General features: G+C 38.3%; 3 protein-coding genes, 1 long non-coding RNA gene and 1 other non-coding gene across 10 annotated transcripts; 3 read left to right on the top strand and 2 right to left on the bottom strand.

Annotated features, from left to right (window-relative positions):
• The first annotated feature begins 9,779 nt into the window (after positions 1–9,779).
• Positions 9,780–38,873, top strand: ASB15 (ankyrin repeat and SOCS box containing 15). Of its 3 annotated transcripts, XM_059074300.2 has the most exons (10): positions 9,780–9,855; positions 16,846–17,024; positions 18,611–18,663; positions 18,750–18,881; positions 20,018–20,176; positions 26,510–26,755; positions 28,429–28,600; positions 30,194–30,764; positions 31,272–31,425; positions 35,764–36,014. In XM_059074300.2, exons 2-10 carry the CDS (start codon positions 16,918–16,920, stop codon positions 35,934–35,936), a joined length of 1,767 nt encoding a protein of 588 aa, XP_058930283.1. In that variant the 5' UTR covers positions 9,780–9,855; positions 16,846–16,917; the 3' UTR covers positions 35,937–36,014. The 3 variants fall into 3 exon arrangements, with proteins under 3 accessions (XP_058930283.1, XP_058930285.1, XP_066897761.1); XM_059074302.2 differs by lacking the exon at positions 31,272–31,425 and having other exon boundaries at positions 35,764–38,866; XM_067041660.1 differs by lacking the exons at positions 9,780–9,855; positions 16,846–17,024; positions 18,611–18,663; positions 18,750–18,881; positions 20,018–20,176 and adding an exon at positions 25,277–25,514 and having other exon boundaries at positions 35,764–38,873.
• Positions 38,874–51,583: 12,710 nt separating this feature from the next.
• On the top strand, positions 51,584–60,523 carry LMOD2 (leiomodin 2). Of its 2 annotated transcripts, none has more exons than XM_059074338.2 (3): positions 51,584–52,044; positions 58,277–59,674; positions 60,167–60,523. In XM_059074338.2, the coding sequence occupies exons 1-3, from the start codon at positions 51,772–51,774 to the stop codon at positions 60,191–60,193; spliced, it is 1,698 nt and encodes a 565-aa protein (XP_058930321.1). In that variant the 5' UTR covers positions 51,584–51,771; the 3' UTR covers positions 60,194–60,523. The 2 variants fall into 2 exon arrangements, with proteins under 2 accessions (XP_058930321.1, XP_066898366.1); XM_067042265.1 differs by having other exon boundaries at positions 51,621–52,044; positions 58,277–59,670.
• Positions 60,524–61,352: 829 nt separating this feature from the next.
• LOC136794838 (uncharacterized) lies at positions 61,353–69,410 on the top strand. Of its 2 annotated transcripts, XR_010842124.1 has the most exons (7): positions 61,353–61,476; positions 62,557–62,720; positions 62,804–62,871; positions 64,498–64,684; positions 65,625–65,671; positions 66,102–66,134; positions 68,194–69,410. It is a non-coding gene; the product is annotated as an uncharacterized lncRNA (long non-coding RNA). The 2 variants fall into 2 exon arrangements; XR_010842122.1 differs by lacking the exon at positions 62,557–62,720.
• Positions 69,411–76,765: 7,355 nt separating this feature from the next.
• WASL (WASP like actin nucleation promoting factor) lies at positions 76,766–143,055 on the bottom strand. Of its 2 annotated transcripts, XM_059073783.2 has the most exons (12): positions 141,995–143,055; positions 111,772–111,906; positions 109,296–109,382; positions 108,011–108,107; positions 104,342–104,365; positions 97,221–97,389; positions 96,154–96,196; positions 94,973–95,126; positions 93,098–93,115; positions 89,381–89,901; positions 81,948–82,056; positions 76,766–79,399 (listed from the first exon to the last, which is right to left on the bottom strand). In XM_059073783.2, exons 1-12 carry the CDS (start codon positions 142,106–142,108, stop codon positions 79,338–79,340), a joined length of 1,533 nt encoding a protein of 510 aa, XP_058929766.1. In that variant the 5' UTR covers positions 142,109–143,055; the 3' UTR covers positions 76,766–79,337. The 2 variants fall into 2 exon arrangements, with proteins under 2 accessions (XP_058929766.1, XP_058929767.1); XM_059073784.2 differs by lacking the exon at positions 93,098–93,115.
• LOC131763098 (small nucleolar RNA SNORA18) lies at positions 97,954–98,084 on the bottom strand. Its single transcript, XR_009337499.1, has one exon. It is a non-coding gene; the product is annotated as a small nucleolar RNA SNORA18 (small nucleolar RNA).
• Positions 143,056–144,179: the final 1,124 nt, after the last annotated feature.

Here is a 144,179-nt window from a genome sequence, read left to right as displayed (position 1 = left end):
TTCCAGGGCGTTCCGGTCAATATAAGTTGCAATGATATTTGTTTCGATTTATACTTTCAAGTGATAAAAATTATTTAAAATTTCCCATTAAAATGGAAATATTTGAGAGCCTCCAATAGCACAGCAGGTGACTATGTGCTGTGGTTAGTGAAAGTCAGATGATTTGGGAACAGTTCATTACACATAGAGAAAGCCTCAACCATTTTGACTGTTACTCAGTATAGTTTTTTAATTTTGGAAGGGATATTAACATTTATACAGCATATTGACATTTATACAGTTAAGATACAGAACACTTCCATTACCATAGGGATCTTTCATATTGCCTTTTTCTAGCTACTTCCAATTCCCTCTCATTCACTCCCCCTTTAACTGCTGGCAACCATTAATCTGTGCTCCATTTCATTTCTATAAATGAAATCATACAGTATGTAACCATTTGGAATTCACTTTTTTCACCCAGCATAATCCTCTGAAGATTCATCCAGGCTGTTCGTGTATCAGTAGTTCATTCCTTTTTATTGCTGAGTAATATTCCATGCTATGGATATACTACAGTTTGTTTAACCATTTACCTGTCAAAGAACATCCAGGTTGTCTCCAGTTTTTGGCCATTACAAACAAAGCTTCTATGAACATTCATATTCAGATTTTTTTTAGTCAGGGTAAGTTTTCATCGCTCTGGCATAAATGTTCAGAAGTGCAATTGCTGGGTTGTATGGTAGCTTTATATTTAAGTTTTTAAGAAACTGTCAAACTGTTTTCCAGAGTGACTATATCATTCTACAGTTCTACCAGCCACGCATGAATGATCCAGTTTTCCACATTTTTGCCAGTATTTGGTGTTGTCACTGGTTCTTTTTTTTTTTTTTTTTAATTTTAGTCATTCTGACAGATGTGTAATTATGTCTCCTTGTGGTTATAATTTGTGTTTCCCTAACGGCTTATTGATGTTGAACATCTTTTCATGTATTTATTTATCATTTGTATAGGCTCTTCTCACCAGAAAAAGTGGTAACTATGTGAGGTGAAGGGTGATGGGTGTGTTAACTTGATTATGGCAGTCATTTTACAATATATACATACATCAAATCATCACATTGTACACTTTAAATATATACAATTTTGTCAATTATACCTCAGTAAAACAGACAAAAAACATTACCAGCACACCACTAACTTTAACTCATCCATTTCTCATTTCTCTGATTTCCTATGTACTCTAAGTTAGTACTACATGGCTTAGAAACAGTTTGATTTCTGTTTCCTCTTTGCCGATTTTGAGAGCAGAAAACATGATTTTTACTTCTTGTACTTTCCCATGGCACTTTCTACAGAGCTAGTCAGAAAGTAGGTGTACCTAACAAATATACCGAAGTCAACTGATAGATTGTTAAAGCTTTGAGGGAATCATCAGTGCTTATAAGTGATGGAAGAAACTTGGATTTGAGAACCATAAAACTTTTTCTTCTTTTACCACCAATATTTTGTTTTTATTTTCAGCATTTCAGACTTAAAAATCACTGAAGAAAAATATTCAACCAGGCTCTGAAGAAGTGCTCCGGAGCTTGGGCATAAGCTATTCTCTATTCTTCACATGCGTATTTTTGGCCTGAGACCGCACTATTTAATTTTTATTTATTTATTTTTTAGTAATCTCTGTTTACTGTAGCAATTCATTCAGACAGCTAGACAATTTATTCCTTAACCTACTGTGTTTTGTTCAAAAGATCTTGTACCAATATTGTTTCTTGAAGGATGGATTCATTTCTTAGCCAGTAACGGGATCAATGTCAAATTGATCCTTTTCCTTAATCAATGGTAAGCTCTTTTACATTTACTGATGACAGATATGTTTGCTCTCCTAGGCAACCTGTTTTTATTTTGTATGTAGTTCTTCAGATATTTATAATATTACATACCTCTCTTGGTTTCCAGTTTTCCTACACAGTACCTGTTAGTTTCCTACTAGGAAAAATTGATAAATTATAATGTTCCTTTTTTGTCTCTCCATGCTCTGCATTTCCTCTCTCACCCAATTTTAGTAAAAAATATTACTTTTCTTAGTGTTCAGCTTCATATGTTAAATATTTTTATACTCCCATGATCTGGTACGTCAGATTTACTTTTAACCATTTCACTCCCAGCTACACCAGATGAAGCAATCAATGCCACTACCTTCTTTTCCTTTCTGTCCCAAATTTATGTTAATTATCTTATATCTGTATTGTCAGGGCATATAACATCAACACTCTGTTCTGTAACCTTAATTCTTACATTTCTTTTATTATTAGTTCTACAGTAAATATATTTTCTCAATATTCTCTGCTGTCGAGGATGGGAATTTTTTCCCCTAACCCTCTTGGTTATTTTGGCTGGTCTAGTAATTAAATTGGCACAAGGCAGATGAACAGGGGAAAACAATTAATTTTGCATGCACAGGACTTCATAGAAATATGAGACTCAAAGAAGTGACCAGAGCAGGCAGCTTTTATACCTTTTAGACAAAGAAACAATACATTTGTGAAGAATTGACAAGACAAAGAAATTTGGGCTTGAGGTAGTAAGTTGGTAAAGAAGTACAAGTTTTGTTTATACAGGGCCTTCTTGGCCCTGCACTTCATATCTCTGGAGATAAGGATGTCTCTTTGCCTTCTGGTACAGGGAAGGTGTCTTTCACATGAGAGATTTATTTCCTCCTTTCAGGGGAGCAAAAAAGGGTCAGAGTGTCCTTCTCAGGCCAGCTGTTTCTTACATAACTTTAATTCAAAATAATCAATATGCCAAAGTGGCATATTTTGGGGCATCCTGCCCTGACCTCCATCACCGTTAATGATGTCCATACGTCATAGTTACCTCAGTCGTTTATTGTTTGGCTGAATTAATCCCTTAGCCATTTGTTTTTTTTTTTTTTCCTACAGGTGATTATCAAATCTCATCTGAATTTATGCTGATTTGTTATACATGTCAGCAATTTCTGATGTACAGCAAAGTGATTCAGTTATATATATGCCAGGCATAGTACCTTGCACATAGAAATTACTTTTAAAATATTGAATGAAGAAAAGGATATATGAATAGTAAAATAAAGTTCAAGTAACAAAAGTTATTCACAATCCCTACTGGAAAATCAAGTTCTGTCCTAACTGCTCACAAACTACCTGCTTATATTTTTCCAGTTTAAAGAAATCATGACACTTACCCTTGCAAAGCTTCCTGGTTCCTCTTTCACTCTCTGTCTTGCTCAGACTTTACCAACAGTGTTTCTGTGATCAGAACTGGCTATTTTTCAGTCTCTAGGAAGGAACTTGCCAGGACCTGGATACCTTTCATTTTATTATTTGCCATTTACCTAAACTGTGAACATACCCCTCTTTCCTGCTTCTACTTCTTTCTCTTTAAAGAACTGTTCTTTAAAAAGTTCTATAGTTTTAGTACTTGTTCATTGATTCACTCATGCCATCTCAATTAATTTGAAGCTTTAGCTTTTAACATTATTATCACCAGTCTTTATATTTATCTGTATTATAGGGGCCCTTGCCATCTTTAATATACACCCTTTTAATATCTGAGCTCATGAAAGAGGTTGCTGTGAACCACAGTAATTTCATTCAATGCTTCACCCTTTTCTTTCTCAGTGAAATTTGTGTGTGCCTGGTTAGACTTTTATATCCTATACCCTACCCTCCCTCTTGTAAATATTCAGGCAACTGAATCATTGCCATCTGGAAACTTTATGAATTCTAATTTCTCTTATTTCCTATCTGAAATATCCAGTTTCTGTTTTTCTTAATTAATATAAATCTATAATGCAATTTATATGTGAGGTATTTTATATGCAAAGGTTAAGAATCAAGTAACAGTATTAATAGTAGTTGTTATCCAATATATAAAAATGTGGGTCATGTTTATTTTACCAATTATATTTGAGTACGTTGATTCCATAGTAACAACATGTTTTCTTTGATAATTTCAAAGCTTAATTGGGAAAAATCTTAGATGAAAATATCTTCTTAGTTCAGATTGAAGAATGAGGATCTTAAATTTATTTCTTGAATATCTGTTGTTAAATTTCTACATTGCTATATACTCAACTGCAGAGGTTATAATAGTTATGTTCTCTGAATTCTTTTTTTTTATTACCAATTCACTTCGATGCAAAAAAAATTCTTCATAAATATTCTCAGAAATATCCTGAATGGCTTTTCTGTTTCCTTCTATTTAATTCCTGCCTGACTTTAGCCTGAGGGCGTGATAGGTAATTGTAGTCAAAATGAAAGTTTAAAATCAACTCAGAACTAGTTTGCAACTTGCCTGGTACCAAGGGATTTGCAAATCTGTAACTCAATCAGCTCTTGGGAGCTGAGTTAATTATGGCAAATCACACTAATTAAATTATTTACTAGGTCTTTATTAAAAACAAATCTGTTATGTTTTAGAATGCATTGTGGATTTGCCTTAAGACTCCTAGCTTGTCTTGCCCTGTATTATGAAATTCCTAGTTAGACATTTAGTTTAAGGGAGAACCTTAAAGATGCGGTAAAGCTGCAGGTTTCTCTTGCTGCTGTTTAGGTCCCCAGGCCTTCAATTCAATTCATATTTATTGAACACCTGCGTTGTGCAAGTTCCACGTGTTATATGTTATACTCTATGTCCAGAGGTTACAAATAAAAACCTGGTGTAAGAAATGTACATAAATGACTACAATTCAAGGCAAACAAAAAATACATAATCAGAAAATAAAAGAGAAAAAGATGGGCTCTGACAGGATTAGAACTTCACAGACATGGGGAAAGAAGATTTAAGCTGGGTCTTAAAGAAGCAGAAGGGCCTCTACAGGCAGAAATGGGGAGTGGCGCTGAGGGCATTTGAGACAGGTCACAGTGTGAATAGGACACAGAGGGAAGAATATGCGTGGCCTGATCAGAGAGCAAGCAAGTTAAGCTAAGGTAGCAGGTGAAGTCTTGAGGGGCATGGCAACCCACGGGTCTCTATTGCAGGGCTTGATAAGTTTTTGGTTTGGCTACTTTGTTGAGTTGCTGGAATCACTGAACAAAGCAGCCATTACAATCAACTTGCCAGGTACAGAGGCAGCTCTGAGTTTGCCTCTGCTTTGGGCCACCTGAGCAGGGGCCACTCTGCAGTGGAAAGACACTGCACAACATCTCTCACTCCAGTATGGGAACGGGGAGGGCCGTGATTCTACATAGGAGCACTGGTGCACACACACATCTGCACTCACGCTCCTGGGAGGCCTCCAGCATATGGGCAAGTCTGTCTGTGTTAAAATCCTAGCTCTGCCCCTATGAGCTGTGCAAACCTGGGCAATTTACTTAACCCCCTAAGTCTCACTTCCTCCTTGAAAAAGGACCACGATCATATAACACCTACTTTGCAGGAATGTTGTGAGCACTAAATGTGAGTTAATGCATATACAGGACCAGGACTGCATTATACAGCACCTCTGTGCATTCAGAAAATGTCAACCCTCTCTCCAGGTAGGTACAACCCTTCACCATGGCACTTATATCAGTGAGTGGAGATGAAGGTGGATTTCAGTCCCCTCACTCCTTTACCCAAGCATCCTTGTGCAGGGCGCAACCTGCACAACTGTACACACAAACCCTGAGGAAAGGTCTTTGCATGATGCTTGGTTATAGCAAAAGCTCAATAAACATTGGCCATCATTATAGTAATTAGGTGCCAAACTACTGCACATGGTGTTGAGGCTCAGTCAGAGACCATCTGGTTAAGCCAGTTGTGAAAAGAGACTGATGTATTCACAATGCACAGGTAGGTCTTAGCAAAGTTCAAAGCACAGAATTGGAAAGCAAACCCATGGGCATCCATTCCTGTGTGACTCTCCTCCCACTAGGTGGTGCTGTCTCTCACAGAGGCACAGCCTCAGCTTGCTTTGGTGGATGTGACCTCCGATTAGAAATGGCCTTTATTTACCAATCATTCAATCAATAGCCACATGGTATCTGTGTCCCACAGGCTTCCTTCAACTCTTTGGAGGTGTTACTTCTCTCTCAGAGCACCAGTGTTGCACAATATACTTAAGCACTGCTCCAAAGAAATGGTTCTCACTAGATGGTAGAAAGCTGTCTGCATGTATAGAATAGACAACTGAATGGGATAGTTGCTTTAATGTCCATTTTATGTCCCAGGAGTATGATACGGTTAGTAAGCCCTGTCTGTAGAGTGATTACTATTTTTTCAAAGAACTTCTGTAATTATGCTCTTATTTTATTCTCATAATGATATGAAGTGCTGAGAGCAGTATTATTACACAGGTGGGAACTAAGGCACAGGCATTTCAATTGTTTGCCTTAGTTCACAAAGACATGGACAAATCTGAGACTAAAATACAGATTTCCTGCTTTCTTTTAATTCAGGGTTCTTTCTCTTGATGCCCTTGAAATGTCTCTCACAGTATTGAAAATTAAGAGCTTTGTTCTAAAAAAAGAAAGGTCGACCTGCTTTCTTAAAATTCACTTTGCTTCAGTTTTAATTGAATCAACCTTTAGTTAAGTTAGACGGGATATAACTGCTAACCTACATGAACAAGTCACCAATGTTAGGCAAACCAGTTGGCACATATTTGATGTGTGCTTTCTATGTGGCAAGGTCTTTACCAGACACTGGTGATGAAGTGGGAAATGTAACTGGGGGCCAGTACAGAATACTCCCCACTTTTTGCCTATTATTGGTTTAGTGTGCTTCTACAGCACTACCTTACTAAAAACTACCCTCACGTCACTTGCCTTTGTGCTGCTGTGTGGAAACAAAATGATGGAGTGACGTCAGCAATGCAGTTTCTCCCAGGGGCCTGTGACATCAGCGCTCCTGATGGAAGGTGGTGTTAATACATTTGACTCACAGTTTCAGTTGTGTTCCAGTCTGAAAAAAAACAAAACCAAAAACAAACAAAGCAAAACAGTAGAAAGCACAGCAAGAGCAAACAACCAATTATCAAAGTTCTGGTAAGCATACTAAAATAAACAATTTCTTTTCTTTTCTCACATTTTTCTACTCTGTTTTATACACAGCTGAAATAAAATAAATATGCATTAAAAAAAAAAATAACAGCCCCCAAGACCAAAATAATGAACAAGTGCAGACAGGAAGGAAGGAGAAGGAGAAACTCTGAAATATACCAAAGTATAAAAATGAAGCCAAGTGAGACATACACAGTACTGCTCCCTAAACTACAAAATAATAGGGCAGAACAAAGGAGGGTTCTCCAAGATGTGTGAATGACACCATTTTGCCCAAGAGGCAAGATAAAGCTGCAGTCTGATAAGGCTTTTATGGAGAATGGGCTGTATCAGAAGGGGATATGGGGTGCCAAATGGCTTTGTGGGGTGGATGGGATAGTAGGACTCATGGTAACAAGAGCTGTATTTTAAATTCTCAGTCAAAGGCCTGCAAGCCCCATACCTGTTTTCAGGAACACAGAGTACCTGTGGGCAGGTGAGAAGTGTGGTGGCAGTGGGTGCCTTAAATGTGAAGACTGGGAAGCCACATGACTCCCTGGAAGTTCACGTACAGCGCTGCCCAAGTCTCCTGTTCCCAAAATAAAAGTGGGTGGTTCCAGGGACAGTCCCTTTAACACTGTGCTGCAACCATTTCAACCTAAGCTTCCTTGTATCAGTTGCTAAAATTATCAACTTGACACAAGACATGCATTTCTTGCTATATATATATATATATATATATATATATATATATATATATATATATATATATATATGAGACACCTATTTGGATGTTGGTAATGTTATATGTACCTTCCTCAGAACAGTGGTAGTATTCAGTAGTCGTTTATTGCTTGATCACATCCTCACTGAAACTCACCCTCACCTGTAAACCACGGGTACACTGTTCAAAAATCCAATTCACTTTGTTTCCATTTGAGAAAACCAGCAGGAAAAGCCAATTTCCAAAACAGGCAAATGTGGAAGTGATTATTAGCATTATGAATAGGTCATTCTCTTAAATGTTTGAATTATTCAAAGCCTGCTTTACTGTGTGTGTATAGATGATTAGCTACTTGAGGAATAGATCTCATTAAAATGGTGAGTGCCATGGTCATTGTATTACTATTTTTTTATTATGGTTATGATTATTATTACTCCCATATTACAGATGAATAAACTGAGTCTCAGAAATTTTAAGTAGCAAATCTAAGGTGACAGAGAGAATAAGTGGTGAGGCAAGACTTGTTCATAGGTCTATGTCATCACTAGCGTATTTTCACTTATTTACCACACCGTTTCTCTTTTTTGTTCTTTCTGTTATTTTAAATATTGTACGATATAAGTAGTTCTATAACTATTATATAAATGGATAAAACAGTCATAAATTTATTCACGTAACAGCAGAAATGTCCCTGAAATGTACCAAACTACATTTTAAAATGTCGGGTATAGGTTTCTTCATAAATTGAATTATACTCTAAACCTTCATACGAATTTTTAATATTATAAGTTACAAAGCTATAAAAATTAGTTTCACAGTGTTGCTTGCTTTTTATAAGAATTCTTTATTGAAAAATTTCAAATCAGGTTAATAATTATAAAATGTGCACGATGTTCTAGCCTTCAACCTTAACTATTTCAAGACACAGTTAATGGTGGTATAAATACAAAATATTTCTTGGGGTTTGCTCCAAGGATGACAGAAATACAGCCTCTTTTATCACAAAGAGGAGGTAGAACCTCTGAATTCACATTTATGGTTTCCACATTTTGAAATAAAACTGGTAAATTCACTACAATCCATGGGTTTATTCATTAACACTAAGTACAGAGAATGAATCAGAGAGATAAGAAGAAAAATAAAAGCATATAGTACTCCACAAAGCCTAGGGAGCAGAGAGTTTCAGGAAAAAAGGGAGGGATCAATGGCAGCAAATCCAACAGAGGGCCTGAAAAATAAGAAATGAAAAGTGTCGATCAGCCTTAGACACTAGGAGGTCAGTGAGACACTTGAGAAGAGTTATTTTAATGGAGCCGTGGGGATGGAAGCCAGATGGCTTTGTGAATGCTGACAGTGGCCAAGTTAATCCAGGGATACCCATGTCAAAACAAACTTAAGGCAGATTATTTTCATTAGAAAATCAATAAGACACTAAACTTTATTTTTTAAAAGAAAACAAACAACCCTTCCCAGTTAAAATACTAATTTTCTGCTTGCTTTACCTCTGCTGCTCACTTTAGACTCTATGTTTTATAACTTGACCTAAAAAGTCTTGATCAGATTAGATATCACTGAATGTCATCTCCCCATCTGTGTATCAGACTGGCAGGTATGAAATGCAAATCAAATAAAAAACAGTAAATTCCTACAAGAAGAAGATCATATTTAATGAGATTTGACATGAGTCTAAAAGACAAAGAATGAGAAAGAGTGTGTGTTAAAATTGACTAAAAGTGGATTTGGATCTGCAGATGCAGAGACTCACAGACTTGCCTCTTGAACAACTGATTTTAAAATATTTTAAAATTCTACTTAAGTGGTTTTGCTTTGTTCCTTCAGCAAGGACCCTCATAGCAACTGGGTTGGCAGATCATTTGTTTTCATGAGAGCTCTTTGAACCAATCAGGACCCAGATAATCTTATTATACCTCTGTGGCCATGTGTTTCTTGTGATGAGGGTCCAGAGAAATCTCACTTTACTATGTGCCAAGAATCGTTCATATTTCAGTTGTACAAGGTCAGATCTTAATTTAGCCACCAACTGGGTACTTAATTTTAGATACACAGAGGAACACATTGGCTCCAAGGCACTTCCTCTGATTTAGGAAGGCAAGGTCCTGGATAAGAATGACAAGATGATAATTCCAAAAGGTGAGAGATTATGAAATATTTTACCTGTTCCTCACCAACTAGCTTCAGTAGTCTAGTATTGGGAATATTTTGAAGAGATGGAAACACGTATTGTGATAGCTTCTCATTACTTTCTTTACCATTGATCACCTGTCTAGGGCCTTTTTAATTACAGAATAAAGCCAGGGTTGTTTCATTCGTTTACAGAATATTGACTCAATTGCATAGTTATTAAGCTTAATAAAAAACAGTATCACGAGAAAAACAGATCAAGAATGAATATGCTCATAGAAAGCGTCAGCATAAAAAAAATAATAATAATAAAAAAAAGAAAGTGTCAGCATAGACACTATGGAATGTCTTAGCTAGCCCTGGTTTCTGAGAAAAAAATTAAATGATTTTTGTGAATAATTAAATTTTTATCAAGGTGTTTTTAAATCACTTATAACGAAAGATGGATGCTTAATATTCAGATTGAAATAATTCCTTTAAATTCTTTTAAGTTCGATGGAAAAGAAAGGATCTCAGTAGAGTTGGAAATTCGCTTCTGGAAATTAAATCATAGAGTCTTGAGGTTGGAAAGTCCTTAGAATTTATTTGAGACCATCACCCATCTGGCTCTTAAATGAATAGATAACTTCTAAGGAACATTCTACATCTAAAATGAAATGATTTCTATGAAATAGCAGTAATGTGGACGAGGAAGTCCTAACACTGCTTTTTGCTGAGAACATTATATTATTGTCATAAAATATCATAATTCTACACTTTGTTGTTTTTATGGGAATACCTTGTTTTGAAATGAAAATCTACCTAAAATATTTATATTTCCACTAGAGTTGTTGGATAGATTTGCTAGTTATTTGCTTAAACTCTTTAAAAATTTTTTTTCTGAGGTTTATGAATATTTGGATTATAAAATGAGACACTTTTGTATTAATTCCATCAGAGTAGCTGAGTCATGAGTTACAGTACAGCGGTCAAGCTGTGTGACCTCTAATGTCAAATGACTGGGTTTGTATCTACATCTCTGCCACTCACTAGATGTACAGGCTTGGACAAATTACCTAGCCATTGTGTTCCTCAGTTTCCTCATCTGTAAAATGGGGGGGAAGTGTGTCATAGAAATTACATGACATAAAATATTTAACATACTTAGCTTAATGCATGTCACAGGTAGGCACTTAATAGATATTGCTTATAATAAGTATTAAATTCAATAAGACAAATATTTATTGAGGACCTGCTGTGTGCTTGACTCTCTGCTAAACCTTTGAAGGGAGGGGAGTTATTGGTGTTGTTTCTGGGGGAAAGTCTAGAATGCATTATTTAAAGGCAGTAAACTCCTTGGTGCATGGATCCTATTGCCTTGTGTCTAGCAATGTGCCTGGAATATAGCAGACACTGAATACATATTTTTGAATGAACGAATAGGATAGTTTGAAAATCCTCAGGAAAATAATAATAATTACCGAGAACTGGTGAGTCAATGCTCCTCCTTTGTCTTTTTGACTTAGTAGAGAAGAGGAATGTAGTAGATATTATGCATCTGTATTTCAACAAGCTATTTGACAGTATCTCTTGACAATGGTCTTGCTATCATAAAGGAGACATTAACAGTAGATGGTGGTGTCTTTGGGAGGATTTGTAACTGGATAAACAGCTTTTCTTGAAGGGTGCTAAATAATAGATCAGTCAACCTGAAGGCCTCTGTCCTGCGCCAATTTCTGTGCAACATGTGCATTATTAATGGAGCAGGTAGACGTATAGAAGACATGCAAATAGAACAATATTTGGAGGGATAGAAAATGCATTATCTCTTAACAGACTGAAATAAAATTCAAATCTAAAATAAAGAAAGAAACACGATAGGATTAAATAAAGAGTCCTACACAGAATTGTACAGCAACAATGTGTGTGGGGGGAATATGACTTGGAAAATTTAGGGCAACAGAGGTCCAAATCAAGTCTGTAATATAATAACCCCAAATTCGCCTGAACTTGGGCTAAATTAACAGGTCTTCAGCATCTAGCAAAAGGGAGGTGGTCACACCTGCTTACTGTTGTGTTGGTCTGACTACAGAGGTCATACTGCCATCAGAGTCCATGGTCCAGAGCCACTTTTAGAAAGAGATGGAGAAACAAGTGTGTTTACAAGAAAGCAATCAACATGGTGGAGGAAGGCGAACCCACATCCTAGGAAGAACGGTTGTCCAGGTCTGGGCAGAGAAGCCTCAGTGGAGACCTGACAGCCTTCCTGAGAGATGTTTAAAGGGCTCTCATGTGGCAGAGGAGCACATTTTCTCAACATGGTCCAACTAGAACTAGGATTATAGAATACTTATTCAAGGAGATGGATTCAACTTAAATGTACTTCCTAATAGTTCAAGCTGGCCAAAGATGAAGGGCTGTGTGGGATAGAGTAAACTTCCTGTCACTTTGCTGTTCAAGCTGAGGCTGGATAATTACTTGCTGGGCATCTTGGAAATGGAATTTACAAGTGGGGCTACCTAATGCTCTTCAACTCTGAAATCAGGTGATTCTAGAGAAAAGGAAGGAGAAGGAAATAAGGAGTGTGTCAGCATACCTGTTCCAGAGTGAGGACTAGAGCTAAAACCACCAGACAATCCCTAGGCTTCTACTTGCCCTTTCCAGAGGGGTTCAGTCACAGAATAACACCAGGTAATGTTTGTTGACTACTTGCAACACGTCAGACACAGCTAATAAGACAGATGAGCTGCGAGGGCAAATTCAACTACTGTCCCCAGCAGAAAAAAATCAGTGGCCTGTATATAATTTCAGAATAATGCATGGAGAAATGCAATGGCTCGTTATTGAGTTTTTAATGGAAAGAGATTTGACAAGTGCCAAACAGGAACTTTTGCCCTGTTCAGATGAAACAAATATTTCAGGAACAAATATTTTTAGAGAGAGAATATATGTATATCTATATATGTATTTGTATATGTATATGTATATATGTACAAATACACATAAACATATGTATATGAACAATATTTTTTATTAAGGTCTAGAGATATTTAATTTTTATTGTTATTGTAGCTAATAAATGCAGTCAGAACTTTTTTACTCACCCTACAATTCAACTGTGTAAATAAAAGGTAGCTATTTGGGTTTCCCTGGTGGCGCAGTGGTTGAGAGTCCGCCTGCCGATGCAGGGGACATGGGTCCATGCCCCGGTCCGGGAAGATCCCACATGCCGCGGAGCGGCTGGGCCCGTGAGCCATGGCCGCTGAGCCTGCGCGTCCGGATCCTGCACTCCGCAACGGGAGAGGCCACAACAGTGAGAGGCCCGCGAACCGCGCAAAAAAAAAAATGAAGTTACCGTACTCTATCCAGACCCTACTTAGCAGCTCTGTGACATTGGGTGGGTCTCTCAACCTCTTGAAGCCTAGCCTAAGTTTCCACTTATGCATAATAAATCTCTAATACCTACAAAGTAGAATTGGAGGATTTAAAGCAAAGCAGTGTACACAAAGTGCTTTGCATGGTGCTTGAAACCAAGCAAGCACTCAATAACTTACGGCTATTATCATAATCACCATTTTTATTATTACCAAAGTTATTCTAAAACTTACAGGATAACCAAATCCTTTTCCCACTGTCTTACTCTAGGATTTTACTCAGCCCATCTGACAGTAAACTAAAAATTCTTGATATCTGAATAATACATTTAGCATTTGGAAATCCTTAACTTAGTGGTTCTTTTCCTGGGGTACATGAAAGGGCTTCAGAGGATCCATGAATTCCCTAAAATTTTATGCAGAATTTTGAGTGGGCATGCATCCCTCTGGAGAGAGAATCCATTGCTTTCATCAGACGTGTTCCTGACTCTAAGCAAGGTTAACCAGTGCCTGAAATGAAAAGGCTACCTTTCGAATGATAGTCCCAATTATTTTGTAAATCGGCTTCTTATGGAGAATAAATAAATCTCACTAATGGGCTTATCCAGAAAAAGATGGACAAATGATTATCTAGAAAATGTCAATTAATTCTCTAGACTGAAAAGTGGGGTTTTTGTGACTAGGTCTTCAAGGATGTCAAAATATTATTTGGCCTTTCCTCAGACTCCTGGTTGGTGCTTTATTTAAATAATTTTAAATAAAGGCTGGCAGTAGACAGATATATCTCCTTTTGCCCTTCTCATTGCATCTTGATGTCTCTGGTTCTGTTTCAGTGATGCTCCCTTGATTGTCTGTCTGACACCTTAGAGTACCTGCACACAGGTCTTCAGTTCATCCCAAGGTTTCAGGAAAATGTTGGAGACAGTTTATTTTAGATGGGGGATGTTCCATGTAGTAGCAAGACTTTCCTCACCATTTAATCCTGCTGTTGTTAGGGATACAAAATAGTTAAGAGTCTTAGATAACATCCTTCTGGATGGTAGTTAAAAGGACATTAAAAAAAAAAAAAAGAAAGAAAAACTTTCCACAGAGCAACTCAGTTCGCTAAGTAGTCTGTGGTGTCTCACGTACTGGAAGCCCAAATTTCAAACAGGTTTAGAGTTAAGCTGGTGATTTAAATAGGCAAAAGTCTCTGGATCCCATTCCTAATGCCAGAGCCATGCAATCTCCTCATCTCCACAGTGACATTAGGGAGAAAGGCAACGGGCGATGCCACACTGATAACGTCATCATCTAATCGTGCTGCTGGAAGGGACTCAGGACTAGTCTGCCAGTAATGAGTCAACAACTTTTTTCCAGTGATCACTGAGAATGGCACTTTCCTATAGTTGATTAGGAATGGAATTAGAGAGAAAAGATATAAAGGACAAAGAAAGTAAGGGGTTTTTTTTCCCCTCAGAAAACTCATAGTCCAAGTGAGAATACAAAACATGAAAATGTGAAGAACTTGCAAAGCTAATACAAAATGAGTGTAAATCCAGATGTTGGAAAAACACTATATAAGAGGAGATATTCATGGATGAAGAGGTCCAGAGAGGAGCTGAAGAATTTCAGCAAGGGCTTCCTTCCAAAGGAGGAATGGCTGGAGCCAGGCTTGAGGCCATGGGGACCATGGGTTGGAACAGCTGGGAGGGCCTTGTGAATGAAGAGGAATAAGATGTAAAAGCACAGATGGGAGAAAAATGAAGCCAGACACAGAGTGGGCGATCAGATTCATTTAGTTGGAAGAAAGATGCCATACTTGAAAATGGTCAACTCTAAGAATAAAGCAGAACCTCGATTATGTTAGGTTCACTTATTAGCTCGTTCATTCATTCATTCATTCAACACCCATTTATAGTCCACATGCCTTAAGAGGGTACTTCTCTTGGCTCTGAAAGTAGACTAATTCTCTCCTCTTATTGGGTTACATTCTCCGAGAAAGTAGACAATGAACAGAGAAACAATCGATTTTTTAAAATACCACTTGAGTCTATTTGGTGAATAAGGTCCCTAGGGTATGTGTCAGACTTTTGAGGTTGCTGAGATACCATGGCTTTCTTTCTGAAGGAGAGTAACCAAATCCTGAGGCCCTTCCACTTTGGGAAAAGATTGGAAGACTGGATGGTAAAAGGTGTCATGTCTATCTCTCCTCATTTATTATCCCAAACACTAAATAATCCGGCCTCTTTTTGTTTAACTTTCTGGTGTTAAAAAATTTTCAGCTGAGTTCAGGAATCCCACAGGCTATAAGCGCTTTGGTGCAGATGAAGAAAAGATGTTGCTTCCTCGGGGAAGTACCCTGCCAGTGTGCACAGCTCGAGTAGGGGAGATTTGGCTGGATTTCATCAACCAGGAACACTTGTGTAGCACACATCCTGCACAACTGTTCATGGCGGCTCTGATTTGGTTGAAACAAGTGGATTAGGGAGAACTGAACTAGCCATCAATAAATGACATAAGTCAGTCCAGAAGCCTCTCTGTTTTTGACTCTTTTCTTCAAAAGCAGGAGTCCATTTTAACTCTGCTTACGGTTTGACAGTTCCCACAATTAAGCCTCACTTAATAAAGCTAGTCCTTACCACACCCATCCTTATATTAGCAGTTCCAGCCTCCCTAAGTGCATTAAGGGTGCCCTTCTGTCAAGGTGTGAGAAAGGATCTTTCCATGGCCGGGAATGCATGTAGCACAAGTCCATAAAGGTGGATTTCCTAGACCGCCCAGAGAGCCATGTGGTCTATCAAACCCACCTAAACTGGTCAGTAAAGAAGTCCTCCAAGTGCCTAAGGCTGTTTTTGTCAGGTTAACGCTCTCCTTTTTTATTTTAAAGTTCTGGACTTCTGAAAGCTGTTCACTTCATCGTGAGACTAGACAGTATTTTCTCAAGAAGAACAGTGCTTAGAAGTTCTCAGTTCCTTCTGTTTGAAGTTTCCTTCGTGTCTTGTCCACTTGCTCTATCAAATTTCCTGAGGGCAGGGCTAAGTCACTACATTTGTGACGTCCTGTTCTCTCCAACTTTAATTCAACAGATGTTCATTGGGAAGCTTCCCCATGCCAGGCACCTTTTAGAGTTGCAGGCCATCAATGCAGAGATAAGTGAGGTTGAGCCCTTCACCTCAAAGAACGTAGATTTTGGTAGAAGGAGTTGAACACAAATACAGAAATAACTGCAATTCAAGGCAGCCAACTCAAACCATGGGTTTGAAGAAAGGACTAAATCAGCAAAAAATCCACGCACAACAGACAGAGAATAAAGAAAAAGTAAAGAATGTGAAAGGCTCACCATTCTTTATTCCTACCTCTGTCTGTCTTCTCAGAGTTTTGAACTTCTACTGTGCTGTGTAGAACAATGTCTTGAGAAAAACCATGGGCCAAATTAGTATAAGTCAGAAGTGTGGAAAAAGTAATTCTTGTAAGCCCAACTATAGTCATTACTCAAAAGAAAGTCAAAAATTAGAAAATGTAGATACCCAAAGAGCAGGTAATTAAGGTTTCAAAAGTTAGAATGGGTGTTATATATACAATATGGATTAAAATATTAACTGCATTTTGTTTGTTAAATGAGGAAAAGTGAATGCATTTCAATTTTTCATTTTGCGTCTTTCAGGTAAATTCTATATGCGGTTCTGTGGCATTTGCTGATAATAAGAATTTGCCTCTTTCAAAATTATATTCAGTCATGGATGCTAATTATGACTCTGATGAAGATCATCTTACAAGTTATGATGTTCAGCTCAGTATTCAAGAATCCACTGAAGCCAGCAAGACTGTATTTTATCCTGAAAGGTAACATTCAAATTGACTATCCTCACCAAAACTTTTTCATGGCCTTCATTTTGTTGTAAAATGAAATGAATGACATTTCCTGAGCCCTCCTCCAGGAAAATGCTTCCCTTTCTTTTCTGGCAAGGAATTCAATACCGTACAAGAGCTACTGTGCACAGGTTTACCTATTTGATCTTCTACAAATCCCTGTCTCCTGTGGAATATGGAGGTTACCTAGATGGGAAATTCCCAGTTGAATTTGTTTGTATACGATGGCCTATTTCCTAAATTCCTATGGAATCAAACAGGACCATAAATAATGTGAACAAATTTGCAAGCACTGTTTATACGACTAACGTATAGCTAAGTATACAGAATCTGTTCTGCTACTGACTCAGGCAGCCTTCATAAGAAATGGATTCCATGTTGCACCTTTAAAATACAAAGAATAATGCTAACTCACCTAGCCTGTAAGTTTAATGAATGGGAAAAGAGTTGAGCGATTTTATTATATGTGACAAAATAATATATAAACCAGAGCCTATTTAATTATCTACTCTTCAAGTGACAGCAGTTAACAAATTTCACATAAAATTGGTGTTTTGTGTGGGCAAGAGTTATAGAGTCTAAAACTGCCAAAGTAAATTTTTGTCTTGAATAGCATACATTATACTTCTGACAAAAACAAACTTCAGTTTACCTTTACATTCTATTATGGTATTTAGAATCCCGTATTCTGAAATTTTGAAGTGCTTTTGAAAAGGTTCAGTGCTATAAAATTATTGCTTTTGAGCTTTTAAAAAATGGACATATTACATTTAAATTTCTGGTCTCGTTCATTTTTCCCTCATCTGCAACAGATTTTAAAACTTCAGAGTACCCAGGAGGGCATTCACAGTCCTAGAATACCAGTGGGTGCTTCTGCTTTAATAGAGTTAAATCAATTTCTTATGAAATACCTCGTTGCCTCTGAATAAACACACACACCAGAGAACTTCCTTGAGGGTTGACAATGACCCGCTGGGCCAATGATTAGGAGTTTGGTAAATGATCAGCCTATTTTTCACTTGTGGATCAGTTGCTTAAAGACTCGAACATGCAGGGTAGAGCATACACTACCAAGTAAGCAATCGTTAATTAGCAATTATTAAGTTCAAAGCAACAAACCTTTATTGAGCATAGTGTTTTTAAAGTTGGGAGATGCCTTAGAGATGTTCCTATTTAATCCCCTCATTTTACCAATGTAGGAACCACCATCCAGAGAGGCTACTGGCCTCCCCAGGATCACAAAATCACAAAACCTGAACGCAGCTCTTCTGACTCTGACTCCAGTTGTTTACCCCTTTTTCATTGCCTACAACTAATTTCAGAGACGATGTTATAATCTTCTGTTTTTCCATCTTCACTAATGTTCTTAGGTCCAATGTATCATAAATACACTCTGTATCTGACTTTTAGACATTTATGTTTTTAAAGTAGATAAAATCAGTTGTGTGCATTTCTTATAGATCTTGATTATTAAAAGTATGTGCAAAAACTAAATGAATGTTTTGGTTCCTTGAAGTATACCATGAATGCAAATATGGCTTGTTTTTCTTTCTCTGTAGATTTGTACCACTAAGTGATCAAAAGAGAAAGCTGGTGGAGGCCATAAAGCAAGGTAAGTGGGTGTACCGCCTACAGTAGGATGGATTGGAGATCCTACTTGGCCAAGAGATTTGTTATCAGCCCATGTGTTTATTTTAGGTCACATTCTTGAGCTCCAGGAGTATGTGAAATATAAATATGCATTGGATGAAGCTGATGAAAAAGGGTGGTTTCCGTTGCATGAAGCTGTTGTTCAACCCATTCGACAAATACTTGAGATTGTCCTGGATGGTAAGAGAACAGAAAATCCCCTTGACCAAACTGAAGCCATAAGGTAGATGTTATGGAGTAATCCCCATGAACATAACAAGCAAAAAGAAAAATTAGAATAAAAGATGATTTGCAGTTTGGAAAAGGCAGTACTCACGCTTTAAACTGAGTACAAAGATCAGTACATTTTGTGGCGTTCAGAGCTCACCCTTTGCGTCCTCCTAAAAATATGGCACAGGTTGGTGGGAAGATGTTTGTGATTATCACTTAAAAGTTTGTCTGCAGCATGAATTAATGTATTTAAATATAAAGCTTTTTGCTTTTAGAAGTCAGTTTTCAATTTTCATCCTGAATTGTCTCTTGAGTTAGTGGTTTCCAAAAGAGTATTATTTAGTACAACAAATAGTACTTACAATATCTATCCTTATATTACATTAATTTTTTCATAATGCAAGCATTAATAATTATTGCAGTAAGCCTACCTAGGGTTAAATATTAATAATAATTCTGATGTTCTAACATAGCTTTTTTCACATCTCAGCATCTTATAAAACAATTTGAAAGTGCTCTACTTTTCAACCTTCAATGTTGCTCCCTGATTCTGCTGTAGGAGATAATGCTAGCTACTGGATAATTAGCTATCCAGCTATCCAGCCAGCTAAAGAAATGTTAAAAACAGATAATTAGACAGGTAGACAGATAGTCAGACAGACAGAAATAGATGATGTTAAGCATGGTGTTTCTTTTCTGACATATTGTGACTGGATACATTCATTCAAATACTTCTCATTCCCACGTTCACAGACTTCATTTGATAAAAAGCAATTTCAGATGCAGTTTAAATAATAATACAAAGGATTGGGGATTTGTTTTACAATTTATTAAGAAATGAGAATTCACAACCCATTATCATTTTTTTAAAAGGCACCTTGTGACGTAGATGTTGGTTGGCTAGCTGTCAACTTGATTAGCAAGCCCACGCTCATCTACTTCTACTCACTATCATTTGCTAGACTTTAATCATATCTCTTTTTAGTCTTCCCTTTTTCATCACTTGACTTTGTTCAATCTACTGTAGATAGTATTGCATCATTCTGATCTATATGATATCCTTTAAGTAAAGATTTTTAACTTTACACAATGCTTTCATGTCTCAGCATCCTATAAGACACTCTGGGAGCTCAAGACCTCTGATGGAGAAACACCCTTGACTTTGGGAGTCAAAGCTGGTCTGGTGGAAAATGTAAGAACTCTACTAGAGAAAGGAGTGTGGCCAAACACCAAAAATGACAAAGGAGAGACACCCCTTCTTCTAGGTAAATGACCTTTCTTTCTAGAACTTTTATAATTTGAGATAAATAATATTGAATAAGTATTTATTGGAAACCACTGTGTATTGATTGGCTAAAGTTGTGTGACCTCATCTCCTTCCATTCGCTGAGGTCTTCCCCTAAGCCCCATCTCACCTGTCCTATGATTTAGTTTTTCTATCCCACAAAGACGTCAAATGTGAAAGCTCTTTCAGCAACAATTAATCAGGAGGGACCCGAATGAGGAGTTTTATGAGGCTAGGAGTGCCAGTTCTAAAGGAATATTCTCTAACTGGGGTCCAGCTATAAGGAAGGTTGCATGTGTGATCTGTAGCCTGAATAAAGAAGCAGAAAGGGAATTCCAAAGAGAGACATCAGGTCCACAGCAGGACAAGGAAGAAGAACTGAAAGGCAGGAGATCCAGCAGATTCTGAGCACACAGGTGCAGCAGTGGGCACCACTAGGGGGTCGCCGCTGTGACGCAACACAGGAATGGTTGTAAGCCTGAAGGTGTCGATTATCTATCAGCTTCTTCTCAGGCTTGTGTATCCTGCTGCTTGTTGACAGATAAGAATTAGCAGGTCTGTTTGTAGAAGCAGAGAGAGATGAGGTTAACTACAAATGACCAAAGATAACCTTTCCTTCTCTTAGGGACATAGGTGTGGAGTAAGAGTTTCGGCTTTGGCACCTGAGATCCTTGGATTTATTTTCCCCCCCATTTTATTGAGATAGAATTGACATATAACATGGTATTAGTTTAAGGTATACAACATGATTTGATATATGTCTATATGACTAAATGATTACTACAAAAAGCTTAGTTAACATACATCACTTAACGTAGTTACACATTGTTTTTTCTTGTGTTGAGAACTTTTCCTTTTTTAATTAATTTATTTTATTTTTGGCTGCGTTGAGTCTTCGTTGCTGCACGCGGGCTTTCTCTAGTTGCAGTGAGTGGGGGTTACTCTTCGTTGTGGTGCGCGGGCTTCTCATTGCGGTGGTTTTTCTTGCTGTGGAGCACGGGCTCTAGTCTCTCGGGCTTCAGTAGTTGTGCCTCGTGGGATCTAGAGCGCAGGCTCAGTAGTTGTGGTGCACGGGCTTAGTTGCTCCGTGACATGTGGGATCTTCCAGGACCGGGGTCGAACCCGTGTTCCCCACGTTGGCAGGTGAATTCTTAATCACTGTGCCACCAGGGAAACCCCAAGAACTTTTAAGATCTACTCTCTTAGCAACTTTCAAATATACAATACAGTACTGTTATGTGAATGTTAATTCTAGCTGTGAGATTGTAGTCATGGACCGCAGTTTCCTCCAGTATAAAATGGAAATACAACACCACCATGCAGAATTGTTATAAAAAATTAGAGAAAAATATAAATATGTAAAACTCTTGCCACATGGTTGATGCTCAGGAGAAGAGAGACGTTATGAAATAGTGTAGGCGTGACAGGAGGAGAGGGAGAAGCCTTGAGATTGTGCACCAGCAGTCACAGAGAAAGCAAATAAAGCATCACGAGCTGTGGGCACAGCGAGAAAACAATACCACAGCTCCTGTCCACACTAAAACTCACTAAAGTGTTTAAAACAACCTGAATATCAGTAACAACCTGAATATCAGTAACAATCCAAATATCAGCAACAGAAAACTTAGACAAGTTGAACATCAGTAAAGTATTTACATTTGACAACATTAATTCAACATCAGTGCAAGCAACGTTTACTGAAAAGTCACAGTAAGCCAGCATGTACTGGACAGCATGGATAGAAAGATGAATGTTATGATCGTCTTCCTCAAAGAGTCTAGTAGGAGAGTCTAGATATGATTGTAATAGAATATTAGTGTTGGGCTTCCCTGGTGGCGCAGTGGTTGAGAGTCCGCCTGCCGATGCAGGGGACACCGGTTCGTGCCCTGGTCCGGGAAGATCCCACATGCCGCCGAGCGGCTGGGCCCGTGAGCCATGGCCACTGAGCCTGTGCGTCTGGAGCCTGTGCTCCGCAACGGGAGAGGCCACAGCAGTGAGAGGCCAGCGTACTGCAAAACAAAAACAAAACCAAAAAAAGAATATTAGTGTTAATACATGCTATAACAAAGGTGTATATTCAAAGTAAATTGGGGAAATAAGAAAGCAGTGAATCTGTGAAGCTTCCAAAGAGAAAGTTGCTCTTGAGTTGTGACTCGGGGGGATGTAAAGGGGATCGTCAGCAGACAAAGGAGGGAAAATCTCCTAGGCAAGCCTTCGCCCCTGGACAAAATTGTTAAATGAACAGTGTCACCACAGCGTGGGAGCATTCTGATCTGATTCCTTACTTACTCTTGCCCTGTGACAGAGCTTTCAGCCTTCCCAAATTCAGATTAAATTGGACAAACTAATTATTACAGTTAGGGTAGAGGTAAAGCTTCCATAACAAAACAAACAAACACAGACACACAAACAAACAGCAATGACTTCAAAAGAAAGAAGTTCATTCCTCTCTCACACAACATTTCAGAAGGGGCTGGCAGGGTAGATATGCCTCCTTTACACAAGACTTTCAGATGTTACCTTTTCCAGCCACAGGGGGGAGGAAAGAGGCAGCCTTGGGAAAGCATGCTGACCTCTAAGAAGATGACCTAGACATTGCACACAGCCCTTCTTTTCATACCATGTTGTTCAGATTTTGTCACATAGCCACACTTAGGTGCCAGGGAAGCCGGGATATTTAGTCTCTACCTGGATAGACTGTGAACAGCTAAAACTTGGGGGCTTCTCTTGCTCGAGGAAAAGGGGAAACACAAGTACTGAGGAAGAGATGATTTTTCTCTGCATACATGTTACCAGGCTTTATGTCACAGTAACATGGTGCTTTTCATAAATGAACGGAAATCTTTTCCTGAGCAGGGACAAATACTAAATGGAATATCACCTCTGGTTGTTTCACCGCTATTAGTGTGATCTATTATTTTTGTAAAGTCATATACCATGGAGTATTTGCATGTTATTTGTTGGTGTTTCTATAGATAGTCTTTGATTTCTGCAAAAAAGATACACTTTTCCAGAGTTTGTATACTATCTCACTTTGCAAATATACAATTATTCTCTACTTGCTATTCTCAATCCACTCATGTTCTTAAGGGACAACTAAGTGATGATTATCACGCATTTGTTTTCTTTTTGCTTCATTTAAATTTTTCTTTACTGCTTAATGCTCACAACAGAGCATTAAGTATTTATATGCATTTCAAAGTCTCAATTGTTGATCTCTCTACTCTAGCAATAACTAAAGTATGGGAAAGGAACTTGATCGTTGAGTTATCAGAGTCAAAATAGAATTAACATTTGGAAATAATCTTTTTAAAAACCAAATGGTAACATCAAAGATAAAACCAAAGTCTCATGAAGGAACTATTATGGAGGTATTCAGTTAAGTCCCTATCATCCACATTTCTGGAGAAGACGGACTCTCCTTGGGTTACCTTCTTCAGCACATTCGTTGTGGAACCTATGTCAAGTCTTTTTAGGTTCATAGGAAAATGGATCATCCGTGGCACTTTCTTAGTTTTTTCTTGAATTTTGGGGCTACTTTGAAATTGGCTATTCACAGTCCATTAACATATGAAGGAGAGATAAGAGAAAAAAGTGCTGTTTTATAAAAAAAATTTTGATGCACAATGCCATGTTGCTCAGCGGCCATGGCTCACGGGCCCAGCCGCTCCGCGGCATGTGGGATCTTCCCGGACCGGGGCACGAACCCGTGTCCCCTGCATCGGCAGGAGGATTCTCAACCACTGCGCCACCAGGGAAGCCCGTGCAATGCCATTTTTATTTGCCTTAACCTGCCACCATTATCTTTGTCTTTATTTATGGAATACTCCTTAGATGGAAAAAAGAATCACTTTCGGTCCCTCCAGGGACCTTCTTTCCCATCAGCCACCTGGCCCTTACTTATGGTACTTAGATGTATTACAGTCATGTTATACAGTTACTTGCTGAGTGTAGATATCTGATTTGTGATGATCTGACAGTTATTAACTGTTTTTTGCCCCTGGACTCCCTCTCTACCCAATCCCTCTGAACCTGGTGTAGCCTTTCTCCAGTAGGAGAGCCACAAGATTAGCCTGGCCAGTGGGTCCCAGGGTACAGAGGAAGCCGAGGGAACTGTCTGGCACAACACCTCAGTCCCACCGCCCTCCATTTTCCGAGAACATTACGCCATTTACAATTCAGTTAATTTTACCTCAGAGATTTTCTTTCTCACAGATCAATACATATCCTCTTTACTCCATCTCCTCTTTCAATCTTCCAATCCTTGTCAAGACACTGCAAAAAAAAATCTCTTCTCTATTGGTATGTCCTATGAGTCAGAAGGTAACTCACTGCCGATATTAAGTAAATTATATGAGCAAAACACATGTATCCAGAAAGAAAATGACAGAATTTTTTTTAAAAAAGAAAAGTGCCAGCAAACCGTCAAGTGTTCAATACTGCCTATAACCAATGCAAAATTCTCTAATTCTCTAACTCTTCAACCGAGGCTTGCTTTCCTCTAAGCATATAAAGATACATATATGTAAAATATATTGTTTACTTCATAAATTATTTAATTTGTATTTTACTTAGCTCCATCGCACAAGTTCTGTACCTTGTTAGTTTTCATTATTTTAGCCAATTATTTGTTAAGAATGTTTTCATGGGTTAGCTTGGGAGGGGTTCCCCATGATTTTGATTATTATTTCTATGAGAAATAAAATGTATTCTTAGCTCCAAAAATTAAACTGCAAGCAAAGTTTTAATTATTTTAAGTTGAATATGGCTTATATAGGCTGTTATTTTCTTGAAAAAAAGACTAATATCTCTAATCAACATGTTCCCTGAGTCAGACAAAAGGAAAACAGATCATGAGGGAAGAGGTTCTTTATTTTAATACATTTTTTCTAAATAGAAAAAAATGGAATAGGAGCAAGAAGATAAATGAGGACACATTATCTCTTAGTTTGTTTAACTTACTGATGTTTGCAAGAGCACCAGCTGGGATGAGGTAATTCACTGTAATGAGAGCTGCCAGGGTCAGGTGGGTGATTCAGAGAAAGGCATTTGTCAGCAGACTCTGCTTCATACAGAGAGCAGGAGAAAAACTGAAATCTCACTGCCTGATGGCTCACCTGCCTCCAAATGAAATAGGCAGAGTTTGTCTTCATCCTCCTTTTATGCCTTTTGGAGCCCTTTCCCTTGCCTTGGCCTCAGAGCCTTTCTGGATTCTGCCTCCCAGCTGTCCAGGATGTTCTATGTGGTCCTACTACATGTCCTCCTGCCTTTCCCAGCAAAGGCCCAGACTCTGAGTCTCTCTACAAACAGAAGACAGGGTAGGCTTCTTCCCCAGGCTATATATTCCACGAGGGAGAACTACGCCTGTCTTTTTCCTGTTGTTCGCACTGCTTAACTCGGTGCCTTTCATATAGCCAGTGCGTATTAACTGCGTGAAAGGATGAACGAACGAATGAATGGGTGTTAGAGAGTAGCACTCGTCCTGCTCTGTTTCTTACTAAGATTTTACTTTACTGATAAGAGGAAAATGCATTACCTCTTTGAGAAGTATTTATATCTAAACTGGGACAATCCATTAACAATCCGAAGGGGGAAAAAGCTTTTAACAGTGTAATTTCAGCTATTAGAAAAAAAACAGAGAGGGGGAGAGACAACCGATTTAGTGAACCTTGGAAAACATAGTACATTAGCTGTCACGTACTTCACCTATAAAAAAGGGCAACTGACCTATCTGGATTCTAAACATTCCTCTTGCCAACATCTCCTAAGAGTAGGGGAAAGAGAAGTTTATTTAATATTTACTGCTGGCTTTGGTGGGGAAAAAACTCATTCTAGGGGGAGAAAAACTTGATAAACATTATTTACACATGTGGTTCCATGATCCTAGGAAGTGATGAAATTATAGTAGTAATAATGGTTATCATTTATCGAGCTCCTAGTATATACTAAGCATTTTACATACGTTAATTAATTTATTTAACTTATACAAAAGTTGATGTTATTTTCATTTTGTTGATGAAGCAACGGAAGTTTAGAAAGAGTACACGCAGCTTCCTTAGTGATAGGCATCCTGTTTTCCATGAAACTCTTACCCTTCCTCAGGTCAGGGTCTTAAAGAAAAGGCAGTATCATCTAGCAGGCTTACACTCCACAATAGGAATTTGGTATGAGAAATAGAAGGGGTATGAAAAATACAAGAAAAGAAATCACTAATATCTCTTTCGATATTAAATCTGGTAATTAGTTTAATGTCATGTAAGGTATTCATGTTATATGCCTACCATCGACTGTTCTTTCTAAAATCATCTTCAAGCTGTAAGAAAGGGCTCCTATGACATGGTGTCTGCCCTGCTGAAACACCACACCAGCCTTGACCAGCCCTGTGTCAAGCAATGGTCAGCAATGCATGAAGCAGCCAAACAAGGCCGCAAAGATATAATAGCTCTACTACTAAACCACAGAGGCAATGTCCACCTAAGAGACGGATTTGGAGTCACCCCGTTAGGTGTTGCGGCCGAGTATGGTCACTGTGATGTGTTGGAACACCTGATCCACAAAGGTACGTAGAAAGGAATTGCATGTTGCTGACTTTTCTCCTGCCTCTTGGATCTCCTTTTCTCCACTTCTCACTGGCTCCTCTTCCTCTCCTGAATGTACCTGGGCATCAAGCTTTTGTCCCATCCCCCGATAGCCCCCTCAATAGACCCTTATTGCACAACTCACTTGAACCCTATGCACGGGGACCTACAAATCTGAGTGCCTGGCCCTGATTGCTCCCAGTTTTGACATAGATGGCTCACCAAGGTCTCACAGTCATCTTCTCCTAAATTGAATTCCTCTTCTTTCACACTTTTAATAATTTCTCTCAGCCAGGACTGGGAGCTTAGATTTATCTCTAATTCTCCTATCACCTTCTGTTCCAAATATGGTCAGTTGCCGTGTGCTACAGCAACCCTCTCTCTCACCTGTTCTCACCTTGGCAGACCCTCTCGTCTGCATCCTCCCATCTTCCCTGGACCATTGTAATTGGTTCCTAACCATTTTCCTGGTTTCCAGTCTCTCCATCTGAGAATCCATACTGTATACTACAACTCAGCTCCTCTCCCTAAAGGTCAGCTACAGTAGAATAAACTATTCAGAAAATCCTCAGGGGCTCCCCACTGCACCATCCTGAATTGTTTTTCCAGGTTTATCTCTCGCTACCCCTATTATGTATCCTGTACTCCAGTTAAATAGCCTAGCAATATTCCCAAACACACCTTGCATTCATTCTTTCTGGGTTTGGGTCAGGTCCTTGCCCTCATCTGGAATACCCTCCAACACAATTCAAAGTTAATGTCTTGAGACACCTCCTCCCTGAAGACTTTCCTAATTCTTCCCAACAGAGTGTGATGTTGTCCTCCTTTGAAACCTCCAAGTGCTTTATACAATAACTGAACCAGGAATTAAGATACCGACTTCTTAAACTGGTTTCTGCCACCTACCCGTTGTCTGACTCTCGCCTAGTTACTTAAGCACCTGGGTCTCAGTTTCCTCATCTGTAAATAAAGGCTAGGACAAGATTATCCTCTGTGGGGAAAAGACTAACATTTTTGAGGTGCCCCCAAAATGCAACTTCATTTAATTATCAAATCAGCCCCATGAAATAAGCTGTATTACTCTAGTTTACAGAGGAGGAGTTGGAAGTTCATAGAAGTAAATAGCTTGCCCCAAACTCTCACAGTCAGCAACAAAACCACAATGCAAACAGACCACTTTCCCCTACATCATGCCTTCTGGTCCTGATGTCACTTGAATATTATACAGTTTGTGTTCTTTGATGATATTTTGTCTCATTTCCCCTCAGAGCCACTTAAGATAGTCAGATGTACTTATCTTAGCGTCTTCTGCTGGGTCACACATGGTGTTTGCACACAGAAGACAGTTAGTTGATAAATATTTATTGAAATCGAGTGTTAACTGCTGTCTTTAAAAGTCTAACTGTACCTTTTGGGGTGAGCCTTTGCTTATCATGGAAATTGACTTGATTTCTCAGATGTTCTTATGACAGAAAGATTTTCTAATAGAATGAAACACGCCGCATGATTGTTTATTGCAAAGACTGAGAACACAGGTGTTCTTAATTCTATGCTTTTAAGTCCTAAGCAGAAAGGAAAGCAACAGGTTATTTTTAAGGAGATTAACTTGACAGCCTGTCAAGCTATCACTATGCCGCATGTTTTATACTGCCAGGAGGGGATGTGCTTGCTTTGGCGGATGATGGGGCATCAGTGTTGCTTGAGGCAGCAGGAGGGGGCAATCCTGACTGCATCTCCCTCCTGCTGGAATATGGAGGAAGTGGAAACATACCTAACAGAGCAGGGCATCTTCCTATACACCGAGCTGCCTACGAGGGACATTATCTGTGAGTAATAAATCATAGCATGATTTCAACTGGAAAAACACAAGCTTCTATATATGGTATAATCCCAAATCTATCTATACACCTCCCAAAATCCAAAAAGAAAAAGGCAAAACGTTCACAAGTTTTGTATATCTATATATTTGTTTGATTTTCCCCATTATTTGTGTATTCTTTTACTTTAAAAAATTTCCACATTGAATTTATACTATTTTTTAAATGAAAAGATATTTTCTTTTAGAAGAAGGTAAGTTATACGTGAGAATTCTGCACAAGCTGCCCAAATGTGCCTTTTTGTTTTTTGGGTTTTTTTTAATACGTTTAACAGATGGCTCCAGGTTTCTAAAAATTTTGCCCTTGGCCAAGGGTTAAAATTGGTGTTACTCTAATCTTTATCAACACCAACAGATATTATAATATAATGTCAAATTTATTCTTGAATAGAAAAGTTTCATTATAAATTTAGGTTTCTTTATTCCCCCCCCCCAAAAAAAAAAAGGCCAGGTATACTTTTAAATCACAAAAATGTGCCACAACCAACATATCAATAGAAATCTATAATCATTATATTAAACTACCAACCATGAAAGGATGGTTTTAGGCAATTAAGTATATTTCATAAGTTCAAAAACTTTGAAATCATTAGGTGTTATCACAATTTCAGTGGTGATATTGGCTAAGTTAAGTAGCCAATGACAAGTAATTGACACTAAGTGACACATTGTTAAAGTTCATAAATTCACACATGGTAGCTCTGAATTAGGCACAAGAGATCAAGTTATCCTTGCCTGTGGCTTTCATACTTCTCTAGTTCATCAGTCAAGTGTGAAATTCACAGCTATTTGTTACAGGTTCTTTGAAACATAACCTGTGGTTAGTTGTCTCCATTGAACTGATGTAAAGTTGATGGAACAAAAAAGACTCTTCTTGTTGCCAATAATTCAATTTCAAGTAAGCAGACAGGATGTACATGGCCAATATTAAAGCATACATTGCTCAGGAAGCAGTGAAAGGGGAGTAACAAATGAGAATTCAAGAGGCCTAAATTGTAGTCATTGCCCTACATCTATGTGACCTTGGACAAGTCATTTCACTTCTCAAGACTTCATATGGCTCTGCTGGTAATAAAGGGGTTGAACTCAGTGACACTCAAGGTCACTTCCATCTCTAACTTCCTTTGACTCCATGTTCTAATGGTCAAGAGCGTGAAGCATTCTTCTATGGCATCAAATGGACTTACTTTCCTATTATATTTTTTTCGTTACATAGCATTGGTTGATTATAGATATTATGCTGTTCAGAGAAGAGCTGAAAGATGGGGAGGGTTCCTGAATAATTAAAATTCTAGGACCAAATAGATAAGAGCCAGTATTTTCCCCAGGAATATTTAGCCTGGGAAGCTAAATCAAAACTAAACTAAATTACACTCAACTGAAAAGTAGTAAGTCAATGGACAAAGATTAAATGTTTTTGTGTAAGGTTATCTAGAGAAAATAAAGGAAACTAAGTAAGTTGCATTCACTTGTCTAGTGAGGAAGCTGGTTTATTTAATTTCTTGATTTTCTTCATGCCATGTGGATATTTGATTTTTTTCAGTGCACTGAAATATCTTATTCCAGTAACATCCAAACATGCAATCCAGAAAAGTGGGCTAACGCCAGTTCACTCAGCAGCGGATGGACAAAATGCACAGTGCCTAGAACTGCTTATTGAAAATGGCTTTGATGTCAATACGCTGCTTGCTGACCACATTTCCAAGAGCTATGATGACGAACGGAAGACTGCGCTCTATTTTGCCGTTTGCAATAATGATATCCACTGCACAGAAGTCCTCCTGGCTGCAGGTGCAAACCCAAACCTAGATCCCCTGAACTGCCTTCTTGTGGCAGTGAGGGCCAAAAGTCATGAAATTGTCAGGCTGCTTCTCGCCCATGGAGCTAATGTCAATTGTTATTTCATGCATGTGAATGACACTCATTTCCCCAGTGCCATTCAGTATGCCCTAAATGACGAGGTAATGCTCAGGCTGCTGCTGAATAATGGCTATCAAGTGGAGATGTGCTTTGACTGCATGCACGGGGACATCTTTGGAAATTCGTTTGTATGGTCAGAGATAGAGGAAGAGGTACTGCCGGGATGGACGTCTTGTGTCGTAAAAGATAACCCGGTGAGTTACATCCTTCTCTTCTTCATATTGGGTCATCATCCTAACGTTTGCTCATTAGGGATGTTAGAAGAAAAGAAAAATCAACTCCAACTTTTATATTTTTCTTGTTCGTGAGTTTTTGTTTGCAATGATATGGGGAAATAAGCATAAAACTAGACCCAAAAAAAGTGTGTATTTTTCTTGAATTCGAAACCGAATGTTGAAGAATGTGGGAAAATATATCAACAACTTATGCTTATTTGGTGGAATGTTGGGGCTAGAAGCACGGAGAGAAGCACGATTCTTCCACATCGTGCTGAATACAATCACATCAGAGCCACGCGTGCTTCAGGGCTCATAGTTTCACAGAAACAAGCAAACTGTTTATTTTTCTTTTTTTGTTCATTACAAGGAGGGAACTTTTATTTCCTGTAAAAAGACAGATAATAATTTTTCAGAACAAAATTAAGTTTTATGTATATAGTATATTAAAAGTACTACTAAATTAAATTTTATCACTTCTCTCAGTTCTGTGAGTTTATTACAGTTCCTTGGATGAAACACTTGGTAGGCAGCGTTATTCGTGTATTAATGGATTACATGGATTATATCCCTCTGTGTGCTAAACTGAAATCTGCACTAGAAGTACAGAGAGAATGGCCAGAAATCCGTCAAATATTAGGTAAAAGCAAAAGTTTTTCCTACAAATTTTTTTATGGAGAATGTATCTAGGGGAAATTTCTTAGTGTCATTTTTGATACTTTTTCATAGCTACTTTGTTTTCAGAATTATCTGTTTTTTCAAATCATCCTTAATACTTCCTCTAAGATACTAATTTTTTGCTTTTCTTGATAATTTCCAACTCTTTAATTGTATAATGAGTAATACTATTACTATATTATATTCTGACTAGAACTCACTTTTTAAAAGTTAACTTCTATAATATCATAAAGTATATAGACTGTAATCTCCATGTGGGCAGGGATCTGTTTTGTTTATTTTTGTATTCTCAAGGCTTAGCATAATGCCTAGTAAGCAGTAAATACTCAATAAATATTGAGTAAATGAAAGAATGGAATGAATTAGAATTATCCTTTTTGAATTGCTCTCTTCTGGGTCTTTATTGACAAATTCCTACCATCAAAAGTCTGTATTACAAGCAGGCCATTTTGTATTCTCTAGGTTAAAGTTTACTTATAATCATAAAAGTGAATCATATTACAAAAGTTTCAATAAAAGTACATCTAAAATTACTCCAAATTCAAATAGAAACTAGAAAAAAATTATAAGCTGGAAAGGTTTTCTCTTTCAAAATATGAGTTTGGAAAAATGGACTTTTAAAAACTACATGGACATCACTTTATAGAGCCCGAAGAAGCATCATAGAACTTGGCATTACATTTAAATATTCTGGCACTCTTAATACACCTAAATCAAGTTTAAATGTGAAAAACCATGACAGCCTAGTCTTTAGGATCAGGCAAATTTTATGCAAATTAGTAGATTATATTTTATAGTCAAGAAGATGAAACTGAAACATTGAGCTGATTCACATACCATATTTGTTAGGTATAAAGTTCTATAAAAAGAAATGGGCAATATAGTGGTTCTCATCTAAGTACTTTGTTTCCATCAGCATCTCATACATTAAAGTATATAATCTGAATTTGGACCATTTTGACTATGGTAGCAAGAGACATAAATTGGAGGAAGGATGGAGACTTTGATGGGTTAGAAAGAGTGATAGTTCAACTGAATGTAGATTTGGAGGTAAGCTTGGATTTTCCTCACATGGCGCTTCCACTGGAATGAGTTGGACGGTACAAGAGACTTTGTGGCAACTGAAACAGGAACCTTAGAGAATCTGATGAATCATATAGTATCCTGAGCCTAGAAATCGACCTCTGGGGTCAGACAGACCTAGAATGGGATGGAACTCTGGCCTTGCCTAGGTGTAGGATGGCTGGGTCATATAGTGCATATGTCATTCAGGGCTGATATTTTCATAGAAACAAGCAACAATTTATTGCATCATTTTTGTTTCATTGAGGGGAGGGGAATTTTTTATTTCCTGTAAAAAGACCAAGATAGTCATACTAGTTGTGTGACTCTGAGCAAGTTACTTATCCTTTTTATGACAAAGTTTTCCCACTGCAAAATGGGGCTAGCATAGTATACACCTCGTAAGGTTGTTGTGGGGATTTAAAGAGATGATGCACGTAAGGTGTTCAGCCTAAAGCCTACAGCATTAAAAACACTTATAAATTTAGCTACTTAAAAAACTAAATTATTAGTATTTTATGTTATTTTTATTATGGTAAGGTTATATGAAGTATCTGAAATGTATATGTAAAGTATGTCACGAATCCCCACAACTTGTGGAGTTAAGTGTTATCATTGCTAATTCTTATAAATAAAAAACTAAGGCTAAAGGAGAATTACAAAATATTCTGGGCCCTATAAATTCTTGAAACTAGTTCCCCTCTGAACCAAGGCCCACACTGGGAGTGGAGTCAAAAATCAAGCAGGACAGAGATGTGAGAGTCCACATAAACATGGGAGCAACAAAGAGAACCAGGAAACCTCAGGGAGCAGCCACCATCTTCTGGATCAATGCAAGAAGACAGCAGAATACGGAGCTCTGTAAAGTCAGAAGAGCTATCTTGACCCAAGCATCCTTCTAGAAAGTCAGGAAAACTAAATTCACATGAAAATGAACAACAGGAAAGTATCCCAGTCAAATTCCATATAAATTTATTATAAGAAAAAATATAAAGAGGAACAGAATAACATCCCCACAGGTAACAAAAGCACACCAGAAAAACATGCCCTCAGAACAGATTAAAATTGAAACCCTCTGTTTCAAAACAAGCTAAAAAGCATAAGGAAAATGACACAAGACAGGAGAGAACAACACAAGTCAGTATTAGAAAAATTCAGAAATGAGGTAACAGTACTGAGGAAGGAATTAGAAAGAAAAACAAAAACTTAATTTCAAATATAAAGACTGAACTGGAATGAAAGCAGGAACTAATAATGCAATAGATAATGACTTAGGAGAAATAGAAGATGAAATTAAAGAAAATTTTAAAAATAAAGTGGTAATAAAGGGATATATAAAAGGATTTGAAAGACAGGGACAGTTTTGAAGACAGCTAAAGAAAAAGAAAACCAACAAAGGAACAGAACAAATACAAAAACGTGTATTGGGAAAAACTTTCTGTAATAAAAAAAGATTTGAAGCTGAAAATTACAAATTACTATACCCTTTGGTCATGTAGGTAAAAAGAACAAGTGACTTATAAGGGAAAAATTCAGATTATCTTAAACAATATTACTCTTCTGATCACCTTCTCAAGAATCTACTAAAAAATAAGCTTCAGACAAACCAAAATAACTGAAGAGATAATAACATAGGACCAGTAACAAGCATTAAACAGAAAACCAAGACTAAGTGCCAGTTAAAAGAGAGAAGTTCGGGCTTCCCTGGTGGCGCAGTGGTTGAGAGTCCGCCTGCCGATGCAGGGGACATGGGTTCATGTTCTGGTCCAGGAAGATGCAGCGAAGCGCCTGGGCCCATGAGCCATGGCCGCTGAGCCTGCACGTCCGGAGCCTGTGCTCCGCAATGGGAGAGGCCACAACAGTGAGAGGCCCGCATACCGCAAAAACAAAACAAAACAAAAAAAACACGGGCTCTTTCTCCAGTACCACTGTGCTTCCTGTCATAGAACAGATTCTGCTTCTAATTGGTAATTCATTGTCCATGTGTTTATACTGCAAAAGAATGACCAATTCTTATGACTTTAGAAAAGCAATCCAAGTAAGAATAAGACCAGGAAGTTTTTTTTATTGTTTCAGTCACACATCACTGCAACTAGAGCTCGTCAGTTGATTGCTATGAGTATGGTTAACCACTGGATGTCAGGATTCCTCCAGGTATAGGTAGGGCAGAGGCTTTGTTAGGAAAAAAAATAAAATGGTAATCTTTTTTAAAAGATGGGTTTATTCTGCCTATTTTGGTAACGATAACTTTGCCTCAATGGGTTTTCAAAAACACTGTTTTAATTCTTTCAAGATAATTTGAATGGTTATAATCTCAAATAGAGCAGAAATGTGATCTCTTTGATTATTGAATTGAGTGATCGTTCACATTATTGAATGATTACAATGTACCAAGCACTTTTCTAATACTTTACATGAATTAATTTGTTTGATCTTTAAACAACCCTGTAAGGTAGGGTTATCCACATTTCCCAGGTGAGAATACTGAGACCACAGAGGTTAAATAACTTGTCCAAGATCACACAAATACGAAGTGGCAGAGCCAGGATTTTAATCCAAGCCGACTGAGTCCAGAGCCCACAACTAAGTCCGTGTGTAATGCTGCCTTTTCACTAGCTCATGTTGCTGGGATACTATATCAGTACTGTAATTATACTATAGATAAAAGTACTAGAGATAAAGTAAGAGTTGAAAATAAAGGTTAACATCAGCTATTTGAATAACATTAGTAGATTTTTTGGAAAATATAAAATGTTTAGGTATCAGACACTGAAACAAACCTAAGATTGAATAATGGATATATGGAATCATTTGTATCAGATGTTTCACAGATAACTATTCATCAGAAAGATTGGTAGGAGAGAGCGGAAGTAAAGAAATATATCTTTCAAATACTCAATTCTAAAAATTAAATAGAAGGAGATGTGAGCATTTGCTTTCTTTAATCAAGTCCATTCATTCATTTAACATATTGTAGTTGAACACCCTGTAAGAGCCAGACTCTCTTTCTGACACAGAGGCAGACTAAACGTCTGCCTTCATGGAGCTTGCATTATAGAGGAATGGTCTGGAAGGCTTAACTGCAATTTGAATTTTACTTAAAGTCACCAGTTGCTAACGTGTGCATGCCTGTTTTTTAGAATGACACTATTAATATTACTCTAAAACAGTCTGTATCTTACAGGTTAATCCATTAATATTGTTTTTATTATTCGCTTGTTTTTCCCATTCACTTTAGAGAATCCCTGCTCCTTAAAGCATTTATGTAGGTTAAGAATTCGAAGACTTATGGGACTCCAGCGACTCTGCCAGCCAGCCTCAATGGAGAAGCTCTCTCTGCCACCAACTATTCAAAGATACATATTATTTAAAGAGTATGATCTCTATGGACAAGAGCTAAAGTTGCCATAATTTAAAATAATCTTTTTAAATGTGATTTTAAAAATGTGTTTAAATGAGATTCCTTCAGAGAATTCCCTGGAACCATTTTACATAGTGTATTTAAATCCATCGACAATTTTATAACTGGATCCTGGGTTCTTTGGGGAGCACCATATTTTACACCTCTAAGGACCTTTTTTTTGCATTGTGATTTTTTAAAGTTAGTCAATATTTTGTATTTGAATTTCTACTGATTGTCTTCACTTGCAATAAGTCTTCAAACTCTCCTTCTCAAGTGACTCCTGCAATATCCATGGGCAAGTCACTCCTATGTTTATAAAACAAAGAACCACTTTCTCAAACCCACATCTCCAGCCAGTTGCTGCCCCCTTGTCTCCTTTGTTTATCGCCACGTGGCGTAAGAGGTCTTTCCTGTCTGCAGATTCGCTCACTGTGATCTGGCCTCTGCTCCTTCCACTACCCTTCTCAAGGTCCTTAACAACTTGCTAGTTGCTACTTTCAATGAGCATTCTTCAGTCCTTTCACCTGATTCCTGCAGCAACTGACTGATTGCCTGCTCCCTCCAGGAAACAGTTCTCCGGATACCTTGCTCTCTTGGCTCTCTTCTCACCTCTCTGGCCGCTCTGTCTCTGGCTTCTTTCTGCATTGCTCATCTCCTGCCAACTCTTTAGTAATACGTCTTAAGTCCCCTTTTTTAATGTTAAGTTCTCTGGGAAATTTCATCCACGTCCATGGTTTCGTTTACTATCTACTTGCTGTCGAATGTAAAATTTATATCCAAAGTTCAGCTTTCTCTCACGTGCTTGAGACCTGTGTAGACAATTGGCCTAAAGGACCTTTGAATACAAAGATACCTCAAATTCAGCATGTCCTAAAATGAACTCACTGTCTTCCTCCACAAAAAGGCTCCTTCTCTTACCATCTCTAGCTCAAGAGTTAACCCAATTATCAATTCAGTTTCCCAAGTCAAAAGCGTGGACATCAACCTTGACCATCCCATTTTCTTTACCCAATGTAACAAATCACCAAGTCCTGGTAAGTTTATTTCATGAAGTCATCTTCTACTCAGTCTCACTAATTCAGCCCAAATACCAGCTATTATCTCCTTTCTTCCTGGGACACTGTAGTGCTACCCAACTGGTCCTTCTCCCTGCTATCTTGCCTCATCTAACACACATTCTACACTTAATAACATCCCAGAGTAATCTTTTACAAATGTAAGCAAGTTTCACTCCCCTGCTTAAAATCATTCCCATTGCTCTTAGGTAAAGTCCCAAATTCTTCCATATGGCCCTTCATGATCTAACTGCCTGCCTTCCTCCTTAGCCTTATCTCTTGATATCTCTCTTACCCATCCTCTTTAACCATGTTAAACACCTTTTAGAAGTTTATTCTTTGAACAGTGATTCCCAGATTTTTCGATTTTATATGTTAGTAGTTTTTAGTAATTTTTAAAATAGGGTCATCTGTTTATCACTGTCATTTCATAAAAGAGGGGCCATTTAATGCCAGAAAATGGGGCTGCCTTGAACTCAGTTATTAAAATTGAATGACTTTAGGGGAATTCCCTGGCAATCCCGTGGTTAAGACTCCGAGCTTCCACTGCAGAGATCACGGGTTCGTTCCCTGGTTAGGGAACTAAGAATCCTGTACGCCGCCGCACAGCACAGCCAATAAATACATACATACATATACATAAAATGTTTTAAAAATTTAAAAAAATAGTTGAAGGACTTTAGTTTTTTTTTGTTTGTTTGCGATACGCGGGCCTCTCACTGTTGTGGCCTCTCCTGTTGCAGAGCACAGGCTCTGGACGCGCAGGCTCAGCGGCCATGGCTCACGGGCCCAGCCGCTCCGCAGCATGTGGGATCTTCCCAGACCGGGGCACGAACTCGTGTTCCTTGCATTGGCAGGCAGACTCTCAACCACTGCGCCACCAGGGAAGCCCAGGACTTTGGCTTTGAAAAGACTTAAAGTTTGGTCTTCATTTCCCCATTGATGAGTGAAAATTTCATTCTGGCCCAGCAAGTCTCTAAGCTCTTTTATTTGGGAACCACTGTAATAGAAGAAACCATACTCTGTTGCACCTCAGGGTTTTTGCATGTTCTTCTTCTGTCTGGAATCCTCTTTCCATATTCTTCTTCCCCCCTCCATCCTTTATCCTACAGGTCTCAGTTTAAATGTTCTTTCCTCTAGGATGGGAGGCCCCAGAACTGCACTTCTCATGCTGTATTACTGGAACCTATGTTCCCCATCTCTCTGCCCCACTAGACTGTAAGCTCTATGAAGGCAGGGTTTGTCTGATTTGTTTTGCAGTGTTTTCTTAGGGCCAAACACATTCCCTAAGAGCATAGAGAAAGTACAAAAATTACTTGTTGAATATACTGAAGGAGCGAATGTCATATGAGACCCAGACAAAAGTAATCAGTGACCTCATGGTAAAATGATAGTTTAGAGTCTCTGAATTGGTTATGTAGCTTTATAATGTAATTACTTAGGCTCATTCTTCTTCGATTTTTCTTATTTTTATCTTAAGGGTTATTGTATTCTTTCAATAGTAATACCTTACTGGTTTATGAACTTTTCAAATTGTATTTAGCTCTAGTTATAGGTGTGAAAAACACCTGTATAATTAGAGCTATAGTTTTAACAGCTTTTATTCCCTAAAGAATATATTTTCCTATAGATTAAGCTCTAATGTATTTAAGTAGAACTATAATGTTTTGTGTATGGGATTTCGTGATTCCTCTGTTGCTCTCCTACTTGTGGCTAAAATACATTGTTACCTATAAATATTGCTCTAAATATATTTTAAAAATAAGGATGTAGGTGTGCCATATGACACTTCAGATATTAAATAAACTAAAACTTTGATATTTAATGTATTATTGCATAAATACATTCAGGATACTTCAGATATTAAATAAACTCTAGTACACAAAAGTTTGACATTGTCTTTAACGTGTTTTAGGTAAATATATTCAAGAAACACTTGAAGGTAAGGATATGAATTCACTGCACAGGCTATGGGTTGAAAGTGGCTCTTTTGGTGTTTGTGAAGCAGGAGAAAAATATATCCTATGAAACTGAGGCAATCACTATATCCAAAATGGATTTGATCTTTTTCTTATCACATTTTGACATTTTCTAGCACTGTTTTTGTTTTGGGGTGGGCTGGATGATAAGAGAATTAGTTTACAGTTAATTAGGACTCTGTTTCTCCTAGAATATGTCACTTTATCTGGGAGAGGGCAACAGCTGCTTCTCCCCAGTGAGCCTCAGGAGAAGCCAAACATTCTACAGTAGTGCCTGTTTAACCACTATCATGTTTAATCAACATGATAGAGTTCTGATGACATCTTCCCAGGCTGCCAAGATGATCATGGCTGTTTAGGTAACTGTGGATTTTGTTTGTATCATACAGAGACTCTGGTTGGAAAGAAGCAGATATGGCTTCTCATTTGTGTGTGTTTTATTTAGTTTTTCAGTAGGTGATCTTTAAATAGTATTTCCATTTCTGACTTACAATAATTTCATAAGCACATTGAAAACAAGTGCCTCCTGAAGAATATGGTTTAATCATTTTAGATAATCACAGGATATGTTTCCATGCATAAGATGGCAACGCAGAAGGTGTGAAAACAATTGTGTAAATGTGGCACAGCAAATATTCATAGGTAACACTCCCTTTGATGCAGGTTTTTGAAAAGTCAGTACATAGGGGTGAGACAGCATGGAAACTACCCAAAAAAGGTGGAGTCTTTTATGCGTAGAGAACACACTTAAACCTTGACCTTTTGTTAGACGTTCCTACCGAAATTTTAGGGTCAAGTCATATTACTCTTATGTAGATAGGCACCTTCCAATCAGAAATTATTTAGAACGCAAAAAAACTCTAACCTGCTTCAAGTTATTTACGAGACAAAATCAAACACCACATGCATATATCCATACTTTCAGACACACATGTATGCACATATATATGACATATGCACATCGAGTATACATACATACATGCATGCATTATAGTGTGGCGTATTACTACAGTCGTATATAATGTAGTAGGTAAGAACATATACTTTGTAGTCAAACAGACCTTTTTGGCCTTAGTTTGAACTAGGCTCCACTAATTATTGGCTGCTTGATTTTGAACGAGACATGATAAGTGTAAAAACACCAAATCTAACACAGAGTAAGTGCATGTGAAACTCAAGCTCTCATTATTATTGCTACATAGCGGCCATGCCAGTGCCAGAGTTGCAAGCCTCAAGAGTCTTGCTCTTATGGCACAAGTCTGAAGGTTGTCATGCTTAAATGAGAAAATATGAAAAAAAAATAATGTTAGAGATATAGATGGCATCTCACTGTCATCTGTAAATACCTTGAGAAAATGTACAGAATGAAAACAGCAGAGAATTGCCCCTAGCGCATAAAACCCCACATCTGCTGTTGCTTAGTAAAGCCCCAGTCATCAATCGTTAAAAGGGAAGAAAGGGCTTCTCAGGGGAGAAGACGTGTAGAAGGAACAGACTTATTTGACCTCAATGGCCTGTGTTGTGTAATCTCAGGGAATGCTTAAAGATGTCTGGGGATTTGCTGTTTTTGGAAGGAGACAGTCTAGTAATTTGAATCTGGGTACTGGGAACACCTGAGTTCTAATGTCGGCTTGACCAGGGAATTCCACCAAAGGCACTGGACGGGTGCTCATATTCTGTGCTTTCAGAGTCTAGTAAATGATGGACAGCCATTTCTCTGGCCTTGGAAGTCTTTCATCCCAGGAGGTCCCAATGAGATTTAAGAGAAAACTTCTTGGAAGCAGCCCATAGTGTTGGATAAGGTAGAATGTGTGGAGGGTGATAAATGTGATACTTACTTGGGGATTGAGTGGGTGTGAGATACCAGTATCTGGTTCTTTCTGTTTGAAGCAAAGTCTGAACTGGCTTCTCAGAGAAACTCTTTTTCATGCTTTGTGGAAGTCAAATAACTACAAGTGACATTTAGTAGTCAACAGTCTATGTTCCTGAATGTTTGAATAGCCCTCACGATCGAGTTACACCAATTGGTTTAATATTGTTTCAATGAAGTGACAATTTTAATCACCTTTTACTGGAGGATGGAAACATTGGCTCAGACTAACTCACTGGAAGCCCCTCAACTGGACTCAACTCTGTCCCCAACTCCCTTATTGAGGGCCTGACCTTCACAATCACCTGAGGTACCCAAGAGGCGAAATTGAATCTATGGGTTGGAGGTTGACCTGATTAAATTCGAACTGCAACTGTACAGAGTCCAACTTCCTATAGTGATTCTAGGATATCTGAAGATCCTCTCTTCAACAGGAAAAAAAGACTTTTACTTGACAATCAAAAATAGAGTTTAAGGGCTTCCCTGGTGGCGCAGTGGTTGAGAATCCGCCTGCCGATGCAGGAGACACGGGTTCGTGCCCTGGTCCGGGAAGATCCCACATGCCGCGGAGCAACTAAGCCCGTGAGCCATGGCCGCTAGGCCTGTGCGTCCGGAGCCTGTGCCCCGCAACGGGAGAGGCCACAACAGTGAGAGGCCCGCATACCGCAAAAAAAAAAAAAAAAAAAAAATAGAGTTTAAAATACAAGTAAATTGAAGAGAGGTAGAATAATTTTAAAACCTTTCTAAACAACAGGGTTTGGTAAGGGAAAGATGGTGAGAACCCCAAGTCTATAGAAGGGAAAGGGTAGTTATTTCCTACAGATCATTTGTTCTGTGAAAGTGGCAAGAATCTTGAGAGAAATCGAGTTCATTTTAATACATTCTAGCGAGAGTACTTCAATAACAATGCCTTTCATGTGTCCTGTGTTTTACAGTTCACAAAGCATTTCGCATACACCATCCCACTTGATTCTTAACAATTGCTGTAGGAGAGGACAGGAAAGGAGTTAATGAACTCCGCTCTACAGGTAAGGAAATCATTTTTACAGTTAACCAAGGCAGTAAATGCCAGAGCTAGGATGCAGTCTGGGACTCCTGACTCCAAATCCCAAGTCTTTTCCACCCCATCATGTTTAGTACAGATTAGGAGAGCATTGTTCAGAATAGCCAAAAAGTGGAAACAATGCAAACGCCCATCAACTGTGAGTGACTAAACACAGTATTATGGCCCATCTACACAATGGATTACTATTCATCAACATGCTACAACATGGACACATCTCAAAAGCATTAGGTTGAGTGAAAGAAGCCAGACACAAAAGAACACTATTTAGAGATTCCATTTATATAAAAGGTCCAGCCAAGGCAAGTACATAGAGACAGAAAACAGATGAGTGGTTGCCTGGTGCTCACAAAGGGTTACTGCAAGGCGCACAGGGGTCTTTGGGGGGTACTGGAGATGTTCTAACATTCTCTTGTGGCGATGGTTGCACAACTTGGTAAATTTACTGAAAATAATCATTGAACTTTACACATAAAGTTGAGCGAATTTTATGGGATGTAAACTACATCTGAATAAATCACTTAAAGAAACAAAAACAAAATAAGAAGAGCATGCCTCTCACTGACAGGTGGTACCATGTTTACAACCTCGCTGAGGTCGCCCAGCTAAACAATGGAATCATCTGGCTCAGAGGAAAGCACTTGGTTCTTGCGCTGGCAGCACGTGATTTATTAGTTTTGCTCTGCTGATAAGACCATTAAAAGCAGATGAGGACCCAGCATTCAAGGGCAGCACCGTGCTTGCCGCGGCCACCAATCTCACTGGCTCTCAAACACGAACAAACGCAGCCTGCTCTGCCCACCTCTGACATTTTCATGCTGCTTGTAATATGACTTCCGCACCTTTTATTATTACCGCTACTACTATTATTGTTTACAAAACACACAAAAACATACAGGTCGGAGAGCTAAAAATGAAGCTTTCCTGTCCCGTTGAGGGCATACCTTGACAAGGAATCACGTTATCGTGGGATGGGTCCTTTGTAACCCTCATGAAAACTAGCTCTGATTCCCTGGGGCTTCAGTGGAGAGGAAAACAAGGAGAAATGTGGGGAGAGATGGCGTTGCAGGGGAAATCAGAGAAGGTAAACTTTCAAAAGGCTGTGGATCTCCAGAACACAGGGGAGCTGTGGAAGGAAAGGTCAGTGAGGAACTGTGAATCCGTGCGAAAAGACAGTGCCTTTGATTTTTCTGGATAAATTTGCCAATGAAAAAGCTCAGTAACCAGACACCAGCTGTCAAGCACTGACTGTCCCATCACTGGGTACAGCAAGTCCGCATATTCCTGGACTTTGACACTGAATTTACCTTCCTAGCCCCTTTTCACAGTGGGATCTCAGCTGTTCTGCCTTTCAGTTACCACTTCCCTGCAGGACTGGAGTTTTCTCAAGGGACAATTGTCATAAACCTGAGGAGGGAGCCCTCCTGGGGAACAGATCCAAGTCTTGGGTGTCGAGTCTCCACATCATTCTTCCCAAGACACAGTGAGCAAACCTTCCAAAACTGTCATATCAACACTCAGGGTTACAGCTAAACTAGTCGATGAAATGAATGAAAGCCTCAGAACTTCCAGCACGCCCCAAGTAAAATTCCCTTTATTAGGACTTCATATAATATAAACCAAATCTGCTCCCGGTTTCCTAAGTAGAATTCCATTTTTATGACCTGTGTTATAAGCCGGATAACCTGACTGAGGAAATTCAGCTTTTCTTTCCTCACTATTGTATTTTTCTGCAAACCATTTTGTTGCCTTTACAATTATAACATTATCAGTTTACCTTTCCATGTACTTGCATGGGGCTCATTTTCACATGTTTGAATTAGTTCAGCAAACGATATTTGAACCTACTACACACGAGGGAAAGCATTATCTGCGCTATTAAAAAATTTCTGTCTTTCGTCCCATCTGTCTTGGTACATTTTGAAATGACAAACTAGCAAATCTCAAGATGAGAAGCAGCTTGGACTTTGGGAACATAACACTAATTATCACCTCCTAGCTGGGTATGCTTAAAGGGACTTTTTAACCTCTCAGAACTTCAGAACCCATTTTCACCCTTTGTAAAACGGAAGGCATGGTATCTATTTCATCAAGTGTTGCCTCGCATGCAGTAAGTGTCAGCGACACATAATTTTTTTAAAGATCAGGGCTTCCCTGGTGGCGCAGTGGTTGAGAGTCCGCCTGCCGATGCAGGGGACACGGGTTCGTGCCCCGGTCCGGGAAGATCCCACGTGCCGCGGGGCGGCTGGGCCCGTGAACCATGGCCGCTGAGCCTGCGCGTCCAGAGCCTGTGCTCCGCAACGGGAGAGGCCACAACAGTGAGAGGCCCGTGTACCGAAAAAAAAAAAAAAAAGGAGATCAGATTGCTGTGTTAGACTACCTGGCACACTGAATTTTGTAAACTATAAATTGTACAATTGCAAGATATTACTTTTATAAATAGCTCTAATAATTTTAAATTTGACTCATGATCATGGCCACAAGCTGGCATCGCTGGGAGACTGGCTTGGCGGCCAAGCCCGAGAGAGAAGACTTGATAAGGGCGTTGCCAACTCTCCTCTGCTTCCCTGGCCTGCTTGGTTGTTGTCTGTGCCGAGGCTGACCTTTGCCTGACATTCCCCCGGGAGCCTGTCTCCAGCTAATCTGAGAAGCTCCCAGCCGACAGACTGAGTGAAGTCGGAAGCTTCACTTCCTTAGGGGTCATTGCATTCGTACAGCAGCTTTAGGACCAACCATCTCTGCATGCAGGAAATGTTGAGAACCCAAATCCTTCTGCGGAAGTGAGAAACAGGTTAGATCTGGTTCGGGAAGCAACCCGGCACCTGTACAATGAGAGAGACGAGCTAAGCCTTCAAAAAAGAAAGAAAGAAAGAAAAGTTAGGAATGACTTGTTAACAGTAGATAGACAGTTGACATTTGTGAAGATAAGAGAATTTCCAGTTTCCCAATCTTGCAAATGACCCTGTGGCAGAGATTTTTGGGCTCGCTCATCAGCCAGTTGGGGACAATGTAAATAAGAAAGGCATCCATGAAATGAACAAAAATGGCATCATGAGATATGAACACATAGTGTGACCTGTTGGGCTAATTTGTCAGTTTGGGGGCCACACTCAGAGATGGACTGATCATGAAACAGGAGCTTCTGGGCCCTTGTGGCTGTTGGTGGTCACAGGAGCAGTGAAGTGTTGGGAGCAGGGGGGGACAGCCGAGAAGCCAGGTTATAATTAGGTAGCATTTCTCCATAAGCACTTCATGAGGGCTTCCCTGGTGGCGTAGTGGTTGAGAGTCCACCTGCCAATGCAGGGGACACGGGTTCGTGCCCCGGTCCGGGAAGATCCCACATGCCGCGGAGCGGCTGGGCCCATGAGCCATGGCCGCTGAGCCTGCGCGTCCAGAGCCTGTGCTCCGCAACGGGAGAGGCCACAACAGTGAGAGGCCCGCGTACCGCAAAAAAAAAAAAAAAAAAAACATGTGAACATAAGCACTTCATGAGATGCTTCAGAAGAAGAAAGCTCGAATCACCTAAGATCTAGTAGTTTGTCGTGATTCTATCAGTGTGTTATATACAGCCTCATAATTAATCTTGTATTTAAAATTTTTTATTATTATTCTTAAAGAGGCCTCCAACACTGTAAAATCTCCAGGCTCTATAAGACCCGGATCTACCCCTGCAAACCCTCTGGGCTTAGTATTTTTTTTAAACGTACCTCCTGAACACCTGAGAATTATGCTAGGCCTTGGGGGCGGTGAATGTGCAGACATGGTTCATTTCTTTGGAGAAAACGCCTTTCCTGTGAAGACGAATTCATACGAAGCGATCCCAAGTGGGATGCTGCGTGGAATGGAGTTTTGTGGCAGCTGGGAAAACTAAGCTGGCCTCGGTCATCGGGAAAGGCCTCCTCTCGGTAGTGTTACTTAAGAGCAAGGAGGAGGATGCATTGGCCTTGCAGGCGAGGGGAGGGCATGCACAGTGGCTTGGAGAAGGAGCCAGCCTGGAGTTCAGAAGTCCAGCGTGGCTGAGGGTGAGGGTTGGAGAAAGCAACCCAAGTTGAGGCTGGAGAGGCGAGCAGGGCCTGATCCTGGAGCAGCCAGAGGGCACCGTGAAAGATTCTCTCTGAAGGACAGTGGAAGCCATTCGAGCGTCTTGGGCCGAGAATGACCTGATGAGATTTGTGTTTTCAAAAAATTACTCTGGCTCTATTGTGGCAAAGGGAAAACTTTCAGTCATCAAAGCAAATGAGGACAGGAGCTTAGACTCAAGCTGGGACCAGGGGAGTGGTCACACATGAAGTAGGATTCAAGAGCTTGTGACCGAATACGACAATGTTGGTGAGAGAAGATGACACACAGGATCCACAACTGGGGGGATGAGGATACCTTTTTCAGAAATGTGAAAGCCTTCGGTGGCGGGAGAAGGTGGACAGAGAGAAACCAAATTTGGAGCAAGTCGAGTTTTCGGTGCTGGTGAGACCCCCAGATGAAGTTTATCTTGGTAGTTTCATAAATCATTCTTGAACGTGAGGACTCAGATTTTAGCTCAGTAAAATTACATGTCGTTATAAATCTTGGCCCTTTGGGATACTTTCAAATCATTGAAACTACATATATTAAACCTGTGAGTGACAAGTGCCTACGGCAGAACAAAGCCGAGGACCGGGGGAAACGAAGATTTTATAAATGTGCTCCTACAGTACATTCATTTAACTCTGCTTTGTGGTTATAGATAAGAAACGCCTATACAAATTTTTTTCTTCTCCATTATGCTTTCTTATAGGACACTGCATATAGTTCCCTGTGCTATACAGTAGGACCTTGTTGTTTATCCATCCTATATATACTAGTTTGCGCAAAACATTTTGAAATATGAATAATTCCCAAAATTACCAAATTCTTCCTGAAATGTGGGGATTATTAGAGAAAACATATTGGTAGGACCTTTCAACATTTCTGAACATTAAGAGCCAAAAGTACAAGCCAAGAAACTCACCTTTAGCGAGAGGGTCTCCCGCCTTGCCGAGCATTAGGCTGACGTAGTTATTACTTACGAGTGGAGTTAGGACGTCTCTGATCCCTGCCTAAAAATATTATTTATTGAAATACCAGATCTGCTGGCAGGGCTAGTAGTGCTGATTTTTGGAGATGCTGATGAGTTTTGCTCTTGTTAAGTCTTCATTAACATGAGGACACTCGCTGATTAACAGTTGCCTGTATTTAAGAAAGCAAATTCTGGCTATGGGATAATGTTAGAGATTTCCACTTAACTTTAGATGATAATAAAGTCCAAAACTCCTTGACCTGGCCCTTCAAACAAAAAATATTTAACATCGATATGCCAGGTGCCAGGCCTGATGGTGGTGGCTACCAAAAAAAAAAAGAAAAAAGAAGTTGCAGGGGAGGCCAGTTTCTGCCTAGCTCTACCTCCTCCCCACCTCTATACCAAAGAATGCCCTGTTTTTGTTATGTTTTTGTTTTCATACTCCTGTGCATTTGTTCCGGAGGCTGCTCTCTCTGCCAGGAAATCTCTTTAGGGCTCCTGTGCCTTCTCTGACTGCACCCACGTGGGCTGCCTTGCTTCTTAATCTGTATTTATTCCACGGCTCTTGTCTTGCTGACACCTTGGCAAAGCTGTCACTGCACTCTGTTACTGTCAGCTGTCTGCCTCTCTCCCAGGAGTATGAACTCCTGAGGGCAGGGACTAGATCAATTTCTATTTTTCTGTTTATAATCCTAGCTTCCAGCACAGTACCTATCCACACAGCAGGTATTTGGTAAATGGGTGTTGAATAAAGAAACAAATAATAGCATTTTTGAGAGGAAACTAAAGGGAAAAAAAGGTTGAAAGGAAAAAAAAACAACCTGTTTTCACTAAAAAGGGAATTGCTGATGCCCTGGGAAATAGTGTGTATCAGATTGACAATCAAGAAGCATGAAAATAATACTCTCCAAGGTAGAGATTTTTTTTTAAGAGAAAATGCAGATCTTCAGAAGGCTTATAGTATTGTGGACTCTAAAAAGCAATTCTGCTCAAAAACACAGTGTGATCAAGTAAAAATCCCAAAACAGAAAATGCTGATGCTAGGAACACATATGACTGGGATTTTTTTCCCTCAGTGTAGACAAGGTTGCAAAGAAATCTAAATTATTCATCATACTTAGGTCTGGTCAGGGTTAGGCAGTGATGTTTAGTTACTCAGCAGAATTTTATCCAATGGATTTAAAGTCTCGGGAGAAAACGTAAAGAGGGATCCAGTGAACTAAGATCATCCAGGAGTTGTGATTATTATCATAATCAGAGTGATTTGTAACATATATATTAGAATATCTGAATGACCATTGGTTCTTAAGGTAGTTTCTTGAGAGGCCACATTTTTTTTCAGTGATGCTGCCACAGAGCAAAACACTTTAATGTCTCCTCTTCCAGAGTTATTTTCAGAGTCATTCATGGGCCACCTAAGATTTGGAAGAAGAAACTCACGTGAGACCATATTTATTCTGGGTTGTTCCAATGAGAAAACTAAAATATATGTGTAGTGATTTTTCAAGAGATCAGTTTTGACACAATAGAAAAAAGAATTTTCTAATGATCTGAGCCATCCTACAATGGAGTGAATTTTTGGTAATATACAATTTTCACTGAAAGTGTTCAAGCAAACACTAGATGACCATTTATAGAAGTGATAGGGGATTGATGTGTTTCAAAGTCCCTTAAAAAGCTGAGAATCTGTGATTCCAAGAATATCTGAGTCATTATTTTATAGTCACGTTAGTTGTGTATTATAATCTGCATCAAGCCCTCACTTCTCCAGGTCTGTGCTCAAATATCACCATATTAAAACAGAGATCTTTCCTACATGAAATATTACCCTCACTATCTTCTTCCTTCCCGTTTACCCTAATTTATTTCTCTCCATTGAGCTTCTGTCTGATATGTTCTGTATTTACTTGTTTATTTACATATTGTCTGTCTCCCCCAACAAGACTATAAACTCCATGAAGGAAGGGACTTTGTTGGTTTTCTTCAGTGCTCTAACTCCAGCTCTTAAATTAGAATCTGACACACAGTGTATGTTCAATAAGTTGTTGAATAAAAATAATACTAAAATATTACAGAAAAGTTACAAACAAGAGTGAAAGAATAAAACACAATTTCATTTTTTTGTACATAATTGCATATCTCTAAATTTGTATACTGGTCAACATAGCATATGGGCCTAATACAAAATTGTTGAAGAAATGAACCGGTACTATTATTTTAATGTACTTTTTCATCTTTTTTTTCAAAAAACACATAGGTTTTGACATAGTTGTAATCATCATTTTTTAATCTAAAATGTCATTATTCAGCCAAATAGCTCATCTTATTCACCAGATTTGGATATAATAAGTTGATGTCATTTCCAAAAATCAAACCCATTTTCACATTAAAAAGATGTGTTACCACTAAGGCTACACAATACATGCTGGAAGCCACAAAAAAAACCAATGAACTCATCATTTCTAATATCATAATCATCTCTCTCATTAGTATCATTGAAAAGAGTCATAGTTATTTTGGGAGGCAGACTACCACAATGAGTTAAGGTCATAAACAGTTAGCCAAAACATTCTTGAAAAAAAAAAAAGTTGGAGGACTTACACTTCTTGGTTTCAATACATACTACAAAGCTATAGTAATTATGCCTAGGTGGTATTGTCATAAGAAAATAGACTTACAGATCTATAGAACATAATTGACTGACCAGAAATAAACCCCTACATTTGTGGCCAATTAATTTTCCACAAAGGCACCAGTGCAATTCAATAGGAGAAGGCATAGTCCTCAAAAAAAAAAAAAAAAAGAAGCCAATTGGACATCTGTATACACAAAGATGAATTTAGACCATCACCTTACACATATGCAAATATTAAGTCAAAATGAGTAATAGACTTAAATATAAACATCAAAACCTATAAAACTTAGAAGAAAACATAAGAGTAAGTCTCTCAGACCTTGTGTTAGGAAAAGATTCCTTAGTTATAATACCAAAAGCTCAAGCAATAGAAGAAGAAATTGAGAAACTAGGCTTCATCAAAATTAAAAACATTCGCTTTTCAAAAGACACCAACAGACAATTCACAGAATGGGAGACAAAATCTGCAAATCATATATCTGATAAAGTACAGAATATACAAAGAACTCTTATAACTCAGTAATAAGAAGATAACCCAATTTAAAACTGAGCATAAGATTTGAATGAATATTTTACCTAAGTAGATATAAGATGGCCAATAAACACATGAAATGCTGCTCAGTATCATTAGTTGTTTGAGGAACAAAATTTAAAACTATAATGAGATACCATTTCACAGGCACTAAAATATCTATAATCAGAAAGAAGAGCAATGACAAATTAGAATGTGGAGAAACTGGAACTCTCATCATTGCCGGTGGGAAAGTACATTGGTGCAGCCGTTTTGGAAAATAATTAGTTTCATGAAAAGTTAAACATAAATTTACCGTATAACTCAGCAGCTCCACTACTGCATACCTACCCAAGAGAAATGAAAACACATGGCTACACAAAGACTTTCACATTAAGTGTTCATAGCAACATTATTTATAACTACCCAAACCTGGAAACAACCCAAATATTCACCGACTGCTGAATGCATAAACAAAATAACATATATTATACTTGTGTTGATAAATGCTTATTTCTATGCATATACATTTTAACAGATGTTTATATATCTGTATGCTAAAATGATATATTTATGAAGCCCTGTAAACTATATATATATTTCATCACATTCATAAGAGTATGGGCACATATATAATTTCAAATTAGCATCTCTTCAGTTTTCAACCCAGATGCAAATCTAGTTGCAAATTCTAGCTCTGCCACTTCTTAGCTCTGTGGTCATGGGCTAGTTACTTAACCTCTCTGAATCTGTACTAGTAAAATATGGGTAATAGTGTACACCTTCCAGGACTGTGGGATTAAATGAGATAAAATGTATAAAATGCTTAGCACTAGGCTGGCACGGGGTCAGTTCTTAATAAATCACACCCAGTATTATTATTTGTCTTTTTGGAGTTTTAGTTGCAAATCTAGTTGTTTACTAATATTCAGGAGTGAGGAGAAGGAAGCCATTTTGTGCAGAGGAGAGAGCTACTTCTCCCCTTCTAGCTGTCTGACTGTTTCACTTAATTTCTCAGAGCCTCAGTTGCCAAAATCTGTAAAGGAGGATAATGTAAGTCATCTCACAGGACTTCTGATTAGGAAAATTACATTCAAGTGCTTTGCAAACTGCAAAATGCAAGGTAAATAGGAAAGCTCTATATTATTATAGCCTTCTGTTCCCATCAATGACACCCACAATATGTGTTTAGGGGAACCAGAATAACTGCTCTAGAGGGATGTGCAGTCATTTCTCATCCTGGGAGGTTATAAGGAAAGAATCTTTTCATGACCGTGGTGGTGGTAGCGAGTCATTTTCAAAAAATTTTACCCCCTTGTTGTTTGAATACAAAGCAAGAACTGGGCTACTCCCTATCTGAAGCACTGTCTGCCTGTCCTCATGAGCTATCAGGCTCAGCTAAATATGTCCCTGGCCAGTATGTGAATAATCCCCACTGGTTCTGAGACCTCCATCCACCACCGATGTGACATTCTTTGTGTTCAAATGTCTAGCTGACGTCTGATGCTTAAAACAGCCTATGTCTTCACCCCTCTCTGCATTGTCACAGCCTGTACCACCACTCTTAAAAGGCTAGCGCAGGCACTCCCAGCGCCGGTTGCTAACCAGCCTACCCACTTGTTTCCCCTGCCTGCTGCCGGCTGCCTTGAATGCCTTGTGCTCCGAGCTCCTTGTGGGTCTGATAGAGCAGGGACCATGTCTACCTTCGGCTACAGGAGAGGACTTAGCAAGTACGAATCCATCGATGAGGATGAACTCCTGGCTTCCCTGTCGGCCGAGGAGCTGAGGGAACTAGAGAGAGAGCTGGAAGATATTGAACCTAATCAGAGCCTTCCCGTGGGGATGAGACAAAAGAGCCTGACCGAGAAAACGCCCACGGGGACATTCAGCAGAGAGGCACTGATGGCCTACTGGGAAAAGGAGTCCCAGAAACTCTTGGAGAAGGAGAGGCTGGGGGAGTGTGGAAAGGTAGGCTCTCGGATTTTTTTTTTTCTTTAGCTGCTCCCACGGCCCTACCCTGAACCCAGGAAGCTGTTGTTTCTAACTTTTCAGCCCTCCTCACTTTTCTTTTCTTAGAACCCACTTGTAGCTGCTATTGAAAATCTTCTCAGGCTGAAATAGTCCTCTAACTTTTATGGCCACCCAATGGATTATATGTAAAATTCTTAGTTGGGGGGTCCTATGATTGACAAGGATGGGATCTTCAAGAAGAAAATAATTCACAAGCAAAGCATGGGTTTAAATATTATGCCAAACGTAAGTCTAATTTGAGTTATAAGTTGGGGATGTGGCATAATAGAAATGGAGATGTATTTATATATGTGTATAGATATGCGTGTGTGTGTGTGTATATATAGTGGTTAACTAAACTTATTTTCTTCTATAAAGACAAAAGTGTGTACTCTGGTTGCTTGGACTGTGATGATGACTATAGTAAAAATAATTCTTGTTTTCCAACAGCAGGAAGTGTGGGGTGGTGAGAAGTATATGGGGCTGAGAGTCAGGGGACCTTATCTCTACTCCCTGCTCTGTGCCTAACTTGTAAGATCTTAAACAGATAGTCGCTTCCGAAGGGTTCTCTTTGCCATCTGTCGACGGAGGACATTGCATCCAGTGTTTCTTTTGTGAATCAAACACCCTTTTGAGATTTTGATAACTTATGGACCTTATTAAGAAAATGAATTGCAAAATGATGACACACATCCTGAAACCCACCTAAGGACCCAAGTTAAGCATGCCTGCAGAGATGATCTCTAAGATTCTGTTCTATTTTATAACGGTGATTCTAAGGCCAGGAAGTGTGCTTATAGTAGAGGGCAGACCTCTTAAGCTCTTGTTCTCTGACCTGTAAACAGTTACTTTGAATTTGCCAAATGAATCATTCACAGAAGGAAGTTCAAAAGACTAGGCTCTGGGAAAATATTCTAGTAATGACAATAAGAATGTCCAAACAACAAATTCCTGAATTTGTGGAAGAACACTGGTCAGGAGCGACAGTTTAATACCTCTGTGCTCCACTGGAATCATCTCAAATCAAAATGGCCCAAAGCCAATGGCGAGACTTCCACGGTACTAATCTAGGCGCTGTTAGATGATCTCGATGACAGGGCGTTTTGGCCACATCTTTAGCAAAATATGTGTGAGCCTTGTCCACGTCAATCATCGCAGGAAGGGCCACCAGGACCAGGCCAGGATCTGCCAAGGCCACGGTGGCCGCCTGCACCGAGGGGTTGAAGGAGTGGGGTGGTGGTGGGAAGGAAGGATGCACATGGCGGGCATTTGGGTTGGTCCGTTCCTGCACAACCATGACTTTCAGAGGTCTTTTTTTTTTTTTTTTTTCTGATGTGGAAATGTGTGTCCCAAATCTGATCAAATATAAGTATGACATTTTCCTAACAGTTCTTAAAGATTTTCCTTAAAAGATGAAAATTGCGGGCTTCCCTGGTAGCGCAGTGGTTGAGAGTCCGCCTGCCGATGCAGGGGACGCGGGTTCGTGCCCCGGTCCGGGAGGATCCCACGTGCCGCGGAGCGGCTGGGCCCGTGAGCCGTGGCCGCTGGGCCTGCGCGTCCGGAGCCTGCGCTCCGCAGCGGGAGAGGCCATAACACTGAGAGGCCCGCGTACCGCAAAAAAAAAAAAAAAAAAAAAGATGAAAATTGCCTCATAATGTCCAGGACAGATAGCCATTGGAGCAATAACCCAGCAAAGGCATTTTAATGTCATAATGTCTTGAGACCAGTGGAAAACAGAGGGCGAAGCCTGTTGTCAGCTGTTGATGAAACCCACTAGCTCCTGCCAAAGGTTTTGCTGATCCCTGATCCCTGCCAGTAGCTTATCAGCTCAATTAGAGAGGCTGTATGTTGATGAACTTTGATTCCTTTCTCAGCTAGTTAACTTTTCTCCCGATACCCTTTCCCTGCTGGCTAGTTGTCTCTGGAGTCACAAGGAGTGCTGAGCAGAAGCTTGCCAGTGGAGGGTGTCAATCCATTTCCACCCCAGGAAAAAGCTTCAAAGCAGCTGACTGGTGGGTAGGAGGGGGAGGGGAACGGCAGCGTAAGTGAAGAGCAGCCCAGTACGGACCATGAGGAGGAGACGATTATCAGGCTACTCCTGGCTCTGTATTTGCTTATGAAAATCATGTTCAACCCCTAGGGAATGACAGCCTCTGCCCAGCTGGGCTCACACAAACTTATCCTGCGTTAAACATCTCCAAGGGGCCTTGCCGATCCAAAGATCTAGCTCCCCTAGCTTGCGTGTCTGCCGGGCTTCAGGCACAGGTGCCAATGAATACGATCATTGTATTTCACTGAATTCTTACCTTCTGGACATGAGAACTGACGCGAGGAGAGGTTAAGAAACTCATTTGAGATAAACAGCTCCTAGCTGAAATTCAAACCAAGTTCTGTTGGCACAAAGACTGTGATTCTCAGAATGTGGGTGTGTCAGCATCACCTGGGATCTTCTTAGAACTACTAATTCTAGGGCCCCCCCCCCAGACCTGCTGAATGAGCAACTCTGGGAATGGGGCCCAGCCCTGTGTGCCCTCACAAGCCCTCTGGGTGGTTATGACACACACTGGTTTGAGAACCACTCAACTCTACTGCAGTTTCTTTGAGACTCCCCTCCACAGAGGTTGAGTGATTTGTCTAAAATCCACCTGTTCTTTATGTGTAGAACCAGAACCAGAATGGAACCAAGCCTCCTTTTTCATGTAATGGTGCCAGGGAGGTAATGAGGAGACATGGTTAGACACCCTCTTCTTTTTGCCTAATTGATGCCCTAAGGGTACCAACATCGCCCCCAAGTACCTCATGCCCCCCCCTCCACCTTCCCACCCCTATTCCTGCAAGGATCTGGGTTAACTGCAGAGCAGTGGCAGATAGGTGATCTGGAACAGCACAGTCGGTACAAATGCCAGAATAATTTTGAAAGTAGGCAATGATTGTTTTTACATCCTCCTTCCTCCCTCTCTAGACGCCTTTCTCCCTTCTGCTGTTCTTCTCTTAGATGTTCCCCACCTAGGGTGACTAACCATCTCAGATTGTCTGGGACTATCTAGATTTTAGAACTAAAAACTCTGCTTCCTGGGATACCTTTCAGTCCTGGGCAAACCAGGACAGTCGGTCACTTTCCCCGACCCCAGCCCCATCAGCACTTTTCTCCTAGGCCTTGTCCCGACTCTCAGTGGCTGTTAAAACCAATGTCAATTTAGAGGCATTACGTTAACAAATTTTATTGAGTCCCTACTACGTGCTGAGCACTGTGCAAGGTGAACAAAACAGACACGATCCTTGTCCTCAACCCACCAACAGTCTTTTGAGAAAAATGACAAATCATTAAATAGGTACTTTATTGGAGGAAGTACAACACTGTGGGAACACATCACAAGGATAATTTGAGGAGGTGTCAAAGATATTTCTGGAGGAAATGTCATTTAGATGTTACAGGACAACTCATTGCTGGATAACAGTTTCACATATGACCTCTCCAGGTACATTTAAGGGGAAAACACCTCTTGCAGATAAAGCCTGAAGTTCTTTTAAAAACTAGAGGGTACAATTTAATGGTGGTATGACAGCCAGTATACCTTGAATTTTGTGACAGGTCCCTTTCCTCCAAATACTGAAACAGCTAAAAACATATACTTACAACACACACACACACACACACACACACACACACACACACACACACACACACACACTGTATCACTCACACACACACACACCACACACACACACACACACACTGTATCACTCACACACACACACACCACACACACACACTGTATCACTCACACACACACACCACACACACACACACACACACACTGTATCACACACACACACCACACACACACACTGTATCACTCACACACACACACCACACACACATACACACACACACTGTATCACTCACACACACACATACACACACACAGTATCACTCACACACACACACCACACACACACACATACACACACACAGTATCACTCACAAACACACACCACACACACATACACACACACACCACACACACACACTGTATCAGTCACACACACACACACACCACACACACATACACACACACTGTATCACTCACACACACACACACACCACACACACATACACACACACACTGTATCACTCACACACACACACACCACACACACATACACACACACACACACATACACTGTATCACTCTCCCTCCTGCTCCTGAACAAGGAAGTAAAAAATTAAGACTGGAGGAGGCAACGGAGGAGCGGCTGACCCCTTCCCCAGGCCATCACTCGGTGTCTGCCACTCCAAACAAGCAGATAACCGGAGGCTATTTTCTGATAGCAACTGGGCAAGCTAACCTGGAGACCAGCACAGTGTTTTCCAAAGCTCATTCCATATGCCTCGGGCTGGGGTCAAAAACATTTCCAGTATGGAGGAAAGAATCAAGGCTTTGGGGACAGGAAAGCATCTCAGGGCTTTGGAGAAAATAACGGACTAAAAAGATAGCATTAGAGAAAATCGGACTCTGTCAGCAAGTTCGAGATTTTTATTTTATCAGAAAAGGCAGCAAGAAAAAGAAAGATGGGGTCACCTGAGCTTCTCAGTACAAACAGTCTTGTAAACAGGAAAGACAAAGATGGAATGAAATTGTGTTTGCCTGAAAGTCTCTCATAACTGATACCTGGTAACTAATGTAAAGACCATCAGGCTGAGGCAGTGGCTTGCTTCAAGATTTTCTACTGTTCTCTGCTGTTCCACATTACCGTTGGAATCTAGTTGGTGCCAAGGGCGATTATCTTTCCCATCTCGTGTCTCCTGCAGTCCTGTCTCATTTAACCCTGTGATAACGTGAGATTTCAAGCTGATTTGCTGAAAAGGGTGACCTGATTGAGTTTCTGCAGAGAGCCTGGTTTTGACCTGCTGCTGCCCTGAACAGCAGCCCTGCCCCCTCGGCTTCTTTCCCCAGAGAAAGGACAGAGACAGCCTCAGCTTTCAGGTGCTGTGGGGTCTCTGAGACCCTGTGCCAGGCTCTACCCCAGAGGGACATGCCCCGCCTCTGTCTACACTGAGACAGGACAAGGCAGAGGGCTCTGGGCTCCTGTCACGTAGGCTATAGGAGGCAAATTAGGGGAAGAATTTTTGAACATTAAGAAAGGGAACCCATGGGGCTTCCCGGGGCTTCCCTGGTGGCGCAGTGGTTGAGAGTCCGCCTGCCGATGCAGGGGATACGGGTTCGTCCGCCGGTCCGGGAAGATCCCACATGCCGCGGAGCGGCTGGGCCAGTGAGCCATGGCCGCTGAGCCTGCGCGTCCAGAGCCTGTGCTCCGCAACGGGAGAGGCTACAGCAGTGAGAGGCCCGTGTACAGAAAAAAATAAAAAAATAAATAAGAAAGGGAACCCATGAAGCTGTTGTATATTTTCTTTTTTCTTTCTTTTTTTTTTGTGGTATGCGGGCCTCACTGTTGTGGCCTCTCCCGTTGTGGAGCACAGGCTCCGGACGCTCAGGCTCAGCGGCCATGGCTCACGGGCCCAGCCGCTCCGCGGCATGTGGGATCTTCCCGGACCGGGGCACGAACCCGTGTCCCCTGCATCGGCAGGCGGATTCTCAACCACTGCGCCACCAGGGAAGCCCTGTTGTATATTTTCGTTGTCACTTGCATGTTTGGGATGGAGAAATAAGGAAGGACAGAGGGGTGATTCCCTAAGGGATAGTTGAATTTGCTAAACTGTAATAGACTAGGAGTCGAGTAGTTCAGAAGAGGTAGTCAAGAGAATAAAAATTTTATCAAGGGCTTTCCAGAGCAGAAGTTCCGATATATCCGTTCAAACTGGTAAAATGATAGCAAACTTTTATTCAATAAACTGAATTCTGGATATTTATTTTGCAGAAAGCAAAAGAAACGTTTGTAGAAAAAGCTGTTGGGCTATGCAAGGAAATATTAACCTTGGTCACCCAAACTAGAGAGATCAGAAGGTGGAGATGAACTTTTTTTTCCTATATACTTCCGTATTACTTGCTGTGTGTAACTTTTAAAAAAATGTATTGAGATGAAATTGACATATCACATTGTATGAGTTTTAGATGGACATGATGATTGATTTGATCCATGTATGTACTGCAAACCCATGTGTTACTTTCGTCAATTTTAAAAATGTGCTTAGAAATGACAAACTTAATGATGATGCCACACTCTTTAGGTTGCAGAAGAAGACAAAGAGGAAAGTGAGGAAGAGCTTATCTTTACTGAAAGTAACAGTGAGGTTTCTGAAGAGGTGTATACGGAAGAGGAGGCCGAGGCCGAGGAGGAAGAGGAGGAGGACAGCGAAGGAGAGGAAAGAACAATTGAAAACGAGAAAGGGATTAATGGATCTGTACATTACGGTGGTGTCAATTCTGACAACTCGAGGCCAGAGACATTTAAAAGCCAAATTGAAAACACACATCTGACCAACGGCCACAGCGGAAGGAACACAGAGCCCCCGGCTGCCATCCACCCCTGTGGAAACCCTACGGTGATCGAGGATGCTCTGGAAAAGATGAAAAACAATGACCCTGACACGACGGAAGTCAATCTGAACAACATCGAGAACATCACGTCGCAGACCCTCACCCGCTTCGCGGAGGCCCTCAAGGCCAACACGGTGGTGAAGGCCTTCAGTCTGGCCAACACGCGCGCCGACGACAGCGTGGCCACCGCCATTGCGGAAATGCTGCGAGTCAACCGCCACATCACCAGCGTCAACATCGAGTCCAACTTCATCACGGGCAAGGGCATCCTGGCCATCACGAGGGCTCTGCAGCACAACACCGTGCTCACCGAGCTGCGCTTCCACAACCAAAGGCACATCATGGGCAGCCAGGTGGAGATGGAGATCGTCAAGCTGCTGAGGGAGAACACCACGCTGCTGAGGCTGGGGTACCATTTCGAGCTCCCAGGACCAAGAATGAGCATGACCAGCCTCTTGACCAGAAACATGGATAAACAGCGGCAGAAACGGTTGCAGGAACAGAAGCAGCAGGAGGGGTACGATGGAGGAGCCGACCTTAGGACCAAAGTCTGGCGAAGAGGAACGCCCGGCTCTTCACCTCACGCATCCCCCAGGCACTCTCCCCGCTCATCCCCCAAACTCCCCAGGAAAGTCCAAAGTGTGAGGAGCAGGCCTCCGTCGCCGGTGGCCCCGCCCCATCCGCCGCCGTCGCCGGTGACCCCGCCCCATCCGCCGCCTCCGTCGCCGCCGCCGCCGCCGCCGCCGCCGCCGCCTCCGCCTCCTCCTCTTCCTCCCCAAAGGCTGCCGCCCCCGCCTCCTCCGCCGCCTCCCCCTCCGCCCCCAGAGAAGCTCATCACGCGGAACATCGCAGAAGTCATCAAACAGCAGGAGAGTGCCCAGCGGGCCTTACAAAATGGACAGAAAAAGAAAAAAGGGAAAAAGGCTAAGAAACAGCCAAACAGTACCCTAAAGGAAATTAGAAATTCCCTGAGGTCAGTGCAGGAGAAGAAAATGGAAGACAGTTCCCGACCTTCTACCCCACAGAGATCAGCTCATGAGAATCTCATGGAAGCTATTCGGGGCAGCAGCATGAAACAGCTAAGGCGCGTAAGTAACCCGAGGGCAGACCCTGGGCCGCAGACCTAGTAAAGGAGCCGGCCTCCACCGCACAAGGGTACCAAAGTCGCCTCTCAAGTACTTAATCAATATTTTAAATGTTTTAGTATGCCAGAGCAGGCCACCAGATAGCACATTTCCATTTGAGAGACGTGCCTGGTCCACCTTCTTGGCTTCTCAGTCTTTGAAGGGCCAGGCTCATCTTAAGATACTTCAATCTAAAAAAATCCCGATTTTCTTAATAAGAAAATCAGGGCGTTATCATCTACATTCCAGAACAGATTCATCACTTGTCAAAAATTTTACCACAGAGTTGCAAGTGATTTAAAACCTACTTTATAATATAAAATTTGAGTACCACCCAGCAATAATCTATATCTGAGTTCTTCCTGGAGAATACTGCTAAAGACATACTCTACAGATATTTTTTTAAGTTTATCATTCGTACTGTTTTTATTGAAAGAAAATCCCCTATTTTTATAGGTGGAAGTTCCAGAAGCTCTGCGGTAAAAACCCGATCTTTAGAAGAGGATGCAGAATTATTCAGTGGTATTAGATAAAATGCATTGTGAGATGTTTCTAAAATACCTTCTTCAATTTGAAATGTTCTCTGACTTTAAAAGTAGCCTCACCCATCAATTCCAAAGAGAATTTTAAGAAACTATCAGCATGTTTCTTCTGTAAATATGAAAATAAACTTCTTTTTTATGTCGTGAGATTTGTATTGGCAAGGAGCAGTTTATTTAAACATGCTCTGGCTGTGTTGGTAATTCTGAGCAGTAATGAGTTAATGAAATGTGCTGTTATTTTTGTAATCCCAATAAATTTGGATTGAAGTTTTTCGGTTGTTTTTTAAAGAAACTAATTTTTTTTGTAAATTGATATTCACATCTGTCAGGTGTGTATGTAACCTTGCTAAATATTAAAAATAGTACATTCTCAGCCCCCCCAAAAGGTTTGTGTCCTTAGCATTTGCCTTTGTTTTCTCATGTCTAAGAAAATCTGATCAGAGCTCTCTCTAAAGGTCTGGAATCAAGAACCTTCTTAAAAGTCTTTTTGGTAGTGAGATAAAAGCTTGGGAAAAGACCCCAAAATGACCACTGTTATCTTAGATGCATGGATATTGGACCCAGGATGGCAGCTGACACTCCCATATTTCCATGAGGCTGATAGGTACCCAGAAGTCATTCAATCATTTATAATTAAAACCAACTATTTCTGGAAGAAAAAAAAAAAAACGGTTGAAAGCTAGAAATCTCTTGGTAGAGAGGAAGTAAGTGCTAAGGGAACGTCTGGAAGATAGCCGCCCCCCCCCCACCCCTAATTCAGAGCTATCTTGAGGTTGATGCTAAAGATTCATCGTTCAAGTCTCCTTTAAGCTCTCCCTGGATGAGCTTTCGTTTAATGGGTCTCAGTCTTTTTTGTGCTCTGAATACATAGTGGTCATGTCAGAGTCCACAACACACATCCAGGGACAAGGGTATATGTATTTGCAATCATTCTACGCCACCTCCCTCTCACTCCAGAAAGATCTGAATTCAGATAAAGACCTATCAGAGATTCCCTTCATTCTACCCTAGGGCTCCTCTCCAATTTATGAAAGCTATAAATCTCCTCTAAAGTCCTTTGTATTATCTATGATTAACAATGTTTCCTTTGTGTCCTACAGACTATGACAGTCGTCCTGGCGAGCTCCCTGGGCCACCCGTTTAATAACTGTTTCCTGACTTTGTGTAGGGAGTGACTGACATTTTCAGAACTAAGTTGTGTACTTTTCACAGCAACATTAAAAGGTACTCTCCCCAGTTAGTCCATGAGGAAACCCAGGCTCAGGGGGGCTGGGGTTGCCTGGGAGCCTGGGTGTTTCAGAAGCCCGCGCTCCTTTTGCATCCCTGCCTGTCTCTGCTTGCATCGGGGCTCTTTAAACGCCCCACCCCACGAAGGCTCCCTGTTCTTAGAATAACTGGGGATTTCAGTTTCCCTTAGTAGTGACTTCACTATTTCACCTCTTTTCACTAGTGTTTACAATCATGTTCTTTATTGTTGCACAAAGAAATAAAAGCTAAAATGTAGGTTTTTAAAAGGTGTGCATGGGTGTGTACGGGGTGAGTGTGTGTGTGTAGTGAATTCAGGACAGAAAGCCAAGACTGACCTTCCTTTCCCCTGACCTTTGTGTGTGCATGAGGACGGGGCTCTTCTGAATGCGAACAGCTTTCAGCTCCGTAATGATGAGGCAGAGGGGCAAATGGTTGCTGATAAAAGGGTCCTTTGATAAAACCATGTATGAATCCCAGAAAAAGAGGGTGTGCAGAACCAGGAGGGAGAGGCTAGTTCCTGGGCTGCTGGGAGCTGCTAGGGTTGTGGAAACCTGCCAGGGCTTCTCACCACAAGTGAGTGATTGGGAGACAAATATTCTCTCCTTCACATTTTAAAAGACTGCTTTGCTGGAAGTTTTTGGGCTTCGGGAGAGAGCAGCGTGCACTTCCGAGGCACTTCACAAAATGTCTATAAAGATACCTTCTCAGTCAACCCACAAAACAAAATATGGTAAAGCCCCTAATAAGACAAGTATGATATGGGCAGGCACTAAGTTGGCATGTTTTTCATTCAGGAAAAGCATTTCTAGAATGTGATTTCAGAATACAGCACTGTAAACAGGCAAGGTGTCATGACTCCTCAGCACAGAACAGGGATCCTTAGTTCATCCTTCCTGCAAACTCACAGAGCTGGTATGAAGACCAGTTAGTTCATCATCTCTAAAGAGCGTTCGGCTCACTGGGAGAGAGGCTGTCCAAGACCAGATGAAGTGTTTAGACCATGATTTATATCTGCACATTAATGTCTTAAAGTACGCCTCATCCTGATTGAAACAGGGCCAGGATGCCGAGTCTCCCCCTGCTTCTTGAGCCCTGCTGCCACAGGTATTCAATAACTCAGTGATTTAATACCTGCCCTGATGTCGTCGCTCCGAGTGAGTGAGAGGGAAGAGGTAATAACAGACTGCAGTGGCCAGTATTGAGAGGCACCGAAGACTGGGGTAAATCGATACATTCTTGAAAAGACCTCTTAACTACTTCATTTCCAGACAAGTTCACACTGTCTTTTCTTTGTTTCTCTGAGGTTTGGAAGGTGGGGTGTTTTGTCTCCATCAGCCGTCAACTAGCGGATGTAAAAGACAAAGAACTGAGGTAAGAATCACAAAACTCAGAACTATGGTACCAATACGGACGCACCCAACTTCCACAACTATTTTCTGAGTGCCTACCATGTTCCAGATACTTCTGGATGCTGAGGATACACAGTGAAGGAAGGAGATAAGATGCCTGTCCTCGTGTCACTTACGGTCTAGGAGAGGGAGCTGACACCATTCTTTCATGCATCGTGTGTCTGTGTATCAGGTGTCTCCCGTGGACGAGGCACTCTCCTCGATGCTGGGGAGACCAAGCTGAATTAGAAAGTGTCCTCCAATGCCAAGCAGTGAGGATCCTCATTGCTTCCAGAATACACAGTAAGAACTGAGCTAGAGGCTGGTGTAGGGTCCTATGTGAGCACTGAGGAAGCCTAATCACCTCAAGCTGGGCTTAGCATACTTTTTCTGTAAAGAGCCAGAGATATTTAAAATAGCATATAAAATATTTAAATATTTTAGACTTTGTGGGCCATTTGGTGTTTGTCACAGCTATTCAGCTCTGCCGTTGTAGGGTGAAAACAGCCACAGACAAGAGGTAAGTGAATGAGCGTGTTGTTGTTCTAATACAACTGTCTTTACGGACACTAAAATTTAAATTCCATATAATTTTCATGTGTTGTTAATTTTCTTCTTTGATTTTTTTTTTTTCAGCTATTAAAACATGTTAAAACTCTCCTTAGTCTGCAGACTGGACAAAAACAAATGTTGAATGCATTTGACTTGAGAGCCTCAGTTTGTCACAGACCCTTGGCCAAAAGCAGATAAGGGGTCAAGAGTAGCTTCTCAGGGAAGGTGACACTTGTTTTGGATTTTTAAAGAATAGAGAAGATGCCAGGCTAAAAAAGGAAATAGTAGGGGTGATGAATGAAGAGAGACATTTAAGTTTGAGGAAACAGGGTATTATAGAAAATGGTAGAAAAATCACAGGGTTAATGTAATTCTATTAAAAAAAGAATTTGGTAGGTTTAGTATTTTAGTTTTTTTTCTGGTATTGATAATTTTGGTGGATTAAGAATAGTACTAGTATGTAGTTTCAGGATGGTCTTTTCTTTTTACAAAAATAGTATGTGATCATGAAGAAAAACTAGACTATACAGATAAGGCAGAAAACATAAAGAATCCCCCAAATCTCACCCACACAGAACTGCTGGTAACCTTGTAGTGTATATCCTTTTAGATCCTTCTTAATGCATATTTAAACACACATATAACTTTTTTTTCTACAAAAGGGAGAAAATAACACATATCATTACATAGCCTACCATATTTTACCATATTTTACTTAAGCAATTTCAACAACCTGGATATTCAGGTTATTCTGATTAGACCGCTGATGTTGGAATTTAGTCTGTTCCAACTTATCTTTTGGAGTTATTCTAACTTTTTTTTTTTTTTTTTTTTTTTGCGGTATGCGGGCCTCTCACTGTTGTGGCCTCTCCCGTTGCGGAGCACAGGCTCCGGATGCGCAGGCCCAGCGGCCATGGCTCACGGGCCCAGCCACTCCGCGGCATGTGGGATCCTCCCGGACCAGGGCACGAACCCGTGTCTCCTGCATCGGCAGGCGGATTCTCAACCACTGCGCCACCAGGGAAGCCCTATTCTAACTTTTAACTTTTCCAAACAGCCCTTAGAAGAAATGATTGACTGAAAAACCACAGCTAAGAAGCCATCTCCCAGTTAGACGAGAGTTGCGAGGACATCATCATTGTGGTATACCCAAAATGGAAATTAGGTTTCAGCCAAATTGTCGTGTTTGCCAGTTCCCTCTCAGTCAAGTTGTACGCCTGTCTGAACCACAGAGGCATGCGTTGGTAAGACGCATTTCAAAAAGTCCATTCCATTTTCTATGTCTGAATAAAGAGCCTGGGAGGGGCTGAGAGTCACAACAGGCTAAGGAATGTGGATTCATTATGCGAGTCATGGAGAGCACAGAGGATTTCAAGAGGAGGAGTGACATGATGTTTATACAGCTTTACAAAACTATGGCTTGCGTAACTGAGAGAAGGATGGGCTCAGTGAGGCCCAGGCTGGCGACAGGAAGACCCGTTAGGAGACCATTGCAATGATCTAGAAACAAAGTAATGCAGACGAACTGACCACTGTGTAGGTATGAAGAGGTCAGAACAGGTAGAGCAGAGACTGAGAAAGTGCACGCTCCACAGAATTTAGTTACTGGTTAGACATAGGGAGCAGGAGGCAACAAAAGAGAGAAGTCTAGGTTGATACGATCCTGGCTGGGCCATCTGGGTGGGTAGTGGTGCCACAAAACGGGACAATGGCATACAGCAGGAGCAGGGTTGGAGGAAGATGAGCTCAGTTTTGAAGAGTATCGTGTCTGAGGTGCCTGACCATTTGAAAGTAGGGGTCTAGAATCATGGGGTGGGATTTGGGCCGGAAGTGAGGATTTGGGGGTTGTATATGAGTAGCATTTAAAGACGGGGGTTTGGACGAGATCACTCAGGGAGACGGTGGAGAAGGGCAGAGGCTGAGTATGTCCAGAGAGAAACCAGACGAGAGTCAGGTGGCAAAGCAGAGAGTTGCGCTAAGGAAGGGCCAGTCAGCAGCATAAGGTGCCTCAGCGAGTTCTGGAGCTTGACAGGGTTCACTTGAGCCGGTGATCTGGGTGGGAGCAAGTCCGTGGGAGCCGTGGAGATGGAAACTAGACTGTAGGGGTAGCGTGGGGAGGCTCTACCGCTGCACTGAAGAATGTAGTGCGATGCTTCAAATAATGGGTATGCTGCTCTCTTGCAGAGTCAGCCGGTCCACAAATCTCAGAATGAAAAAGGCACATCTTCCTGGTATGTCATTATATTATATTATATTATATTATATTGTCACATACACAAATATATACATAGCTTATCATTTTTACTTTATGTGAGGAAAAAATGTTATATATATTTCTCTGTAAATACATTTATATATTATGTACATACTTTCCCTCATGTCAAATAAAAAGGACATACATGTGCATATGCATGTATCTATACAGTCTAGATAAAGTTAACCGGAAACCTCAGTCCACCTCTGTGACAGTCCAAAGTCTTCTGCAAGATTTCTGAGAATTTCTGGGATGAAGGGCCCGGGGGCCAGAGGTTTATCTGCCCACCGTTGTCTCTGGCTCCACGCACCAAGCATGCATCTAGCAAACCTATGGTTTAATGGCCCTATTTCAAACCACATGGAAATGGACCTGTGGCAATCAGCCCTCTTTCTTGGTTTCCACAGGTTCAACACGACATGAAAATTTGGGAAATAAAGGTAAGGTTGATATTACAACAACACAAATGACTTCATATCAAACATGAGATGTTATAACAATAACAGAGGGGCTAATTCCCCATCAGAGATTTTTTTTCCCCCCACTGGCTATTTCATCCCACATAATAGTCTGTATTTTCTTGTTAGTTTATTACACTTTCATCTTCTCTCATGATTCACCCTCACTACTATCCTCCTAAATCACTCCTGGGAATTCCAGATTCTCTTCATTTTGTTTTGCACAGCAAATTCAACTCTCTCCAACCCCTGGCGAAGGGCAGCTCCAGTTTACCTTTGCATATCCAAACTGGTCAGAGTGGTGCAGATCAAAAGATGCTTTTATTTAACAGGAGCCCCCCCTAAGGTTATGGCTGTGAATAGAATTTCTCCCCTTGAAAATGGCATATCCTCTCCTTGATCACCACAAAAACCTTTGGTGGGTCACTCACAATTTGTTATCTGGACTGTTGCTTCTGAACTGGTTTCTTCCTATCTGGTTCCTAACCATTGGCTTCCTAACTGGTTTCTCTGTCTCCATTCTCCCTCACCCCACATTGGCCCTCCACATGCCAGCGTGAGATTTTTCCAAGATGCAATTCTGTGGACATCAGTCACCTGCTTGAAATTCTTCCGTGGTAACCCATATTCTGCAGAATCATCTTCAAATCCCTTGGCCTGGCAAACATGGCCCTGCTGATCTTTCATCCTCATCTGTCCTCACGTGCCCTGTGCTTAAGCCATACTAGCACCGTGCAGTGCACTGAAACAGTGATGCTGCCTCTTGACACATACCTTTCACATACCATCCTACCTGCTTGGAATTCCCCTCCCACTCTTTACCTCGGGGGAGCGCCTACTCGTTCTTCAAGAGACCTTGAAAGATGAGTAGCTGATTGAACCAAGGAGATGGGGAACAGGGTGCCTTTCAAAGGAGACTCTATTCTCTTCCACACTCTCCCCGGGTGACCTTAACCAAACTCCTATCTTTAAATTGCACTCGTACCACGTGACGCCCAAATCCTTAACTTCCAGCACAAGTACCACCCTTGTGATTCTAAACCCATACATTCAAAAGAACAGGCACCTCAGACACAACATATTTAAGGCTGAACTCATCTTTTTTCTCCAACACCTGCTCCTGTTATATTCTGTATTCCACTATCTCGCAATACATTTTACCTCGCATTATATACTATCTGTGTAGGTGTCTTAATCTTCCTACTATCCTACTGGATTCTATATCCTGGAGATCCGGGGCTTTATCAGCAAGCACTCAATGCATATATCTGAATAGATGGAGATGATTAGCTGCTCAGCAACAATGAAGAGACAAATGACAGTATCGTCTCGCCATCCCTCCCAGGGTGGCCAAAGGGTGATGTGGGACCCAAAACAATCATGGTTGAGAAACCAAGTTTAGAGGCGAGATTGGTCCCAGGGTCTGTGACAGGGCAGGACCTGCATGTGGAGGCTAAGGGGCTCCAAGGAGTGCATCACTAGGGAGCAGCCAATGGCAGGCACTCCCTCTGTGTGCATTGCAGGGCCAGAGCTCTAAGAATATCTGCATCCTCTCTTGCTGGCCCTCCTCTCTCAAAGCCTCACTCCACCCCTTCTCCCCTGTGATCTGGGGCCATGGTCAGGATGCAGTCATGAGCGGCTGTGCAAGCTGCAGTCGGGAGAGTGTTTGGGTAAGCCGGGGACTGACAGCTGGCAAGTGGAAGTCCTGTTCTCTACATCCTGAGGTCAAATTCGTATAATCCTCAAACCCCTAACTCTTGAATTCATTAGACAAATTTGCATGCTCAAGCAGAAGTCTTTACTCTGATATACTGTCTATTTGTACACTGGCTACTTTGCAGTAATTTTCAGATGACTAATCACTTGTTCCATATTGAAACTTTGTGTAATTAGCCATCTAGTCTTTATGACAAGTTCAGCAGGTTCTTAGCAACACGACTTTTGTGGGGTTATAGATTTAGAGGTTTTAAAAATTAAGCATGGATTTGAAGTCCAGCCGTCTCCTCTCTGATCGAAATACTGTTGTCACTCGTACCCACAGCTAAATTCTCTGTCTTCCTGAATGAAATCTCAGCTGATCCATCTGAGTAATCATCATTACGTAAACACACACAAAAATGATCTAAAGTCAGTCTCAAGTCACAATGTGAAATTTGCCCTCAGCTGTTGCCTCATAGTTGCAGACTATGCGGGAGACCAGAAGAAAGCTGAAAATATCACAGTCAGAGGAGCAAGATCATACTCACCAATGTGCTTATTTATTTTTCTCTAAATGCTGCCAGGAAGTCTGGGTGATTCTTCTCCGCAACGCGCTTAAGAAGGTTAACAAGAATCTTGATCTTGTTGGGATGGTAACTCTGTTTTTACCCCAGAAGCGCTCTCATTAATACATTTGTTTTTAAAGAAATGCAAATTGTTTTTAACAGAAGCAAAAAAAAAAAAAAAAAAAAAAGGCAAAACAAATCCAGCTTCTTCTCCACACATGATATTCACAAGTTAAAAGTCACCATTGGGGTGATAAAAAATATGAAATCAATGAAAAATGCTTATGGAAAGAGACACACTGACAGAGATGACTTGAAATTCAGAGAAAAGATTCTGAGGTAATTCCAGATAAATTCTTGTGTAATCATTTATTAAGCATTTGGGATTACTCAAACATGCCAGTTACCTAATCTAATATTTAAATGGAAAAAATATTTTAATGGTGATGGAATGAGGAATGGGGGTTGGGGAGAAGCAAACAAAAAAATTATGAAAGATTCTATTTACTGAATACTCCAAAAATCTGAGGCTGTACCAATCTCAAAACTTGCCTTGGCTTGCTTTGGTGGCTGTTGGTTTGGCTGCATGATTTTAACATATTTTCCTTCCTGCTTTTTTTTTTTTTTTTTTTAAGAAAACAGAGAATGACAGCATTTCCCTTTGGGTCTTTACATGTGCAAAAGCAGAACAATCCCAAGCCTTCTACATTTGAAGTAAAGATATTGGAGTAATATTTTTTTATTTTTTATCCAGATCATTGCTGGTGTCTTGATGCACCTGAGAGGCCGGGAACTATAGTGGTCGAGAGTTCATCCTTTGTATTAAGACAGACCTAAGTCTGACGCTCAGCTCTGCCATTTACTATTTAACTTGGTGCAAATTGTTTGCTTCATTTGCCTTGGCTGAAAAATTGGGATCATAAATTCCTCATGTAAAACATTTCATGTAATGCCCAACACTTAATAAGTGGTCCAATAAATAGTGGTTAGTGTTTTGATGGGTCCTTTTAAACACGACTTTTCTTAAAGGAAAAACATCTCAGTTATGAAAGGTCCGGGAGTGGAATAAGCACAGCCAAGGGGCTTCTGGAAGCCCCTTTAAAGGGCATCATCATTATCATCAAAAAGTGGCTTGGTCTGAACTAGCTCATTGCCCACATTACAGTATCCCCTGCAGAAAGGAGACAGGGCCAGGGGATGCCTCCCTGTGGAAGTTAGAGAGCAGTCTACACTGGGAATTACACACTAAGTGGGCAGGTGTTGACTGTGCCCTCTGGGGACAGTGTTTATCAGAAAAACACTTGTATGGGCAGGTAATGTACTCCCTGTACGAAGCAGAACCAATATCTGGAGGTGTTCTTTTTTTTTTTTTTTCCTTTTTGGCCGCACCGTGCGAAATGCAGGACCCTAGTCCCGCGCCCCCTGCAGTGGAAGCATGGAGTCTTAACCACTGGACTGCCAGGGAAGTCCCTATTTGAAGGTGTTCTTGACATAACTTATACAAGAAATCCATTGAATTTTCACTGTGCTGCCCAAATCCCAGTATCAACTCACAAGTCTCAAGAACCCACACATGTGAAACCAAATCCTCTTCTGTGCATTTTATACCCCCTAGCTCTCTTGGTTACCAGACAATTACTGTGAACTTCTGTCATGGGGGAGAGATGTAGGAGGGGATGACAGGAACCGTAAAACAACAACCAAAAACATTGTATTGGATAATTTCTAGGAGAGGTAAGCAGGATGGAGGTTATTGCTTTAATAGTCAGAGAAAGAGTAAAGCTGGAGAATGATTTAAGGGGACAATGCTTTCAAGAGAAGCAGTAACTGAAGACTGGGAAGTAGCCCCCAGAATTTTCTGAAACCTGTTGTCTCTTCCAGTTCCCTATTCAACAATGTGTAGTAGTTTCTATCTCTGGGGGAGATGCTGTGAAAAAAATGCCATTGGGAACTCAGGTATGGAAACCAAACAACTTGGGGGAAAGTTTTCTGTATTTTGAACTTTACATGGCATTATTTTTGTTCCTCCAGACTTGTCAGAACAGCTCTCTTGAGTCAATTAATACCGTCGTCAAGGTGCACATTTAATTCAGGCCAGTTATTCCAGAAGAAATAGATGACAGTCTAAATGTTGCCTGGGCCTGCATTTCACTGAATATTGTGTAGGGTGTTGAGATTTGTGCATGTCCAAAATTCCATGTCTAATGGTTGGTCGTTTTTCCCAATTATAAGAAAACAAACAGCCATGGAGAGATGCTGACATAGTGTTGACAAAGCTTGAGATGTATTTCCTATATTCCATCAGTGCTTCAAACTCTTGCCATATTTAGAGATAAATCTTATGGCAATTTGATGTTAACACTCCTACATAAAACAGCCTGGAGTCACCCAATCTTTAAAGTAGCCTAAGTTTTCACCGCTAAGCTCATTGCCAATCTTGTGGGTAACACTTACCAAGAGAAATCTTTTCCCTATCTTTTTCTGTTTTCCCCACATTTTCTCATTAGATGCTGAGTGCGGTCCTGTGAACTTCCTAAGAAACATGACCTATGGCTAAAATGCTATTTCTCAATCTAAATGGAGTCAGCTGAGAAACAGCGCACTAACTCCTCCTACTTATACCTGGGCAAGTTAGTAATTTCCACAGGCCAGGATGGTTCCATAAATACATTTTCTATACATCAGAATACATAAGTGTTCCTGTTCGTACACGCTAACACCAAGAAAATTTCTTAAATAACGTCAAGTGGCTCACCAGTGACCTGCTAGAGGAACCCACACAAGTGTATCTCCAACATCTAGTGTCAAGTTTTTTCCAGCCCTCCTTTCTTCGTCACCGTGTGCCTTTTTGCCATTCTTTCATAAATCAGTCATGAGCACACCTTCTATTCCTGATAGTGTGAAGGTAATTGAGTCAACTACAAAAACCTGCTAGGGAGCTGGCAGGCGGGGTTGAGGGGAGCCTGATTTCTCAGTGGGTCTTAGAATTACGTGGTCACATGAATTTCCTCTGTTACCCTGATGCAGATATATTAATACATGGAATGAGAGATTTGTTTTATTCGGAAGCCTACTTCCAACTTACAGTAACAATAATCATTTAAAATAGTTTGGTTTAGGATAGGGCATGAGGATAACACTTGCTTTCAAGTGCATGTACCTAGTAGCTCTGAAAATACAATGTCTGGGAATTTGTGACCACTTGGGAACATGATCCAGGAGAACATTGCCTTATGTTTGTGTTTCTTCTTGCTTGATTCACCGGTTCCCATTAATATTTAAGAAACTTGTGTATTCGAAGGCTTTGGGGGCAAGATTCTCCAAAAACGTTAACAGTTTTTACAACGCCCATCCCCATCCTCAGTTTTGTGGAAAATCTTATCAGCGTAAAGACACAGCAATGGTTTTCATGTGTTGAAAGATACTCCAAAGTTTTATTATAATGTCGGACAGTTCATATGTGGGGTCACGACTGCAATTATAATTTACCATTTACCATAACTGAGACCAAGATATGAAAACAGTGCTACATCTAAGTGTTAACCAGCCATGCAGTGGAAAGATTACAACCGCATTTTTTTCCTACAAGTATCCTATCTTTTCCAACAACCACCAAATCCCACTTGAGGTGTGAGCTTTACAGAATTACAAATGAACTCAAATGCATAATGTTTCTCCCTGTCCGGCTTCTCCCACGCAGGCTATTGGAATAGCCAACGTAATGATGATTGGTTTCAGATTTAGGTAGCTGGGAAGTGAAGAAACATATATGAAAAATATACCGCGGTCCCTCAGTATACACAGAGGGTGAACCCCATGGATACTAAAATCCGAGACTGCTCGAGTCCCTTATATAAAGTGGCAGTCCAGTGGTTAGGACTCTGCGGCCTCTCTGCCGAGGGCCTGGGTTCGATTGCTGGTTGGAGAAATAGAATCCCGCAAGCTGCACGGTGAGGCAAAAAATTGAAAATAAATAAATAAAATAATAAAAGTAAAGTAACATAAAATAATAAAATAAAGTAAAATGTAGTAGTACAGGGAATAGAGCTGGCACTTTGTCTTTAGAGGATGCGACACCTGCGGGAACAGAGAGCTGACTGTAGTGTTCCCCATCAAACCAGTTTTTCTGTTGTTCTGCGTTCTGGAAAACACAGTGATGAAATGGAAAGTAAAAAGAAGGATGCTGAAAGGGCTCAGGTTGTGTGTAGAATTTCTCTTTGCTCGTGGTCTAACTGGCATAAACCTTATCAGGCTGTCCCAGACATGTTGGCTGTAAAACCGTACGGCACTGGTACAGATCTAAAGCATTCATTGGGCTCAGAATCTACTTGAACTTTCATCTTGAGGCATCAGGTCCTTATAAACATGTTCTATAGGGGCCAGAGGCATTCATGCATGAACAAAGCAAGACCACTTACAGAAGAGAATCCATTTACGGGTGGCTTGGAAAGTGGTTGCAATTCTAGGACTATGCTTATTAAGTTAGACTCTAATAATTATTTTTTTAAGTTGATTTTCTTTTTTTAAAGATTTTTCTGATATGGACCATTTTTAAAGTCTTTAGTGAATTTGTTACAATACTTCTGGTTTTATGTTTTGGTTTTTGTGGCCATGAGGCACGTGGGAGCTTAGCTCCCCGACCAGGCATAGAACCTGCACCCCCCTGCCTTGGAAGGCGAAGTCTTAGCCACTGGACCGCCAGGGCAGTCTTGACTCTCATAATCACTTAACTATTAATGTTAACTACATCACAACCTTCAGCAAATATCCATAGCAAAGTTCACAGGGGTCTTAAGAAAAAAAGAAAATAATTTTAAAAATTTCCATTTGAATGGGCTAGAATGGATTGAACTTTAGCTGAATATATAACTGCGATGTTGGCCTTTGTACATTTACATCCTTGCTCAACAAACAAAACCCAAATATGCTAAATATTTCATCAGCTTCTCCCTAACTAGTTATCATCCTTCAAAATGGAGATTTGAATATACTTAATTTTACTTGCTGAGTGTTTTCCCAATACCAATCTTAAAACAAAAATCTGGTTGCACAACAGATGAATGGATAAAGAAGATGTGGCACATATATATACAATGGAATATTACTCAGCCATAAAAAGAAATGAAACTGAGTTATTTGTAATGAGGTGGAGAGATCTGGAGTCTGTCATACAGAGTGAAGTAAGTCAGAAGGAGAAAAACAAATACCGTATGCTAACACATATATATGGACTCTAAGAAAAAAAGGACGGGAATAAAACACAGACCTACTAGAGCATGGACTTGAGGATATGGGGAAGGGGAAGGGTAAGCGGTGACGATGTGAGAGTGGCAGGGACATCTACACACTACCAAACGTAAATTAGATAGCTAGTGGGAAGCTGCCACATAGCACAGGGAGTTCACCTCTGTGCTTTGTGACCACCTAGAGGGGTGGGATAGGGAGGGTGGGAGGGAGGGTGACGCAAGAGGGAAGAGATATGGGAACATATGTATATGTATAACTGATTCACTTTGTTGTAAAGGAGAAACTAACACACTATTGTAAAACAGTTATACTCAAATAAAGATGTTAAAAAAAAATCTGGTTGCAGACAGAAATTCTCCTTTCTATTCTCTGCCTCCTTAGACTCCCACTCTAGTTAAAAAAAAAAAACAAAAAAACAAGAAAGAAAGGTTGTTTCTTTTTAGGCCCAGAAGCTGATTTAAGAACCAGAATTGTCTTACAGACAACTACAGAATTGAGATATTATGAACAGCTTTGATGATTTGTTTCCCTAAAGTTAACTGGACATAATGCCTTTTCCTTTCACTTGTTTCTTTCAACACCACCAATACTAAATGTTTTATTTTCCTGCCTCTTTTCCAAAATTAAATATGTTTTTCCTGCCTCTTTTACAATAAGGGTGAAGTACATGCAACCAAATTAGAATCTCCCCTATCTCACTAATAAAAAAAAAAAAAAAACCAGGAGATTGGATTTAAAGTGTTCAGTTTGCCCTTGTACTCCTTGGAAGAACTCCTGGTCTTTAAATTGACAGTACAGCTATTGATTGGAAATTATACAGAAAGATTAATACATTCTCAAAGTAATTTTCTGTGAGGCCGCTGACTGTAAGGGTTTACAAAATACGTACGTTTATATAAAGGCAATGCCCATTTACACCTATAAGAAACAAATGAAAATAATGTGGATGTAGAATAAAAAGCTCGATTTCATTTCTACCCAGTACTAAATGACGGGAGTGTCCTGTGATGACTGAATGCCTGGACAATGTAGCGTGAGCGCCATCACTGAGTCAGAATACTATCACGGGCTTCAGAGTCAGAGGCTGGCTCCTCACGGTAAGCCAGCTTTCCCAGGCAGATGACAACAGGATGCTGCAGGCTTCTATCAACACCCAGCTGACATGTGAGGGTGCAATTTGTAGCCACAAGTCTTTCAGAAGCAAAGTAAATCTGCAACTTATCCACAGCTTAAGGAAAACAGAGAAAACAAGGATAAAACAGTATTGTGGTAATAAACGGAAAAGAGCAACTGCCCTAGTAGTCAGATCTCGCTTCTAGTACCTAGCTTTCCAATGGGCTTCAGGCAAGCCCCCCAACTACCCTGGATACCCTCTCACCCAGGAAAGGAGAATAGGCTTGATATAACTCGATTGTCTCCACCTGTCTTTCAATTGTGCAGTTAAATAGTTTAGATTTCAGGAGGGAGGGAAGCTGACTGAACTGTTGTATTTTACAATACCCATCACATATTTAATTTTAATAAACAGTTGTTTAAATAAGGTGATACTGATGCTTGAAAATTCATAGACTTCAGGCCTTGATGAAAATCCTCACACATCTAGCAATAACTAACATAAAACTGAATTTAGGTCAGGACACGCCAACCAATTCAAGGCAGAAAAGGCCAACATGACACTTGGAACTTCAAGTTCCATAACGCAATTTGATATTGCTAAAACTGTACTTCTTCTTAAATAAAAAAATGTTTTAAATCCCTAAATTTTTTTGGTTGTTAAAAAATTAAGGGGCTACTTCGAATTTACAAATTCCCCAATACACAAACATCGAAGCCAGAAACCACCCATTAGCTGCGGTTATATTTTACTCAAAATAATTGTTATTCATATCTTGACTTGTCAATCGTGATGGTGGTACACACGACCAGTTTAGATTTACAGTGGACTTGTGTAAAAAGTAGTACTATATGTGTATCAATAGTTAGTATGGCCATTGGTATATATTAAAAAATGTTTTTTTAAGCTATGGTTGATTTATCTAGATTTTGTTATAAAGCCAAAATTTGCAATGGGTTCCCTCATGGCAAGGGAGGATACCATGTATCACATATAGAAGTAAAGGCAGTCTTAGTATTAACTGCAAAGTAAGTTCCCCATCATATTCATAACAGCCAAGTTATTACTTTTTTCCAGGGGCTTCACTAAAAATGCAAAGTTAAAAGAAAACAATCTATGAATAAAAGAACAAGTGATTACAGAGTATGCTGTGTTTTGGAAGTATGATGTGACAATGTCAATAAGATAGGTGTGCAATATAAAATTTGTCAACTTTTCCATAAATAATTTTCTATTGTAGTATAAATAGGCCTTATCTCTAAAGTTGTCCTTTAAGAACTCCATTTCTAAAGCAGAGCAAGTTGTTTCAGGAATTTCTTCACTGATTAGATTAATATAATGCGACAAGAGCAACTCTGAGGCACTTCCCTCTTTAAAAAAATTTTTAAGAAAGAAAATTTGTAATAGGACGTATCATTATGGAAATATTTAAATTGGACTAACGCTCTTAGAAGGCATTTTGTAGCATCCTACACGCTGGATTCCGTAACTCAGTTTAATCTTCAGACACCCACTTCTGCCAGGGCCAGTAGAACAGAAAATTCTATTTATCAAAAACTGAATTTCCTATTTAAAAGGAAGCACCATCTTTGATACCATTTATTAAAAGCTATTTAAGTCCCACATGAACTTTATATTTGGTTTCTACTGCAACGACCAGTAAACTCCACTATCACTCTGATTTAGGAAACAGCAACATTTTCAGTGTGTGAGAGTTCTGGTTTGACCTTGCAATGTGAATGCTCTGTGTACCACAGCAGTGGCTCCCAGAAGAACAGCTGAGCAGCCGTCACGTTTCCCAGAACAGGGTGTAACATTCTTTTTGCTCACCATGTTTATTTAACGGCGCGCTCCAACTCTCAGGGTATGCAGTCGGCTAAAAATTTCAACCCTTACCGTTCTCACTGCTATGAACCCGTTACTATACAGTTTAAGATTTTTTTTACCCATTTTCATCTCTTGACAATAAACAAATAAGAAACACACTATTTTATACTACTTGGGTCAAATTAATTTTATTATGCTCCATGATGAATTGCCACCAGTGCAACATCCTATTCACTATACATTTCAAAAAAATAGTTCACATACTAAACAAAATTTCGGTTGATAAATGGAAGTGAATGATTGAGAGTCTTTATGAATCTCATACATACAGCATGTGGCTAGCTGAAACTGTCTATCACGTAGCATTGATATGAAAAGCCTCATGCTAGTTTGTTAAAGGCGAAGGCTGTCAGACAATCATTTAGCTGGAGCACACGTGGGAGGCTCTCAGGCAGCGCACAGGTGTAGTGCTGTCCACGACGCAAGGCAGTGGGGGACTGAAACATGCAACCTTTACGTCTAAAGTGGATTTAGTCTTCGTGGCTGGACGGAGCTCCACAGCTGCTGTGTTTCAACCAACAGCGACTCAGACTTTGTGCAACAACAACAAACAACAACAACAAAGTCTTTTACTTTTCCTTTAAGAAGAAAGAATACACTCGATTATCACTGGCAAATTTTATACCCACCTGACGTGTTTCAAATTGTGTTTCCAATTCAAAGAATTGATATCCTCTGCTCAGAGCAGCTCCTGATAAATCTTTATCGTAACAAAGTCAGCAGGGAAACCCTGAATTCTTAGCCCCAAAGTTAACAGAGATCTTAAATTGGCATTACTTTAAATATATTTCTAAGATATTTTAAAAATTCTGTTTAATGTCTAAAACAAAAGAAAGGAACACGTTTATTATTACTTAAAATAATTACAATGTTCTATTTACCATTTGCACAAATTTCTAATTTTACTGGTTAGCAGTTGTCCAGCCTCATCCACACCAGACCCACAGAGCTCAAGCCACAATAAAAATGAGAGTAAGCAGAAAAAGGCTTCCAGCAGCAGAGGGCACTGTTTTTGCAAGAAACAGAAGGTCTAGAGTCTTCCCCACGTTTCTTAAATTATTCCTGCAAGGTAGGTAACATTCTTTGAATAACTTAACTGTTTTACTGCACCACTTACTGCTTTCAGCAACAAAACCTTTTAAATTATTTCTCATAACTAGATGCATGATCACTAGAGATTATGTGATAACTGGTTAAAATTCAAGCCACATCTTGCAGGTCCAGCCTGTCAAGATCACGCCAACACTAGATTTTGGTCGGTACGATTATAGACAGCTTATTTTTAGTTGGATGTTGTGACTACAGTAATGAAATACATTTGGAACTACATTCTGCGTATGACTCAATGTGAGAAAAATAGGTGTCTGTATGTAAATCAGATAATTTTTCTACCTAAAATTTAAAGTAGGTAGGTATGATAATTAATGCTATGAATATGAAACAACCACCTTTAGGCAGACTAGTGTATTGTAGAGAGGCATCGTATCATTTAGCATACATAACAAATGCGCAGGTTGTAAAGTTTTATTTGTTTTTTTTTTTTAATCTGTCATTCAGTTTTGTATTTCAAGAAATTTGACATTGGGACCACCAATCTTTTAAGAAAAATGTAACCCTTCACCTGACATTTGACAAAAATCTTGAGAAATTATCAAACTTTAAAAAAACAGCATAATAGTTTCATCATTACAGTGTATACCTTTGCCAAATAGGTAAGATTTTTATGTCTGGTATTTCTGAATACCTCAATCCATACAGACTGCAAAATAAAAATACTTAATTCCACACCACTTTTATGATGTTCTGATTTTTACAGTATATTTAACCAAATATTGAAGTAACCACAATGTATAGCCTCCTTCAGTTCATGTACAACGAAATTATCTCTAAGATCCCCAAACCTCAACAACTTTTGTTTCAGAATAGTACCAAAAATATTTTTAAAATTTTTGCCTAAAAGAGCCTGCCACGTTTGCTATAGCACAAAAATAACCTCAGTCAAGCATAGGTATGCAAGGGCTCCTTATGATTCCAGCCTCCAAATACATCTGTACAGTAACAGGCAATATTGCTGTAAGAGGTGTGTTACTCATTTTCCCGACTAGCATCTCTGTAGTGATTTTACATAGCGCATATTGCTAAAATTTGAGAAACTGCATCAGTGCAGTGATGTCTAGAGAACTGTGCAATGTATCAGCTTCAACATTCATGTGGCATGTGTTCAAAATGAAGGGGCTAAATAAACTAAAGTTTGCATCACTTAAAAAAGAATGTAGTGCTATACTAGATTTTAATAAGAAAATTTAGGTACAGAAAAAGTAGGGTATGAAAATAGTGTTTTCCTTCTGGCATTATAACTAAATTACATTAAGGTTTTTGTCAGTCTCACATATAATATTTAAACTCCCTTGTTGATGGAATGGGAAATATTCACAAATTAAGTGAGCATCCTGGTGTAAACGTGCACACAGTGACAGGGAGTAGCTTTGCAGAGGATTATGACAAACCCTTACAGATTAAATGAGGTATTGCACAGATTAATAAAAAAAAGCAAAAAAGGCAACAAAAATATACAGCAAATTGGTAGAACATTTACATGATAATTTTACAGAATCCATAGACAGAAAGCAGTGTTTAGTATTTCACCTTAAAAATATATATATAATATATAGATCAGTCTTCCCATTCATCATCATCCTCAAAATCTTCTTCATCATCTTCATCCTCATCTTCATCTAGAAGAGAATCATTAATACAAACAATTAAAACATATGTATAAGTAAAATGACATTTCATAATTCTTAGGGGACTTCTCTAGTTATTCAGCTTCTAAAACACAAACCTGGAGGAATCTAGTTACTAAAACAGTTTAAAATGAATCAATAAAATACATCTAAAGAGTATCTGATAGTGAGTTGAAGATTAGAACATGACTAAGAAGACTTGGGTTCTAGTCCCTGAGTATCTATGTAACCAGTTTCAACCTGTGTTTCTTTATGTGTAAAATCACATTTGAGTTGATCTCTCTGAATTTTAGGCTCACATATTGCAAATCCAACAAAGGCCCCTTCAATGACTGTCTTCAAAGAAAAGTTGTAAAAAATATAACCAGCACGTTGTTTGGCTACCAATTTCAATTATTATTCCAGTGACAGGTGGGAACCGCATCAGCACTAAGCCATGACGGAAACGGAGCAGGCAGTCCCAATACCTAATACCTAATCTCCTTTTCTACCCCCGATTGTCCCTTGAACCCACTGACACTGCTCTTTCCAGGTCACCAAGGACCTACCGTCGCTAAAGCTAAAGCTCAATTCTCTGTTCTCATTTTCCTGACCCATCATACCCACCTGACCCAGATGATCACTCCGTCCTCCTTCAAACACTTCTTCACCTGACTTCTAAGATACCACACTCTGCAGTGCTCCGAACTCATTAGACCTTCTCTTCTCCATTTATACCCACTTTGGATGATCTCATCCAGTTCCATAACTTTAAATACCATGTATATCTTAATGACATGCAAATTTATATTAACTGGTCACACCTCTCCCCTGAATTCCAGACTCATAACCAAATGTCTACTCAATATCTACTTTTAATTTTTTAATAAGTATCTCAAATTTAAGATGTACAGAATCAAATTCCTAATCTTTCCAACTTGCCACTCCTGAATCTTTCCCACTCTTAATGAAAATTTCACTCTTTCAGCTGCTCAGTTCAAAAACCTCAGAGTTATCCATCACTCCTTTTTTTCCAAACCTCACTTCCAATCCATCAGCAAACCCAATGACCTTCACATTCAAAGTATAACTGGTATCCAACCACTTCTCAGGTGCTACCAACCTGATTCAAACCTGCATCATCTCTAGCTTGGATCACTGCCACTCCTCTGCTAAGAACCTTCCAGTGGTTTCCATCACATTCATGGCTTCCAAAGCCTAACTCCTGGCCCCTGCCACCTCTCATACTACACTCCTTATTCCTCTTTCTCTTGCTCTCTTATTCCAGCCCTACTGACCTTGGATGGCATTGTTCCTCAACCTCAGGAACTCTGTACTAGCTGTACACACTTTCCTGTTTTCTACATGGTTTACTCCCGGAGCTCCGTCTGGTCTTTTCTCAAATGACATCTTAGGTAGGCCTCATTATCCTATTTCAAAATGAACTTCCCTCTCACGGTCTGTTAGTCCTTATATTTCCCTTTTCTGCTTAATTTCTGTCCTTAGTACATATCACCATTTAATATACATATTTTCTAGTTTGTTTTATTTATTGTCTCTCTCTTTTTCACTAGAATGCATGCTCCATGAAGGCAGGAATTTTTGTTTTTTATTTTATTATTATTCCACAATAAATATTTGTGGACTGAATTAACCTATCCTATCTTTGTAACACAGTATGGAAATAAAAATGCCTATTTAAGAAAAACAAATGTTGCTAAAAGATCTTACATACCCACATCCTTAAGGAGAAAGAAAGAGAAGGAAAATAACATTTACTGAACACCTACTACGTGCTAGGCAATCTGCTGGTTAGTTGCGTATTAGTTTACTTACTGTTCATATCAATCATCTGATTCATGAATTCTCTCCAGGTAACAAATTGGAGAATTGAGGTCCACCACAGGGAGTAAGTAACAGATTTAATAAGAACAAAGATCTGCTTTCTAGTACATCATGCTCTCCAGTAAACCTCAACCATCACATCTGCAAAACCCATATTCTTTCTCTCTTTTAAAAGTGATATTCATTTACGTGGTGGTATGCATATGTTTAATAACCTCAAGTAAGTACTAGTTTATTCAAATAAACCTTTTAGGAAAAAACAAAAAAGAGGAAACAAAAAACTTTAGGATTCTTTACTAAACCCTAGAAACAGTATAAATTATCTCATTTCTCAGCCCCAACTCTTGCAAATCAGAGAAACCTAAATTTCTTATGTCACAAGAATGTCACAGGAATGAGATTCAGGACTCTCCAGCCTTGTTTACAAGTTGTTTGCCAGGCATTCTATTAGTATTTCTGGTTTAGGAAACAAAATTGTCATTTTGCTCAAGTTGTTCTTCCAATTTATGGTTATGACAGTGGTGTCTTGACATCCATTAAGCTTCAAATAGACTAGTCACAGTTGCAACAACTTAAAATATATCCTAGAACCTACATCAATAAGTTATTCAATAGCAGGGAAAAATCTAGCAAAGACTGTGTCACAGAATAAAAAGAGAAGCAGAACTTCAAATATTCAAATTTGTTAAACATATATATACATATGCAAATATACCTGAAGAATGAATGGCTTTGCTCCTTTTCTGCATCACTTCCATTAATGCACCTACAATTCCTGAAGTGGGTGCAGGTGTCGGTGGTGTAGACTCTTGGCCATCAGATACCTTGGAAAGGAAAATCAGCAAAATTTAGTAACACATCCTTAGCGACAAATCTGTCTCCAGAAAATCTTTCTCTCTTAGAATCACTTTATTATTTTAAAACAAAACAAAACAAAAAAAGCAAACAATCAAGCCTAGAATAGGATTAACAAAATTAAGAAAAAAAACTGCTGCCTTAAAAGAATTCTCCAAGATACATTTCTCCTCCTTAATGTATAAGCCATTAATACATTTCCAAATTTAATATAACAGTCAAACTTTTTCCTAAATAATACTTGCCCTTACAGCTGGGTTACTTCTGTTCATTCTAGTACACAAAGCCTTGGCTGATGAGAAACTTTAAAACGATTATCAAGGACATCATTTTACAAAACTAGGGTAGTATTTAGATTCCTAGAGTTATTAGAGGAGAAGAACATTTTAGGATTTCTAAGAGCAATTAAAGAGACTTATGGTTTCCTAGAAAAACTCAGCTTTACTAATAGGCTTTATAACTTTAAATATTATACTTAATATAAAGTTACAATGTAAATATGTACAATATATAATATATATACTAGAATTCAAAATGAACTTTCCTTCTTATATCATGTAACTTTTCGTTAAGGAGATCAGATGCGTAGCTTTCAAAATGCACCTCACAAGGCAACTAACTACCCCTAACTGAAGTACTTTACCTAATATAATCTACATTTGGGGGAAAAAAATCAATATCAAAGGGTCTCATTAAAGTCTAATTTCTATATAAAATAATCCCTGGGCTTCCCTGGTGGTGCGGTGGTTGGGAGTCTGCCTGCTGATGCAGGGGATACGGGTTCGTGCCCTGGTCCAGGAAGATCCCACATGCCGCAGAGCGGCTGGGCCCGTGAGCCACGGCCGCTGAGCCTGTGCGTCCGGAGCCTGTGCTCCGCAACGGGAGAGGCCACAGCAGTGAGAGGCCCGCGTACCACAAAAAAAAAAAAAAAAAAAAAAAAAATCCCTGATTCTGACACTCATTAAAAAAGAGACTACAGGAAGTTTGTAGAGATTTAGGGAAAAAAAATACAATTTAGAAACTATTGCTGTATGTGCACTCTGACTAAAATGAGCAGTCGTTTATACAAAATAGTCATTTTGTTAAATTTGTCCCTGGACTTATATTATCCACAGAATGGTATGATATTAGTATAATTAAAAATGAAATAGCACAGCTATACTAAATAATCACATGCACACACAGCTGACCCTTGAACAACACGAGTTTGAACTGCATGGGTCCTCTTATATGCAGATTATTTTCAACAAATATATTGGAAAACTTTTAAATCATTTGCTACATTTGAAAAAACTTATAGATGAATCACACTGCCTAGAAATATGGAAAAAATTAAGAAAAAGTTAGATATGTCATGACTGCATAAAACATAGACACACATCCATTTTATCATTTACTACCATAAAATATACACAAATCTATTATAAAAAGATAGACTTTATTAAAGCTTATACAGACTGTACACGGCCCCATTCCCTGTTGAGAGAAATGTAAACAAACGTAAAGATGCAGTTTAAACCATAACTTCATTAGATTAACTGTAGTGCACATTGTACTACTGTAATAATTTTGTACCCACCTCCTATTGCTATTTCAGTACACTCAAGTGTTGAGAGTATATGCTTAAAACTCCCTGTGATGTTATTAGTGTGAGCAGTTTGTCCCTCCAATAAATTGCGTATCACAGTAAAAAGTGATCTCTCGCAGTTCTCATGTATTTTTCATTGTACTTAGTGCAATACTGCAAACCTTGACCAAAACCACGGGACCCATACGAAGCACCACTAGTAATGCTGGAAGTGCTCCCAAGAAGCGGAGAAAAGTCATGACATTACAAGAAAAAGCTGAATTTTGTGATATATATTGTAGATTGAGGTCTGCAGCTGCAGCTGCCCACCGTTTCAAGAAAAATGAATCCAGCATTAAAGACCATAATAACAAAAAGAACAAGAAATTCATGAAACCATCGCTGCAACTACAACATCAGTGTAAAAACCTTACACGTTTTGTGAAATAACTTTATATCTCGTATTGAAATGCAGCTTCCATGTGGATGCAGGATTGCTATAAGAAAGGCATACCTATAGACCCTAATGATTTGAGAAAAAGTGAAGTCATTATATGACAACTTAAATGAAAAGGAAGGTGAAGGATCTAAAGCTGGAAAATTTAATGCCAGCAAAGGACGATTTGATAATTTTAGAAAGAGGTTTGGCTTTAAAAATGTGAAGATAACAGGAAAAGCAGCTTCTGCTGACCAAGAGGCAGCAGAGGAGTTCCCAGATGCCATTAAGGAAATAATAGAGGAGAAAGGATATCTGCCTGAATAGGTTTTAAACGTAGACGAAAGTGTCCTAGAAGTGCCCTGGAAGAAAAATGCCACAAAGGACATTTATGAGTAAGGAAGAGAAGCAAGCATCAGGATTGACGAATGCAGTCAGGTTCACGATCAGGACTGCCCTTATCTATAAATTTGCTAACTCTTACTGAAGGGAAAAGATAAACACCAGCTGCCAGTCTTCTGGCTAGATGACAAAAAGGCCTGGACAAGGAGAACCCTTTTTCTGAATTGGTTTCATCAATGCTTTGTCCCTGAAGTTAGGAGGTGCCTTGACAGTAAGGGACCACCTTATAAAGTTCTTTTGATATTGGTGAGTGCCCAGGCCACCCAGAACCCCATGACTTAAACACCACAGTGGTCTACTTGCCCCCAACACATCTCTAACTCAGCCTCTAGATCAGGAGGTCATAAAGACCTTTAAGGATCATTACACATGGTACTCTATGTAAAGAACTGTCAACTACAGAAGAGAACTCCGAGAGAGAGAACATCATGAAAGTCTGGAAGGATTACATCATTGAAGATGCCATTGTTGTTACAGAAAAAGCGGTGAAAGACATCAAGCCCAAAACAATAAATTCCTGCTGGAGAAACTGTGTCCAGATGTTCTATATGACATCATAGGATTTACAACAGAGCCAAGCAAGGAAATCCTGAAAGAGATCATTGATATGGCAAAAAAGGTGGCGGAGGGTGGTGGCAGTGGTGGTGAAGAGTTTCAAGATATGGATCCTGGAGAAATAAAAGAGCTAACAGACACCACACCAGAAAAATTAACAGAAGATGACTTGATGAAGATGAGTGTTTCCAAACCAGTGCCAGACGATGATAAAGAAAATGTAGAAGAAGCAGTGCCAGGAAAACAAACTGACATTAGACAATCTGGCAGAAAGAAGGGTTCTCGGATTATTCAAGACTGCATTTGACTTCTTTTACAACAGGGACCCTTCTATGATATGGGTACTAAAACTAAAACAAAGGAAATTATTGGGTTGGCCAAAAAGTTCCCTTGGTTTTCAAGTAAAAAATAAAAGACACATTTTTCATTTTCACCAAGCACTTTAGTGAACAATGTAGTCACCCATTTGTTCCATTATCTTCTGCCACTTTTCAGGCAACATCATAATTCCATCTTCTAAAAACTTTTTATCTTTTCGAGCAAAGAACTGTCCCAGGTGCCTTTTATAGTCTTCCAGGGAACTGAAATTTTTTTCATTTAAAAAATCCTGTAAAGACCGAAATAAATGGAAATCCGAAGGTGCAGTGTCTGGTGAATATGGAGGATGAATCAGAACTTCCCAGCCAAGCTGTAACAGTTTTTGCGTGGTCATCAAAGAAACATGCAATCTTGCATTATCCTGATGGAAGATGATGCGTTTTCTGTTGACTTAATTCCAGATGCTTTCGTCAAGGGCTGATTTCAGTTGCTCTAACTGGGAGCAGCACTTGCTGGAATTAATCGTTTGGTTTTCCGGAAGGAGCTCATAATAGAGGACTCCCTTCCAATCCCACCATATACACAGCATCGCCTTCTCTGGATGAAGACCGGCCTTTGGTGTGGTTGGTGGTGGTTCATTTCGCTTGCTCCACCATCTCTTCCGTTCCACATCATTGTACAGTATCCACTTTTCACTGCCCATCACAATTTGTTTGAAAAATGGAATGTTTTCGTTATGTTTCAGTAGAGAATCGCATGTGGAAATACGGTCAAGAAGGTGTTTTTTGCTTAACTTAACGTGGAATCCACACATCAAAGCGATGAACATAAACCAAGCTGGTGCAAATGATTTTCAACGTTTGATTTGGATATTTTGAGTATGGTGGCTATCTCAAGCATGGTATAACATTCATTTTTCTCAATTAACATCTTGATTTGATTGCTATCAACTTCAACTGGTCTCCCTGACCGTGGAGCAGCATCCACCGTGACATCTCCAGCACGAAACTTCGCAAACCACTTTTGACACGTTCGATCAGTCGCAGAACCTTCTCCATACGCTGCACAAGTCTTTTTTTACGTTTCGGCTGCGTTTTTACCTTTCTTGGAATAATAAGGCATAATATGCTGAAAATGTTTTTCTTCCATTTTCAATATTAAAATGGCTGCACAAAAATTCACCAGTTTTTGGTAAGCTGGTTTTTTTAATGCACACTGATATGACAGCTGTCACAATACCATCTAATAAAATTGTTTCGAATGAACTTAAAGACAACTAAAGCACTACTAGAGCCATCTTACGGGAAAAACCGAACAAACTCTTTGGCCAACCCAGTATGATATAGTTCTATAAAATTAGTGTGCCTGCCTCTCCTGCCTCCCCTTACCTCTCCCTCCACCTCTTCCACTGAGGCCACTCCTGAGACAGCAAGAAAGACCAACACCTCCTTTTCCTCCTCCTCCTCTTCAGCCTACTCAACGTGACGACGACAAGGATGAAGCCCTTTACGATGACCTACTTCCACTTAATGAATAGTAATCATCATGCTGTACAGTTAATAAATTTATCTGTTGTGTGTCTCTGTGTGAAAATCTAATAACTATACGGCAAGAACTGTATGAAATATTTTTGTGTCATCATCAATCATTACCTAAGTATTCATCATGTAAAACACTGTGTGTTAAGAGTTGAAGTGGATAGCCGCTCCTTACATAGGCATAAGGTGAGGGATATTTAATATAAAATTAATACTGTGTTAGTTTTCTTACTGTTTTACAACTTTGCTTTTGAAGAACTACATTACCATACAGTATGTCACCCTCTCTCGTAACTGGAGAAACTGCTTATCGGCCTACCTTCACAGGCAAGTGGTTTTTGAAAAAAAATATAACAATGTTCCCAATACAGGATTATGAATATGACTGTACTAACATAGGCCATAAACATTTTATAATGATTCATTCACTAGTATATAGGCTAGCTACTGTGAAGCAACCATATCGAATATGCTAGGCTACCATAAAGCAATCATATGGCTGCCTCTCTGTTATCGCTGCATGAATTATTATACCTGTAAATAGATATAAATTTCTCACATTCTTTTCATTTTTGATGTCTACTGTTAGCATTACATATAACATCTACAGCGTTTGTATTATATTAATAAGACAATATTGACCAAATTGATGTAGGTACTAACAGAGCGATTATTCATCTTGTAAACAGATGATGTAAACTTACAGCATGGATAAATACAGTTCAGTACTGTAAATGTATTTTCTCTTCCCTATGATTTTCTTAATAACATTTCCCTTCTCTAGCTTACTTTGTTGTAAGAATACAGTATATACTGTACAAAATACAAAATACTGTACAAATACAAAATATGTGTTAAATTAACTATTTATGTTATTGGTAAGGCTTCCAGTCAACAGTAGGCCATTAGTAATTAAGTTCTGGGGAGTCAAAAGTTATACACAGATTTGACTGCTGAGGGGGCTGGCACTCCTAACTCCCATTGCTGTCCAAGGGTCAACTTACGTATCTGAAATTCTAAAGTATATGACCCCATTAAAATCTGCTATTCACCTGGGCTGTGGTCATTTTGACAATAATTCTCCCCACCAACAACTATTCAAAGTTCTTCAAGTGCTCCTGAGAAACCTGTAGTCGGAACTAAATGGGGAGAGGGAGCAGAGGTGATTGTTCACAGGCTGATCTAAGTATCATCCTGAATACATATTAAGAAAAGATGTCGACACATTTTAAAGAAGTTTCTTAAATCTGTGCTAGGTTAACGTTTAAATGCTTTCATTCGATTAGCTGCGGTCCCTAGCCATCGTTCTCTTCCTAGCTAAAGCTTCTGAGATTTAGAAAGTTATCATAATTCTCTACACATTGCAAAATCATTTTCAATTAAAATCTCCTTTCAGCTCCATTTACTGCATAGAAAAATCTACCATCCATAACCTGCCTGAAGCCCTGCCGAGCAAATGTTCCTCCTGGAACTGAGAGATCACACATAAAGGCCCAGAAGAAGCATGTGAATGTTAGGCAGGTTAGGCTCTAGGTCAGGGGTCAGGAAACTACTGCCATGGACCAAATCTAGCCTGTCCCGTTTTTGTATAACTTTTTTAAAGCTAAGAATGATTTTTACACATTTTTAAATGGTTGAAAGAAAACAAAAGAAGAGTATCTGTGATATGTGCAAATTATATGAAATTCAAATTTCAGTGTCCATAAATAAAGCTTTATAGAACACAATCATGCCCATTCACTTACATGCTGTCTATGGCTGCTGCTTTTGTGGTATAATAGCAGAGTTGAGCAGCTGTAACAGATACACCATATGGCCTGCAAGCCTAAAATGTTTACTATCTGGTCCTTTAAAGAAAAAAGTTTGCCAACCTCTGCTCTAAAAGATTAAACAATGACCTCAACCAATTCAGAGATTCCAAAATTATCTGTCACTATAGAAATTCTAATTAGAACTCTTTGAATTTTCTGTGGAGTCTGATTCTCTACTAATCTAAATTTCAGACACAGAAACTTTAAAATATGGTTTAGTTTTCATAAAGTTAATGGTGTGACTTTGCCAAAACGATTACAATTGGTTTCAACAGGGCTACTTTTACTTCTGTATAATTTAATAAAGATTTTTCTTTAAATTAAAATTTATTTAAAAGTCTAGAACGATGGATTGCAAACATAGTGCAATATTCTTTATATGAAGTTCTAAAATAGGCAAACTGAACCTATGGTGATAGAAATCAGGTCAGTGATCCTTTTTGAGAAGGGAGGAGGCATGAGGGAACTTTCTGGGGTGATATTTTGATACAGAAGTATGGACCACACAGGTAAAGGTATAAACTTATGCATTTTAGGGTATGTAAGGGTTAGAAAAACACACACCAAGAGAAAAAGTAAAAACAAAATTTTTTTCAAAGATGTCTTATAATTGCTTTAAAATTCCATTAAGACAGGCAGTCTAAACCGAAAGGAACAGATACTTACAGATTTCAGCTGAATACCCTGCCGTATCTGGTCTAAAAGCGCATCCCTTCCAGAGCAGGACACCGGTCGACTGTTCTGTTCCACTTTTTTTAGCTGAGCACCCTCTCTGATTTGATCTAAAAGCGCTGCTTTGCTTCCTGCAGAAGTTGGAACTTGATGGTCACCATCGGAAGGGAGGCCGGGGGGAGGTGGCGGTCCTGGCGGCGGGGGAGGTGGAGGCGGCGGGGGCGGTGCCGCTGGCCCCGCCACCGACATTGGTGGAGGAGGTGGCGGTGGCCCGGAAGGCGCTGAGGAGGGTAGGGCTGGAGGAGGGGGCGGGTACATCCTGTTTGGCGGTGGCGGAGGCACCCCGACACCTGGCCTGGACGGAGGCGGCGGTGGCGGCGCAGCCGAGGGAGCTCTTGAAGGGGGCGGGGGAGGAGCCCCTCTTCCACGGGCAGGAGGGGGAGGAGGGCCCGAGCTGTGTGGAGGCGGCGGGGGAGGAGGCGGCCCTCCCCGGGATGGTGGTGGAGGTGGTGGTGCTGAAATGAAAACAGAAAAAAAGAAAAGCATGCTTTTCGCCCCACAAACATGATACTGAAAAAGCGGCTCACTTCAACATGTATTAAAAAAAAACAATATGAGGGGGAAAAAAGAGGCCTCATCTTTGTATGTTACTTTACAAAGATATCTGGGCACAGATGATATCTTACAACTCTGGGACTACTCGGCCTGAAGATCGCCTTCCTGGTCTATCTTGAAAAAATATTAGCTAAAATAGTAGAATTTAGTTTTAGGAATCAGCATCACTTCTCAAGGTAAGGGAATAAACACATTTTTATGTAATAATAATAAAACTAAAACAATGATATCAAACATTTTGGGCAATAAGCAACATTTTACATTTTCATAAAAATTAATGGATACCTTCCCTCTTTAAAGAATCAAGTATATTTAGTTGTTTTATAAAATTAATTTACATTCAGAATTAAATAGCTAATGCAGTATAATCTATTAGAACTTATTCAAGTTAATCTGAGCTAAACTCAAATACAATACTTTTTCTTTGACAATGTAAATCTTTGTCACCTAACTTACATTTGTAATTTATAATGTCCTACATTTTTACATGTATAGAACATATAATACAAGTTATGTAATAAATATATATTATAGTGATATATAATACAATATATCATGTATATATTGTATATATTGTACTACATTAATAAAAGATGGTCAGCAATTCCAGTGATGGCATTAAGGGAGGCTGGTTGCTCAGCTGAAATGTTCAACTACTTATTCAGGAGACATTAACAAATGAACTGAGAATTTCTAAACACTGTAAAATTAAAGTTATTAATAAAATATTAACATTATCCTGGTAGTAATGACATATACATTCTTATTTTACTTAAGGGAAAGTGTAAGCTAAAATAGAGAAACAAATTCAAAGTACAAAATTTATTACATTTCTAGAGACATGATTTTACCAACAGCATACACAAACTTACATAATAATGAACTTCATTATTTCTCCGTTCATTTCAAGAGTGACTAGAAAAAATAACTATTCTTAGGAATAAAGAAATCCTAAAGTCCACAACAGCTATTTGTATTTACTGGTACAAACTAATATATTACTGATGGATATTTCTACAATCTATATAATAAAAATACCTGCCTTAATTTCAAATAATAATAGGCTCAGATGCTCAATAATGCAATGAAACCAGAGAAGAAAAAAAAGCCCCCCTCAGTTCAAAGGAAATCAAACAGTATCTTCTGATTTTATTTGGGACAATCATGGGAAATACACTCTAAAATGTTATCAAATATAGTCATAAACATTAGATGAAATATACAGAAAGGCCAAAACTCACAAGGGTACTGTTTCCTGGCATAGAAACTTTTAAAACTGGAAATAACATATAGCTGCAAACAGGAGAGTCATCCTACTTGAATACAGGCCATCACTGAGGGAAGTTCCTATGATTTACACTCAAGGCATACTGGAGATCTGGGTGTTACAGCTAAGGTTCACCCAATTTTCTCACCAGATCCAAGGCAAGGAGATTTAAACTTGCTAAAACCAAATTCTTTTCCTAACAGAATTTGTAGTAACAGGGCAAAACCAAGAGGATGTGGCATATGTATATTATATATACTCCCTGAATAAGATAGTACATCAAATCCTTCAAGTGGATACAAAGATTTCATTTTAAGCAGCTGAGGTTTACATTTCAAAAAACAATTTTGTCTGAACTAGCATTTTTATGATTTAGTTATTTGTTAATCAAGAGGAAAAGGACCCACTCTATTCTACTACAAAAGGTATTAGTCCATCATTTCCTGTGGTTTCACCAAGGACTCTGGAACCATAATCTTTTCTATGTACAATGATGTATCTCTTCAATAGAGAGATTTAAAGTTCTTTTGAACTGGGAATAAGCACATTTATTGGAATAATTTGGGATTCAGCTAATACCCATTCAAAGAGACAGTAAATTATTGTTCAGGCAAAGGGAGAGCCTTAATTGATAGTGAATAAGTTATCAGCTGCACCAAGTTTGGGTACAGCACAAGTTCAGCATTTCTATTATCTGAAAAGTGAGTGGAAACATCTCTATATTTTCATGAGGAAAACATCTATTACCAACTTTCTATTTTTACAATCTGTATTATGCCTACATAAAAAAAAGGAAAGTATGCAAAAGATAAGCCATATCCCAAGGTAAAAATGTGAAAGAATTAAAACAGGAGGAGAGGAGAGATGGCACGTTAGTTGGGTTCATGTGCACAAAAATGTCTGCTGAGCAGATCACACACCACTGTGAGAAAGTCTGGCGGCCTACAGATTTTCAAAACTGAGTCACACAAACACCAGAATCAGAATGACAATGACAGTTCTTAGATATTTAATAAATATATAAAGTAAAAAGCATGACACAAAAGTTACAACAAATGAAACTGTTCTTACTATCAAAGCTAGTTAGAAAAGAAGAAAGACTGAGGCTTATGGAAAAAACCTCGTCTTGATGCTGGCACTATAAAGAAAAGTTGATATACTTAACTTTCAGATCAAATTAATATTAAGAGTAATTGGTAGATAACTCTAGATATTTATTTAAGGGAATTATAAGCAGAAATTGTAAAATAATATAAATATAACTAATATTTTAAAGAAATATAGTTTTATAGAATTCAGGAAACTATTCTCATGCACTCTCATCAAGATTAAGCAAACCAGGCAAGTGTTATTCAACACAAATTTAAATTGATGGGAATACTAACAACTCTCTGAGTAGTCATGTATAACTGCGCGTTTGCTTATGTTTAGCCCTCCCCACTGCCCCAAATTAATGTAAAAATGTAAGTATGTTTTATGTAGGTTATTGAAATAATGCCAAGTGTGAAAAGCAATCACTAAAAATAAGTATATTAAGTAATAATAAAAACAGTGGTGCTGTTAAGAGGTAATCCACAGAATTTCAAAAAAATTATCTAAATTACAGATGAAATATAAGCTCTGACTCATATAGAAATAAACTTCCTTTTTTACTTTAGCATCTATGTAACGTTAGTTACATAGCCCCAAACATTAGTTTGAATAGAAGGCAGAAAACCTTACTGGATGGATGTTAGATTTGGAGGCAGGATAAATGAGTTCTAGCTTCTTTGAAAATAAACACATGCATAATTTAGTACACTGGGCCAAATAACATCCCCCATACATACCACTCCATTGTGGTGGACCTAAGAATAGATTATTAGAAATTAATGGACTTCAAACAATCGCAAAGACAGACACACAAAAAGATACATTGGAAATCACAAGGTCTCCTACTTTTTAACAAATTTGATTACATGATTTTACAAAATAAATTTCAAGAGATTTGATTCAAGTTTTACGAAATATATTTTTATGACAACTTCATAAACTTCTCCGTCTCTAATTTTTTTTTATACTTCTGAACACACATATATGTTTTACCTAGAAAACACTTCCTTACTAAAAATCATTAATCTGTCTTTTCTATTCTTCCTCTAAAAAAGTGTACCTTCTATAAAATCAATCTTGGTTGTCTAAAAGGTTTCAAACTGGGAGTTAGATTCCTGAGTATATGAACCTTGAGTATAAGTTCCCAAAGCATGTTTTTTGTAATGCCTGTGAATTCTTTTTGTTTTAGGCAATTTAATTGAGGAAAGACCTTGTCTAATTTGATGTTTTAAAAGCAATGAGAATAAAAAGCAGTAATAATAAAGTTTAAAAAACAAACTCAATCAAGTTAATACAGACAACTCTCAGTTACAGATATTCAGGTGAGAGGGCAGCAGTATGGACTAACAAATGTCAAGAGTATTTATAAACTTATAAATTCAGAGAACTCAGAGAGACCCTGAAAATATTTTGGTATAAGGTGAAGGTGAGTGGTAACAGTGGAGAAAAAGAGAGTCAAGGAACAAACTAGGGGTCCTCAAGACCTTTCATCTATACTAACTGTAACTACAACTCATTCTGGCAGCATTAAAAAACAATAATGTTGCTGTGCCCCAGATGTTTTTATTAAAAATCCATAGAATTTGGAAATGTAATCTTTTCATGAAATAAGATAAATTAGCATCATACTAGTTTCAGTGGAACTAGTATTGTATTTCCATAACAGTAATTATGACTGTATACTTGTTTACATACCTGTTGTCACACCAGACTGTAAGATTTCTGAGGGCAGAAACCATACCTTTATATATAAATAGCCTGAGTAGAGACCAGTGCTGACATAACAATGTTTACTGAATATATGAATGAGTGAATGAATGAACATCAGCAGTGAAAAAGATACAGGTAAGTCAAATACCTAATTGAAAATGAGTTAAATTCTTCAGAAGAATGCTATGATTAACTGGACCTTTTGTTTTGCTACACTATCTATCATGAGTATGCAAAAACTAGGAAGAAGAAAAGTAACCCCAAATGAATAAGGTGGCAAAGAGATAACTGTCATATTAGAAAACTCAGAATTAACTGTATTTGCATTTTATTGTAATAATGTTTAAGATATGACCAAAAAACACGGTGATTTAAATAAAATATCAGATCTTAAAAGGTTGCAAGTCATTTGTACTCTCAGGTACCGAATGACAAATTTTATACTTTAGCCAAGAAAAATAATGTATTTCAAAATAAATAGATTTTCATTATTTATATTCTGAAAATGCTTATTATACGTTACAGAATTCATGATTATATTTAAATTACTACTTCTGAATTATAATAAAAACAACATTGATAGTGGTCTCTAAGATTCAGTAAGTGAAATATTATGGAACTATTATTTTTTATTCTAAAACAAATAGCCAGAAGATTTTGTATGAATTTTCATTAATTTAATATAAGACTTTTTAATAATAAGAAAAGCGTTGACAAGTTTTTCAATTATACTGAAATAATGTAAAACACAGTATACTGGGCCAAACTAGTTCTCCATAAATTTGAACATTATGCTTAAGGAAGGTTCACATGAACGTATGTAGCTGTCGTCCATGAAACTGACCTCAAAAGATTCAAAAGAAAAAAATAGATCAGAATGCCTGAACAGAAATAAAAGTTACCTTGCCTTCGTAGTTCATTTTTAACAGCTTCAACACCTCCTGTTTTTTCAATGAAGTCATATATAACTTTTGATGTTTCTCTGTCTTTAAGCTGTGCCTCTGAGATTCCACACAGATCAAAAAGATTCTTCAATTCTGGATCCAAATTATTCAGCTACAACAGACAAAATAACTGCTAACTATAAAACCTATGTCAAATTTTTTACAATAGCAAGTTGAAATATTATTCTCATATCTATGCCCTTTATGAAATTATTTTCTTTTATGTTTATAAATTTTTAATATAGATTTATATGCTAACTAAAATGTCTTACAAAAAATAGAAAAGATAAGAACAAAGAATACGTTTTATATTTTATCTCATCTCTTTGTTCCCTACCTTTAAAAAGAAGGCATCTCATTTAAATTTTTACTAATCCTTGCAGGACTCAGACATCTCTAATGCTCACCTACTATTCCACCTTGTCCTAAATACGATTTAGGTATAATCACAAATAACCACAAAAAAAGTAAATCGTTTGAAAATTTGAGGTCAAGGACCTCTTTATGACCCAAGCACCCTGTACAGTGCCCAACACAAAGAGGCACTCAAAAACACTGTGGTGTTAACATTGTAGTTCTAACAAAAATAACCAAAATAATTTTTGACCCCAATCACAAATAATATTTCTTTTCAAAATAATTTTTCCAAACCCTGGTTATCTGCCAAATGCTAAATACGTAACTTAGGTAACCAAGTTTCAACTATTTTGCTCACAATGCTATAAATTAATGAATGATGAAATTGCCAAAACGAAGAGTAGAATAAAAAGATCTAGACAATTTTAACAACTGGATATTCAGAATTTGATTACAGTACTTTCCAGTAATTTGGTATATATTCCCCTCCAATGACCACTTTGCAGAAATAATTTTCTTCTCTTGGCTTTCAAAACATAGAGTTTTTAACATTATAGTAGATAAAGCCAAGGAGTTAAAAAAAACTTTCTCTTTAGAGACTTAGCCATCAATGATAGAACAATCTATGATTTAAAACCTCAGCGGAATATGAACATAAATACAAGCACATTCCAATAAACACTAGAGTTAACAAAAATGAATAAGAATAAAAGTCTAAAGACAGGCCATGACATTCCCACATATTTAGAATAATAATGTGTATGGCTTGAAAAGACACTTACATCAAAGCCAGTATTCGGATCCCAACCAACATGTCCAATGTGCCTAAAGCAGTAGATAGAAAAATATAGAAAAATAAAATGCATAAATGGCATTAAAAACCTAATATAAATGAAATCCAATCCACTCAGTGAATTTTTGGCCTGAATAGTTCTCATAAACATAACCATATTCAGGGAAAAACTGTACAAGTAGTCAAGAAACCAGGATTCTAGCCCAGGCTCTGCTACTAATTTAGCCTTAACATTTTTGCACAATCTTTCTGAGTATCCATTTCCTAAACAGACAAACTAGCATAAGAACACAAGCATTATATGTATGAGAGGACAGGAGTTTTGTAATGAAGTAATGAAATAATGGATAAAAGAATGCTTGAAATACGTCAAATAAATACCAAAGGTCTGATGCTTACTATAGACTGAGTGTGTCTTCCGAAAATTCCTATCTTGAGACCGAATCCCCATTGTGATAGTTCTTGGAGATGAGGATTTGGGGAGGTCATGAGAGTGGATTCCCCAAGAATGGGATTAGTGCCCTTAAGAAAGAGGTCCTGGAGAGCTCTCTCGCCCTCTTCCAACATGTGAGGACACAGTGAGAAGATGGCTGTTTATGAACCAAGAAGTGGGACCTCCCAAGACACTGAATCTTGTCTGCCTCTTCCTTTCTCCAGAATTGTGAGAAATAAATTTCTGTTGTTTATAAGCTACCCAGTCTATTGTACTCTGTTTGCAGCCCAAACAGATTAGGACAATGCCTTTAGGCAATTTCCAAATATCATTTATAGGGAAAAGTGAGATTTCATTTTCATGTCCAACAATTGGTTGAAAAAAACAACTCGAATTTTTCTTTTCTCATGGGTGGAAAAGTAAATAAACTAAGATTAATAAAAGGTCTACTGAGCAACAGCCTTTAAAAAACTCCAACAAAATTTATAGCTAAAAAGGTATGCAAGTGATAAATATAAGGGTTCTCCCAAAAAGCAAACCAAACTTTCTAACAATTAAAAAAATCAAGAGCAGAAATGAGTAAATCAAAAGTAAAGATAAGAATAATAAAAGAACTGTCTTACTGGAAATTGCTTGGTGTTCCAATATCTGCCTTAGTTAATCTCTTCTTTTTAGCTTTTCCTTTTTTCTTTTCTTTGGTGTGGGAGATATTGTTGACTTGTGGACCATAAAATCTATTTGTTGTAATTTCTGGATTTTTTATGTCAACTGTTGCCATGGGTAGATTAGGGCCTGCAAATAAAGTCAAAATAATATAAAAGGGATATAATTTAAGACAACAATTATTACAATCATAATTTATAATTTAAATATTTTTTTCCTGTGGTTGGAACACTTCATTACTATAAATTATTTAAATTTTAAACCTGCATGTTAATTTTTTATAATTTCAAAAATTCCTAAATTTCCAAAGTCTATAATAAATTCTTTTTTTTTAAGTGTCTGTCTCTAATTCCATATAAATTTCTTACAGATTATACCATCAGTTACCTGAAGTGAAAAAGCAAAATTCTTTCACAGTTAGGCTTCTTTGATCTCCAATGAAATATGGACACACTTCAAAATTCCCCACCTGTAATCTTTGGGATCCAATTTCCTCAAACGATTTACTTTAGGACCATGTTTAGGGTCAGGAGATGGATCTGCCTGGTTCTGAATTTGACACCCTCTAAAAATGTATTAGGTTCAAATCATATTCACTCCTAAGCCATCACACCCTAGAACAGTACAGATCATTGGGATATGACAATACCTAAGATAAAAAGTTTGTTAGGTTTTTCATAGTTTACTTGGCAGCTCTGTCATGTAGTTCTTTCCCACAGATCTAACAGGTAGTTTTATGAGTAAAGGAAACCACACAGTTAATCTATGAGGCGTTTCCAATGATGTAGGTTTACAGAAAAAGCCCCATCGGGATAGACCTCAACTATAATAAATTCTTAAACAAATTAGCATAGATACATTATTTCAAAGCAAACTCTTTCTATAACATTAAATCTCATGAATATAAATTTTCAACAAGAATTTAAATTTAATTGATTTGATCCATCAAATTTTGACTATAACAGCCTCACATCCAACACATTACTCATTGGTAAAGTGGCATATATTACATAGGAAGAGTAAAAGAAGCATCTACTTTGTTTTAAATCTAGTAAAGAAGTCTAGTCTTCTTTATTTCAACTTTATTAGTCTATGATGAAAAAAAAACTTATACAAATATTACTACCATTTTTTTCCCAAAACTGTCATACTTAAGTCTAGTAGTATTCTCCCCATTATTATACATACACTTTGGGTAGCAGAAGTACAGAGCTCAAAAATTTAAAATAGAAAAATTCTCAAAACATTCCATCTTCTACAAGGATCAACAGTAAAAAGATTTCAGGCATCTTCAGGTGTTATTAATAGCATTTTCAGGAATGACAGTAAATGCAGCACACAAAAATTTGTTTTATAATTCACAAAAGTATTTTGGTCTTAAAAGTATGAGAGTCTGAACGAAATATATTCATCTTAAAAATTCCTTAAAAAATTTAACCAAAGGGCAACACATGTTCCTTAGAGATCCCATTTTAACATATGATTCTCTGACATAACTTCCTATTAGACCAAATTCCTCTGAGATGATTATATTAATGACGACTTTTAAAATACTGTATAAAATATCATCACTACTGTGCAGAGAAACAGTCAACATGGCAGGCCTGAGACTGCTATCTTTAGAAAGACCTGCTTTGCAAGGTTGGCCCTTAGCTGGCATCTAGGATCTAGGATTTCAAGAGGGTTCCCATTATCCACAGATAAGATGGGCTCACTGTGTCTCAACTATTTATGCTAACAGTGTGGTTTATGCTGAATACTTGCTTTCCTTCTGGGAGTCTAGAATCTTGGTTATGTCCTAGACAGAAGATGCCTACGTGACTAGCCCCCAATAAACCCTAGGCACTGAGCTTCTCCTTTAGACAACATTTCATGTGTGTTGCAACAATTCATTGCTGGAGACATTAAGCACACCCCCTGTGACCAATGAAGAGAATACTCTTGGAAGCTTGTGTGTAGTTTCCCCCAGACTTAACCCCATGTGTCTTTCCCTTTTGTTAATTTTTGTTTTATATCCTTTCACTGTAATAAATCTTTGCCATGAGTACCACTATGTGCTCAGTCCTGTGAGCCCTAGTGAATCACCAACTGGAGGGGTGGTCTGTGGAATCCCCAACACAAGCATAGAATGGCAGATAGAAATCCCAAGATATTACAGGCTAATGTATATTGAGTGATCACTAAATGCCAACTTGACTATAATTCTTCAATTATGCTGAAAACCTCAAATGTATCCTATTCATAAAAGTTGTCTGAAATAAAATATTTACCTATATGGGAAATTATATATAACTAATTTTCTCTCCCTCAACTCCACTATTAAAGATGAAATAGTTAAAATAAAATTATAAATGCCATCTGCCACTTTATCAGACAATTTTGAAACAGGTGCAAAGTTCAGCTATTTTCCCTTAATATTCAAAGTCCAATTACATAAGTATAATATGTAAATGTCTAAAGTTCTATTTATAATTTCATACAAAATTCCAGGGGAACTTGCTCATATTGGCAAGAAATAAAAATTCTTCTTGGAAAAAATGGAAGCTAGTGAACAATATGGATAAAAACCTTTAAAAGCTGATTCAGTGTCAAGGAATAATCTGAAAATAACTGGATCAAAAGTTAAAGGTTAGTAAAGCAATATAGAAGGCTTATTAAATAGTAGATAAAGAACTGAATTTTCAAATTGGTTCAGATTCAAGATTTCAGAATTCACTGTAGTTTCACAAAATAAGGGCCTTATTAAAAATATCCAGAATTTGAGCGTTAGAGGGTTGAATTGGGGTGATACTAATATCTTCATAGACTTAATCTAGCGATATGTTTTCACTTCTCATTCTTCCCTTTCTGCTTTCTCTCCTCTTATAGTTTATCATTACCAATCATCATCAGCAACACTGTCCAAATTAAGATGTTGCAAATTATTACTCTCCTATCTTTACACTTAATAACATTTAAGAACTTCCTTAAGACAGATTTAGGTTAAGTCAGAGTTAGGCACTCTCTTTATACATGTCATCCTTCCTGAAATAGGTGTCCAAATAGTAATAATGAAGGAACAACCAGATTCACCATGAAAAAATAACGAAAAATTTGGGAATTCCCTGGCAGTGCAGTGGTTAGGACTCTACGCTTCCACTGCAGGGGGCCCGGGTTCGATCCCTGGTCAGGGAACTAAGATCCCTCAAGCCATGTGGCATGCCAAAGAAATGAAAACAAAAATTTAAAAATTATAATTAGTTCTTAGGAAAAAACCAACAATAAAAACATTTTGATGCTGCTTTAGTTTACATAAAAGTAACCAATTATACTATGGATGTCCTAAATGGTATAGAGCTGGTAAGGTTAATAGTTTAATAGTTTAAATTATCCAAACTAGTAAATTCTTTTCTAGGAAACAATAAAGTTAAGGTTCTTATAAGCCTGATTTATAACTCACTAGAGAAAATAACTCAGCCATCTCTGAAGAAAGCTCAAGGATGAAGAGGACAGGAATAAAATATAAGTGGTACACAGAATGAATACCAAAGTTTCCCCTCCTCTCTCTACCCCCAAATCAGGTGTGGATATATTGTTATACATCCACCAAGCAGTTCATAAAGCTGTGGCATTACCTCCTTAGTGTCATTACACATGAAATTCATTAGTACTGCTTAAAACATTATTTAATTAAGTCTACATAGAAAAATACAGATTATAGAAATGTATAGAAAATTGATATTAGCTGGGAAATTAGAGAGCTTTTCTAAATCTTTCATTTTATAGATAAAAACTAAGGACAAGAAGAGTCAGGTGACCTGTCTAAAGTCACACAATTAGTGACAAAGGGAAAGGTGGACTCTGCTATCTTGGTTCCTACTCCACTACTCTTTCTATTAACTATTGTAACTTTTTTCACAAAAGTTAAATGACAAGGTGATTGATAATGCTAACTTTACAAATGTTATATTTTATTTCTTTACCAATTTATCAGTTCTCTTAGTTTGCAGTCCAACAGTTCATCATTCAAGAAGTACTTACGAATAACTTTCAAAATTTAGAAAAAAGGCTTTTTACACATTTAAGAGATTAGGTACTTGGATATTTCTGTTGACAAGAGTCATTTACTTTACAGTTTGAAGATGTTAGGAAATAAATTTAAAATAATGTTCTAAAGCCCAATTTAATATTTGTTTCAAAAGTGACAGCCCCCAAAAAGTGATACGTTGTATAAGGCACAGAGGCATTTTAAAATAAAGTTTATGAAAAATATGGTAACGGAAACACTCAAATCATTTCTAGTAAAGTTTAATTATTCCATTTCTGAAATTACACTCATCCTAAGAACATGCACTAAGTAAATAGATAATAAAGGGGACTGTTTCCCTTCTTTTTCAAAAAGCAGTCAAATGACAAATTACCTTCTTCTGATTAAGGACAACTGTCAGAGAAAAGATTTTTTAATATTCTCACTGAACAGCATTTCTAGTTAATTTTAAAACTAAAAGAACAAACTAAAGTCTTCCCCTTAATTACATAAAAAGCAGAGAGCTCTCACCAAGGTAAAATAGTTGAGAAATAGGGGGCCTAGAGGCCTCTAATGTCAAGCAGTTATGAAGCTGAGAACAAATCATTGGAAAGCATCTAAGCTAAAAGGTGAGACTGACCAATAAAGAAAAAAAAGAAAAATATATGGATTAGGAGTTAATGAGGAAGACACTGAACTGTATTTCAGGAATATATGTTACTTCTACATAAAGTATCTTTTTAATAGCTACAATTTGAAAAGGTTTGCTAAACTGATCTTCTAAATGAGGAACTGGGACAAAGCTCCTGTATGGACACTGCTAGGCAGTTAAGGTGTCCACTGCCACCTAGTGGTAGTAGTGCAGCAAATGCAAAAAAGTAGTATGCCACCTGCAAAATAGTGGTCTCCACACCCTGAGGAGAGCAAGGCAACCGACTGCACAGCAGGAGAAAATACTAAAACTTCTATTAATAATTATTTTACGTATATTTTTAAAATAAATAAGTATGCAAATATTGTCAAGACATGCTGTATAATTTCGCATTTTAACAATGCCATTTTAAAAAATTCTTATTTAATGAAAAAAAGTTTGGGACCACTGTATCAAAGGGTTAAAACTTTAGATCTAAAGATTTAAAACCAAGAACAAACTCAGAGGAAGGAACTGCATTTAATTATGAGTATCTCTCTTACTATGGGTAATAAAATTGTAAGACACCACTGTCACATAAAGAACATCCAAATTCTATTATGGATTAGGTGCCTTTTGAAAATTATATGTATTGAAAAGATTAAATTTTAAAAAAAATCATGAAGTATTTACATCCTTAACCTTAATTATATTATTTGTACAACATCGACACTTTAAAATCTCAGGTTATGTTCCCCAAAGATGCTACCACTAGGAAGCCTTCTGCAATGGTATTTAATATATTTTCACAGAATGCCCAATAGTTTAATAAATTAAAAAAGACATTAAAATATTGAGCACACAACAAGGGGAAAAAATTCTAACGCCACATTAAAGGTTCACGGATGAAGGACTTCTGGCTCAGCTGCTTCTGCTTCCTTTGTTTCTGTGACATACTAGCTGCATACCTCAAGGCTACTCTCTCCAGGTCTCAGTTTCTCCTTCAAAACCATCTTGACACAGCACAGTGGTTAAGGGGGCAGGCTCTTGAGTTAGAACACTTGAGACTGAATCTTGCTCCACTTTACTAATTTTGTGACCCTGAGCAAGTTACCTATTTGTGCCTGTTCACTCATCTGAAGTAGGGATAATAGCAGCTACTTCATATGGTTTCTGGACAGTGCCTGGCAGGTAGTAAACGATCATTAAATAGTAGCTGCTATTATTATCACTGTCACTGTCTTCATCATGATAACTATACTGATTAAGCACCATGCTAAACACTTTGATTACTTTATTTATCTCCAAGCAGCCCTATAACTTAAGTAATAAAAACTTTCATTTAAAAGAGAAAGTCAAAGTATACAACACTTGGCACATGGTAAGCACTACTGAAGGTATAGTCAGATTTTTAAAAAATTATACTGAAGTAAGTAAACCAAAATTTAATACAGCAATATTTGGTTCATGTTTTTGTATCAGGAAAACAAATTTAAGGACAAAATCAGAAGGCAATAGATTGGTTTAAAAGAAAAAATACCCAACAACCACTAACAGTTGTCATATATTAAGGACTCTGTACTATATTAAGTGTTAACCTGAATAATCATTCTAAATTCTGATGAGAGAATTTGAGATGCCTTTAAAAAGCAGCAGCTATATTCCCCATTATAACGAAGGCTCCTGAAGCAATGGTTCTTTACTATCATAGGGTCAGGGGTCCCATTTCAATCTGATGAAATCCACGGATCCTCTCTCCCCAGAGAAAAGAACATATATACTTATAATATTTGGCACAAAGTTTCAGCGAGGGTTTATGGGGCCCAGGATGAGACTCTATGCCCTAGAGATCTGGGACCTTCGTATTCTGCTTTTATTCTTTGGTATAAATATATATATATTTTAAATAAATGAATCCACAGTACTTCAAGTATTCATTAGCAAATTAAGGAGAATTACGTACAGCTACTATGTGTTCTAAACGCACCAGCACAGTAAGCACAGCTACTACCAGAATAGTTAAGTGTTCATTCTGAAAGGGGTTAGTTTTATATTCCCAGTGTGAAATAATCTTTTGAAATAAGAAAAAAAAAGACTAACATGAAAGTAGGAAATGAACAAATATGCTAGATAAAATTTACCACTTTTAAGGAAGACATTAAGACCAGGTTGTACAATTTCTAAACTTAAACAACTCTGAATAAGGAATTAAGATATAAGTAACAGTGATATTCACCCTATACAGTCTTCCCTCATCCTAGAAAAAAGCCAGAGAATAACACATTTCCAAGTCCCATCTGTTATTTATTTTAAAATAAGAACACAATAAACTACAGTATTTAATCGTAGATATTAAATACAGGTATTAATGTACGATACATGTTTCCACAAGGATTAAATTATAATCTAAAATATTGTTGATCAATAATTATCGAAGAGCTTACCGTTTGGGGGGTCTCGTCTTTTCTCTGTTAGGAAATAAATTAAAGGAATATTATTAGACATATGCAATACAAAAATCAACATAAAAAAATCAACTCATCTGAACTGTCTTATTCCTACGTCCATATATAAGTGGTTAACAAGTTTCTCTGAGGAACTGACATTTGAATAAAGCAAGAAAGGAAACAACATATTGAGAGGCCCTCGGGAGGGAACAGCATGAAGGAACACCCTAATACCGGACTGCAGTGAGCCAAAGGAAGAGCGGACAGAGACAAGTCAGAAGGAGAACCAGGGAAGTGGAGCGCGTAGGGTCCCACAGGTCATGGGTTAAGGAATATAGTTTGTGTTCTATATATGGCAGGAAGCTCTTAGAGGTTTCTGAATAGGGGAAGTGACATGATCCAATCTATGTTTTTAACAGTTTTTCCTGGTTACTACGTGGGAAAGAGCGACCAGGGGGCACACGGTGACAGCAGGCAGACGAGTGACAGTCAGGGTGGTCCAGAGGACAGACAACGGCAGCTTGGATTAGGGTGGTAGCAACAGAGGCGGTGAGAAACAGATCCAGGACTTGTTTTTGAAGATAGAGAAGACGGGACTCACTGATAGGGTTTATGAAGAACCATCGTGAGCCAGACTGACAAGGTGGAGGCAACGCCTTTTACTGGGACGGGGAAGGCGAGGAGAGGAGGAGGAGCAGGTCTAACTGGGGCTTGGGGAACATGGATCGAGTGTTCTGCTCACACATACTAGGTTTGAAGGCTATTCTGACACCCAACTGGAGCACACAAGTCTGAAAGTCAGGGGCAAGGTCAACAGGAGAGATAAAACTTTGGGACTCAGCAGACGGTGTTCAAAGCTATGGGACTGAATGAAAGCATAAAGATAATGAAAATACCTAGAGATGCCTGAGCTATGGGGCAGACCAAAATAATACTTAGAAGCTATAGCCAATTAAGTAGGAGTAATACCAGGAGAACTTCTATTAACCCTTTGCATTCATACTCTTACATACCAGGTTTGACACAATTTTGGTTTCAAGAAAGCTCAAAACTGGTTGAAGAATTTTCAACAAATATAATTTCCACAGATTTTTCTAATACAAAATTTTCCAAAATTATAAAACAAATACCCATAAATAATAATATAATAAAATATTTAGCTTATAAACAGCCACAATCCTAAAATTAACAGGATTTAATTGAGAGACAAGTTGAAAATCCTGGCAATGGAAAATATAAATGTATTACTCCATCTGGTGGTCTGATGAAGTAATTTTCTGAAACACTTGATGTAAGCACGTCCTATCTAATGTCAATGAATGTCAAATCTCCAATTTTCAAGGTGATGTTACCTCTGCATCCACAGAGGAAATACTTCTTAAATTGGTGGTGACACAAATATGGAAATATGCTGAGATAATGTAAAGTTCAGAGTATAAGTTCTAAAAAGCAATTACTTAGAAACATGACACTATCCTGGCTTGACAGCCATTCTTATGAAAAAAAGAGAAAGTCTGGTTGAACTAAGAAGAATGGGAGTTAATGGTGTGATGTTTTTGCTAGAAACATTAGCAGAACAGTTGTTTAATCATATTAGGGGACGTTTTTAGTATCACAGTACTAGTCATACTACTGTTGGATTACTGTATTCAAATCCGGACATCATATTTGAGCTGGACCATTTTCTCAAATCTGGATCATTTGAAGACGACATAAAAATGTACAGGGCAGGGCTTCCCTGGTGGCGCAGTGGTTGAGAATCTGCCTGACAACGCAGGGGACACGGGTTCGTGCCCCGGTCCGGGAGGATCCCACATGCCGCGGAGCGGCTGGGCCCGTGAGCCATGGCCGCTGAGCCTGTGCGTCCGGAGCCTGTGCTCCGCAACGGGAGAGGACACAGCAGTGAGAGGCCCGCGTACCACACACACAAAAAAAAGTACAGGGCATTCAGAGCACAGCATATAGTGCTCTGAATACAGTATGATGAGTCTGTAAGTTATACGGTATGCTGAGTCTATAAATCATATCATGTGAGGAATAAGAGACTGGAACTGGTTAAGCTAAAGAAGTGTAGGCCTAAGGAGGGCATGGTAGATGGCTTCCAACATTAAATGGTTAATGGAAGGAAAAGAAAACAAAATTCTTTGTTGCTCCCAAAGTTGGACCCGATGCATCGAAGTTAAAGAGAGGCAAGGCTGAAGGCTGACTTGGCATGAAGGGGCTGCCCAACGATGAATCAGCTGTTTCCCATATGTTGTGATCTTTCTGCTTCTGAAAACACTATGCCTAAAAGCTTAGGAATTGTATAAAACAGAATTCCCGTACCAGTTAAAAGACACCTTCAAGTGACCTACCTATTTCAAGTCAATTATTCTATATTTTAAGAAGTATTTTTTACTCTGTTTTTAAATTGAAAATGTCACACAGTTTGACTAAAAGAAGTCCCAAGGAGTCCCTGGCCTGGCACCACAACATGTTATTGAAATAAGAACTGAACCGTGAATTATTCCACAGAATTAAATTATTCTACAGCATGGAATCAAGTGGTAAACACCCTTGGCCCCAAAAAGAAGTAGCAAAAAACAATAGGCTCCTAATAATTCTCCTATTCACTCATTACAAGGGGGATATATAAGATGGCAGTTAAGTAAGGCAACAACTTAGTTCATTTTATTTTCATTTTTACGTTACCTTCCTCTCGGAAACCCATTAAAATAACAATAAACATATAAAATGTAACACACGTTGTTTACATTTCTGTTTTCAGGATCCAGTGCCTTCCTTTTTCATGACTTATTCCCTCCTCTTGGTAAAGCACATCCTTGAATACAGTGATTTGCAGACTGGGGTAACATGTATACTTGGATGTACAGACTTTTCAAGGAATATATATATGGGCATGGTTAGTTTTAAGGGGATTTATTTGCTGATCTCAACTCCCATATGTTATTTCTCCTAAAAGTGATCTGCTTAAGAAGATGATTTTGGAGAGGTTCACCTTTCCTAATCACCCTTCTCCCACATTACAACAGAAAGGCCTGGTATGTGACAGCTGTCAAATAGTTCTACATCAATGAATTTAAAACTTTACACTATCCTGCATCATTCTCTAATTGTCTTATATGTATTAAAGTCTCATGCATTAAACTAAGTTCCTTATGATTTTACTATATACAACATTAGGGACAAAATAGAGACAAGGCAATGTTTACAGATCTTGTTTGCAACTTTGCTTATTTGCTTCTAGGCTTGCCTAAAGTATTTGTTCACAAACTATAAAATATTTTTGTAAATGTAAGTTACAAATAATGTCATAAAAATGCAAATTTAAGAGTCAGCATATGTAAAATGTTATCAACAGAAAAGGTTATTGGAATGAGTTCTTTAACAAATCTGAAAAAAATCAGCTCTCAATAAAAATAGTATTTCTTGTAAGGTAAGGATTAGCAACCTGTTTTTTGTAAAGGGCCAGATATGCGTCACATAGTCTTTGTCATAACTAGACAACTGTGTTGTGGAAAAAAAGCAGCCAAAGACAATATGTAAACCAACAAGCATAGCTGTTTTTCAATAAAACTTTATTTACAAAAACAGATGGCAGGCCAGATCTGCCCCATGAGCCATAGCCAGCTCCTGTTTAAAGGAATTTTTTTAAAAAAAGTTTACCAGATTTCCTTTGTCGACGGCCCAACAAGTCTGTAACTGCTTTTCGAAATTTTTTTGCTTCTTCTTCATTGGCAAAATTAAGGGCAACTTGACAGGTCTGAAATATTTTCATCAAAAAAGGTAAACAACAAAACCCACAAATTTAGCTTTACTTAACAAAAAAATTAATAACCAATAGAAGTACACTCTGAAGAAGAAAAGCTTCACTTTATTAGCAGACAAGAACTTACTTTATGACCTGTATAACTTAAGAAGGCAAAAAGTATAGAGAAGGTAGAGTAAAAGAGTACTATTAGAGAGGTTACCTATCACAGTAGACACTCAAATGTTACACTGGATACTTCATCTTCAATTAAAAAAACAAAATAGTAAATAGAATTTGATCCTTTAGAAGAGCTCTATAAACATTTGGATTTGAAAAGGCAAATGCTGGAAACATTGATCAAATGCAGATCAACTCTAACTATGTTTTGCAGGTATTATTTAAATTATAACCTTAATTCATGTAAATTATTAAAAGTGTGGAAACACACTGACATTATTATGGCATTTACTCCACACTTTTATGTATGCACATATATTTATATACAATCCAGAAAAATGTGAAAAATAACAAATAAGGACGAAAATACTTTTTGAAAAGATGGACATATCATCTAATCCAACCTTTTATTGCAGAAAATTTAGGAAATACAAATATGAAAATAAAAAATATTAAAGTCACCCATAATTCAGTCACTCAGACAAGTCCTGTGAGTACATGGTATAAAAATCCTTCTAACACTGTCCCTAAGTATAGGCAATAAATATTTAAAATTCTGTTTTTTCCCCTACTTATTGTACTTTAGTACTCTTCTAGATCATAAACTATTCTTTCACAAAATAATCTGAACAGCAATATAATCTTCAATTTTTAAAAGTTACCATGGATTAGTGGTTTCACTTTTATAGATAAGAAAACTAAAACTCAAGAGAGGTTAAACTATTTGTCCAAAGTCACACAGAGGTAAAACTATCTGACTAAAGACAGAGAAGATGAAAAACCAAACCTCTTTTCTACATAACAAATTACATTTACAGTACTCTTTGAAACGTTTTTTTTTCCCCTTAAAATCTTAGCCATTGCTTCCTACTAATAAAGCCATAATATCTGTGAAGAGGCTTTTAAAGTAAAATAATTCTTTATATTTTATACAATGTTTACACAAGAAGCTCATAAACACTTTCCATAGACAAATGTAACAGTAATTACATTAAACAGGGCAATAAAGAAAATATGACTTACATCTCCAGCAAAGGTATGAAAATATCCTCTAGGACTATTATATACAAAGTTATTGTATAGCTCTTGTTCCCACAATAGTTTCCCATCCTAGAAAAAAGTAAAAGTTAAAGTAAGAACTACCAATAAGAAAACCTCTAGAAAAAAAAAAACCACACAAATAAAAACAAAGCAGATGGGCCTTCCCTGGTGGCACAGTGGTTAAGAATCCACCTGCCAATGCAGGGAACGTGGGTTCAGTCCCACGTCCCACGTCCCACGTCCAAGAAGATCCCACATGCCATGGAACAACTAAGCCTGTGCACCACAACTACTGAGCCTGTGCTCTAGAGCCCGCGAGCCACAACTACTGAGCCCACGCACCACAACTACTGAAGGCTGTGCACTCTAAGGCCTGCGTGCTGCAACTACTGAACCTGCATGCTGCAACTACTGAAGCCTGCACGCCTAGAGCCCGTGCTCCGCAACAAGAGAAGCCAGGGCAATGAGACGCCCACGCGCCACAATGAAGAATAGCCCCAACTTGCTGCAACTAGAGAAAGCCCGTGTGCAGCTACGAAGACCCAATGCAGCCAGTTAAAAAAAAAAAGCAGATGACTCATATTAAAGAAACTGTTTATATTAATGCTAGCTTTTACATACACACAGACCACATATATGTGTAATACATAAGTAACATATCACATAATTTAGTAAGTAGTAACAGTAAATACTGGATAATGTTTCTTTCATAAAAACTACATATCAAGTGAGTTGAATTCAGTATGCTAAGATATAATGTCATTAGCCAAGCATTTCCAAATATAGTTACTTGGTCAAATACATAACCAAACACTTACTAGATCATCAACGTTAGATAGAAGGGGTAGGATACTTTTATACATGCACTGATTATCAATGCATAGTTCCATCAGCAGTACTGAGACTGTATGCTATCAAATATTACAGAAGGACTTCATTCTTTTCCTCAATTCTGTAGATGCTGGGAGGGTCAAATAAGCCTTCTCTGTACCGCTCATTAACAATCTTTGAATTCCTAAGTTTTGCAGAGTGGTCTCCTAATTAAACATTGGTATAAACAGTATCAATCATGTGCAGAAGGAGACTGAGGATTAAAGTGCACCAAGGTTAAACTATGGTTAAGGGATCCATGGTGAATGTCATGTTGATAGCTGTAGTACAAGAAATATAATTAACCTTAATACCAAAGGTGGCTAATTGTAAGTATTTAGCAATGGCTATCTATAATTGGAGATGAATGGTTAGAGAAATATAATCATTGCCCTATTCTGAAATGCAAGGTTCTACATAGACCACAATTTTAAAATATTTTAAAATGTTGTACACACATTATGACCATTATAATGGAATCCCTTTCTTCTCAGTGGAGTTATATGTACATTTGATTTCTAAACAGTGCTTCTCCTTGGTGGTGAGAAATAAATATATCAAAGGACTTAGGAGTGTCTTTCAAACTATGCATGTGTTCCCCATCCCCCAGAATCACTGCCATAGTAAGTAAGCTACTGTTAGTAACAGGACTATGCCACATCTCTCAGCTGTTTTGGGGTATGGAGAAAGGGATGTTACAAATTTCTAATGTACAAAGTGCAATAACTTAAATCTCATTTAATCTCAGGGAAATACTCTGCAACGGATCCAGATGGTTATCCCATTTTACAAATAAGAAAGCCGGAGCCCAGAGAAGTAAAACAGTTTGAATACAATCTGTCTAACCATAAGTATTGTCCAGGAGTTCAAACTCAGTTTTATTTTTCTGTAACTACAATCCCATTATACTTACAGCCACATATGAATATTAAACAAGGAGGATTACCCACAGAAAAGATTTTAAAAGATAAATGGAGACTTCATCTCAGCAAAAAAATTATTTTTACAGTGACTATCAGAGATGAACTCCTGACAGAGCATCCAATCTAAGACAAGGTGGATTTATGTTTAAGAGTGAGGGATACAAAGCTGTGAAAATCGGAACACACCTATGTTGACAAACAACATAAAATGGGTAGCAAATACATTATTATAGATATTGTATAATGCTTTAAACCCAGGCCGAAGTAAGTACACACCAGGCTAAATATACTTTTGTAGTTCTCTGAAAGAACTATATACACTAGTCTGTAATGGACAGGATGGGATAAAAAGAGTATCATTAGAAAAGGAGAGAGTGTGGGAAAAGCCCAAGACCCAAAGGAATAAAAACAGACAAATCAACAAAACCTTCAATGTGCAGACAGATAAAATGGGGAACTATTCATGTTCTGGTTTAGGATGTATTCCCAATTTGGTCACAGTACCCATGGTTCAATATCTAAAATCAAGCTTCACTCTTCTAGTATTAATTTAAGTAGAATATAAATATTACATACAGAATAAACAAATCTATACTATTATAAATTACAATTGAAGTAGAAAACCCAATCACCTACAGTTTAAGTGGAAGCAAAATAAAACTCACCTTGATATCAAATATTCTTAAAAAATAAGATCTCTGTGGATTGTCCTTAACAAGACAAGCAACACCACTGCACTTCTTTGACCACATACAGTTCCGATCTGCTGCAAACAACTGTACCACTGCTGAAGACATAGTCTGCAAAATATAAAATTTATAGCCATTAGGTTCAAAATAACACAAGGATAACCATAGCTTCTGCTAACACCTTGACTGCAATCTCGTGAGAGACACTGAACAAGGACCCCTTGCCAACCTGCTCCTAAATTCTGGACCTGAAGAAATAAACATTTACTGTAATTTTAAACTACTTTTTGAAGTAATTTCTTACGTAGTAATAACTAATATAATAACTATACTAAAAATAATTATTGAAAGCTAACATTCATTGAGGCTTAAAATGTGTAAGGAATGTGCTAATAAACACTTTTAAATATTGGGTTGGCCAAAAAGTGCCTTCAGTTTTTAAGCAAAAATAAAAGACACATTTTTCATTTTCACCAAGAACTTTATTGAACGACATTTTCACCCTTTTATTCCATCTTCCCAAAACTTATCATCTTTTTGAGCAGAGAACTGTTCCAGGTGCCTTTTACAGTCTCCCAGGGAAGTGAAATTTTTTCCATTAAAAGAATTTTGTAAAGACCGAAATAAATGGAAATCTGAAGATGCAATGTCTGGTGAATACGGCGGATGAATCTGAACTTCCCAGCCAAGCTGTAACAGTTTTTGCCTGGTCATCAAAGAAACATGCAATCTTGCATTATCCTGATGGAAGATGATGCGTTTTCTGTTGACTAATTCTGGACGCTTTTCGTCTGGTGCCGCTTTCACTTGGTCTAATTGGGAGCAGTACTTGTTGGAATTAATCATTTGGTTTTCCAGAAGGAGCTCATAATAGAGAACTCCCTTCCAATCCCACCATATACACAACATCACCTTCTTCGGATGAAGACTGGCCTTTGGTGTGGTTGGTGGTGGTTCACTTCGCTTGCCCCACGATCTCTTCTGTTCCACATCATTGTACAGTATCCACTTTTCATCGCTCGTCACAATTTGTTTTAAAAACAGAATGTTTTCATTACGTTTAAAGAGAGAATCGCATGTGGAAATATGGTCAAGGTTTTTTTCCACTTAATTTACGTGGAACCCACACATCAAAGCGATGAACATAAAACAAGCTGGTGCAAATGATTTTCCACGCTTGATTTGGATATTTTGAGTATGGTGGCTATCTCAAGCATGGTGTATAACACTGATTGTTCTTAATTAATGTCGCGATTTGATCACTATCAACTTCAACTTGTCTACCTGACCATGGAGCATCATCCTGTGTGAAATCTCCAGCACGAAACTTTGCAAACCACTTTTGACACGTTCGATCAGTCACAGCACCTTCTCCATACGCTGCACAAATTTTTTTTTGCGTTTCGGTTGTGTTTTTACCTTTCTTGCAATAATAAAGCATAATATGCTGAAAATGTTGCTTTTTTTCTTCCATCTTCAATGGCTACACAAAAATTCACCAATTTTGATAAGTCTTTTTAAAAATGCACACCGATATGACAGCTGTCACATATAATCTAACAAAAGTGTTTGCAAAGAAGTTAAAGACAACTAAGTGCTACTAGAGCCATCTTATGGAAAAAACCAAACAAACCTTTTGGCCAACCCAATATAACTCAATTATTATTACTATTATAACCTCACTTTATGCTTGAGAAACCCAAGGTTAAAAAGGATAAATAATTTGTCCAATACCACACAGCTGAGTGGCAGAGCTGAAACTCTAATCCAGGCAATTTGTGACTTTAGATTCTGTATTCTTACTCCCTGTACTATATACTGTTTTCCAATAAAATGAACATTTGATCAACAAAGTAGTAGTATCAGTAAAGTCTGACTTCCATAAAGCAGTTAACCCCTTAAGTAAAGATACTAAGTCAAACCTGAAAGCAAGAGATTTATGTTTACTAATTACAGTGCTGAACATATTATCATATTGGAAGATAAATTCTAACATCTCCTTTTTTAAAAAAATCATTAATTAATTGATTTATTTTTGGCTGTGTTGCGTCTTCATTGCTGCACACAGGCTTTCTCTAGTTGCAGTGAGCGGGGGCTACTCTTCGCTGTGGTGAGCTGGCTTCTCATTGCGGTGGCTTCTCTTGCCGCGGAGCATGGGCTCTGGGCGTGCAGGCTTCAGTAGTTGTGGTTCGTGGGCTCTAGAGCGCGGGCTCAGTAGTTGTGTCTTGCAGGCTCTAGAGCGCAGGCTCAGTAGTTGTGGTGCATGGGCTTAGCTGCTCCGCGGCATGTGGGATCTTTCCGGAACAGGGCTCGAACCTGTGTCCCCTGCATTGGCAGGTGGATTCTTAACCACTATGCCACCAGGGAAGCCCAAACATCTCCTTTTTTAAAGATGATAAAACTGAGGGGAAAAACAAGATTTAAAGTGAACTGCACCTGGCCATACAGCTTGAAAGCTATACTGAAGATATGGAAGGTGATTTGAGTGACGACTGTCCCAATTTTCCCAAGGATGTACCTAACTAGTACTCTTTTAGATGCACAGTAAAGAAGCTAATTCATTACATACAATGGACACCTTAGAACGTGCATTAGGGTTTTCTAGTACACCATGTTGCCACCTCCCTCATGACTATATCACAAACCAGTGGAAATTTTCATTTAACTCTAAGTTTCCTGTATATTATAATCTAGAATGTTAACTATTCAATCCCAGTTTCTCTAAGAGTAATACACCCATTACTGGTACAGCACTTACAAATCTTCTAAAAATGATAATTTTTTCTGATCCAGCAATCTCACTCCTAAATTAGAAATTAAGGAAATAATTTAAAATAAAACCAAAACTGTATTTTTAATATAAATATAAAATCCAAAATAGTTATATGAATATATATTAATTATGGTTTTTTAAATAACCAGAAATAGGAGACAATTAAGTACTTTGGTACATCAGTTCAATGAATACTGGGCACTGTAATAAAAAACAAACCACATTAAGATTTGGAGATGACACTGTTTTGGGTTACTTAACTATGCTTGGGGAATGCCCTCCTTCGATAAGAGAATTCCAAAGACCTATTCTACACGTGAGTCTTTTCTAATAATAATATCAGTGTACAGCTGGAGATCAGAATTTCAGAAGAACTTTCTTCCCCAGATAACAGTGATCGATGCTGTTTTTAACTTTTGCAGACCAAACTCATCTTTGAATTTCATAGACGGTCATGAACAGGACACAAAGCAGCAGGAAAAGTTCCACAAGAGCCATTTTAAAAAGTATAAAGATAGCTCAGAAACTAGGGCATTGGGTTTTAAAAGAGTAGATTGAAGAATGTGGGTGTGCCTTTGGCCTGCTCAGAACACACCAGCGTGCTGCAAGTGCACAGTCTCAGCATGATACCGCCACAGGCTCCCCCTAAACCCTGAGCACTGAAACCATCAGAAAAATGCATTTTGCATACATTATACAAAGATGTTAAAGACCAAGCTGAAAAATTAAAAAATCAGTTGAGAAAGTTTGCTTTCCAAGGAAAATTCATATAAATTACAGCCTTTTTTAGTAAGGTGCTGTCAAACTGCAGTCATTTCTAAAAAGAAAAGCAATTAGTAAACTAGATACCAAGAAAAAGTTCTAAGAATCTTACTTTACTTTTTAACTAGAAAATAAGAAGTTACAGCTTGCAAAAGAAAAAAATGTGCTTTTAGATAGAGTCTGAAATTCCATTATGGAAATCCCCTTGTCAAAAGAACCAAATATTAACAATGTAAAAACACTGTCTGGATGTATATGTGAACTTAACAACAACAACAACAAAACCCCCCAAATCCCATTTAAACATTTACATAAATTTAAAACAAAATCTAAAACATCTGCTTTTAAGAAATAAGGACCCTGGAAACAATGTTATAATTTTCCACACAAACATGTTTGGCATTATAAACAATTCATAAACTTTTAATACTGAAGAACTCAACTAACCGGCAATTTTCAGTAATGGGGTTTTCAAACTTGTGCTACAGTGTTACTGTCAGTCTAAGTGTGCCTATTTCACTCCTTCTTATCTTAACCTGTCAAAAGTCTGAAAATTATATACTATAACACCTTATAAAAGCCTTTTCTGACTAATTCAGAATAATTATAGTAAATGCAAGAATAGCATAACATTTAATATCCAAAGGCCAGAAATAACAGTGACTATCCCTAAAACTCTAGATTGACAGTGGCTTAATTAAGTTTTTAAAAACATTCCTTCCATTCCTTTAAAGTAATTATAGCTAATCAACTCCATTACTTTTTGTCTTTCATAATCAAGAAGGTATTCTTGAAAAACAACCTAAGGACAAGTGCTTCGAAAAGGAAATCTATTTCTTATTAGCTCAATAATGTTAGGGTTAAAATTTGTTAATTAAAAGGGGAAAGAAGTACAATATCAATTTTTGTAGAAACAGAACCTGCCCTATCTCACACATTCCTGCTATTTCAGTACTGAGTTACTGCGATAAATAGTACATCCGTCCTCAGAACTTTCACTGTCAAGGGCAGAAATAAAATGGAGGAAGAATTCGGGGATGGGAATCCCTCCCTCCCTCCTTCAGCAGGGCATGCCCACCTCCCTGGGGCTGACTGCACCAGTCAAGAAGTATTTGGCTGATTCTCTAGGTTGAAACGACTGCTTTTTCTTTGTGTTTCTAGAGTACCTTTTTGTGTATCTTGTATAAAATCTTGTCATGTGACAGATCTTACTCTAAAATAGAATAATTTTCTGTATTGATTTACTATTCGTTAAGGAGACTGTAATTCCCTTAAGCACCTAAAATAGTTTTGTAAGCCTACATTTCTGTGTCACCAATACTTTGCCCCAAGTAAGCAGACACGTGTTAAATTAAATTAAATATTGCATACTATGATTTTGATAGTGATACTATAATAATGAAAAAGAGATTGACCTTTATTTTAGGATACACACTCTGAAGTATATGGGGCATCATATCAGCAACTTATTCTCAAGTGATTCAGAAAATAATGATCTGCACGTATATACACATAGAGAGTAAAATGTTATAAATGGTAAAATGGTAACCCATGGTAAAATGTTATAAATGTTAGACAAATATGTTGGAAGGATATACAGGAATACTTTGTACTGCATTTGCAACTTTCCTGTAAGTTATGAAATTATTTTGAAATAGAAAATGTTTTAAAGCACAAATGATTCAAAACAATGCAAGACTCTTAACCCCCTTCCACAGTCATGACAGGCTTGCGAAGGTGGCTCTCTTCTCAGTCAGTGCTACCTCCACACGTTAGCCACTGCCACTCTGACCCAAGACTAAGAAAACTGCCACTTCTTCCAAGTCCCTCTGTACTAATGCTAACTTTGTTAAAAGGAGTTTCATCTTGAATAAGACTCAAATCATATTATGAGAACAACCACACTATATAACAGGTCAGAATAAGAATTTTAGGTCAAGAAAATAGATGTTTATTATAGAATCAGCTAATGACAGGGAAAAGACTGAAAAACACCAGGAGTTATAGAACCTTGCTTGAAAACCAACTGTCTACAAGTACTATGACTTAATACTGAATAATTGTCTACAAAGATTATTGTTTTAATAATCAAAAAATATACGATGGTGTTAAAGAAAAAAAATTTAATATATTTTAATGAAAGTAAAAATAAACTGAGTGTGGAAAAGGAAATCATATGAATGAATAAATAAAAGTCTTTTCTGCAATCACAATGGGCTAGATGAACAGTCAAAAGATTTCAGCTTTTTTTACATGCATGTGTGGTCCCAAATTCCTAAAAACAAATCTGGGAAAATCCATCCTAAGTTTTCTTAATACATTAAAAACTAAACTTTAAATATGTTCCTAGATACTCTGATGACACATTCACATGAAATAATGTCCCATTATCCTGAACATGAAATTTTAATGTGAAACATAAATGAAATTTTAAAAGTAAAGAAAGATAAGGAGTTTGGTTATTCCTCAATTTAAAAAAATTTAACTATAAAAAATTTGAATTCATAATTATACAATGATCTCAAAGAGCAATTTCCTAAATAATTAAATTATAACATCACCTCAGTTACATGGCAACCTAAAAACCCAATACAGAAACCACTCATTTAAAAAACAGAAACAAGATTCATAAGTGGTAAGTACCAGTAAAAGTTATTCAGAAAAAGAGAACAAATAATTCACTTTGGAAAGAAGAGATTTTTATTACCTGGTAATTTCCACAATGAGAAATAACCAGAAAAAGAAAGAAAAAACAACAATAGAAAAGGTAGAGATTGAAAAAGAATATATCAAAGACAGAAGGCTCCACAAGGAGTAGGAATGTTAATAAAGCAAAGCTGAAGGACTGGAAGAGGAGGAGCACAAAAGCAGTAAGTAAAAAACAGAATCCCAAAAGTGAAGAAAAATGGAGCCATATAAAAGCAGCTACTGCCTTAGGACCAAGCACAAGTACTCTTTTAGGTCTTATTAGCTATTTAAGAAAACTGGTGCTGGGTGTATTCATTCATCAAATGTTTACTGAGCACCTACTATGAACACAGGACTGATCAACGGGGGTGGTGAGGAATAAAAGTGGGGTCAAACACAAAAATGAATTAGACAGACACGGTCCTCGTGAAACATGAGTTCTAATGGGCAGACAGACGTTAATAACTATTACAAATGCTATAAAGGAAAAATCCAGTATGCAAGGAGTGTGTACAGCCTACCGAGCATGGAAAGGCTTCCGTAAAGTGACACTATACCTGAAGGATGAAAAGGGATGAGTCAGGTGAGCAAAGAGTTGGGGGGAAATGGAGAGGAAACAGCATTCTAGGTAGACACATCAAGAAAGACCCTACCATGGGAAAGTGCTAGGGAAGTTTTAGAAGCTGTTTGGGGTGGGAGATAAGAAAGAAAAGAGTGGTATGGAATGAAGTTACAGCCAATATTAAAGCAACATCACACAGTTCAACTCCGGTTGAGAGAGATAAACAGAGATATACAGTTTGGAGATGGGATACAGCGGGTTGGTTAATCGTTCCTGTATTGGCCCTTGATTCTTCTCAGAATCCAAGTTCTTTTATAAACTCTCCTCCCCCACTGACCCTGGGTATGTCTATATGACTTGCTTTAACCAATAGGATTTCAGCAAAGTAGAGCTTGAAAAGTACTTGCACATTGTGGCTTGCCTTCTTAGAAGTGCTGCCCTAACACCTGGGGTAAAAGACCACACAGAGAACATGGGCCCAATCATGTTACCTGCCCTTGCTGAGCCCAGCTGCCACCAGACCTGCCAGGTGGACGCCACTGCATGAGTAAGCCCAGATGACAGGAGTAGACTAACACCCAGCCAGTCCACAGAATCGTGAAAAGTAAATTGATATTGCTTTAAATCACAAAAATTTTAGACACTTTGTGGCAACACATAACAGATGTTAGGGATTGTTTTAAGATACTAAAAAGCCCAGTAACCTGTAATAGGTAACTGTAGCTCCTCCCTCCAGTCCATTTATATTGGACCTGTGTTTAAAATTACCAGTAAAATTATCAAAAAGTATTATCTACAAATCATAAAAATTCTAGAGCTCACTCTCATTACCAGTACACTCTCTTTTTTGAAACCATTTAAAAAATCACTTTATAAATGAAAGCCTTACTAAAACATATATGCTGTGCAACAGACGAAGCTCACTAACTAAACTACTCACAGCCACACATCATCTCATATGGTGCCTGTGGTTTAAATTCATACATCTAGAACACTGTAAATTATATGGCACAGATCTTCAGCATTACCTGCAAATGCTGGTATTTACAGATGCTAAAACTACAAATGGCAAGGCTTACTGTATTCTTAATTTTCTACTTCAAGGATAATTATATTACAGACTAAGGCTCTGAGAAGGATACTGATCTCATTACAGACTGGGTCACGTTTGCAAGCAGGTGAGGACACTGTTAAAAAGTGTGAGCACACAGGTATGGCTTGCTCTCTTCTGCTTCTCCCTTCCCTGCAGCTTAAGTGGACCTGCTTAAAAGGAGTTTTTCTTCTGTTCTGTCACCTCTTCCCTTTGTCTGCTTCTCTCTTGCAAGATCAGTTGGCTTATGGTAAAACCTGAAGTTTATGATTGGGTTTTCAGGGAATGAAGGTGGGAAGGGGTCCCCTAGTATGCTCACCTCAGCTAACCAAAGTTTAACGTTCCAGCTGAGACCCAAGCTCTCTGATGACAAACAATCCCCTCATTTTATAGATGAGGTCACTTTATTTGCCAAAGGTCATATATTGGTCAGCTCTGGATGCATTTTCCAATTAGCTGCTCATTTTCCATTCACTGTACACCATACTCATTGATTCATCTAGTTCCTATATTGTCATATTTTTGCCCTATCCCATCTAAATGATTCTCTAAGAAAAATGTACCCTTAATATAATTTTATTTCTCTACTGATCCCATTTGGTTTAAGATTCTTACCTTATTTTGGGGGAAGGAAGGGAGAGGCTGGCAGTGGTGAAGGTGGTGGAAATAGAAGACTGCTAGTGCCTGAGAGAAAAGGATCTTTGTGAAAAGAAAAACTTCAAACAGATATACATTCTATGCCCTGAGGACATAGGTAGATTTACCATGAAGTCAATTAAGTTTAAGTTTCAGGTCCTTTACCTGGAAAAAGTCCCTTATAAGGCTTGGTTTATTCTCCTTTGAGGACACATGAAGTAGCAGCAACCCCACTCTCATTACCAGGGGATCCTCTCCAGCTATCCCTGGGGGTGATCTTGGTATTTCCATGAAGGATGCCTTATCCCAACATTTGCCCAGCCCCAGAAATAGCCTGTCCCTCTTGGACCGCGTGATCCGCGCAGACCCAACCTCAAACTCTAAGCAGAAGGATGTGAATAAGTGCTGCCCAGCTCCCTGCTGGGGGTGGGCTACTATGGCCAAACTTCACGGATATTTCTGGGGGAGAGGGCAGTGGTCCAGCCAACTGAGATCAAAGAGGTGGAGTTTTCCCAAGGCAAGAAGCACACTCTAAGCAAAGTAAAGGGAATTAGAGATGTGCCATTACCTGTAACTGCTTTCAAAAAATCTCTTTCAGCTTTACAACTATCAGTAAATAATAAGAAACAATAAATTTTGATCAAACGTACTAAGCAGGAATCTTTTTCTGCAAAGTGCCAGTTAATATTTTAGGCTTTGTGGGCCATGGTCTCTTTCCACTCTACACTGTAGTGTGCAAACCCAGCCACAGATAATTTGGAGATGCTTGTGTTCCAATAAAATTTTATTTACAGACTCAAGCAGGCTGGATTTGGTACAGAGGCCATAGTTTGCCAAGCCTTGGACAAGAGGAAAGATTCTCTCTATAGAAAATATAAGATTGTTGTCATGTAAAAAGAAGATTGATAAATATGTGGCCAAAAACAGTAGATAAAAAGTATTAAGGAGGTGTATCGGTCAGTAGTAGCAGAAATAAGTTATATTAGTAAGAAACTATTTTTCTGAATTTTGTAATGTTTACGGTATTTTCTATTTGTTGTGATCCTTTCTCATACTAAATAACCATTCATTTTTGTGTTTAGTTTTTGGATTCTTTTTCTTAAAGACAGCCTCTCCAAATTGAATAAGCTTCAGACCCACAAAACCTGGATCAGCCTTACCTGGAGTGAGAAAATGATGCATCAGTTAGAGCAACAAAATTCTGAATCTAAAGAAAATGAACTATCTAAGCCAATATATTCCTTTTGCCAAACCAAATTTAACCTAGTTATTTTTAACATACAATGACCTTACCCACTAAGAAAATGGGCTGAGCAACTTCAAAAAAAACCACTGAATAAAACAGGCTGGAAAGGCCAATGGTTATGTGTTTGGGGGGGGCAGGAGGGAAGGGATGCTTTTATAGTCAAATCCTTCATATAACATTCTTAATAGATGATTAAATAGCCTTTGCTTGAACGCTTGCTGTAATGAGGAGCTTACACTTGAGGGAAAAAAATATCTCATCATTGAGCAGCTCAGTTAGAAAATTATTAATACTTAAACTAAACCTGTTTTCCTAGCAATTACCACTCATAGGTATTTTAATCTTTAATTATCCATTTAAACACCTGTTGAGCGTTTGCTATGTGTTAGGCACAGCGCTAGGTACTGTAGCTACAGCAATATAAAAGTGGAGGTGTGTACTGTCCTCACTAATTACAGCATACTGACTCCTGTATGGCGGCAAGAATATTCACTTCCCTAGAGATGTGTCCCCACAACCCTATTTCTCAGGTCATCTCCTTTCCGGCTAAAATTTATTTTGATCATTCATCATCTGACCTGATTTATGGATTCCTTATCAGTCTGATAAAATGAAGTAGATGATATTTAGATGTGGTCTCATCAATGCAGGATATTAGCTAAATGATGGGGGAAATAATTTATTCCCAATCACAAAAACGAATGCATGTACAGCCTGATTCTCATCTATCACACTGCATATTGGAGACACACGTGATTGTCTTTGTCTAACTCATTATCCTTTCTCATATCCTGATCTTCCATTTCAATTCCATGCTCCCAAAGGCAAAACACCCTGTATCTCACTCTCCTTGTACCTGACTAACTCTATTCATCTTTCAAATCTCAGTTCAGAGATCATCTATGGGATGCCTTAAGTGTTAACATTTAACCTACTATTATAGCCTACTATTTATGAGGATACGCAACATGAGCTTGCCTAACAAAATACTTCGGTCAGCTTCAGCCATCAAAAATTAGAGGGAGAAAGTAGTGCCTCTTTTCACTAGGCCTTAACAAAGAAGACTCTTAAAAAAATGTCAATGGACTGGTTAGGTAATTAGGTCCTTTCAAACTACACAAATGAGTGGGTTAAATATTTTTTAGTGGACTGGAAATACTAAAGAATAAAATGAAATACAGAATTAAAAAGTCAACAAGAAGCAAACATGCTGAGAAACCTAAAGTTCATTTGGAAAAAAAAAAAAAAGCCTGGAACAGGAAAAATTACAGTCTCTGATGTAGCTAGTACAGAGGTTTCCCCATTAGTACTCACCGATACTAAGAACAACTCTCCTAGAAGGAAGCCTAATGGAATGTTTCCTTGACAGCAGAGTTGCCAATAAATCCTCTGCAGTCTAGCCCATGTACTCAAAAAATATAGCCAAGCATTACTCAAACAATCTTGCTTATGTGGGAACAGTAATAAATTTATAAAACACTGAGAGAAAAGTTTTTAGTAATTAAGAGGGATGAGAAATATTACTTAATCAAAGATAATATAACATACAGTGTAACAGAAGAGCTATAACTGATTGGCAATAACCCTAAAAAGTATTACCATGGTCAAGATGAATAAATTCATAAGATGATTAGATAATTTGCATCCTACAATAACAACAGACTTTGGGGCAAGGAAATACAACACAGTAAAATATATAGTACCCAAAATGTTCATATAGATGACCTCTCTTATCATACAGGCGTTAAAATAAGTTCAGTTCGGTCTATTTAAACCAGGATAAAGGAGTAACTCATTTTAGAAAGACTTCCATCAAAACTATTAAATAATTCAAATCTTACATTTATTAATTCAAACCTTCAGAACCTTAAAATTATCCAAAATTACTCAGGCAACTGGAATTTTCTAGATCATCAAGAAAAATACCCACTCAATTTATTAAATAAGCCACAATTCAGCTATACAATGGGATACTATACAGCTGCTTAAAAAAATAAATAAACAGGCTCTTTAACTCATCATAAAGAAAGACCTTCAAGATACATTGTTATGTGAGAAAAAAGCAAGATATAAAATGAAGGGTATAGTACGCTAACAGTTGTGTGCAATAGCAGAAGCAAGAATAAATAATTCGCATTGCCTAAATATACATAAAACCATCTGGAAAAAGACACAGAAAGCTAGTACCAGTTGCCAGCTGTTTAGGGGTTTTCTGTGTGTGCATGGGTTTTGTCAGGCAAGGAGGACCGGGCAAATAAATGTAGGAGAGGATGAAAGAGAAACTTTTCACTTACTTCTCATACATTTAATTTTAAACCATGTAAATATTTTAGCTTTTCAAAAAATTAAATATTGATTTGAAAAATACACACACAAAAGAAAAACAAAAGACCTATTCATGTCATATTGTGGTATAAGTCCGAGAAAAATAAAAACATCATCTTTCTGATTTAGAAAACTATAACCGAGGAAGCATTTCTAGTAGCTTTTAAAAGCCTTCCCCTTAAAAAGAATTAGAAGTGAACATTGATGAAAATAACATACTACAGTGTCTAAAGCTATAAAGTAAGAGAAAAGCAAACTCTGGCTAGTATGGGGACTTTGGCTAGTACGGGGAGATAGCCTATGTCTGTAATGAAGGTCAAAGTCTATGATTTCTTTCACAAGCTTTCCCTTTGAGTCTTTTGAACTCTTAAACATGACTAATCGAGATAAGCAAGTTTAAAATACAATCGGCTCTATCTCCCATATTTGTTATTATATATGCAGCAATTCATAATTATCCAAGCTTTTATAGACAATGACAGGAATGTGCGTACATATTATATACATAAGCACATTTAATTTGCTTGACTTTCATATGTACAATCAAGCTGGGGAAGGACATGCAAAGAGAAGGTTAATCTAAGAGTAAGTAACAGTTTAAATTCAATGTACAACCTAACTTAAGGACTTTAAGTACAACATCTGAGACTCTCCCATACATTATGCATAAGAATTAGATAGGCAAAAAGGGGGGTGGGGATTGCAGATAGGCAAGAACGGTTCTGAAGTTGTTTTTAAGATTTACACTTTATAGAGCTTCCCTGGTGGTGCAGTGGTTAAGAACCCGCCTGCCAATGTAGGGGACAAAGGCTTTGAGCCCTGGTCCAGGAAGATCCCACATGTTGTGGAGTAACTAAGCCCATGAGCCACAACTACTGAAGCCTGCATGCCTATAGCCTGTACTCCACAACAAGAGAAGCCACCACAATGAGAACCCAGCGCACCGCAACAAAGAGGAGCCCCTGCTCGCCACAACTAGAGAAAGCCCGTGCAGAAACAAAGACCCAACACAGCTAAAAATAAATAAATAAATAAATAATATTTTTTAAAAAGATATCTACAAGCTTCCATGCACCTATTTTAAAAAAAAGATTTACACTTTATTACAATTTCAGAGACTTAAAATTGTAGTGTAAAACATTAATAATGATCTAGTCAGTAATTTGAAAAATAAATTTACTCAATAAAATAAGCTTTATATACTTCCTCAGAAAGCTCAATGTTGCTAGTTTCAAAAGGCAATTTTTATTTCTAAATGCCTGAGCCAACATTTCTAACTCTGGTTATTATTACTGAAATCAAATGACCATGCATAACTAGATGTTAGACTGCAACCCCTACAAAGCAGTAGGAAACTGACTGTATTTAAAAGGTATATATTAGTTTTTCTTTTAAAAGAACTTTACCATTTAATAGATCAAGAACTTGTGGGTAGCAGGGGCAGGGGAGTGGGGAAGATGTGAGGATTTTATATAATAACAACAGCTCTACTACCAGCTTATAAAAACTAGTAACTGGAGTTCCAGCATTCCTCAGTTTTCAGCAATTTGGTCAATGAAAATAAAGAGAACCAGGAAAAACCCCAAGCTTCCAAAAACATGAAAGACACTCTTAAACCTTTACTATCTGCTAATCTAGCATCAAAGTTGTGACTAAAAAAGTACGCCAGTATAGTAGAGAGTAAACATTTTTAATAATGGCACCTAAAGAAAGTTTAGGTCAGTGAGAGACCAAATAATCATGTACTGTATCTTGGTAGGATTTTCACTAGCCTTTATATATATAATAAACTTACCTTGCAGGTCCTGCCTGTCCCCCATCCCCAATATTTCTAATTGTTAGAGACCTGCTGCCTCTCCCCAGGGACAAGCACAGGTGCTACAGCTCAGTCAGTTTAGATTCTCTCCCGGGAATTTAGAATTCCAAACTGAGTCATAGGACTGAGCAGTTCAGGGAAGAGATGAATGGCGTTGAGAGAAGTTCCACTGACTCCTGTTGTTCTCAGAGCTTCCCAGCCTCCTGCTGTTCCTGAAACTTTATTGTTCAATTCTGTTTTGGATTCCATGGGATCCTCTGGTAGTCAATATATTCCTTTTTCCTTAAGCCATAACATTTCACTTACACTTCCAATGAAGCACTTATCATTGAATACTTGTTATAGATTCCTAGGTGAGGTATGCTTCACCAATAAACTGTTCATCCTCTAAAGACAAGGGCCATGTATGTATCCTCAGCCCTAGCACAGTACTTAAAATGCAGTGTGCACTCATTCACTGGAAGAAATAAAGTGAGAAAGGTGAAAAGTGAAAGGATTCTTTCTTAGAATCATATTAATTATTGCTACATTATCAAAATTATTTTAATAACTTTTTCAAAAAGGTAGAAATTACTAGTCTGTGCTATTTAAATTATTAGATGACAACAGTTCTCTTCTTGGCACTTCACTGACCGAAAAAAACATCTACATGACATAGTGAAAAACTTCAGTCAATGCAACCCCATTCCTAATATTTTAAATGCCACAAAACACAGGAATTTGCTTCCACCACAACCTCCACCCACAGAAAAGGGGAGTGAGCAAGGGTTTGGGGACAAAAAAAAAGCATACCAAAGTCAAAACATATTTTTAAAAGTAAGAATGTACTTTCCCCACTAATTTTCAAAGCATGTCAAGGCCAGTAAGATGAGCACAGAAGCAGGAAATAATTTCCAGTACATTCAGTTAAATAATCAAATAATGTTGTGGTTTTCAAGTGAACCTAAAAAATAGACAGTGCTCATCTTTTAGAGAATACTCAATCCCATCCATCTGGATCTGGTTCACATTTATAGAATACTTCAACAGTAGAACACACATTCTTCTCAAATTTATGTGGAATAATCACCAAGACAGACCACATTCTGGGCCATAAAACACAACAACAACAACAAGGAATTCATACATTGTTGTCTGTTCTGACAACAATGTAGGAATCAATATAAGAAAGACAGCTGGAAATTTTCAAAACATTTGGGGATTAAATATACTTCTAAATAACACATGGATCAATGAAGTCTCGAGAGAACTTTAAAACATTTTGAACTAAACGAACATGAAAACATGGTTTACCAAATTCTGTGGGATGCAGCAAAAGCAGTGCTTAGAGGGAAATTTATAGCACTGAATGCATGTATGAGAAAAGAAAAAAAGATCTAAAATCGATAACCTAAGCATCTACTTTGGGAAACTAGAAAATGAAGAGCAAATTAAATCCAAAGTAAGCAAAAGAAAAGAAGAAAAATAAAATTTATAGCAGAAATCAATGCAATTGAAAACAGGAGAAAAGAAATCAAAGATAAGAAAGAGATAAGACACAAATTAATAACATCAGAGCCCAGAAGTAGACCCATACAAACACATCCAACTGATCTTTGACAAAGGAGCAAAAACAATTCCTTGGAGAAAGGATAATCTTTCTGAAATATGGACATCCACTTACAAAAACAACAACAAAAAAATCTAGATACTGATTTTACACATTTCACAAAAATTAGTTCTAAGTTGATCACAGATTTATTTGTCAAGTGTGAATCTAAATAACTTCTAAAAGATAACATAGGAGAAAAGGTACATGACCTTGGGTTTCAGGATCACTTTTTAGGAACAAGAGCAAAAGCACAACCTGTCAAAGAGAAAATTGATAAATTGGGCTTCATTAAAATTAAAACTTCTGCTCTGCAAAAGAAACTGATAAATGAATGAAAAGCCACAGACTAAGTAAAAATATATACAAAATGTATATATGATAAAGGATGTATATCCAAAATAGGCAAAGAACTCTTAAAACTCAATAATAAGAAATGAACAATCCAACTAAAACTTGGGCAAAAAGACTGAACAGACACCTCACCAAAGAAGATATACAGATGGCAAATAAGCATACAAAAAGATACTCAACATCATATGGCACTAGGACTTGCTAATTAAAATGACAAGCTATGACGATAAACCTATTAGAATAACTAAAATCCAAAATACTGCTAACACCAAATGCTGATGAGAATGTGTAACAACAGGAACTCTCATTTATCCCTGGTAGGAATACAAAATGCAACAGCCAGTTTGGAAGACAGTTTGTCAGTTTCTTACAAAGTTAAACACAGGTTTCCATATGGTGTTGCAATCATGCTCCTAGATATTTACTGAAGTCAACTGTAAACTTACGTCCATGCACAAACCAGCACATGAATGTTTACAGTAGCTTTATTCATAACTGCCAAACACTGAAGCAATTGAGATTTCTTTTAATAGGTGAATGGATAAACTGTGGTATATCCACACTAAAATGAAATATTTTTCATCAATAAAAAGTAACAAGATATCAAGCCACATAAAGGCATAGAGGAATCTTAAATGCATATTGCTGAGTGAAAGAAACCAGTCTGTAAATACCACCTACTGCATGGTTCCAACTATGACATTCTGGAAAAGGCAAAACTATAAAGAAGGTAAAATATCAACAGACCCTAGGGTTTCAGCAGGAGAGAGGAGGGATAAATAGGTGGAGCAGAGGGTATTTTTAGGGCAGTAAAACTACTCTGTGTGAGACTGCAATGGTGGGTATATGACATGCATTTGTGAAAGCCAAAACCTATAGATCTGTACAGACTTAAACCTAGTGTAAACTATGGACTTTAGCTAGTAACAATGTATCAATATTGGTTCATCAATTTTAACAAATGTATCATACTAACACAACGTATTCATTATAGGGGAAAGTGGGGGTGGGGAGAGGGAGACAGGGCAATGTAAACCCTCTATACTTTCCACATGATTTTTCTGTAAATCTAAACCAGCTGAAAAAATAAAGTCTATTAATAAAAAAAAATACAAGCTAACTATCTATATTAGAAATCAGTCCTTCAAACATAAATTTGGACCACAGCCAAGAATAATCAGATAATGAGGAAACGGGAGCAAAGAAGAGAGCAACTACATGAATATTAATTGAAATTTTTTTCAATGATGAGAACTTAAAAAAATTATTATCTTCAGATATATTTAGTTATTATTGCAAAAGGAGGGGAGAGGCTGCTCTTAAAATACAGCAACTAGCAAATGCAGAATACTTTGATGGAAAATAAAAAAGTAACACCTTACCATTAAATATTCAAAGATAAATGTCACAATATCTGGTATCCAATATAAAAGTTACCAAGCATGTGAAAAAGCTCTTACCATGCTAGAGCAAAGATAGAACATGTTAAGTAGAAACACAAAATATACTTTTTAAAATCCAAATTAAACCCCAGAGATGAAAACTATAACATCTGAGATGAAAAAAACTAACATCTAAATGGTATTAATGGCAGATTAGACATTGTAGACAAAAGATTAGTGACTTTAAAGACATAGCACTAGCTACTATCTAAAAGAAACAGCGAGAAAATAAGATGGAAAGAAAAAAGAGCTGTACAGTAGTGAAGTCTAGGACAACTTCAAGCAGTCTAATGTGTCTAGCTTTTTTGAAGTCAAGTTTTTTTTTTTTGAGGGGGGGGTGGATATTTGGGGAAAAAAAGACTGAAAAATTTCCAAACTTGATATAAACTTACTATAAACTCACATATCCAAGAAGTTAAGAAATCCCAACATAAGAAACAATAAGAAAACTAGAGCAAAGCACATCATAATCAGAGTCCTTAAAACCAGTAATAAAGAGAAAAATCTTAGAAGTAATCAGAGAAAAAAGACACGTTGTATACAGAAGATTAAAGAAAAGGACAACAGCAAATTTCCTGTCAGCAGTAACTGCAAACCAGAAGATACTGGAGCAACATCTTTACAGAAAGAAAAGAAACAAAAAATACAAAGAAACTATCAATCTAGAATTATACATCCAGAGAAAATATCTTTCAAGATTCAGGGCAAAATATAGACTTTTTCAGAGATACAAAGCTGAAAGAATTTACCAGCAGCAGACCTGTACTACAAGAGATGTTTAAGGGGGGGAAAAAAGAGAGGGGGGGGGAGGGAGGGAAGGAGAGAGAGAAAGAAAGGAAAGGAAGGAGGGAGGGAGGGAGGGAGGGAGAGGAAAAAATACTCTGAAGAAAACTGATAGCAGAGAGAAGTCTGGATCTAGACAAAGGAATTAAAGACAACAGAAATGATAACAAGTGGATAAATATAAGACTTTTTTTTCCTTACCATCAAATCTCCTTAAAAGATACTTGAATCATTATGGCAAAATAACAATGTATCACGGAATTTAAAGGTAAAATGTATGGCAACAATACAGCATGATGGCTTGAAGGGAAGAAATGGAACTGTGCTATTGTAAAGTTCTTATACTAAATGTGAAGTGATATAACAGCCTTTGAAAGTAGACTGTAATAAGTTATATACTGTAAGCCCTAAAGCAACTACAGAAACAAAATAAAGAGTTACAACCAATAAACCAGAAAAGGAGTTTAAAAGAAAATTTAAAAATATGAAAGCAATATAAAGAAAGCCAGAAAGAGGAGGAGGAAAGGAACAAAGAAAATGTGAGACAAACAGAAAACAAGTAGCAAGATGATAGATTTAAATCCAATCATATCAATAATCATCTCATTAAATGTAAATGGTCTAAACATCCAAAGTAAATACTACCAGACTGGGCTTAAAAAGCAAGACCTAACTATGTGCCTTCTATATGAAACCCATTTTAAGTATAAAGACTCAAAGAGATTAAAAATAAAAGAATGCAAAAAAACATTATAACACCAATCAAAAGAAAGCTTCAGTAGATTTATTAACAACAAAGTTGACTTCAGAGCAAAGTATATCAGGGACAAAGGGGGTCATTTCATGATGGTCAACTCTTCAACAGGACATAACTGTTGTAAATGTTTATGCACATGATAAATAAGTTCAAAACAAGTGAAGAGAAACTGATAGAACTGCAAAGTGAAACAAATTCGTAATAACTGGAATAATTCAATGCCTTTCTCTCAAAAAATTGATAGAGCAAGTAGACAGAAAATCAGTAAGGAGAGAGAAGACTTAAACTACACTACGGACCACCTTGATATAATTAACATTTGCTGAACACGCCACACAACAGTGGAGTACACATTATTTTCAAAGGCATGTGCAACGCCGATTTAGACCATATTATCAATAAAAAGGATCCATGTATTTTCTAACATAATAGAATTAAGTTAGAAATTAGTAACAGAAAGACATCTGGAAAATCCCTAAATCTTGGACACTAAATTGCATACTTCTAGAAAACCTGTGGGTCAAAGAAATGAAAAGGAAAATCAGAAACTAATTTAAATTAAATGAAAAGTAAAATACAATATGTCCAATATGTGGGATGGCAGTAAAGCAGTATTTACAAGAAAATGTATAGCACTAAAACTCTATATTAGAAAAAGGTCTCAAATCAATTACCTGAGTAGTTACCACCTTTAAAAAGAAAAGCAATTTAAACCCAATGTAAGCAAAAGGAAATAAAAAATATCAGAACAGAAATCAATAAAATAGAAAACAAGAAAAACAACAGTAATCAGTTAAACTTAAATCTGTTAAGAAAATCAATAAAATTAACAAACCTCTAGCCAGACTGATTAGGACAAAAAAAACCCTTATATAATGCCTGCTATTTACTTCCAAATAATACAGGAAAGGCAAAAGTGGGTAGCGATATAAAGCAAACAAGACAGGCCATGAGTTGATACCCACTAAAGCTCAGTGACAGGTCCACGTACATTCATTATCCTATTTTACTTTGTATATGTTTAAAAGTTTCCATAATAAAAATGTTTAAAAAAAGCATGAGGTAAATCTATATGTACCTAATATAATCTGCCCAGAATATGACCCCTTTCAGGTAAAATGCAGAGATACATATTCATATACATACATACAAATAAAAAGGAAGGGAAAGAGACACATCAAAATCTTAAGAGCTTTCTATAGAGCCTAATTGTATTAGGGGATGAGAGATGTAAAGGGCTGTTTTACCTTTTAACTCCATATAGTGCAGACTGCGTGCGTGTGTGTGTGTGTATGTCTCTAAACAATGAGTATAAATGGGTATCACTTTTGTACCTAAAAAAAAAAAATTAATGGCTAGTACAGATGATATGAAAACTATATAACTACAGAAGGAAATAAGACAAGTGGCAAATAAAAGACTTGCTTGCCAATGGAAATCCCCACTATGTCAATTTTTCTTAATCTACAAATCCAATGCTATTTTAAAGCAAATATTCTTTTGGTGGGAGATGGGGTGGGAGGTAAAGTCTTGACAAAATACTAAGTACAGGCACATAAAAATAGCTAGAAAATATTGAAAAGGAGAGTAATGAGGGACTTTAATCAAACTATGTCATAATTATAAAGCTACACTAATTAAAAATTCAGTATACTGGCAAAGAAATAAACAAAAAAATAAGAGAATGTAGAAATGGATCTAAGTACATCTGGTAAGACAGCGTTTCAAATAGATGGGAGAAAATCAATTGCTCAATAAATGACGTCGTCTGTAAAAAGGTAGCACTGACTTTCTACTACCCTTGTTTTCCAAAGTCACTTCCAGAAAGATCAAAGATAACACGTACAAAATAAGACCACAGAAGTACTAGGAAAATGTGAGTAAATATTTTTGCAGTTCTCAACTAGGACAGTATTAAATAAGAACCTGATATACTAGAAAGATTATCATATTTAACAACACAAAATTTAAAACTTATGCAATGACCAAAAATACCTGTCAAAAAATAAAATGAACTGCCAAAAAATACTGTGAAATTACTATCCCTAAAGAGTTCTTAAGTCACTAAGAAAAAATAACCCAATAGAAAAATGGTCTAAAGACAAGAATAGGCATTTCACAGAAGAAATATAAATGACCAACAGACATGAAAAAATATTTAACTTCACTAAAAACTACAAATCAAACAGAGATTTTTTTGACCAGTGAACTGTCAGAAGGAAAAAACAATTTTTAAATTCTAGTGTTGATGTGACTATACAGAGTTTGGTAACACCTGTTTTGTAAGACAATTCAGCAGTATCTATTACTATTTTTTAATACTCATGCTCTCTGACTTCACTGCTTTGAATTTACTCTATAGAAATACCTGGAAAGGATACATAGAAATAGGTATTTGAATGTTCATTACAGCACTGTTTCTAAAAATACAGTTTATAAAAAAACCCATTGTTATGGGTTGAACTGTGTCTCCCTAAAAAGTACACTTAAGTCCTAACCCCTGTATCTGTGAATGTGACGATATATTGAAAAAGATTCTTTGCAGATGTAACCAAGTTAAGATGAGGTCATTACGGTTGACACTAGTCCAATGACTGGTGTCCTTATACAAAAAGAAGACAGAGAAACAGACAAGTAGAGAACATCCTGTGATGATTACATAGGCAGAGACTGGAGTGATGAATCTATAAGCCGAAGGATGGTCAGCAGATGCCAGAAGCTAGGAGATGCATGGGACAGATTCTCTTTCAGTGCCACCAAAAGGAACCAACCCTACCAACACCTTGATTTTGGACTTCCAGCCTCTAGAAATGAGAGAGATTAAATTTGTTTTTTAAGCCACACAGTTTGTGGTACTTTGTTACACTAGCCCTAGGAAACTATTAGAGGTTAATAAGCTATAAGACATACATAAAGTATAGGATGTAGTAATGAAAAGGATGCAACAGATATAAATGAACATGGAAATGTTTGAAAGATATACAATATAAGTGAAAAACTTAAGTTGCAGAATACCACTTTTCTGGTAATTTAAAAAGAACATCTTTCTCCCCCTTCAACTCCTCACTGAAATCCATCCTTTTCAAATGTTGGTCAAGTCAAATATGGACTAGACTGCCTCCCTCTGTAATCTTCACGTGCACTGACATCTTCATGGATCTAACTCCACTCCTAAGGCCTTGATAACCAACACTGTACAAAGGATTCCAACAGCTCTAATCCTACAATTTCTACTATTTAGCCATTTCCACAAGGAGGTTCTGTTGTCATCTCGAATTCACAGAGCCAACCAAATACTGACATTTTTTTCTTCACAATGTTTCTAGAATAGAGCCTAGAATGGCAACTAGATTTCATCAGCTGTGAACTTGGACTGATTGGTAGTGGCTGTGTGTAGGACAAAGTAGGAAAAAATGCTGTGAGTGGTTAAGTGGTGTCTGCCATGAGAGCAAAGGCCAAGGATTTACTATCCTTCATAATCCTTTTTCTATACCAGATGCTGCTACAATTCAGGTTCCTTAGCCAGGCCAGGTCTGGTCTGCTAAGATAATGAATAAGAAACTGTTTAGTAAACTTTAAAGTGTTAATTATTCTTATTATGAATAGTAATTTCCAGTTTTCCCCATTCCTAGATCCTTCCTATCTTGACATTTTTTGAATCAAAATCTTCGTGACTTCTCCCTACTTAGGGACTAAAGCTCAATCCCTAGGTTTGACGTTCAAGGTCTTCTAAAATCTGGCCTCGATTTATCTTTCGAACTTATCATTCACTATCTCCTCAAGCAAATACCATTCTCAATTCTAGCCAAGTCAGTCTATTCAGTATTTCCGAACACTCCATGAAAATTTTCTACTCCTAAGTCACTCACACATTTCCCTACACCTGAACGAGGCTGCTTCCTTGTTCGGACATAAATTCTGTAGGCCATTTAAGGTTCTCATGCTCAAACCACACAATGATGTATTAAAAGCCACAGTGATACATCTACCTCTCCTCTCTATTATTCAAAACTTTATTATATGCTGGCTTGTAAAACTATCTTTACATGTATAATTTTTGTCTTCCCTGGCTACTTAGTGAACAACTGAGGGGTAAGGACTAAATCATTCCTACCCTTTCCATGTAGTCCAAGATACCGGGAAGGGGTTATGTACTCAGCAAATCCTCAATTCTTGATCATGACTATATTTTATTAATAAGAATAGAGGAAATCATTTGATTAGCTTCATGCATTGCATACAAATCAATAAGCTCCTTTACTACTATGAATAACTCTTAGGTATTTAGGTATCCTCTGATATTTTTATGGCAACAAAAGTATTCACCTTACTGGAGGGATAATTTCACTTAAAATTTTTTATTTTGGAACCAAAAAAAAATGATAAACAACTTCACCTCATTTTAATACTTAAAAACACTAGATAGTTTTAGCTTCTCCAAGTTTAATATGTAAGTTTAACTTTAAAATCAAACTTTAAAATATTTCATTGTCCTAAAGTTACTGTGTATTTGTCTGATGATAATTTCAATCTCCTCATATTTTTAACAGCATTTTATATTCCCAGATGTCTTTCGCATTTCCCTTTTGTTTCAATTTATCTGGTCTTTAATGACTACTCCTTTAATAGAGACAGATTTCTATAGTAATCTTCAGGTCAAGTAAAAAATAAGTTTAAAAGCAAAATCATCATGGCAGAGGAACCGAGGATATAGAGAACAATTAAACTAACAGACAGTCACAGTAATTGAAATATGAAATTACTATAAATCTTCATTTGATTTTATTTTCTAAAGGGGGTTTTTCTAGATTCACCTCTTCAACATTACACCAATTATTTGGTTTCTTTAAAAAAAAAGGGTAATAGGGACTTCCCTGGTGGTCCAGTGGTTAAGACGCCATGCTCCGTACAGGGGGCCCGGGTTCCATCCTGGTTAGGGAACTAGATTCCGCATGCCGCAACTAAAAATCCCGCATGCCGCAACTAAGCCCCGGTGCAGCCAAATAAATAAATAATTTTTTTAAAAGATGCTTTTCTAAATAAATGAAGGGTCATAAAGTCCTTTACAATACATTAACTCCAAAGGGAAACTGATGTTTTCTAATAATTCCACTCTCTTATATTAACACTATAGTGATGTAATCCTCTATTTCCAAGAATACTGATAGATACAATAAAGAAAAACAATACATTTTTGTTATACTACATTTATGAATATAGTTAAATATGCCAAATGTCTTCTAATTAGTAAACAATACTTAAAAAAATACTAGATTGTTCAGTTATACACCAATAAGAATTTTATTTACAGTTAACAATATATATTATATTACTATGGAGAAGAGTGTATAAACTTGTTTTGCTTCCAGAACCTTTACAATGAAAGTGAACTCTATTAATAATGGCGAGTTCTTATCTGTTGGATCAAAGCTATGACTCTCAGACAGAATAATTTATAATGAAGCTGAACTCCACCTGCTCTTCTAAACCTCAACTGTTAATCAATCTAAAATAACCAAGTCAGTTCACTATAACTATTGAGTCTAACACTTAAAACTAAAAACTTTAAAAAAATAACAACCTTATTTTTAACCTTAGATAATAAGCAATAAAAGGTAACACCAAACTATCATATCACTAATAAAGTTTCATGTAAGAAATGAGGTTCTAGACAGAACTGGTTAACAAAAGAGGAACTCTTTAAAATAACTCCATCTTAATTAAAAGGCATACTTATAATAAGCCAAAAATTCCTTGTAATTAGAATAATTAATAATAATAATTCAAAGTTAGCTGAGAGCTGATTATTCTATTACTAATGCTTTTTAATTCTGTTTACCCTGGTCTTTCTACGGTAAAATATCTATCAAATTATGATGCTAAGAAAAAGGTGAGTTAGAAATGGGAATCTGCAGTGAAACGACTGTAGATTATCTACCTTGCACTTAGATATATACTATCTTTGTCTCCACTGAGCAAAACACACATATGCCAAGGTTAACAGAAGCTCTGTTCTTTCCCTGCTAGAGTCCCAGGCAACTAAAACATTTAGAGTGGTAGAACATTAAAGGTGGAAAGACTGTGGTGCTATCTGTCCAACCACTCCTTTTCAGAACGGGAAAGTGAGGTTCAGGAAGGTAGAGATACTTGTTCACATTCACAATTAATTGGTGGCAGAGCATGGACTAAAATCCAGGAACTCCTAACTCATACCAGGATCCCTTTTTTCCTTTCCAGTCAGCAGCCAGAGGGGCTTAGGCTGCCCAGAAATTCCCCAAAGAGATTCGTTCCAGCTGCTGCTTAATTCTTATTTTACATACTCTATAATGTACTGGCTTTAAGCCAAACTGTTAGAATTAATTTACCTAAATCAAAACAAATACAATATACAGTTCAAGATTTTACTTTAAAACCTCCCTGCCAGTAACAAGAAATATAAACCAAGTAGTGAACAGTATTAATGACAACATTCTTTCACATGCTTCTCCAACTCCCAGAACACTCTGTAAGTGGCAGGCGTTCTAACTGCTTTACACACATTATTGCATTATTCTCTGATATCCTTGACTAAGTCCATTTTACAAATCTAGACACTAAGGCTCATACTTGTTAAGAAATATGACTATACTATAGAGCTAACAATAATTTTAAAAAAGGATATATAAACCCAGATCTGGAGTCTTCTAAACTTCCTGTGCTTATAGCTCACCCCGTATGACACTCACTTTTGTACTCACCTTTTTCCTCTTTACTAGCCTAGGTTGCCTTCATGTCTTTGTCTATTCCAAATCCTGTTAATTTTTACCTTTTTTTCTGCTTACATATCACTCAAGGTGAAATACATTCCCAGCACTAACTTCCCTCTGGGACTGCCTCAATTTAGGGCTTCATCAAGACAATGATCCCTCTTAGGCACCTCTCTCCCTAAACCTATTTAAGAATTTAGAACAGAAACAAATGTTGGACAGCTACTGCTACCAACTACATTAGTTCAGCTGAAGAATTAAACCAATTCGTTCTCCTAATAAATGAAGACTGAAGTCCAGATACAATCTGTATTAGAAACTGAAGGTTTTAACAACCTGATCAAGCAATGAGAAATGCTGAATGAACTCCTAAGGAGTAAACAAGTTAGCTACTATAATTATGCAATCAGTAAGTATTCAGTGATCTGTATGCTGGTTATTATAAAAATTATAGAAGACTATGTAGGCATAAGGTCTAATCTCCCAGAATTATATATAGGGTGAGAAAACAAACAAAAAACTAAAGACTTTAAGCAAGTTAAAACAAGTGCTGAGGAACTAAAGAAAATAAAAATTAAACTTAGTTAATAAAAATGCCTTCTTAAATATCACTAAATCCTGAAACAAACCAAGTGAGTATGCAGGGAATGGTAATAGTCAACATTTCTAACCCCAATCCATCTGGACCAGAGGGATAGTATAAGGTTTTGTTTTCTCCCAATCCTTAACTTCTTACTTATTCAGGAATGTATATATTTAACTTCTCTTGGCAAGATGGATATACTCTTTACAGAAAATAAGTTAAATCACACACATGAAAGGCAACAGAACTAACTACAAAACTAGACCTAGTAATCTTGTTTCTAGCCCTTCCTAATTGTTCTAAGAAAACACCACCAGCTAATAAATTGCAACAGAACTATTAACTTTATGTAAAATTACATAACATATATTTACATATAACTTTAAATGAACCCTCAACTTTTTCAAAATCTATTTTTAAAAACTGTGGTAAAACTATAGCTTTACCGAAAATTCACCTCCTCCATTAAAACAATCAGCAACCTAGAGTTTCATTAACATCTAGGCATATTTACAACTACTGACACATGCATGTTTCTGCATACTTTTTCTGCTGGTGGTTTTTTTTTTAATACCTGCCTTTTCCCCAGTTCCCTTCCTTCATGCCCTCTACCTGAGGGGGATGAAATCCTACTGGAGTCTTTTGCTCCTTTATCCCACTAGCACTGCTTTAATTCACACCCTCATCATATTTCATGCAGATGATTGTAAACACGTATCTGATCTCCTTTGCCTCCAATCTCACAACCCTCAATCCACCTTCTATAATAGAGTGCCTCCACCTTTCTCCCCAAACTTTCTAAATGTCAAATCTGATCTTGTGGTACCCCACTAACGAGTGCAATACTTCCTCAACTGCATCTCTTACACCTATGAAATACACACTGTTATCTGAAGGGGTTAGAGAAATGCTGTCCTGAAAGAGTTTACGGACCAAAGATTGAGGGAAAACCTATTAACATTTCCAATGTGCTTCAGGATTACCCTATTAGAAAACAGTGGATTTTAGCAGTGGTTCTCAAACTGTGATATAAGTTAGAGACTTCTACTAAGCTTGCTAAAAATAGTAATGTCCAAGTTACGCCTCAGACCCAATGAATTTGAATATTATGTAGGAATTTGGCCTAGCCATATGCATTTGTAATAATCTTCCCAATGATTCCAATGCATACCTAAACTTGAGACCCCTTCTTGCTCCATAACATACTATTAGGAGACCTCCTGACTTCCCAAGCTGTTTCACACCTCTCATCAACCCGGGGGGTAGTCGGCCCTCCAAATCTCTGGACATGGAGGGCTGACTGCAAGGGACTTGAGCACCGGATGACGACTATACCTACTAATCTTAAATGTTCAGGTATTGACCGTTCTAAAAAGTGTTTACTCATCCTGTCTTCTGATTTCCTAAACCTTTATAAAACTAATAGCATCCACACATATAGTCCTTCTAATCCACACAACCACCCCAAGAAATAGTATCCCTATTTTAGAAAAGAGAAAACCAATTCTAGGACAGGGGGCTTAAGAAACTTGTTCAAAGTGACCATATGAGTTTAAACCCTGATCTGCTGATTACAAAGCCAGGATACAGGATTTTCCATTGTGACATGCAGCCTCTTGCACATCGCTCTGAAGTACTGACATACTTATCAGTTTACACATTTGTTTCTCTTTTTAGATATAGTAAGCTCCCTTAGTGATGCTCCCTTAGGCATCAACCCTGATTTTGACCTCAACATTTAGCTACTCAATACACATTTGTTGAGTGAAAGAAGGAATGAAACTCCTTGAGAGCTGGGACTACAACTACTCCCGTTTCATTTCCTGAATTCTTAGATAGAGCTCTGAATACATCTTGCTAAACAAATTTGGTCTGACCTATAAATCTCATTGCTTCATTTTTTCTTTTTTTAATGAGACAATGTATTTCAGTATTGTACAAAAAACTGCATAGTCAGCAAAGGGAAAAAAAAAAAGGATTGTTCCAGAAAATGAACATATCATTCTTTGCTCTGTAATAATCGGAGACTTCAAATATTAAAGTTAATCTCCGCAACCATTTCCCACCACAAGAGCAGGTAACTACAACAGTGTGGTTTTAAATGACAGAAATTCATCCTCTATCTATCGCTGTATTCTTCCACATCAGTCATTTTTTTGAAACCAGTAAACATTACAGGTAAGCACAGAGCAATCAGTCAGTATACTTGCGTATAAATGTAATGTCCTTCCTGCTTAAAGTTAATGTGTCTGGTAGGTAACACACGGTACAACTACTTGCTTTCTGATACAGATTACACAACAAAAGTAGTAAACCCACAAACTTTAAAATAATGTCACTTTTAAAGTACTGAAGATTTTCCTAAGTTGAAAATATTCAAAAATTAGTGCTGCTTTAAGAGTCTTACACTTTAATTATATCAGTTTCTGATGAAAAAGAGAAGTTATTATTCCTTTCATACCACTTTTAAATAAGTCAATAACAAGTAAGAAAAAAACTCTTCTAAAACAACATGATGTAGTGGAAAGTACAAGAGTAGGCATCAGGAGTCCTGGTTTACTAGTTCTGGTTACATTACTAAATTGCTGTGTGACTTCGGGCTCACTGGCTCAGTTTTCTCACTGGTTTAAAAAGTGTGTGGGGGGAGTAAAGGGCTTGACTGTCCTTACGGTTGTTTCCCCCAGTTCTCATTTTAGGCCACCCCCCTCATTTTATTCTTCTAATCAGGTCTAACTTCTGAAATCTGAAACACATCTGAACTGAATGTAATGATTCAATCTCCTACTGGATGGCACAGGATACAAAGGGTAAACTCCTAGAAAGTTAACAATCTGGTAACTTCCCAGAACCTGTCTAATCCTAACTTCTCAAACAGGCAGGTGGAGTCTGCCTGTTTAGCACTACTAAGAAAAGCTGTAAAAGGTAGAGCCCTGTTGGCATTTCCCTCGGTGCTTCCCGGGTTCCAGTGGCACATACTCCGCAGGTGTTAAGCAGTAAAGGGGGGGAGAAAGGGACCCAAACTGCGTTCCAACAAACTCAACCACAGTTCAACCCAGCCAGCGCAGTAAGATGCAGCCTAACGAGGCCTACCCCGCAGAACAGAACCTCCCCACCCGCAGAAGTGCCAGCAGCCAGTGTAATGAACGCTTCCGTCAACAACCACATTCCCCTTCCCACAGCAGAGCTGCTCGACACCGGGGCTTGGACCAGGCCGCACTGCACCAACCTAAGAACCATTCTCAGACCCACAAAGGCCAAGAACTGCTGGAGACGGCGGTTCCTCTGCGCTTGGTGTGAGAGAGCAACATCTCCAACCAATAGAAAGAAAGAAAGAAAAGAAAACAACAACAACAAAAAACCCCAAAACAAAACAAAAAACCCCCACAAAAAACAGTGGAGAGGAGAGAAAAACCAGGCCTGGGCGAGACCTATGGAGAAATAAACCTCGTTTCTCTGCAATAGGGAGCAACAGCATTTCCTGCCCTCGTTCTGAACAGACGCACTCGACTTCATTCCCTCCTGAGATCCTCAAAGGAGATTAAAAAACCACCTTACGGTCCGATTCATTCATATTTGGGCCTCGGTCCTCGACCGACCCACTCCTGAAACCTCTGGCATTGTGAAGGAAGGCGCCCCCAGATCGACTGTAGGAGGAGAAGCGAAGGCCAGTCCAGGGGCCCAGTTACTAAGATCAAGCAGCTCGGGCAAGAAGAAAATCCCCATGAGGCCTGACAGTGAAGTCTGAGTCAGCAGCAAGGGCACGGACCCGGGTTCGGCCGAGCAGTGCTCCAGGGCAGGCCTGCGGAGGTGACACTTCCCTGCTTGCTCCCCGGGCAGGTCCGGGAGGCGGCGTCCGGCCGCGCCGGCCCGCATCCAGGAAGCCGGGCCGGAGGGCCGACGCGGGGACGCGGCCGGCGGGAGGCCTGGCCGGCAGCACCACCGCCCCCCCGCGCCGCTCCCGCCTCCTTCCCCACTCCCACTTCCCGGCCCTCCAGCCCGGGCCCGTGAGGTAAGGTCGGGGGCGGCGACGCGGGTCCCGGCCACTGACCACACATTTCTTGCCGAGGAAGGTGAAGAGGGACTCGTTCTCCTGCGGGGTGAGCAGCAGGGACCCCACGTTGGTGACCCTCCGCGGCGGCGGCGGCTGCTGGCCGGAGCTCATGGTTTCGCCGGCAGGGTAGGGAGGCCAGGGCCGTCTCCTCCAGCGAGTGGGCGAACGCTCGTCCCCTTTCTCGGTGACAGGGGCGGGAGGAGGGTAATCAGAGGCGCAGCATCTCGCAGCTCCGCCGGAGCGGGGAGGAGGCCACGGGAAGGAGGAGTCGACGGCGGGCCGCGCTGAGAAAGGGAAGCTCCCAGCTCCGGCCGGGCCAGGCTCTGGCCGGAGGCTCGTTGTCTTCGCACTCCGGCGACTGCGCTAAACCCCCAGCTCCTCCTCCAACCCTCCTTCCGCGGCGGCGGCGGCGGCGGCAGCGGCGGCGGCGGCCGCACAATCCAACATGGCAGCGGGGACGGGCGAGACCACAGGACGCAAGACGCGGGGGAGCGCGCCGGAAACGCGCGTCTGCGGCCCCGGGAGGACACCCCCACCCACGCCGCGGCTGGCTTCGCCGCGCCGGACCGAAGCCACGCCCCCTTCCGGCCGAGGGGCTGCCGGATGCGGGGCTGAGGGTCAGGCGAGGGCTCCCGGGTCTAAGGCTGCCTTCTCGGGTGTTTTCCGCCGGCAGAGGTCTGGAGGGAGAAGACGTCTGGTCTCCGTGGCCGAGGTGCCCGTCTCTCTTCTGCGGACGCACACCTTTGCGGAGCTTCAGTGCAGACCCAGGTCATCCTCCGCAGACGAGGTCGCGTCTCTGGGGCGCGACAGCCGGACGTTCACACCGCTTGTCAGAAAGGTCTGGAATCTGCAGACGGAAAATGGGAGAAGGGACGCACTGCCCAGTGCTCCTCGCTGGTTCCGTCAGAGCCGCAGGTGCCTACGGTTTCTCAGTTTGTCCAGACTTAAGCAGTGGGTGTGGGAGTGGAGGACCAGGTCTCTCCCAGGATTCTGAAACAGAGATCTTGCTGATGGATGTTCGAGAAAGCAGACGCACTTAGAAAAGATTTCTACCGCCCGCTGGTGTGTCTCGTAGGACAAATGTATTTGTAACATTTCAGTTCAGCCTCTTTTCTCGAAGTGTCCTCCACACATTTTTTCCCCCGTTTTGTGAATTGAGCAATATATTTCCGCCCCCCTCGTCTTTTTCTTTCTCTCAAACCCCAAAGACTTTGTGTTCTTTTTATCCAAAATGAATGTGCCCATTTTGGGGTGTCACCCAGGGAAATACATATTGTGATTTAATCCTTAGAACTAATAAATCTCAGGAGGTTTTTTTTTTTTTTTTTTTTTGTATGCCTCAGAATACTGAAAGCCATCTAGTAAATTAAATACTAGACAGCTGTATTAAAACGAAGTTTTGGGGCTTCCCTGGTGGCGCAGTGGTTGAGAGTCCGCCTGCCGATGCAGGGGACATGGGTTCGTGCCCTGGTCCGGGAAGATCCCACGTTCCGCGCAGCGGCTGGGCCCGTGAGCCATGGCCGCTTAGCCTGCGCGTCCGGAGCTTGTGCTCCGTTACGGGAGAGGCCACAACAGTGGGAGGCCCGCGTACCTAAAAAAAAAAAAAAAAAAACCACGGAGTTTTGGAATATGTAAATGATAAATAATACCCACTGCTGTGAATTATAAATAAGCATCTCCACTTTAAACAAATTAGCATTGATTGCATAAACTTTACCATGTTTGCTTACTATTCGGTTAAAACAAGAGTTACCTATATTAAACTTAGGACATCTGTCCTTTGCCAAATGAAATTTGGTAAAACTATTTGATTTTAATATTTCTGAAAGCTCCCAGTACAAATCTTGGATGTACTAAACAGATTGCTAAACCATTATCAATACACTTTAAAAATATAAAAAATTTAAATGAAAGTCCTTTAATGAAATTAGTTAAGTAGTAATCAATCTAAAAGGAAAATGAGATGATATAGTCCTAGGAGTCCTCACTTAAAATACGGACATTTCAAGGTTAACCTTGATTAATAATTTTAGGGAAAAAAGTGATTTTAGAAAAGCAGGCAGACTTTTTGTAAAATAATTAGGTTTAGAAAGGCAGTAGTAAAAATATAAACCAGGAGTTGCCCCTGAATTTCAGAGAGAACAAAATAAACTTAGCACTTGAATCAGTTTGTCTCTTGTAT

This window comes from Kogia breviceps, chromosome 9, assembly GCF_026419965.1.
Source record: "Kogia breviceps isolate mKogBre1 chromosome 9, mKogBre1 haplotype 1, whole genome shotgun sequence".
NCBI classification, from domain to species: domain Eukaryota; kingdom Metazoa; phylum Chordata; class Mammalia; order Artiodactyla; family Physeteridae; genus Kogia; species Kogia breviceps.
The sequence above is the reverse complement of the archived record's forward strand: the minus strand, read 5'-3'. Positions and strand labels throughout refer to the sequence as shown.

Coding starts and splice junctions, on each gene's coding strand:
- ASB15 (XM_059074300.2), top strand. CDS start 16,918: ATGGATGCTAATTATGACTCTGATGAAGATCATCTTACAAGTTATGAT. Junction 18,882..20,017: donor ACTTGAGATTGTCCTGGATG/GTAAGAGAACAG, acceptor TTCATGTCTCAG/CATCCTATAAGACACTCTGG. Junction 28,601..30,193: donor GCCTACGAGGGACATTATCT/GTGAGTAATAAA, acceptor GATTTTTTTCAG/TGCACTGAAATATCTTATTC.
- LMOD2 (XM_067042265.1), top strand. CDS start 51,772: ATGTCTACCTTCGGCTACAGGAGAGGACTTAGCAAGTACGAATCCATC. Junction 52,045..58,276: donor GGCTGGGGGAGTGTGGAAAG/GTAGGCTCTCGG, acceptor CACACTCTTTAG/GTTGCAGAAGAAGACAAAGA. Junction 59,671..60,166: donor AGCAGCATGAAACAGCTAAG/GCGCGTAAGTAA, acceptor CTATTTTTATAG/GTGGAAGTTCCAGAAGCTCT.
- WASL (XM_059073783.2), bottom strand. CDS start 142,108: ATGAGCTCCGGCCAGCAGCCGCCGCCGCCGCGGAGGGTCACCAACGTG. Junction 108,108..109,295: donor TTCATACCTTTGCTGGAGAT/GTAAGTCATATT, acceptor AAAATATTTCAG/ACCTGTCAAGTTGCCCTTAA. Junction 95,127..96,153: donor ATCCGAATACTGGCTTTGAT/GTAAGTGTCTTT, acceptor TGTCTGTTGTAG/CTGAATAATTTGGATCCAGA.